General features: G+C 52.3%; 4 protein-coding genes and 2 non-coding genes across 9 annotated transcripts in view; 3 read left to right on the top strand and 3 right to left on the bottom strand.

Moving 5' to 3' along the window:
• The window catches only part of MEDAG (mesenteric estrogen dependent adipogenesis), a 12,717-nt gene extending 1,162 nt beyond the window's left edge, over window positions 1–11,555 (bottom strand). Inside the window, exons 1-4 of the mRNA XM_001510425.6 lie at window positions 10,838–11,555; window positions 5,412–5,524; window positions 1,853–1,965; window positions 554–839 (exon numbers count right to left, since the gene is read on the bottom strand). Of these exons, the coding sequence (XP_001510475.2) occupies window positions 554–839; window positions 1,853–1,965; window positions 5,412–5,524; window positions 10,838–11,091 (766 nt within the window). The 5' untranslated portion in view covers window positions 11,092–11,555. The remainder of the gene's footprint in view (window positions 1–553; window positions 840–1,852; window positions 1,966–5,411; window positions 5,525–10,837) is intronic.
• Window positions 11,556–33,903: 22,348 nt separating this feature from the next.
• LOC100079414 (arachidonate 5-lipoxygenase activating protein) lies at window positions 33,904–60,072 on the bottom strand. Of its 2 annotated transcripts, none has more exons than XM_007668498.2 (5): window positions 59,917–60,072; window positions 42,363–42,462; window positions 39,975–40,045; window positions 36,463–36,544; window positions 33,904–34,345 (listed from the first exon to the last, which is right to left on the bottom strand). In XM_007668498.2, exons 1-5 carry the CDS (start codon window positions 60,044–60,046, stop codon window positions 34,183–34,185), a joined length of 546 nt encoding a protein of 181 aa, XP_007666688.1. In that variant the 5' UTR covers window positions 60,047–60,072; the 3' UTR covers window positions 33,904–34,182. The 2 variants fall into 2 exon arrangements, with proteins under 2 accessions (XP_007666688.1, XP_001508819.1); XM_001508769.4 differs by lacking the exon at window positions 59,917–60,072 and adding an exon at window positions 49,697–49,875.
• Window positions 60,073–63,444: 3,372 nt separating this feature from the next.
• Window positions 63,445–63,518, top strand: TRNAN-GUU. The gene has a single exon. It is a non-coding gene; the product is annotated as a tRNA-Asn (tRNA).
• A 2,519-nt stretch (window positions 63,519–66,037) lies between these two features.
• On the top strand, window positions 66,038–66,110 carry TRNAV-AAC. The gene has a single exon. It is a non-coding gene; the product is annotated as a tRNA-Val (tRNA).
• A 4,162-nt stretch (window positions 66,111–70,272) lies between these two features.
• USPL1 (ubiquitin specific peptidase like 1) lies at window positions 70,273–88,110 on the bottom strand. 3 transcript variants are annotated; one of them, XM_007668496.3, is made up of 9 exons: window positions 88,079–88,110; window positions 82,583–82,749; window positions 81,953–82,078; window positions 80,710–81,367; window positions 79,555–79,668; window positions 76,928–77,057; window positions 74,529–74,654; window positions 73,115–73,275; window positions 70,273–72,498 (listed from the first exon to the last, which is right to left on the bottom strand). In XM_007668496.3, the coding sequence occupies exons 2-9, from the start codon at window positions 82,676–82,678 to the stop codon at window positions 70,601–70,603; spliced, it is 3,309 nt and encodes a 1,102-aa protein (XP_007666686.2). In that variant the 5' UTR covers window positions 82,679–82,749; window positions 88,079–88,110; the 3' UTR covers window positions 70,273–70,600. The 3 variants fall into 3 exon arrangements, with proteins under 3 accessions (XP_007666686.2, XP_016083107.2, XP_039770866.1); XM_016227621.3 differs by lacking the exon at window positions 82,583–82,749 and having other exon boundaries at window positions 88,079–88,104; XM_039914932.1 differs by lacking the exon at window positions 88,079–88,110 and having other exon boundaries at window positions 82,654–82,845.
• A 50,965-nt stretch (window positions 88,111–139,075) lies between these two features.
• Window positions 139,076–141,407, top strand: part of HMGB1 (high mobility group box 1) — a 5,484-nt gene continuing 3,152 nt past the window's right edge. Inside the window, exons 1-2 of the mRNA XM_029048403.2 lie at window positions 139,076–139,203; window positions 141,151–141,314. Coding sequence (XP_028904236.1) covers window positions 141,165–141,314 — 150 coding nt within the window. The 5' untranslated portion in view covers window positions 139,076–139,203; window positions 141,151–141,164. The remainder of the gene's footprint in view (window positions 139,204–141,150; window positions 141,315–141,407) is intronic.

Genomic DNA, 141,407 nt, shown 5'->3' with positions numbered 1-141,407 from the left:
CACACGGAGGAGCCGGGATTAGCACCCAGATCCTGTGGTTCCCAGGCACGTGCTTTATCCACTAGGCTATGCTACTTCCCGGGTTCCTACTATCACCTCAGCGCTGAGGGAGAATCTCGGATCTTGTATGATTTTACAGCCTAGTTTAATCCTTGTCAGTAGGGGAGGGGAGAATCCATCAACTGCGCCTAGCAATTCGCATTGCTACGTGATTTTTATCGCAGTGTCACTAATTCACGGAAATAGAGGTAATGCCCATGGAAATTAGAAGCAATCTGGGCACTTGCTATTCCCCGCACCAGTCCAACAATACATCTCTGAAATTTATTTATCTTAATATCTGTCTCTCCCTCTAGCCTGGAAGCTCACTGTGGGCAGGGAACAGGTCTACCAACTCTGTTATACTGTACTCTCCCAAGTGCTTAGTACAGTGCTCCGCACACAGCAGGCACTCATACCACTGATTGATTGGTGGGACAGACAGACATTAATATAAATGACAGATAAAAGATACAACAGCAGGGACACTGAGTCTCATGAGACACAAACCTACCTCTAGAGGTAACACTGAACTTCCGGTCTGAGAAACTGGTCCTCCTGTCGAGGGGCTCGCTCATCTTTTCCAGAAATAACTTGATCGTCTCCTTCTTGGCTGAACTGGTCGTAGACAAATTCAAAACTTTTCCATGCACTTCAACCGTGCTTTTGCTGAGCCCGAACCAATAGAAGAAATCAAACAGGGCATCGGATTTGAATTCGTATGCGAAGCTTAGATCTTCTCCATTAACCACTTCACTTCCCGGAGGGAAAAAACTCTTTACCACTTGCTGGAAATCAAACTTTAAGAAAAAATGAGAGAGAGAAAGCTTTCAAATACTTCGCTTCACTGACCCCTTCAGAAGGTAAGAATTTGATGTTCTGAGTTAGACAGTAAAAACAATCTATTAACCAGAAAATAGAGAATTTGCTTATCTCTACTTTTCCCCTTTTTTGCATTTAAAAAGACAATCCCTACCCAACAACGGGCTCATCTACTAATGCTACCGCACTCAATCAGTGGTATTTATTGAGCGCTTACCGTGTGCAGAGCACTGTTCTAAGTGCTTGGGAGAGTCTAATGTAACAGAGTAGGGAGACACGTTCCCTGCCCACCAGGAGCTTAGACTAGTACACGGCGCTCTCCCAAGCGTTTAGTACAGTGCTGCATACTCAGCACGTACTCAATAAATCCCAGATGGATACAGAATTGGAAAAGAAATAACCTCAGCTACACAGTTCAGGGGCAACACACCGTCAAACCAAGAGCTATAAACATGATTTTCTGGGAACGAAGGCAGGCTTGACGTAAAGTCGGTCTCCGAAAGCAATGAGCTCACAGGTGAAATTACTCTTTCGCTCTGGACTGCTGCCTTTTTATCCCATCCTTTGAATACAGCTAACTGGGATTGACAGGTGTCCACTTCTATGGCTCTCTAAAGCCTTGGCAAACGGTAGCCTCCTGTTAATTTTTTCCATTCTTCCTTGGATGTAGGGTGGAGGCAGATACTCTTACCCCGGCTTACAGACGGTAGAACTGAGGCCCAAGAGACCACGATATTCTCCCCAAACTACAAAATACAGCAAGAGCTAGGGGCTGTAACAGTATCTACTGAGTGCCCCCGGGGTGCACTGAACCGTACTAAGCGTTTGGTAGTGAGGAACACCTGCAACAGATGTGTTTTTTGCCCACAAGGAGCTTCCGGTCTTAATGGGAGAGACAGATTTGGACACCCACACCCCTTACTCTTTCCTTACAGGTTCACTTACCTCTCCTTCCCTTAGCAGCCCTGAACAGAGCCATTCCCAAACTCACCCGAAGGCTGTAGCTTTCTCCAAACACTGAGGAGATGACTTGATCCATCCCTTGTTCTATTTGTCTTCTTATCTTGGGGTGTCGGGTGTTCACAAGAAGTACATAGGTTTTTTCTGAAAATATGACGTAGTCTCACCATCAGGAGTGCCGGACACGGTCATCAGTGCCGGAGAAAAGCTAGCGTGGATTTTGGATTATGGAAGCCATTCAGCCGCTTAAGAGTTCTGATGAGTTGCAGAACTCAGGGCAAGAGTGTGTAGCTTATCATCACAGAAGACGGATTGATGATTCTGCCCCTCTCAAAAAAGGTCCCCCAAATGACCCTGGGAATGATAGATCCAGGCGTCTCACTTCTATGCCGAAAAACACTGGAAGACTGTATTAACCGATTAGGATCACTGAACACTTAGAGAAAGACAACAGTATTTCTGATAGGGGAAATTGTGTTTCATTCATTTTCCAGAGTTCTTTGAAGGGGTCAAGAACCATGTGGCGGGAGGGGGCGGGGGGGGTGTCCAATGAACAGATTGAAAAGGCCTTTGACAAGTTTCCACATCGAAGGGTTTAAAAATAAGAGCGACTGTGGGATTTTAGAAAATGTTGATGGCAGACTTTAAAAAAAAAAGGTAAATGCTAGGAAGCAAAGGGTAAGCATAAATGGCTTCTTTTCTGGTTGGAGAAGCAGAAAAATGGAAAACCCAGGAATAGAGGCTAGTTTCTGTTAACATTTTTTTTTAAATAACTGAGCTCTAGAGGAAGTGCCCAGATCTTCACTGGCAACACAGATTTCCACTACCTAGGCAACCTCTTGCCCCGAAGTAGTGCCTTGAGAGACAAGGAAGTAGAAAAGCGGGTCAAGAAGGATTATCATAGTGGTGTGACATTGAGGCAGCAAGTCTCAAACCAACCCGAAGGCCGAAAGAGGGATACTGGTGCCAGCCTTAAATGTGGTGGCGAGGTCTGAATGCCACATCCAACTCCTTGAGCCGTTCCATCAGGGTCACCACAAATGGCCCACGCGACGCGCCAAAATGCGCGTGATCCTGCCTTGACAATGGACCCCTGGAACAATGCCGATTCACCACCTCCATGGGAGCGGTAGGATGTCTAAACAACCGCCTGATCGGTGAGCTGAAATGGGGCACCTGAAAGCTCCGGGGACAGAAGAAACTTCAAGCAAAAGCAAAGCGCAGCCTTGAGCAAAGAAGGACCACGGCTGGATAAGTGTGCTATTTGTTAAGCGCTTACTCTGTGTCAAGCACTGTATCTACTCCAGATCTTAGTACAAGGTAACCAGGGCTCACAATCTAAGTAGGAGGGAGAACAGGTTTCGAATTCCCCATTCCGCAGATGAGGGAACTGAGGCACAGAGACGTTCAGTGACTTGCCTAAGGTCATCCAGCGGCCGAAATTAGAACTCAGGTCTTCCGACTCCCAGACCCGTTGCTCCTTCTGGATGTAGGGAAACCAACATGGCAGACAGAGCAGCCTGGTTTGTGGCTATCGAGAGAAAGGTGGGACTTTTTTCAAGCTGAACCTTCAAAGGGATCGTGAGATTAAGCAACATCAACTGAAACGGTACCAGATGCTACATAGAGCGAAACAAGTACGCACAACGGGGGGCAATCTTTGGGTGGGGAGGGGGTGCACAGATGTGGTCGCCAGCAGTTGTGAACCTCCAGATATTAATATACACCCCTTGCTATATTTTCTGCTACCTAGCCACTCTTCTCCCACCAAATCCTGGCTCTGATTCTTCGTCCCTTTCAAGATAATCTTGTTTTTGCCTCTCCTGCCCACGCCTGGAACTCTTCCTTCTTCCTACCGGACAGATCATAGCTCTCTTCAAAGCCCTTCTGAAATCACCTCTCCCCCTGGAGACCTTCCCTGATTCATCTCTCCACTTTTTATCTCCCTGATTTCCCGCTTCATCGCTCCGGCCCAAGTACAGAATCAGTGGATTTATTAAGTGCTCCCTGTGCACAGAACATTGAACTAAGCGCTTGGGAGAGGTCAATAAGACAGAGTCGATAGATGCGTTCCCTGCCCACAACAAGCAAACTCCCGTAGCATTTACAAATCTTTAGACCCTATTACTTCCCATCTGTGGTTTGTTTTAGTGTCTCTCCACCCTGCTAGATTCTAAAGCTCCTTGAAGGCAGGGATCGTATCTACTAATCCTATATTCTCTCCCCAGCACTGTGTACAGTGCTCTGCACACAGTAGGCTCTCAAATACTATTGCTCTTTAAGCTCAATATATGAAGGACACAAATATACATTGCTCTAAGTACTGATTCATATATTTACATATAGAGAGAGCTAGGTATACACAAAAGCACACACAAATGATGCAAATGTTACTGCCTCTGCCCACTTTGGCCTGAGATAGCCACGGGGACGTCTAAGAGAACTAATAACCCTGCCATAATGACTCTACAATGCTTTGCTTCATTTCGCCAAACTCATCAAGTGTCTGTTTTCTGTCATATTGTACTCTCCCAAGTGCTTAGAACAGTGCTTTGCTCACAGTAAGCGCTCAATAAATATGACAATCGATCATTTTATTGAGCGCTTATTGCGTCCAGAGGCCCTTCAAACGCGGCCTCCGTTCCACGCACGTCCCTGAGGCAAAGCCGAATCCCTGTGTCCCGTTCCGCAATGTTGATCCCCACTGGAGTTTTGGGTTTTGAGCTTTCCCTTCTATTAAAATTCACCTGGTCCAGTCTTTCCTCAGCACACGGCCCCCGGCAAAACGAGGATAAGGCATATCCAGCCCCGTGGGAACAAGAGTCCAAATGATCGTGGGCCCATTTCACAATCTCACCCAGCAGTGACTTCTTCCGGTCTTTACTCTCGCCCTCTCTTTATGGGCAGGGAATAGGTCCGTTTATTGTTCTGTTATACTCTCCCACACAGTGCTCTGCACACAGTATGCACTCAGTAACTACAAGTGAATGAATGACTCAATCGAGGTTGCTTAGGATTCAATCACATCGAGCGAGCGCTTATTGTGTGCAGAGCAATAAATCGTATTTATTGATCGCTTACTATGTGAGGAGCTTGGGAGAATGCAATATAACGGAGTTATATTGAATATTCATTCAATAGTATTTATTGAGCGCTTACTATGTGCAGAGCACTGTACTAAGTGCTTGGAATGGACAATAATATAACAGAGCTGGTAGGCATGTTCTCTGCCCACAGAGTCTACAGTCTAGAGGGGGAGAGAGACATTAAACACTCAATAATGTTTAGATCGTCTTCTCCTAACCCTTACCATTTGAAGGACTGTTTGGGGGAAAAAGAAAAATAGAGCTTACGTCTTGTGCCAGGCACAATTCCTGGGAGAGTCTTAGAGGAGAAAAGAGTGGAGAATTCCTCGCCTTTTGAATTTTAGCCAAATGTACTATTAATAAACACTGCCCGTCTTCCAGAAAGAGCAGCACAGCAAAGAGAATTTGAAAGCACAAATGAAAGGGAATTTCCAAGCTTCTTCAGACCAGGCGAGGATAGACAGGGGCAAGACTTGAAGAGACGTGAAGACGCACACTGCCTACCTTGACAGGAGGGCCCTGCCCCAGTCCTCACGCCGGTGAAGAACAGCATCGGACGGCTCAGGACCGTTTCCCGGTAGTCTTTATAGTCGCGGTGGCTGGTGAGTTCCACGAACCTATTTCCAGAGCAACCGGGAATGACTTCCAAGAACGCGTTTCTCCCCGAACGGATCGGTGAGTCAAAGGCAGGGAAGGGCGTGCCCGTTCAGAGCAGAGCTATCAGACCCCGGTGAGACATCACGACTCCAAAAAAATGATGAGAAAGAAGCCGCTTGACCCTCCCTCAGGGCTGAAGGGTCAGGCCCGCGGAAGGGTCACACCGTATCATTTTTCATAGTCGACTTATCGTAAGATACTGCTTTTTGCCAGTTTTTCAAACTTTTTTTTTTTTTCAAAAGCAGTCCACGTAGCTGTCAGTCAGTGATATGTACTGAACACCTACTGCATGCAGAGCCTGTACTAACCGCTTAGGACGTACAACAGAGTTAGCAGACGCAACCCCTGCCCTCAAGAAGCTTACATTCTGGGTCGGGGGGGGGGAGGAGAGACGGACGGAAAATCATTTCAGAGAAGAAGGAAAAGAGTGGAAAGATGTGAATGAGAAAGTGCTTGAATAGTAGCATACGATCTCTAAAAACAGCAGTGCCAGAGGTGACCGTGAGCACAAAATTTAGCTCGGAGTGGCCAGGGAACACTTTTATTTGCCTTACTTACGAGGGCATTTTGGACATTTGGATCTCTCAGACCATTAGGACAACCATATTCACACAGTAGCCCATCTCTCGAACCCAGCATGGCCCACGAGATACCTCAGATGCCATCCGGACCTGGGTTCTAATCCCAACTTGGCCACTTGTCTGCTGGGTGACCTTGGGCAAGTCGCTTCGTTTCCTCTGTGCCTCAGTTAGCTAACTGCAAAATGGGGATTGAGATTGGGAGCCCCACATGGGACAGGGACTGTGTCCAACCTGAGTTGCTTGTATCCGCTCCAGTGCTCAGTACAGTGTCTAGCACGTAGTAAGCGCTTAAATACCCTTATTATTATTATAACCGGCAGGTCTGCAGGGTCAGGCCACAGGAGAAGCGGCGTGGCCTAATCAACAGAGTCCAGGCCTGAGAACAAGAGGCCCGAGTTCTAGTTCCGCTCTCCCAGCGTCCTGTGTGGGCGAGTCACTTCACTTTGCCTCTACTTTCTCACCTGTAAAATAGGGATAACATACCCATTCTCCCTCCTTCTTACACTACGAGCCCCATTCAAGACAGGGACTGTATTCAAACTATCTTCTATCTATCCCAGCTCCTGGCACATGAGTAAGTGCTAGTACGAGAAGCAGAACGGCCTAGATGATACAGCGCGGGCCTAGGAATCAGAAGGACCTGGGTACCAATCCTGACTCCGCCTCTTGCCTGCTGGGCATCCTCGGGCAAGTCACTCAACTTCTCTGGGTCTCTGTGACCTCGTCTGCAAAATGGAGATTAAGACGGGAGCCCCAAGTGGGTCCCGGACTACATCCAACCTGATTAGCTTATATCTACCTCAGCGCTTAGGACAGTGCCTGGCACACGGTAAGCACTTAAACACCATGTTTAAAAAAAGCACTTATTACCATCATAATTATTAGATTTCTGCCCGCTAGAGCTCGGTCTCCCGCTCCTAAATTCTGCCGGGATGAGGCTAAACCCCCCCACCGTAATGTCCGAGACTCATTTCCTGAAGAGCTTTGAGCGAGTAACCCTGTTCCTTTTGGAAATACACAGCAGATCACGATTATAATTGCTTTTTAGCGGGGCTAGGAAATGTAAGGTCAACTCTGACACTCTGAATTTGCTCTGCTGTGGAGAGAGCCAATTAAGGGGAAGCGCCTGGATTGATGAGTGATTTAACGGTGTGAATCACATTCCTCAGCTCATTAATATGACGGCCATTATAGTACTGAAGTGCTGGCAGCAGAGTCAGATTATACAGAAGGTGACAGAGTCCCTGACTAATAAATCTCCTTCTAAAAAGCCAAAGGGAAAAAAATCATCGAGATATTAAACAAAAAAAGATATGGAGAGAAGTTGGATGGGGAAGTCTCCTGGCTTCCCAGGACCTGCTGTATACACCTTAGATTTAAAAAACAGTTTTAAAACATTGGCCTATTTTGGACTGTGATAGCGATATACGAATGAAGACGTCAGTTTCAACCAATGTCTAGCACTGTTTCCGTAATTATTTATCACCGGAGATGTAAAGCAGACACGAGGGAATAGGATGGTTCTGTTGACATCTCCCCCTCCACATTGCTCTTAAATTCCTCTAGGTTCAAACATATCTGGAACAAAACCCCAACAATTTCCTTACTGATTTTCCCATGTAAAAAACACCCCAATACTCAATCATTTTACTACATAAGGGGGCGTGGGGGGGGGGGGGAGAACCTCACATATATTAATTTGGGTGATCAGACATTTTAAAGATGGGGAAACTGAGGCAGAAATCGATTGTCGCCTGTCTTGCTTTCCTCCCTCCTTCGACGAGACGGGACTGAGAGGAAGAAGCCAGGCTTTTTGAAAGAAGCAGATGGACACAGCAGGGGCTTCATTTCATCCAACGCATTTAAGAACATCCGACAAGGTCACCTTCTTCTTGAGTGAGGAAATAAATACAGAAATAAGCAAAGTGCTTACAGGTTTGAAGGATGGGGTGGGGGGATGAGTTGGGGGAAACAATAAGGGGTATCGCACACCACCCGTAGCTCTGCAGCTTTAGGGGCCGCAAGGACTAACGGGCTTGGGGAGCGAAATCCCCCTGCTTCTTTTCTGCAAAGCCAACCTGGTCAAAGAGTCGATCTGACGCTACCCAAGCCCAAACCACCACAGGGCGAAGGGATCGGAGAGGGTGAGGCTGAAGAAGGCAGAGGTTATGAAAAAGCAGAATGACCTAGTGGGTAGAGCACGGGCCTGGGAGACGGCAAGGTCAGGGGTTCTAATCCCGGCTCTGCCACTTGTCTGTTGGGTGATCTTGGGCAAATCGCTTCACTTGTCTGGGCCTCAGTTACCGCATCTGTAAGATGGGGATTAAGGCCGGGAGGCCCATGTGGCACATAGATTGTGTCCAGTGCGATTTGCTTGTATCTATCCCAGCGTTTAGTACTGTGCCTGGAACACAGTAAGAGCCTGATACCTTTTTTTAAATTAAAAAAAGGTTTATTCTATCGGGGCTCCAGGGGTAGATAGGTTTAACAATGTAAATATCCAGCATCCCCTGGTGTCTCTGAAGGGAATGGTTCAATGGGGAGGATAAGCTTCCTCCTTTTTTTCATTTCTTATTGCTAAAGTCAACCTTCTTATTCACAGTAAAAATTGCAAGGCTATTCCCTCCATCGTTCCTCTCTTTAAGATCCCTTGCTCACACCCTTCCCCGTGCCTGGAATTCCCCCGGCAAACGGGCCAGACTTCACGCGATCAAGCGGATCCCAGCTTTCTAAGCATGGGGCTTCCCTTTTCCAGGCGATGTTGGGGGCTCCTGGGGTCCCCTGGGCATCAGCCAGCTCCGTTCCCCACCCCCAAGACCTCATCCCCCCCCCCACCGATGGTGGCGGGGGAGAAGAGGGTCCACCCCATGGAGACCCAACGCCGTTCCCTTGGGGCCGTGAGGTAACAATGACCTTAAAATGACTTTTTCTGGCTTGATTTCCAACTGCCCTAATCCCTCCTGCAGTTTTCCCCGTCTCAAACTTCCCGGTTACCCAGTTAGCTGGAAAGAGGTAGAGCCCTTGGGAGAGAATGATTTTCAGGTGGGGAGGCAGGGGAAAGGGAAGTTTTCAGCAAGCTTGCGGGAGGTGTTCAACCTCCTCTTCACTTACTGGGTGCCCAAGAAGTGCAGTACTCTGTACTGAACGCTTGGGATCGAATTAGTGGACATGATCTATGCCCTCCAGGAACGTACAATCCAGTAGGAAAGAGAGACGCTAAAGTACAAATAGAATCAGTCACCAATCTGTCCGTCTCCCCCGATCAGACCGTGCGCCCGTCAAAGGGCAGGGACTGTCTCTATCTGCTACCGGCTTGTCCATTCCAAGCGCTTAGTACAGTGCTCTGCACACGGTAAGCGCTCAATAAATACTATTGAATGAGTGAATCAATCGTATTTATCGAGCGCTCACCGTGTGCAGAGCACTGTACCACGTGCTTCGGAGAGAATACGATACAACGGAGCTGGCAGATGCTCTCCCTGCCCACAGTGAGCTTACAGTCTAAAAGGGGAGAAGGAAGAAATAGAGTATAAAGGTATGTAAGGATTCACAGCCCCTGCCTAGTATTCAAGGTGGTGCTAGATGGGAATCAGCGGTATTTACTGAGCGCCGATTAGACCGTAAGCCCGTCAGTGGGCAGGGACTGTCTCTCTCCGTTGCCGATTTGTACATTCCAAGCGCTCAGGACGGTGCCCTGCGCAAAGTAAGCGCTTAATAAATACTACCGGGTGCAGAGCACTGTAGTAAGAGCTCAGTACAGTGGAAGGTAATAAGTGAATTGGGGGAGGCCACCAGGAAGAAAAGAAGAAAGGAAAGAGACGTAGTGTTGCCTAAGTTCCCTGCTTACAGTCTAGAGGGGGTAGACGGACATTAATAGCACAATAATAATAATTTTTTTTAAATGGGTTGGGAGCTGCCATTCCCAGGGGTGCCCTAGGAGCAGAGGCATGTAGAGAAGGGTTCGAAAAATAATTAATAATTGTACTCTCCCAAGTACAGTGCTCTGCACACAGTAAGCCCTCAATAAATACGACTGAATGAATGAACTAAGGGGGTGAGCCCCACGTGGAACGTGGATCGGGTCCAACCTGATTTGCTTGTATCTCTCTCCCAGCGATTAGTACAGCGCCCGGCACACAGTAAGCGCTTCTCCCTCTCTGGACCGTGAGCTCACCGTGGGTAGGGAATACGTACGCTCCCAAGTGCTTAGTAGTGCTCTGCACACAGTAAGCGCTCAATGAATACGACTGAGTCCGGTGCCCGGCACACGGTGGGCGCTTCGTTCGCGCAACCGTACTCATCGAGCGCTTACTGCGCGCAGAGCACCGTACTGAGCGCTTCTCCCTCTCTAAACTGTGAGGTCACCGTGGGCTGAGGACGCGTCCGTCCTACCGTGCTCTCCCAAGCGCTCGATACGGCGCCCTGCGCTCAAATCAGCGAGGCTCGGTGGAAAGAGCCCGGGCTCGGGAGTCAGAGGTCGTGGGTTCCAATCCCGGCTCCGCCGCTTGTCAGCCGGGCGCCCCTGGGCGAGTCACTTGGCTTCCCCGCGCCTCAGTTACCTCATCCGTAAAAGGGACGGAGACCGGGACCACCCGATGACCTCGTCTCTCCCCCGGCGTCCGCGACAGAGGTCGGCCCACGGTGGGGGCTCAACGACGCCAACGTTCGGGGGGGCGAGGGGAGGCCACTGACCTCTTGATGTAGTTGCCGAGTCGGTAGAGCCGGCCGTCGAGGCGCACGACGCCGTGTCCGAAGACGTTGAAGCCCCCTCGGTGGGGTCCGGGCAGGTGGAGGAGGAGGGGGCCCCGCAGCCGGAAGGCCTCGGCCTGCAGGAGCAGCAGCTGGCGCAGGGGCAGCACGGCCAGCTCGCAGTCGCACGTCCACAGGCTCCGCAGCTCCCCCGACGAGATGGACGTCAGGCTCGGACGGGCCCCTTCCGCCGCCATCTCTGCCTACTGCCAGGGGAGGCCAGGCCAGGCCCGGGCAGAGCAGGGCAGGGAAGGACCGGACCGGGCAGGACAGGGTAGGACAGGGCAGGACCGGACAGGGCGGAGCAGGGCCGGACCGGGCCGGACCGGGCAGGACAGGGCAAGACTAGGCAGGGCAGGGTAGGACAGGGTGGGACCGCGCAGGGCAGGGCAAGACTGGGCAGGGCAGGGGAGAGCAGGGCCGGACCGGGCAGAGCAGGGCCGGACCGGGCAGGACCGGGCAGGACAGGGCAAGACTAGGCAGGGCAGGGTAGGACAGGGTGGGACCGCGCAGGGCAGGGCAAGACTGGGCAGGGCAGGGGAGAGCAGGGCCGGACCGGGCAGAGCAGGGCCGGACCGGGCAGGACCGGGCAGGACAGGGTAGGACAGGGCGGGACTGGGCAGGACAGGGCAAGACTAGGCAGGGCAGGGTAGGACAGGGTAGGACAGGACAGGGCAGGGCAGGGCAGAGCAGGGCCGGACCGGGCAGGGCAGGGCAAGACTAGGCAGGGCAGGGTAGGACAGGGCAGGACCGGGCAGGGCAGAGCAGGACCGGACCGGGCAGGACTGGGCAGGGCAAGGCAGGGCAGGACTGGAGCTGACCGGGCAAGGCAGAGCAGGGCGGGACCGGACCGGGCGGGAGCGGGCAGGTCAGGGCAGGATCCGAGCGGGCCGGGGCTCCTTCCCACCTCCCCGCCGACCCCGTCCGACCCCCGCGGGGCTCCGCGTCTGGCCGCCCCGAACCCCGACCACCCCCGAGGGGAGCGGCGGAGGGTCCGCTGCGCCCTTTTATCCCGTCCCCGGTCCCGCCCTTCCCGCTCTCCTCATCGCTCGGCCAGTCCATCCCATCCCATCCCGACCCATCCCGGCCCATCCCGGAGCCGGGCCAAGGCCGGGACCGGGCCCCGGCCCCCGGCCCTGATTGGTGGGGACCCCCGGCCCCCCCACCGGGGGGGGGAGGGGGGGATGGATGGCCTCGCCCCTCCTGCTCTGATTGGTGGAGGTTTCCGTCCATCGACACCGAGGCTCCTCCCCTCCCCGATCCCGCCCCCACCTCCTCCCCGAGACGGTGATGGGTGGGAATCTCCGGTTCGCACATTGCGAGCAGCGTTGCGCGGGGAGCCCTCTGCCGTGCGGGGCCGCTCTAGCCTCGCTCCCCACAGCCCGGCTTAGCGGGAAGAGCCCGGGAGGCCCGAGTCGTGGGTTCTAATCCCGCTCCGCCCACTTCGTTCCATCGTATTCGTTCATTCCATCGTATTTATTGAGCGCTCTGTGCGGAGCACCGGACCAAGCGCTTGGAATGGACACTTCGGCAACGACGGGCTCGCGGTCCAAACGGGTTGTCGGCTGTGTGACTCTGGGCGAGGCACTTCACCTCTCTGCGCCGCGGTGACCTCCTCTGTCAAGTGGGGATTCGTAATAAAGAATAAATAATAATGATGGCGCGGGTTAAGCGCTAACTCTGCGCCAAGCACTCTTCTCGGCGCTGGAGAGGATTCGAGGTGATAATAATAACGTCGGTATTTGTGAAGCGCTTACTATGTGCCGAGCACTGAGGCGCACGGTCTTCATCCCCATTTTCCAGATGAGGTAACTGAGGCCCAGAGAAGTGAAGTGACTCGCCCACGGTCACACAGCTGACAAGCGGCAGGGCCGGGATTCGAACCCGTGATCGCCGACTCCAAAGCCCGACGAGGTTGTCCCACGTGGGGCTCCCAGTCTTCATCCCCATTTGCCAGATGAGGTCACTGAGGCCCGGAGAAGTGAAGTCACTTGCCCAAAGTCACCCAGCTGACAAGCGGCAGAGGCGGGATTCGAACCCGTGACCTCTGACCCCCACCCCGGCCCACGCTCTTGCCGCCGAGCCACGCCGCTGAGACTGTGAGCCCTACGCGGGGCAACCTGATTACCTTGTAACCCCCTCCACCCAGCGCTTAGGGCTTGGCACATAATATGCGCTTAACAAATGCCATTATCGTTATTATTATTATTATTGTTGTTGTTCTCCGTGCCTCCGTTCCCTCATCTGTAAAATGGAGATTAACTGTGAGCCTCACGTGGGACGGCCTGATGACCCTGGATCTCCCCCAGCGCTTAGAACGGTGCTCTGCGCATAGTCAGCGCTTAACAGATACCAACATTATTATTCTCCCTGGTCCGGGATCGGTTCTGACCCCAGACCTCCCCCACTGGTTCGGAAAACACTACACGCACACACTCTTTTTCTCTCAAGGCAACACAAAGCGTCACGTTGTACACACATCCTCGCACACACGCTCTCTAGGCAACACACAGCAGGCCGTAGAAAAAGGACGCGTACAGACTCGGCCACCCAAAGTATCAGCCTGTAATAAAAGCGCACACAGAGAGCTGCAAAAACACACGCGGGGTAACACAAACCTACACAGCATCCACAGGGCAGGCACAAAGAGTCACGGCCAAGGGCTCACAGGGGGGCACGATTAAGTGCCTCGTTGCACGCTGAGCGCTCCCCTGGCGCGCCCTCGCTTTCTTACGGCGCAGCCTCCCCGTTCCCCGCCGATCTGTCCTCTCGACCTCCGGTCGCTGCCCGAGGGTTGCGGAGAGGGGATTGGTGCGTTAAGGCCGAGAGCAAGAAGAGTGGGTCACTCCAAAAACAATACGGAGAAGGGTGAGGGCACGGTAGGCCTAATAATAATGTTGGTATTTGTTAAGCGCTTACTAAGTGCAGAGCACCGTTCTAAGCGCTAGGGTAGACACAGGGGAAGCGGGTCGTCCCACGGGGGGCTCACGGTCTTAATCCCCGTTTTACAGATGGGGGAACTGAGGCACCGAGAAGTGACTTGCCCACAGTCACACAGCTGACAAGTGGCAGAGCCGGGATTTGAACTCATGACCACGGACTCCAAAGCCCACGCTCTTTCCACTGAACCACGCTGTTTCTCTCGTGGACAGGGCATGGGACGGGGAGTCGGGAGACCCGGGTCGCAGACCCGGCTCTGCCCCCGGCCTGCTGTTTGGGACCTTGGGCAAATCACTTAACCTCTCCGTGCCTTAGTTTCTTCGTCTGTAAAATGGAGATTAAAATACTCCTCCTCCCTCCCTCTTTCATTCATTCATTCAGTAGTATTTATCGAGCGCTTATTATGTGCGGAGCACTGTACTAAGCGCTTGGAATGGACAAATCGGTAACAGAGAGAGACGGTCCCCGCCCCTCGACGGGTTTACGGTCTAATCGGGGGAGACGGGCAAGAACAATAGCAATAAATAGAATCGAGGGGATGAGCATCTCATTAAAACAATAGCAAGTAAATAGAATCGAGGCGACGTACATCTCATTAACAAAATAAATAGGGTGATGAAGATATATACAGTCGAGCGGACGAGTACGGTGCTGAGGGGAGGGGAAGGGAGAGGGGGAGGAGCAGAGGGAAAGGGGGGGAGAAGAGGGTTCAGCTGCGGAGAGGTGAAGGGGGGGCGTAGAGGGAGCAGAGGGAAAAGGGGAGCTCAGTCTGGGAAGGCCTCTCGGAGGAGGTGAGCTTCAAGTAGGGTTTCGAAGAGGGGAAGAGAATCGGTTTGGCGGAGGTGAGGAGGGAGGGCGTTCCGGGACCGCGGGAGGACGCGGCCCGGGGGTCGACGGCGGGACGGGCGAGAACGGGGGACGGCGAGGAGGCGGGCGGCGGAGGAGCGGAGCGTGCGGGGTGGGCGGTGGAAAGAGAGAAGGGAGGAGAGGTAGGAGGGGGCCAGGTGATGGACAGTCTTGAAGCCTAGAGTGAGAAGTTTGGAATCCCTCTTGGAATGTAAGTCCATGAGGGACTGGAACTGTGTCCGATCTGATTATCCGGCCTCTGCTCCAGAGCTTGGCACCCTTAAGCACTTAATAAATGCCATCACTATCAATCGTGACTCTCCCAAGAACTTAGTACGACGTCCCGTAAGTGCTCCCTAAATGCCACCGATGGATCGATCGATTATTATGGTATCTGGGTAGATAAGCTTTGAACTTGGTCCCCCAGAGAAGCAGCGTGGCTTAGTGGAGAGAGCCCGGGCTTGGGGGTCGGAAGTCGTGGGTTCTAATCCCGGCTCCGCCACTCGTCTGCTGTGTGACCTCGGCCGAGTCATTTGACTTCTCTGGGCCTCAGTGACCTCATCTGTAAACATGGGGTTTAAAAAATGTGAGCCCCACGTGGGACAATCTGATGACCCTGTATCTACCCCAGCGCTTGGAACAGTGCTCTGCACATAGTAAGCGCTTAACAAATACCATAATTATCATCACACTGACCTCAACAATGGTGGGTGTGGGTGCGTGGGTGTGGGGGAGATGAGCTCACGGCCTGGGCCGAGGTGCTTTCTCCACCCTCCTCGGGCACGCCCTTGGCCTGCCCCTCTGGAAGCGACCACGCTCTGCACAGTGACTCCCCTGCCGCCTGCCTCGACTACGATGTGATGGCTAGCGAATGGGTGTGGCGTACACTCCCACTGGCTCCTTTGCCGCGAACCCTGATTTCCCAGCCCCGGCCTCAGCGTCAAATGTCACCTGATGGTCGGCTGCTTCGCCGGTTTGGTTCAAGCCCTCGTCAGCTCAGGCCGCGTTACCGAACAGCCCCCCCTTTGCCGGCCTGCCTGCCTCGAGCCCTTCCCAACTCCAGCCTGTCTATCCCACGTGCAGCTGCTCATAGCAGCTTATTTAAATCTTCTTTGGGACATGCGACATCTCTCCTCAAAAACCCTCCGGTGTTGACCATTTCCCGTCATATGAAGCGGAGAAACGTCTGCACCCCGTGATCTGTTTCTCCCGTTGACCCATCTGCTCTCTTCCCCTTGGTTTCGCTCCTCCCACGCTCCCCTCGCTGCCAAAAGCCGTTCGCCGGACAGAGCGGCGCACCACTAGGCCATCTGGTCTGTGTCCAGGAGGCCGGGAGGGAAGGCCCCCAAACCATCCCAGCCCTAGGGGGACCCCGGCCCGCCCTCCAACATCCCCCGGCAGAGAAGCTCCCCGGGTCGTCTCGGGAGCCAGGGTTCCATCACCCCCACAGCCAGGATCCCTCCGCCTCGATTTCCCGGCTCTGCTCCGGCCTCACCCCGGCGTTGAGAGAGAGTCTCCTGCCGAGAATGCGGGACAGGCCTCGGACGTGAGACGTCAGGACCGAGAACTGGCGTGAACGAAGCGACTGTGGAGGGAGGGGAGAGACGAGAGTGGCTGAGGCCCAGCGAACGTCTCTGACGGACTGGTCTTCCCTGAATAGCGTCGTCTGGTCAAACACGATTATTTTTCCGTCTCGGGTTCCCCGTCAAGTGCCCGGCGGGGCACTTGGACACTAAGGCGAGAGGCGCTGTAAAAATGTGAGCCGTAATCAGACATGAGAATGATCCCCAGGATGCTTCTGGCATTTGGGAATTCTGCAGGACGGGTAATAGCCATCTGCTCTTTCATTATCCACTTTTACCATTAGCATTAGCGTGTGTACATATGCACACACACACACAGATTGTGGGAGGGAGAGGGAGAAGGGGAGTTCTGGAGGAAAGGGAAGAGGGACAAAGGGAGAGAGTGGGAAAGAGAGAGGAATCCCTCTTAGATCGTGAGCCTCGTGTGGAACAGAGACCGTCTAATTTAGCAGAGTGATCGGCGTCCCACAGATACCATCGTGAATCTGGGAAATGGGATATTTTCTCTGGCAAAAGCATTAAGAGATAAATTGCATAGGCCAAATGGAAGCGTTCTGAAAAGGAAAACACCGATGAGAAAAGACATTTGGGTGGTGAAAGAAGGAGCCCAGATGATGTCTGTCCACTAGGATGAAGCAGGCTGGGAAGAAAAATGGAGACCAGAAGAACAGCCGCCACTTTGGGTCTCAGTTTCTCATCTGGGAGTGATCCCTCCCCCGGAGGCTGTGAGCCCCTTGTAAGGCAGGAATAGCGTCCGCTCTGATGGCCTTCAACGTACCTCCTTCAAGTGCTTAACGCCGTGTCTGGTGCGGATTAAGCACTAAATCGATACCGTTGTGATTATCACTATTACCCGCAGAGCTGGTTTTAGAGGTGGGCAACCACCGGGGCTGCCATTTTGAAGGATCACCGGTTCCAGGGCCTTCCCCTCCCTGGAAGAGTTGGAGGCCCTGTGAGCGGAGGCCGTGAGGGAATAACCTCTCTCCTTGGCCCCAGTGATTCAGGGTTCTTGGTGCCCCCTGTTCGGTTGGTCTCTTACGGCTCCAGAGCAGAGGAAGGGGGATACGCCTCGCCACCCCTCCCGGCTCGATCTGGGAAGGTGCGCTTTAAGGAGCAGAACTCCTCCGGTAGCAGTGTCCTCTCTTCAATATCCCTCCCCGGCCCCCAAACCCTCCCCATCGCCCGGGACTGTGAAAGGACAGCTGGCCCTGGGCCACCAAACTCCTTTCACTCGAGTCTGATATTCACGGTAAACGTCCTCGTACCCCAGGAAGGCTGTTTACTCTGGAGGGGGGCTCAGGGTCTACTCAGCCCGCACCTGATGCCAGGTGGCTCTTGCCTGGGAGTCCGATCATCCAGAATTTCAGACATAAATCAGCCATTTGGGAGTTCGCGCCAGACGCACGAAGGGCCGCAGCCCCCCCCCCCCCCCCCGGTTTGTGAGAGGATCGGTGGGGAGGCGGGAGGTGGAGCGGAGAGAAGAAACAGGGCCAGAATCGGGGCGCCGTTCAAAACGTCCCCTCGACTCCAAAGCTCCCCGTGTTTGTCCGCGGGTTCATATTAGGGTAAAGTGAGTCTCGTTCTCTCGGCCACGCCTCGTCCCGGGACGGGTGGGGGCCGACAGCGGGGCCGACGAGCACACGGAATAGCGGGCGGTGGCGTGAAAGCTTCCTGCCTTCCCAGCCCGGCGACCTGGGGCCCAGTCTCTGTCCGCCCTCCCGCCCACCCGCAAAGTGTTTGGATTGGTGAGAGGCCTACGTTCTGGCACTTTCCGCTCTCCGTCTCCTCACGCCGGTGGAATGCGGCAGGCACTACAGCAGGGCTTGGTCTTCCCAGACTCCGCTCCTGCCTGTTCCCTCGCTGAGGACCTCCGGGACGCACACCGGGAAAAACCCCAGGACCCGCACGGGGACACCGGCCGGGGCGCACACGGGGAAAGCCACCAGGTCACGGACCGGGTCACGGCTAGCCACGGCCGCGTCGCAGAGATTGCCACAGATTCTGGGAGCCAAGACGACGGGGGTGTCGACCTCAAACTCCTTTGTAAAGGGTGGGAAGGAGTCTGTCGTCCCTCACTGTAGGATCGCTTCGGGCTAAAGCAGGCTTCACATTTGGGGGCGAGGGGCACTGAGAAGTCTCGGGGCCCCGTGCCGCCCCCTCGTACCCTCAAACCTCCTCACAGGTCCAGACGGGGGCCGGACCCGCTGGAAACCGGATCATCTGGTTCACAGAGCATCAGTAACCTCGTCTCAAGCATAGATCACCTTAGGCTTCGATGTTTAGTGCTGTCCGAACATCCCCTCGGCCTCCTCCTCCATTTTGGCTCCGGAAGGAGTTCCGAATCATCATCAAAATAACCATCGGGGTATTTGTTAAGCGCCTACTACGCGCCGGGCGCTGTATTAAGCGCTGGGGCGGATACAAGCCAATCGGGTCGGACGCAGCCCCGTCCCCTGTGGGGTTCGCAGTCCGAATGCCCGTTTTCCAGATAACCGAGGCACAGAGACGGGAAGTGACTTCCCCAAGGTCACGACGGGCTCCACCCCAGGGTTTGCTACGTCTCCGTGAAAGCAGCCCTTGATCTGAGAAGAATTTATCGGCATTAAGCGCGGAGCCAAGGAAAGTCTCATTCTCCCCCCCCTCGCCACCCCCACCGGCTGCAGCCTGACATTTGCAGCCGAGATGTTTCTGGGACACGGCTCGCCGAGAGCAACCGGGAGTCGAGAAAACTCCACCCTGGGAATTCGTGGCCGGGTGTGTCGGACCCAGATGACCTCAATCTATCCTCCTTCCGGGGCATTCGCTGATGAAAGATACTGCCGGGGTGAAGAGTTTCTGGAAGAGCCCAGCAGATCTCTGCGGGGGTTCCGGTCGGTGCGGGGTGGATGGCAAGACGGGGCTCAGCGAGAACTCCTTGGTGGTCTGTGAAAACGCCAAGCCGACCCTCGGCTTCAAGAGGAAAAACAGCGCAGAGCGTCGAAAGGAAAACGCTTTGGCAGCGGAGAAGACGTTGGCTTTTTCTAGCAGGTTTCCAGCCCACGCAAATGAATCACCATGGATACTCCTGTTTGTCTCGAGACCCGCTCCCAAGATGCGCCGACGGAGCATCTGAAATGGAGTCTGTCCAGCTCAGAAAAGAACGGAGCCTGAGCCCCTTTGAAAATAAGCTTCGGACACAAGACGCACTCGATGGGACGGTGGGAACCGAACCCCTCTGAAGAGGAAATCTGTGAATAGGCGGTGTGGCCCAGTGGAAAGAGCACGAGCGTGGGAGTCAGGAGACCTGGGTTCATTCATTCATTCGTATCTATTGAGCGCTTACTGTGTGCAGAGCACTGTACTGAGTACTTTGGGTTCCAGTCCCAGCTCTGCCCCTGTCCTGCTGGGTGACCTGGGGCAAGTCCCTTAACCTCTCTGGGCCTCGGTTTCTCGTCTGCGAAAGGGGGATAAGCTGCGAACCCCACTGTGGGACAGGGTCTGTGCCAATTTAATAATTTGGTATCTGCCCCAGAGCTTATCATATAAAAAGCACTTCACAAATACCTTGATTAGTGTAAAGTGCTTAGGGCTGAGATAGATACAGGATAATTGGATCAGACGCTATCCCTGTCCACATGGGGCTCTCAAGGTTGAGAGGTAGGGAGAGGTACGGGAAGCAGCGTGGCTCAGTGGAAAGAGCCTGGGCTTCAGAGTCAGAGGTCATGGGTTCGGCTCCCGGCTCTGCCACTCGTCAGCTGTGTGACTGTGGGCGAGTCACTTCACTTCTCTGTGCCTCAGTGACCTCAGCTGTAAAATGGGGATTAACCGGGAGCCTCACGCGGGACAACCTGATGACCCCGCCTCTCCCCCAGCGCTTAGAACAGTGCTCTGCACATAGTAAGCGCTTCACAAATACCAACATTATTACTAGGGAATCTCATCCCTATTTTCCCAGTGAGGGAATTGAGGCCTAGAGAGATGAAGTGATTTCTGTCTACTGTCACCTCAGAATTTATGCAGTCGCAACCTCTTGCTGCACTTTATCGAGTTACGAATCCTACTGTGCGAATGTCCTTTCTCCTATTTTTAAACAGTCTCCCCCAGTAGACTTTCAGCTTCTTCAGGTCAGGATTCCTCTCTAGGAGCTCTGTTGTAGTCTCAGCTCACGGTGGGCAGGGAACGTGTCTGTTGATTGTTACATTGTCCTCTCCCAAGCGCTTAGTACAGGGTTCCGCACACAGTAAGCACTAAATAAATAAGATTGAATGAATGAGTAGTAGTCGCACAGAGTAGCTGCTCAAACGATACTACTAATCGAATAATCTATTTTTTTTATGGTATTTGTTAAGCACTTACCATGTGCCCATCACTATACTGAGCACTGGGGCAGATACGAGTTAATCAGTTGGACAGAGTCCGGGTCCCACATGGGGCTCACAGTCTTAATCCCCATTTTAAAGATGAGGTGACTGAGGCCCAGAGAAGTGAATTGACTGCCCCAAGGTCACACAGCAGACAAGAGGTGGAGCTGGGATTCGAACCTCGGTCCTTCTGACTCCCGGGCCCGTGCTCCGTTCAACAGGCCGTGCTGCGTTCCACTCCTCGCTGCGCTCCGAAACGTTATCAGCGAGGCCCCTCTAAGGGGGGTCCTGAGAGAGTCTGAGTGAAGGAATCCAGATCTGTGCCCGTGAGCTCTGCTTCCCGTGAGAACGGAGGGGGGTGATCAGAGGGGCCCACACTTCGGGGGAAAGGAGGGGCCGGCAAGGGCCCCCATGAAAAACTGGCACCTACGTGGACGATCGTGGCACCGGGGGAGCAGACGACGCTCATTAATGACGACTCAATCCGACAAAAATAACAATGACGCCGGTATTTACGATGGGCCACTATAAGCCAAGCAGTGGGGTAAGTACAAGATGATCAGCTCGATTCCAAAGCCTGTCCCACTACGGTCTAAGGCGGGGGAAGGCGACTGCGTGTCTTAGTCTCCTTTCACAGCTGAGGAAACCGAGGCCCAGAGGCGTTAAGTGACTGACTGGGGATTCTCAGTCCCGTGATCGCTCCACTAAGCCCACTGGCCTCCTCTTCACCATCCCCCCTCATGACTTCAACTCCATCCAAACTCCTTCCCGGCAGCCTGGCCATTCCCAACCCCATTCCTCACCCTGTCCCGAATATCCGTTGGCTTCCAACAACTCTGCCGCTCCCCGAGCTCCGGGCAGGGGCCCCCCCCCGGGCCCGGCCGAGACCACCCGCGTTTCTGCCTTTTGAATTGCTCCTTCGGTTTCGCGGCACTCGAGATAAAGGAAACCCCCAGGGAGGGAAGAAAGGGACGCGGAGGCTTTAAAGCGGTCACCAGCCGCCGTTCCCCGCTCCGGCTCCGAAGGGCCTTTCTCTTCCGTCGGCCTCGGTTGGCACGGGTTCCAGTCGGCGCCGGACCGCGTCCTTGCGGCCTCTCGGTCCCGGGGGAGGCCGTCCGCCTGCGGGAACCGGAGCAGCTGGATAGCTCTAAGTGGCCCGGCCGTCTGGCTCGCTCTGTCTGTGCCGCCCCCCCCCCTCCCCGGCCCCCCAAGACCCCGCATGAGCTCTGCTGTGGAGAAACTACAGGGGTGCGGGGAGAAGAGGATGGGATGGAGGGGAAGAGAGGGTGGGAAGGAGAGGAGAGGGCGTGAGCGGGGAGAGGAGACGGTGGAGGGTGGGAAGGGAGAGATGAGAGGACGAGGCCGGGGAGAGGACGGAAAAAGGCAGGAGAAGATGGGAGAGGGGGAGAGGAGAGGGCAGAAGTCGAGGAGAGGGCGGGAAGCAGGGGAGAGGGAAGAGGGGAGAGGGGGAGAAGCCCACTGCAGTCCATCTGAGAACTTTTCAGAAGGGGAAAATGGCCCGGAAAACAGCTTTCTTTCGGGCCCCGGTAATTTCCTCCCGCCTGTCTCCCCTTCCCACTTTGATCAGAGTCTCCCTGCCTTTGTAGGTTGTACTCCAGCCTACCTTCTTTCCACCTTTCCTCTTCTGTCACTCTTTCTAGCCGTTTCTTTTTTAAATGGTATTTGTTAAGCGCTTACTACGGGCCAAGCACTAAGCGCCGGGGTAGGTACAAAGTAATCAGGTTGGACACGGTCCTTGTCGCACGTGGGGCTCGCAGACCTAATCCCCATTTCACAGATGAGGCGACCGAGGCACAGAGACGAGAAGTCCCTTGCCCGAGGTCCCACAGCAGACAAGGGACGGAGCCAGAATCAGAACCCGGTTCCTTCTGCCTCCCAGGCCTGTGCTCTACTAGGCCACTCTGCCGAGCGTTCATCGCAAAGAAGCAGCGTGGCTCAGCGGAAAGGGCGCCGGGCTTGGGAGTCAGAGGTCATGGGTTCTAAACCCGCCACTTGTCCGGACTAAGCTCCGGGTTGATTACCTCGTACCCAACCCCGCGCTTAGTACGGAGCCTGACGCACGGTAAGCGCCTAGGACGGACCATAAAAACTATTACTATTTTTTCACTGTTATTATTAGTAGTAGTAATAGTGCCTTAGTTTCCTCATTTGTAAAATGGGTGTTAAAAATCTGTCCTCACTCCCCCTTAGACCGTGAGCTCCATGTAGGGTAGATTACCTTGCGTCTACCCCGGCGCTTAGTACGATACTTGGAGCATAAGAAGCGCTTCACGTTACGATTGGCTCACAGATACCGACCAGAAAAGGAGGTGACGGAGACGCCGACCATCAGGATGGGGGGAATCGAACCCTCCCCCCCGGGACCCTGAAGAACGCCCAGTCATGGTAGACTGAGTCACCAAAGCCCAACCTAAAAATTCCACTGACTCATCCCCTGCGGTCGTTTCTCTCTTCAAGTCTCACTTGGGGAAATGAAGTTGTTTTTCTTCCCTTCAGAGAGACGCCGCCAAGATCTATCACCTAAGGATTGTTTTCTATTACGCTCCTCATTCTTCCTTCTATTTCCTGCGTTGTCGGTTTTTGCCGTCTGTCCCTTCTCGGGACGCTGCGGGTTAGCGGACGCGTGAAGTTCAGCTGCCAGGCGGGCGACCCGCCCCCCACCTTTTTTTTACCTTGGGAAAAATGGGTCCCTCGAACTCCGTACCCCCTCTGCCCGCTTCCCCCCCGCAACGTGCCACGAGATAGCCGCGTTTCAGAGCCTCCCCTAGTTCACCGAAGCTGCGATTCAGGCCCGGATTATTATTATCGTGAATCGTATTTATTGAGCGCTTACCGTGTGCAAAGCACTGTACTAAGCGCTGAAGAAGCCAGCAATCTTCCCGACCGTGTGAAGCGTGGCCCAGTGGATAGATCACTGGCCTGGGAGTTAAGAAGGAGCTGGGTTCTGGTCCCGGCTTTGCCACGTGTCTTGTTTGGGACCTTGGGCAAGTGACTTCACTTCTCTGTGCCTCAGTTACCTCATCCATAAAACAGGGATTAATAATAAGAATAACGTTGGTATTTGTTAAGCGCTCGCTATGTGCCGAGCACTGTTCTAAGCGCTGGGGTAGACCCCGGGGGAATCAGGTTGTCCCGCGTGGGGCTCACGGTGTCGACCCCCATTTTACAGATGAGGGAACCGAAGCACCGAGAAGTTAAGTGACTCGCCCAAAGTCACACGGCTGACAAGTGGCCGAGCCGGCATTCGAACCCACGCCCTCTGACTCCAAAGCCCGGGCTCTTCCCCCTGAGCCCCGCTGCTGCTCGGCGTTAAGATTACGAGCCCCATGTGGGACGGGGACTGCGTCCAACCTGACTATCTGGTATCTACCCCAGCACTTAGAACAGTCCCTGGCGCCTAGCAGGCGCTTGACAAATACCATAAAAAAAAATCTGCATTAAAGGGCAAGGATGGAGATGGAAGTGGTCTCTTGATCGATCGTATTTAGTGAGCGCTTACTGTGTGCACAGCACTGTACTAAACCTTTGGCAGAGCACGATACACAGAGTTGGTAGACACATTCCCTGCCTATATTGCAGTGTAGCCTAGTGGATAGAGCGCAGGCCCGGGAGTCATTGCTGTACTGGACTTTCCCAAGCGCTCAGTACAGTGTTCTGCACCCAGTAAGTGCTCAGTAGATACGATCGAATGAATGAAGAAAGACCCGGGTTCCAAATCCAGCTCGGTCACTTATCCACTGTGTGATCTGGGCGAGCCGCTTAACTTCTCTGTGCCTCAGTTGCCTCATCTGTAAAGTGGGGATAAAGGCTGGGTGAGACCCTTATAATAACAGTAATAACGTTGGTGTTTGTTAAGCGCTTACTACGTGCCGAGCACCGTTCCAAGCGCTGGGGTAGACACAGGGGAATCAGGTTGTCCCACGTGGGGCTCACGGTCTTCATCCCCATTTTACAGATGAGGGAACTGAGGCACCGAGAAGTGAAGCGACTCGCCCACGGTCACACAGCTGGCAAGTGGCCGAGCCGGGATGCGAACCCACGACCTCTGACTCCAGAGCCCGGGCTCTTTCCACTGAGCCACGCTGCTTCTCTTATGGGACATGGACTGGGTCCAACCCGATTAGCTCGTATCCATCGCAGCGCTTAGCACAGTGTCTGCCACACGGTAGGCATTTAAGAAATACCACGCCAAAAAAACAAAGAAGGAGCCTGACGACGCTCAGATATCGTGAGGGGAGAGAAACGGTGACCGGGCCCGGATGACACAGGGTATGATCTCCCGGGTAAATAAAGTCATCCGACTCACCCTGGTTAACTCAGCTTTTGAGGCGTTCTGGGCGGCGCGGCCCGCCCCCGGCCTAGTTGTTTTTGCACTTTTGAGTCAGCGTTGGGCCGGGATTCTTTCCTAAGAGCGGCGGGTCCGGGGAGGAGGAGCATCCTCTGGCGGGAAAGTGACGTCCAAACCCTCGGGAGGCTGAGGTCGGTGCGGGCCGCTGCTCGTTCGCAGGGTTGATTCGGGAAAGAGGTGGGCGGGGAGCCGGCCACGGATCGGTCCGAGCCCGAGGGAGGAGAGGACGCTCGAGAGGTCACGGATCGTGACTCCGGACGCCGAGCGAGCAGCGTCTTGGAGCAGCCTGTGGCCCCGGCAACTGCTTCTCCTCCAGTTAGGGACCGATCTTGGACAGGGATGTGCCCAGGGAAGGGGGGGGGTGTTCACTTCATGCTATTTGTTAAGCACCTACAATGTGTCAAGCACTGTTCACCCACCGTGCTCCACCCCACCTCATTCTCCATCACATCCTTCCGCTCATTCATTCAGTCGTATTTATTCATTCATTCACTCAGTAGTATTTATCGAGCGCTTACTATGTGCAGAGCACCGTACTAAGCGCTTGGAACGGACAAATCGGTAACAGAGACGGTCCCTGCCCTTTGACGGGCTTACGGTCTAATCGGGGGGAGACGGACGGACGAGAACAGTGGCGATAAACGGAACGCTCACCGTGTGCCGAGGACTCTGCTGAGCGCTCGGGAGAGTACAGTTGAACAGTAAACAGACGCAAGCCCTGCCCACCGCGAGCTTACGCTCTAGAGGGGCTTGGGCAAGTCACTTCACTCGTGGGCAGGGCCCACGGTCACTTCTCTGGTTTGAGCTTGCCGAGCGCTCAGCACAGGGTGCCGTACCCAGTCGCTCCTCGATGCTACCATTATCGATCAATCAAGGGTGTTTACTGAGCACTTATTGGGTGCAGAGCACTGTACTACTAATAATGATGTAGGTATTTATTAAGCGCTCACTATGTGCCGAGCACTGTTCTAAGCGCTGGGGTGGACACAGGGCAATCAGGTTGTCCCATGTGGGGCTCACGGTCTTAATCCCCATTTTACAGATGAGGTAGCTGAGGCACCGAGAAGTTAAGCGACTCGCCCAAAGTCACACAGCCGACAAGTGGCCGAGCCGGGATTCGAACCCACGACCTCTGACTCCAAAGCCCGTGCTCTTTCCACCGAGCCACGCTGCTTCTCTGTATTAAGCTCTTGGGAGAGTACTCTACCTCTATAATAATAATAATGATAATGTCGGTATTTGTTCGGCGCTTACTACGTGCAGAGCACTGTTCTAAGCGCTGGGGTAGTTACAAGGTCAGCAGGTTGTCCCACGTGAGGCTCACAGTCTCCATCCCCATTTTGCAGATGAGGGAACTGAGGCCCAGAGAAGTGCAGTGACTTGCCCCAAGTCACACAGCCGGCAAGCGGCGGAGCAGGGATTGGAACCCATGACCTCTGACTCCTAAGCCCGTGCTCTTTCCACTGAGCCGCGCTGCTTCTCGTCTACGTACCGTCAATAATGATTACGGAACTGTTGAACACTTGGTCGGTGCCCGGCACCATTCGAGGTGCTGGGGTAGATACGAGATCATCGGGTTGGACGCGGTCCCTGTCCCCCATAAGGCTCCCAGTCTTCATCCCCATTTTCCAGATGGGGGAACCGAGGCCCAGAGAAGTAAAGTGACTTGCCCGAGGTCACCCAGCAGGCAAGTGGCAGAGCCGGGAGGAGAACCCGGGTCCTTCTGACCCCCCCGGCCTGTGCTCTGTCGACCAGGCGACGCTGCTCCTCTTACGCGTCTCTTCCGTCTCACGGCCGCCCCGTCCGCCCGGGGCTGGGGGCCGCCCCCCCCCCCCCCCCCCCCCAACATCCACAAGGCCCCGGCGAGAGCTGGATCGGGGAGGGGGATCAGGCCGCTGAAAACCCAGGATCGTGCCAGCCTTCGAGCTGAAACAGCCGGAGAAGCCCGGGACAGCGGGAGAGCCTGGCTGGGCGATTTAATTTCAATCTGTCCTTGGGATGCGCTCGGTGCTTTTATGCGAGAGGTGGGTTGCCTGGGAGATCCCGCTACCAGCCCGGACTCCGGCTGGCGAAAACGGGAGCCTCTCATAGGATGGAACGAATGGTGGAGCTGCTTCAGCCCACGAAAGGGGTCAGGGAAGGGACACCGAAGATTCGTGACCAAGAACCACACGCCAACTCAGCCTCGCGTCTTCATGTAAAAAATGAGAAACGGGAGGCGGCCTAGCCTAGGGTTCAGAATGCAGGACCGGGAGTCCGGAGACCCGGGTTAAGACCCCAGCTCGGCCACTGGCCCGTTGGATGACCTTGGACAGGTCACTTGCCGCCTCTAGGCCTCAGTTTCGCCCTCTGTAAAATGGGGAAAATAATAATAACAATGTCGGTATCTGTTAAGCGCTTACGACGTGCAGGGCACTGTTCTAAGCGCTGGGGGAGATACGGGGTCATCAGGTTGTCCCCCTTGAGGCTCACAGGTAAGCCCCCTTTTACAGATGAGGTAACCGAGGCCCAGAGAAGTGAAGCGACTCGCCCACGGTCACACGGCCGACGAGCGGCGGGGCCGGGATTCGAACCCATGACCTCCGGCTCCCAAGCCCGGGCTCCTTCCACCGAGCCACGCTTCCCTCTTAGACTGTGATCCCCACGCGTCAGATTTGACTGCATTTTCATCTACCCCCGGAGCGTAGCGCAGTGCTTGGCCCCCGGTATCTAGTGAAGTAGATATAATAATAGGGGTAGAGTACTCTCCCAAGAGCTTAATACAGTGCTCTGCACCCAATAAGTGCTCAGTAAACGGCCTTGATTGATCGATAATAGTGATAGCGTCGTCTGAGGAGCGACTGGGTACGGCCCACAGTGAAGAGTTTGAGAGGCAGCATGGTTTAGCGGCTAGAGCACGGGCCTGGGAGTCAGGAGGTCATGGGTTCGAATCCTGCCTCCGCCACACGTCCGCTCTGTGACCCGGGGCAAGTCACTTCACTTCGCTGGGCCTCAGTCACCTCATCCGTAAAATGGGGATTAAGAGCGTGAGCCCTAGGTGGGACAGGGAGACGCGGATCCTCTGTGGACGTGTCCAACCCCACGTGTCCCACGGGGGAAGCAGCGTGGCTCAGTGGAAAAGAGCCCGGGCTTCGGAGTCGGAGGTCACGGGTTCGACTCCCGGCCCTGCCACTCGTCAGCTGTGTGACTGTGGGCGAGTCGCTTCACTTCTCTGTGCCTCAGTTCCCTCATCTGTAAAATGGGGATTAACTGGGAGCCTCCCGTGGGACGACCCGATGACCCCGTATCTCCCCCAGCGCTTAGAACGGTGCTCGGCACACAGTAGGCGCTTGACAAATACCAGCATCATTATTATTATTAACCCAATTTGCTGGCATCCATCTCCGCGTTTAGTACAGGGCCCGGCACTCGGTAAGCCCTTCCCAAACCTCACTATCGTCACGAGCCTGGAGAGTTCGGGGAACCTAGCGAAACAAATCCGGTATTCCGCGGGGAGAGTCGGCCGCCCCTCCGGGACCCCTGCTTTTCTTTCGGGACTTACGTTTCGGTCGCTTTAACCGTCCGCCGGCCGCTGACCGAGGCAGAGAGAGACGAACGGTGGATAGGTGGAAACTGACACGTCAGGGCTCAGAATCTGTCACGGATCCTCCGTGCGACTCTCGCTGCTATTTTTGGCTACCGTGAGTAGTATCAGTAGGATTACTAGTATATCATCACTCTTCCAACGTCGTTTTCAGTGACGGCTTTCGGATCCGGGACCTGTTCCACCGCAAGTGACGGGTATCCGGCACAAACACTGAGTCTAATCCTATCGGCGGTCAAGTTATACTTAACAAACCCGGTGGAAGGAAAGCACCAGACCCAACGTTACTCTGACAGGTTATTCAGTCTCCCGGACCTTGTCTCTTCACGGTAACGCGCACCTAGAAAGTTCCTTTTTTTCCCTGCCAGAACCTCCCCGCGTTGCATTTGAGACAGAATAAATCTGAGTGGATTTCCGTGCCCTCGGTAAGCTAACTACGGGCACGTGTTGAGAAGCGGCTTGGCCTGGTGGCGAGGGCTGAGGCCGGGAGTCAAAGGACCTGGGTTCTAATTCCAGCTCCGCCACTCGTCTGAAGCGGGACCTTGGGCCTATCCCCAAACTTCTCCGGGCCTCAGTTTCCTCAGAGGAACTCATACCCGTCATTCCTCACGCTTAGATCGTCAACGCCAAGTCTTTTTTTCTTTTTAATGGGATCTGTTAAGCACTTACTATGTGCCAGGCACTGTGCTAAGCGCTGGGGTGGATGCAAGGTAATCAGGTTGCCCCACGTGGGGCTCACCCTCTTAATCCCCGTTTTTCAGATGAGGTGACTGAGGCCGAGGGAAGCCAAGTGATCGCCCAAAGTCACATGGCAGACAAGAGGATTAGAACCCAGGTCCTTCTGACTCCCGGGCCCCTGCTCTATAATAAAAATAATAATGCTGGTATTTATTAAGCGCTTACTGTGTGCAGCGCACTGTTCTAAGCGCTGGGGTAGAAACAGGGAAATCAGGTTGTGTCACGTGAGGCTCCCGGTTAATCCCCATTTTACAGATGAGGTAACTGAGGCCCAGAGAAGTGAAGTGACTTGCCCACGGTCACACAGCCGACAAGTGGCGGAGCCGGGATTCGAACCCACGACCTCTGACTCCCAAGCCCGGGCTCTTCCCACTGAGCCACGCTCTATCCCCTAGGTCACCCTGCTTCTCGGCGTGTGGGAATGGCACTGGGATACGGTGGGTGATATGAGTCCGTTGTTGGGTAGGGATTGTCTCCGTTGCCAAAGTGTACTTTCCAAACGCTTAGTACAGTGCTCAGCACACAGCGGGCGCTCCATAAATAAGGTTTGAGTGAATGTACCCGCATCTACCCCAGCGCTTGGCGGACAAATACCACCGTGGCTTCGCGGAAAGAGCCCCGGCTTGGGAGTCAGAGCTCGTGGGTTCTAATCCCCTTGTCTGCCGTGTGACCTCGGCCAAGTCACTTCACTTCTTCTCGGTTCCCTCATCTGAACAGTGGGACTCGAGGCCGTGAGCCCCACGTGGGACGGCCCGATGACCTCGTATCTCCCCCGGCGCTTCGAGCAGTGCTCGGCGCCTAGTAAGCGCTTGAGAAATACCATCATTATTCTTCTTAGCACCCTTCTTATTATTAATATTAGCGTTATTATGATTATTATTCCCCGCTTGAATGCCAGTAGGTGGCACTCCTGCCCGTCTCCCTGTCCGGGGCAGGTGAGCAGATTCTGGAATTGGGCGGATGAAATCCAATTTTCAACTGCAGTTTAATGAGGGGAGCTCTCGGACTGAGGGAGGGAATTTCTCCAGGCTCATCGTAGAGAGGGAGGATCCCGGATCCTTCCCACCTACGAAGCTCCCGCGTCCCATCGTCGTGACCGAGCCGCCGGTTCGATTCATTCGCTATTGTTTTAATCGTAGGTTCTTCCCCTCGACTCTATTTATTGCCATTGTTCTTGTCTGTCCGTCTCCCCCGATTAGACCGTGAGCCCGTCGAAGGGCGGGGACCGTCTCCGTTACCCATTTGTCCGTTCCAAGCGCTTAGTACAGTGCTCTGCACATAGTAAGTGCTCGACAAATACTACTGAACGAATGAATGGGACCTCTGAAGAGGATGTGACGATGAGAGGTGAGGCTGCCTGTCGATTAGACCGTAAGCCCGTCGAACGGCAGGGACTGTCTCTGTTACCGATTTGTCCATTCCAAGAGCTTAGTACAGCGCTCTGCACATAGTAAGCGCTCAATAAATACTATTGAATGACCAGCCAAAGCTCTGTAGTTGGCGCTGGGAGAGGAATAATAATAATGATGATGATGGTATTAAGCGCTTACTATGTGCAAAGCACTGTTCTAAATGCTGGGGGCGGGAGGGGGGGGCGGCTGCAGGTGACTTGGCCGAGGTCATCGAGCGGACAAGCGGCGTCCTTCCGTCTCGCGGGCCCGGTCTCCATCCACCACGCCGTGCTGTTTCTCTCGAAGGAGGAAGAGAAAACGGGTCACCCATCGTCCATCAATCAATCTTATTCACCGGCTGCCTACTGTGGGCGGACCGCTGTACTGAACACCGGGGAGAGGATGTTAGTAGAGTTAGTAGACGCGATGCCTGCCCTGGAGCAGTTTAGTTTAGTCGGGGAGACGGAAACAAAAAGAAATTACAGGTAGGAGGAGGCTACAGAATCCAAGTCAATAGGTACGTACATAGGGACGGATTGGTCAAAATACGTCCTTCCCGCTAAACTGTCAGGTCTTTTGAAGGCAGGGATCACAGCTTCTCAATCTACCGTCCTCGCCGAAGTGTTTAGTTCAGTGCTGTTACCAGCTTCCCTTTTTGTTTCCATAGATCCAGAGCTGGAGTTTGGGGAAAATAACTCCCCGTCTCTATGGATACAAAGAGGAAGCTGGTAAGAGGGGCCTGACAGTGGAAACGTTCCCTCCCCAGCTCTACCACTTGTCAGCTGTGTGACTGGGGGCGAGTCACTTCACTTCTCTGGGCCTCGGTGACCTCATCTGGAAAATGGGGATGAAGACCGGGAGCCTCACGTGGGACAACCTGATGACCCTGTATCTACCCCAGCGCTTAGGACACTGCTCTGCACGTAGTAAGCGCCTAACAAATCCCGACATTATCACGTTTTTCCCCTCTTCTCTCCGCGTGAAAACTGGTTTGCACACTCCACCCGCTCGGTCTGCGTCCCCTTCGGGGTGACCGCATCGCTGGGCTGAATCTCTGGCCAGGGAGGCCTCCCTAGCTGGTTGGAGGGTTCACGGTCTTGCCGCTAGGCTGGGTAGGTGATTGAGAAGCGGCGTGGCTTAGCTGCAAGAGCCCGGGCTTGGGAGTCAGAGGTCGTGGGTTCTAATCCCGCCACTTATCAGCTGTGCGACTCTGGGAAAGGGCACTCAGCTTCTCTGCGCCTCAGTTACCTCATCTGGAAGATGGGGATTGAGACCGTGAGCCGCACGTGGGACAACCTCCCTCCCCCTCACAATCCCCACCACCTGACCCCTGACCCGCTCCGCTTCCCAGCATCCCCTCTCCCGTTTAGCTTCTCTGTGCCTCGATTTCCTCCTCTGGAAAATGGAGAATTAAACACCTCTTCTCCCTCCTCCTCAAACTGCAAGCCCCACGTGAGGCAGCATGGCGCAGTGGACAGACCATGGGCCTGGGAGTCAAAAGGTCACGGGTTCTCATCCCGGCTCCACCACTCGTCCGCTGCGTGACCCTGGGCAATCACTTCACTTCTCTGGGCCTCGGTCACCTCATCTCTAAAACGGGGCTTGAGGCTGCGGGACAGGGACTGTGTCCGACCCAATTTGCCTGGATCCACCCCGGCGCTTCGAACAGTGCCTGGCACAGAGTAAGCGCTTAACAGATACGGTGATAATTACGTGAGGCGGGGACTGTCCGACCTGATTACCTTGCATTTACCTCAGCGCTTAGTACAGCGCTTGACACTTAGTGAGCGGTTAACAAAGACCGCAGTTATTACTAGTAACATTGGTGTGGTGCCCAGATACGTCTGACCACACTCACGGTCACACTGTCCCTTCCCAAGCGCTTAGTACAGCGTTCTGCGCACGGTAGCTGCTCAGGAAATGCAACTGACCGATCGAGGCGCTTCATTTTAGAGATCGCTGGTCCCCAAAGAAGGTCGGCCCCATCCTCGAGCTCAGCACGGCGTACCGCATCCAGAGGGGGCTCCCTAAATATCCCTATTCTAACTGGCTCCGTAAAGGTTCGTCCCTGAATTATGTGGCTCCTCCCTCTCCGTTGTGAAAAGCATTCCAAGAACGGGAAGTCACTGTCCTATAAATAGAAGAGAGAATGCGAGTCCGTCGAATGCCGAGCGTCGAACACGAGCCAACCACAGCTTGGGAAACTCAAAACACATGATCCCGTTCATCACAGAACTCCCCCAGCAACGAGCCGAGGAGGTTCTTCTGTTTCTAACTTTCGGGACGAGTCATTCCCCCACCTCCCCTGCAAATTCCTCTCCTGACGCTCACCCCGCTGCATCGGAACACCGCTCGCGGAGTTAATATCACAGCCCCAAAGTAGCTGTCGACGTAAACGGGGGACGGGGATCACCACCCGATTCTACATCGCACTGGTGGACGGTCTTTGACCCGGTGCGCAAACCTGATCGCCCGGCATCCTCGCCGTTCTTCGCTTCGGGAAGATTCTCCGTCCTCGGCCTGGGAGGAGAAGGTGGGTCGCAAGGTCAATCGGCGTTAGAAAACGGCCCGAGAAACTCACCGACGCTACTTGATGTACTCGGTTTATGGAGTTCGGAAAGTACCAAGGATATTATTACGGATTGAAGGGAAGGTATTACGGAGGGAGGGAAGGAAGGAGAGGGAGAGAAAGGGGGGGGGGGGGTGCACGTGTCCGTTTTCCAGCCACGGCTGTGGAGAGCCAGACGAGCGTCGGAAGAAAAGAGCAGGGGAGAAACTCTCTCGCGTATTAAATCCGGCCGACAGGCCATTATCGGTTGCTTAATGAAACCCGCCGCCCCCGGTTTGAGTAACGGTAACGATATTAACCTGGCGTAGACTCGGATCCGAGGGAACCGTTACGGACCCGGAGAGAGGACCCTCCCCCAGTGTGATCCAACGACCGCAACTGAGAACCAACCCCTCCAAAGAAACAAAACGCACCCGACGACGACTCTTCCGGAAGCCAGCACCGCCCCCGACACGTGTCGGTATCCAAAGGGACGCCCATTTTCCAGCCGGACTGGCTACCATCGCCTAGGGAGCCAGAGAACGTGGTTCCCGGGCGGGAGGCCTGGTCTCGTCCCCCTCGTAGGCCGAGATCATCTGGGGCTACCGGCTCTGAGTCAGCAGTCGCCCTCCTCTCACACACGCTCACGCAGACGAAACCCAACCACCGGATTAGACACGCATAACATTTTATTCAAGAATGAGCGGGAAAAACCACAGAATGAATCTGAAGAACGGGCGGGGGCTTATCGCCCCTCTCGCGGGACGGTTCCGAAAAGTAAAAATGGTTGTTCCGGGAAAAGCAAGGTCCCGTCGAGCCGCGGAGGCCAGACGGTAGTTAGACTGACAGCGATCTACAGGCTTCTCGGCCTTCTTTCCTACACGGCTGAGTTATTACGGCTTCCGGGTATTGATCGGCGAAGGACTCCGCCCCCCTCCCGGGGCCGAGGACTAAGGAATGAGAAGCAGGGGTGAGATGGTGGTGGTTACTGTTTTTATGTACATTTCAAAGTCACTTCCGAAAATGAGGATGAGGTAATAGTTGAGGATGCCAGCCAGAGACATGAGAAACAGGAACAGGATGATGCGTTTCCCAAATATGTACCCAGGAGTGCTGGAAAGAGAGAGAGAGACGGATGTTCAGCGCTAACGGGGCCCGAGGAGAACGCGCCCAAGACGTACGGATCCCCCGGGGGGTTAAAGCACAGCCTCTCCTCCTCCAGAAAGCACGATGTGGAGCACGGAAACGGCGCTTGTCCTCCTGCGAATATTACTGAGCGAATTCGCGCCTGCAAGTCACCCGGTCGAGACCGAGGGGCCTCTCTGTCCTGCAAAAACCACCCGGCTCGGTTGCCCCGGCTGGATTCGGATTTCTTAACGATAACGGCTGTGGTATCTGTTGAGGGCTGACCGTGTGCCGGGCATCGCACTGACAGATGTAGATTTGTCAGGTTGGACATAGTCCCTGTCCCCGTTTTACAAATGAGATGACTGAGGCCCAGAGAAGGGAAGCGACTTGCCCAAGGTCACACAGCGGACAAGTGACGGAGCCAGGATTAGAGCCCACGTCCTTCTGACTCCTGGGCCCACGTCCTCTCCGCTGGGTCACACTGGTTCTCCGGGCAGGGGTCGTCACCCAGCTTCCTTGCAGCTGCTGAGCAAGGCTCTGGCTTGGAGAAACCCAATCGCCTGTCACCCGGCCGCCTCTGTCAGAGAGGGCGGTCGGTCGTCGGCCTCCCGCTCCGGCCCGCCCCACGCGATGCTCTAGGCCCCCTTGGGCTCGACGGAGAATCTCGATGGGTTGTTGGGCCCCGACCCACTCTGGCCTCGATGGATGGCGGCTGGCTCATGGGAATACTACCGAGAATCCCGTCAAGGCCTACGCCCTGACCCGGGATGTGGGAAGCGGAGACAGATATCCTCATTCTTTCCCACCCCTCTCGGAGAGGCGGTGAGCTCCTCAGACTGAGCGTCCCGTCGGCCGGGCTCAGGAGGAAATGCCCGCCGGGATCCAGGACGGATCCATGGGGTTCGTTCCTACAACGCTCCCTCCTCTCCAAACTCACGCTCCCGGGCTCTTATCCGAGGTCCTCCGCTGTCTTCCCTTCTACATCACGTCGCCCGTTTCCCCTCCCTCTGTTCCTGGCAAGGCAACGTTCTCTCAGCCCCTGCTGCCATTTCCTCCTCCCGGGCACTTAACGAATACGCTACCAAAATCAAATATCCTCCAGGAGGCCCAACCTAACTAATCTCTCATCACCCCACACCCCGTCTTTCCCCAACCACTGACTGCGTCAACCTTGCCCTCGGGTCTTTGCTTACTTCCCACTTCCCGCCGCAGCTCTTAAGTACGTATCTTTAAACTCTGTTGCTTCTCCGCCCCGTAATTTACTTTAGAGTCTGTCTCCTGCTCCGAACTGTCAGCGCCTCGAAGGCAGGGATTGCGTCTGTACATTCCGTCCTACGTTCCCAAGCGCTCAGTAGGTGGCTCCGGCCGGATTAAGCGCTCGGTAGATGCCGCTGCTTGACCGGTGGCCTGAATGCGCTGAACGATCCACGCAGGCAGACAATTCCAGACGGCTGGGGCGCAGGGCAGCCGGAAGCGGGTGGATGGCCCAACCTCCACGGATCACGCCAAATTCCTAGCTTCCGCCTCCTCGCCTTCCACAGCCCTGGCCAAAGCCGCTCTCGATTTGCCCCCTTTTCCTACCCCTACACGTCTACCTACCGAGGCAAGTGGAAGCCATGTGGCCTAGAGGAGAGACCGGGAGCCTGGGCGTCAGGAGACTCGGGTTCTGACCCCGGCTCCACCACCCGCCTGCTCCGTAACCTTAGGCGAGTCGCTTCGCTTCTCTGGGCCTCAGTTTCGTCACCTGTAAAAGGGGGGGGGGGGGGCCAATATTTTTCTCCCTCCTGCTCGAGACCGGGAGCCTCCTGTGGGACAGAGACCGCATCCAACCTGATTAACTTCTATCTACCCCAGTGCTTGGGACGGCGTTTGACACATAGAAAGCGCTTAAGAAACACCATGATTGTTCTAATGATAAGGTTTGGGGTGGTCGAATGATCGTTCCCCCGAGTGATCGGAAGTGGCCTGGCTATCACTCCTAAGGCGTGTGGAACAATTACAAGGGCTCTTCCCCTTCTGCCTAGGCAACGGTGGGTAAGTCGACCCCCACCCCCCGCCCACAGTCTCCTCCCGGGGCTCTTAAACGGTGCCGAGGGGACTACCTCTGGGTCCTCTCTCCCAGGTAGCCAACGAAGTACTTTTGCCTCACAAACAAGTACATCAATCCAGCGAAGGCAGCGGGAACTGCAAGGAGAAGGAAAAACACACACGTTTCACGGGCGCCAGGGGCTCCGATCTCCTGGAAAGAATTCCGCTGAAGGAAATACCGAGGATCGCTCCCCGGGTAGCTACTGTCAACCGACAGGTAGTATTTATCGAGCACCTACTGTGGGCAGAGCGCTGACCTAAGCGCCTGGGGAATACTGCAGTGCTGGTAGACACGATCCCTGTCCTCCAGGAGCGTGCAGTCTAGCCGGGGAGACAGACGTTCAAGTAAATTAGAGAGAGGAGGAAGTGACAGAGGCTAAAGACTGGAACGTAAGTACTACTGAGGTTGTGAGTTCTTAAGTGTTCAGGTGGCACTCAGCACAGTGCCTTGTCCCCAGAGGGTGCTCAGTAAATCCTCGTTACTGCCCAGTGCTGAGAGGAAGGCCAAGCAGGAACCATGGTGGACTTCAGCGGGCCAGAAGCAAGGGAGGCAGTGTAGCCTCGTGGAAAGAGCGTGGAACTGGGAGTCAGAATAATAATAATAATGTTGGCATTTGTTAAGCGCTTACTATGTGCAGAGCACTGTTCTAAGCGCTGGGGTAGACACAGGGGAATCAGGTTGTCCCGCGTGGGGCTCACGGTCTTAATCCCCATTTTACAGATGAGGTAACTGAGGCACAGAGGAGTGAAGTGACTCGCCCACAGTCACACAGTTGACGAGTGGCAGAGCTGGGATTCGAACACATGACCTCTGACTCCAAAGCCCATGCTCTTTCCACTGAGCCACGGAGTGGGAGTCCCGTTTTTGCCACCAGCCCTCTCGGTGACCCAGGGTAAGTCACCTCCCCTCTCTGGGTTTCAGTTTCCTCATCTACAGAACGAGGATAAATGATGCGCGGTGGGCGGGGACCTGTCTTATCTCATTAGCTTCCATCTACCCCAGTGCTGAGCACACAGTAAGAGCTTAGAAACACCACACTTACGATTACCGTTTTCGGAAAGTCCTCCGAGAAATCCTGCAGTTCACCCCCCGCCGAGCCATTCCCCACGTGGGACCCGGTTCGGACCGGCTGCCGTTTTTGTCTCGCCCTCTCGGAGAGGTGCCGCGGCCAGGAGGACCCACCACCATCCCTTGCTGGAGTCTGCCGGTGCCCGGGGCTAACATCTGGGCCGTCCGGAGAAAGCCCCCGCGGGGAGGATGCAGGGGAGGGTCGCCCAATTACTGCAGCCCCCGCTGTAACCCGCAAGAGAGGCGAGAGTGGAAATTCCCTCGTCCGTGATCTCATACGGGGCCTTCTGCTGGGCGGCTGCAGGCCCTCTCCTTTTCGCAGAGAAGTAGGGAAAGAGAGTAATGACGATGACGGTATCCGTTGAGCGCTTACTACGTGCCGAGCGCTGTTCTAAGCGCCGAGGTAGGTACGAGGTGATCAGGTTGTCCCACGTGGGGCTCACGGTCTTAATCCGCGTTTTACAGACGAGGCATAGAGAAGTGGCTCGCCCAAGGTCACAGAGCAGCCAAGTGGTGGAGCCGAGATTAGAACCCACGTCCTCTGACTCCCGAGCCCGTGCTCTTCCTAATGATTAATAACTTCGGTATTGGTTAAATGCTTACTAGGTGCCAGGCACTGTACTAAACCCCGGCGTGGGTACGACAGAATTGGGTTGGGCTCAGTCCCTGACTTACATGGGGCTCATAGCTTTAATCCCTAATTTACAGAGGAGGAAACTGAGGCCCAGAGAAGGGAAGTGACTTCCCCAAGGTCACACAGCAGGGATGTGGCAGAGCTGGAATTAGAACCCGGATCCTTCTGAGTCCCAGGCCCATGTTCTGTCCACTGGGCCACACTGCTGCTTCTCTCGGAAGGCTGTTCCCCTGGGTTTATCCATCTACGCTTGGGGGGCGGGGGGTAGCCGGATCCTGATGAGCCCTGCTGAGGGGCTTCCTCGATTAGGGGCAGAGGGAAGGTAGGTGGGCCCAGAGTATTGGGTCCCAGAAACTCCAGAGAGTGCTCAGAATGGGTTCCGGGAAAACAGCACTAAAAAAACCACTCAATAAATAGAGTTCCAGGAAAACCAGCAGAGAACTGGGAGTCACAGTCTTTCTAGAGGAAAGGGCACGGGCCTGGGAGTCAGAGGACCTAGGTTCTAATCCTGGCTCTGCCTCTTTTTCTGATGTGGGACCTTGGACCAGTCACTTCACTTCTCTGGGCTTCAGTTTCCTGATCTGCAAAATGGGGATAAAGACCCTGAGCCCCACGTGAGACGGGGCCGTGTCCAACCTGATCACCTTGGATCTACCCCAGAGCTTAGAACAGCGCCTGGCACATAGTAGGCGCTTACCTACCACAGTTATTAAGTAGCAAGGTAGGTATGGACCAAGAATGAACTATTCGAATTCGTTTTCTTTAACAGCTACAGCTCTAAGTACTTAACTTTCAAGGTGTTACCTTCACCTGTTCGGCACAAAGGCAGCTTGTGCTAAGGAACTAGAGATCGGACCTTATTTATGCTCAAATGTAAAGGATTTAATGACTCCAAGTCAGTCAAAATACTTCGGATATGAGAGGGGAAGGGAGGTGCTTAAACCAGCGCCAACTGGCAGCACGAGAGCGCCTTTTTGAAGCCTTCCCTGCCCATCTCCTCCAAGAAGTCTTCCCCGCCTAAGCCCTCCTTTCTTCTTCTTCCTCTCCCCTCTGCGTCGCCCTGACTTGCTCCCTTTATATCTGTCATTTCTTAATCATATTAATATCTGCCTCCCCCTGGAGATTATAAACTCGTTGTGGGCAGGGAATGTGTCTGTTTATTGTTGTACCGTGCTCTCCCAAGCGCCTAGTACAGTGCTCGGCACACTGTAAGTGCTCAAGAAATACAACTGAATGACTGACTCAAGCCAGCCTGAGAGAGCTTAGGCGTGAAAGAGCCTTCTGTGACCAACACTTCCTGCCTCTGTAAAACCAATACCAAAAGCCCACGCTGAGCGAGAAGTTTATTAAAACCAGTAACCAATAACCGATCGGCAGGTCTCGGAAGGCAGGGATCGTGTCTACCGACTTCACTGTAGTTTCCAAGGCGTTTAGTACGGTGCCCCGCACACGGCAGGCGCTCCGTCAATACTACTGGTTGACTGACGGGAGCTAGGGAATAGACCCCGGCGGCCCCCCGAGTGACTCTGCCTTTGGAGCTCAGCCACCGCTGCTCCGAGACTCGCTTTAAACCGTCCGCGAACGGCCTCTTCCTCCCAGGCAGAGGTGGTGTTGACCGCGCGATACCACAACCTCCTTATCTCTCTTCTCTTCTGGCCCCCTCCCCTCTCCACCCTTCCTTTCCTCCTCTGTCCCTCCCACCTCTCTCTCCTGGAAAGATGACCTCTTCGGTCCTCCCCAAGCCCCCTCTCCCCACGGAAGACGGGCCTCCCCACCTCCCGCCCCTCCCCGGGGCAACGAGGGACCTCGGCCGTGTTCGGTACCTTGGCTGCACAGCAGTCCGGCGCTCCAGAGCATCACGAGGAAGGTGGGGTAGGCGTCTATGCAGTTTTGGCTAGAACGGGAGCGGAGAACGGGATCGGTCAGAGCCGGGGAGGACTAACGAGCAAGACCCAGGTGGGCCAGGAGACTTGAGGTCCCGAAAGAAGCCAGACAAGGCAATTACAAAAATCAGGTGGCGGGCAACCAAGAAGTTCAGAAAAAAGCCAAAATCACGCCCCTCCCCACTACCCCCCACCCCCCAATCGGGATCCAGGCTGCCCTAATGCTCCCTTCAATACTGCCCTGGTATACAGGGCAGGGCACTTGGGAGGTGGGAGGCCTGGGTTCATTCATTCAATCGTATTTATCGTTTGCTGTGTGCAGATCACTGTACTAAGTGCTTAGGAGAGGACAATACAATAATAGACACATTCCCCGCCCATAGCGAGCTTACAGGCTAGAGATGAGATGCTGCTGGCCTGCTGGGTGACCTTGGGCAAGTCATTTACCCTCTGTCCGGGCTTCCCTAAGCCCTCTTTCCCTTCTCTTCAACTCTCTTCTGCGTCACCCTGACTTGCTCCCTTTATTCATTCCCCCCCGCCCTGTCCCACAGCACTTATGTGCATATCTTCCCTTCCCATCCCCACAGCACTGTACTCGTCCGCTCAACTGTATATATTTTCGTTACCCTATTTATTTTGTTAATGAATTGTACATCGCCTCGATTCTATTTAGTTGCCATTGTTTTTACGAGATGTTCTTCCCCTTGACGCTGTTTAGTGCCATCGTTCTTGTCTGTCCGTCTCCCCCGATTAGACTGTAAGCCCGTCAAACGGCAGGGACTGTCTCTATCTGTTGCCGACTTGTTCATCCCAAGCGCTTAGTACAGTGCTCTGCACATAGTAAGCGCTCAATAAATACTATTGAATGAATATCTGTCATTTATTTATTTATATCATCGTCTGTCTCTCCCTCTAAACTATGAGCTCACTACGGGCAGGGAATGTGTCTGTTTATTGTTGTGTTGTACTCTCCCAAGCAATTAGTACAGTATTCTGCACCTAGTGAGCGCTCAATAAATACAATCGACTATTACGATTATTAGTCGGACATTTTCACCACTGATGGCCCGGTCCCATCAGTCAGAGCCAGGACTCGATTTCCAGATTCTAGGCTTTGTTCGCTAGACCAACAGCAGGGCCAAAAGGTCAGGAGTCAGGGGGAGAAGAAAAAGGGAAATCCAAGGCCCCACATTATGCGCAAATGATCTACTCGGTTACAAAGGTGGGCCGGGAGGGCAAGGAGGGGAGGACAGACGGAGGGAAGCGAGATGTAGGATGGCTGAAAAAGATCCGAGAAGTAAGAGCCAAGGAGACTAAGGAAGCGAACCTCTTAATTCGTCCCTCGATTACTCAGACACCTTGCTGGCTTTTGTCTTGCACATTTTAGATTTGAGAAGCCAGTGTGTGCTGGGGGTTCGGGGATGCCGGGTGGGCGGGAGGGTCTCAGTCCCGGAGGAAGGGAGGGGACAGAGGAGGGGAGCAGCTCAGGCCGGACGAGGGGAGGCCGGCTCCAAACGGACGCAGGTCGGCGCTGCCGCCGGGGAGGACTGGAGCGCATCCCCAGCCGGGGCCTTGGCCAGCTGTGCGGGAGCAGGAAAATCTGCCTCTACCAGGAAACCTTCAGTAAAATCCTGTGGGGAAGGAGGGCTTGGTTTTTGAATAACAGCCATCTGTATTTACATCCCAAACAGTACCTTTCCACTCCCGATGGGGCATTTTCAAATAGCCTTTCTGGAGGGGAGCGGTGGCTGGTGGGCAGTGGAGGAGGAAGGGAGAGGGGGAGAGAGAAAGAGACAGCCAGGCAGGGAGACAAAAAGAGAGCAAGTGGAGGGAGACAGGGAGAGAGGTGAGATAGGGAGAGAGAGTGTGAGACAGGGTAGGAAGAGACATAAAGACAAGGAGAGATAGAGCTATAGAAAGAGAGAGACAAAGAGAGAGAAAAGAAAGACACCATTCAGAATGCTCCCATTGACACCGGGTCTACCCTGCGAAGCTGGAGGGCAGGAGGGGCGGTGAACATGGGAGGGAGCAGTAGAGGCCAGTCCCTTAGGGGGTCCAAAAGGGTCCCCCCAGTAGATGTAAGCTCCTCGAAGACAGGGGGTTTGGGTCGTCCCCTCCCAAGCACACAGTACCCTACCCGGTCCTCAGTCACGACTCGGGAAATTCCATCGGCGAAGCGGCCGGCGGAGCTCCAGGGAGCTCCCGGGGGGCTCAACGGTGCCCACCCTCAGAAGACGACTCTGCCAAGCGGGGACGGCCCACCCCGCCGGGACCGTTGACCCCCTCCGGTCAACCGCCCCTCCCGTGGGGCTCGGCCTGAGCACTCACTTGGCGGTGTAGACTCGCTCGAAGGCCAGCGTCCCGGTCCTCTGGAAGCTCCGGCCGTTCTGACTCTTACTTTCATGCTCCACCTTGTGAGCGAAGAACCCTGTCAGGCAAAGGAGGGATTCAGGCTTGGTTTCTGGTCGGGGTGAGGCGGGGGAGCCGGGGAGGGGAAAAGAGCCAAACCCAGGACAAGACCACCACGCTGTCCAGGAGACGTCTCCCCTGCTCTCTCCTCCCACACGGCCGGGGGCCGCCCTCAGCCCCGAACAGAAGGATAAGCTTCCCGGCCACGGGGTCCTGGAAGGTGGAACTCTCCCATCTTTTATACGGAGACTCAATATTCTACAGATATTTTCATCAGTGGCTAACGGCACGCAAACAACCTTATTCCACACCTACGGATGTTCTGTTCTGTAGGTTCTGACCCGCTAGCCTGGGTCACCCCCTCAAAAGCCACTACGTCCCCAGCACCACCTCAGAGCCGCCAAATCCCAGAGTTCAAAGTCTGGCCCGGTACCAAACCAGACATAACTCCACTGTGCTTTCTCTGTGCCCCAAAAATCCAAACTACCCGGTTTGGGTGCCCAGAGAGAGGGAGGGACTCTCACTGGAGGTCTGTTGGCGACCTCCCCCTCCCTGAAAGCGAGGTAGAGGGATGTCAACCTTGATAGCGGGTCTGTTGGCTGGTCTTACTACCGACCACAGGGTCCTAGTCTTTATTGGGAAGGCACGGGTTGGGGGTAGAAGTGGGGGCAGGGATCTGAGTGGGGGTGGAGTCTGGGAGGGGGCAGATTTCAAAGAGCAAATGGGCTGAGAGCCGCCATCTGGGGCTTTTCCAGTCCTGACGGAGAGAGCTGGGGTGAGCAAGACTGCTGGGAGCCCACCCGGCCTCCCCGGTCACCGTGGGGACCACTGTCCCCCCACCTCTTTGGAGGCGGCCCCGATCCAGATGCCCAGGAGTGGCCCAGCTGGTAGAAAAGGCATTACAGACGCCCGGCATCCTCCAGATGGAAAGGCTGCCAAGAGGTCAACGGGCCCAGCCCCCTGCACCGAGGCGGGTGAGAGGCCTTGATCACGCCCACCTCCCAGTTCTCTGTCCTTTTTAAAAAAGTTCCGGAGTTGAAGGTGCCCCAACCTTCACCAACGGCCTGTTCCCGAATTCGCCCTTAGAGACAACAGCTTCCAAATGTCGACAGCGACTCTCTCGGGTCAGGGATGTTATCAGGTGTATTTATTTTAACATCCGTCTCCCCCAGGAAACTGTAACCGCCTCGGGGGCCTAGATCCTAACTACCGGCTCTATCGTATCACACTTTCCCATGAACCGAGTACAGGGCTCTGCCTACAGTAAGCGCTCAATAAATACCATTGACTGATACTCAATAAATACCAGTCAACCCTCCCTGGGAGCGGGTCAGGGAGCTCCTCAAAAAAGGTCCTGAAGATCCCTTCCTCCTCCAGGGCAAACTGGATACGCATTTTTGAGAACGCCCTTCGGACTGCTCCGAATCAGTGCTCTGCTAACTCAGCGCTCACTTCGGTCGATCAAGAAACAGGTCGGACACGGGGACAGGAGAGTAGGAAGCTTATCCCCATTTCACAGATGAGGAAACTGAGGATCAGAGAGGCTAAATGACTAGCTCTTAGCTCCACACTCGCTCTCTGATCATCTGGCCCCAACCCAGTTGGCTTCCGGGTCGCAGTGTGGTTTGGAAGAAGCCCGGCCTTGGGAGTCGGAGGACGTGGGTTCTGATCCCGGCTCCGCCACGGGTCTGCTTTGTGACCCTGGGCAAGTCACTTCACTTCTCTGTGCCTCAGTTCCCTCATCTGTAAAATGGGGATCAAGACCGTCCGCCCCACGTGGGACAGCCGATTACCCGTATCTACCTCAGCCCTTGGAACAGTGCTCGGCACCCAGTAAGCGCTTAACCATGACCATAATAATTATTATTATTCTGATTCGGCGGACCTCTTGCTTTTGCAAAAGGGAACTGCTTGAAACTCAGCTCACCTAGGGTGGAAGTGATTCTAGTCGGTGGAAGAAACTTCTATTTTTAGGAGCTTTCAGAAGGAAGGGTTTCAAATGCCCTCGACCAAAGGAGTGCCCGCTTCTCTCCACCGAGAGGGGCCCCAGAGGGTTTGGGACTCCAGGAAACAGAGAGAGGCCGGCCCGCCCGGTTCCACCGGGCTGGGAGGTCACGATGATCCCGAACTCCCAGTCCGCGCCACGGCGACCCGGCCCACGCCGAGAAGCCGGAGTTCACGTCTTCCTCCCTGAATCCACTCCCCCTTCGCCTCTGCCAGACGGCAGCTCTCCCCAACTTCAAAGTCCTTCTGAGATCTCAAAATTGCGACCGTGAGCCTCACGTGGGACGGTGACTCTGTCTGGAATCCATCCCGGCGCTTAGTACGGGGCCTGGCACATAATAAGCCCTTAACGAATACCACGATTATTTATTATTACTATCTTCTCCGGGAGGCTTTCTCTGAGTAATCACTCATCTCTCCACCTTGTACCCCACTCCGCTCCGACACTGCTCTATCACCTAAGCACTTAAATCCTCACAGACCTGTAGCACTTATGTCCCTACCCTAGATATCCCATTACTTAAGCACTAACTCATTCATTCAACAGTATTTAGCATTTATTGAGTGCTTACTATGTGCAGAGCACTGTACTAAGCGCTTGGAACGTACAAATCGGCAACAGACAGAGACAGTCCCTGCCCACTGACGGGCTTACAGTCTAATCGGGACTCAGCTCCCCATCCTCTTCACCTTCTCCTTCGTATCGGCAATTTATTTTAGTGTCTGTTTCCGCTGCTCAGTCGTATGTCCCTCGAGGGCGGGGAGCGTGACTGTCGATTCTGTTGCCCTCTCCCGGGCGCTCAGTACGGTGCTCTGCGCTCAGTCGGTGTTCAATAAATACTACTGATCGATTGACTGCAGGGCAGGGGCGTTTCCCTAATGGAACCACACCGGCCTCTCCACCAAATCCTTCGGGGTCCAGAATCCTGCCCCTAAAAATCCAAAACGGGCAGGAAATGACACCCGTCTACACCGTCTGCAGACACACCTGGCCGAGCTCTCTCGCACATCTCACCTCGCTCCCTTTCGGTGCTCTTTTACCGGCTGTCCGAGACCCCGCATCTCCGTCTCGCTCCGCTACGAGAAGCCGCTGTTTGAGAAAGGGCTGTGCTCTACTATCTTGCTCAACCATCACTGCTGATCTATCAATCGATCAGTGGTATTTATTGAGCGCTTACCGTGTGCAGAGCATGGAACTAAACACTCGGTTGGGGTTCAGTAGAACAGAGTTAGTAGACAAGTTCCCCGCCCACAATAACCTTACGGTTTAGAAGCGCACTTTAACCCCGAAATGTGGTTGGGCTGGGGCTGAGTTTACTAACTCTGGTGCACTCTCCCAAGCACTCGGAACAGTGCTCTGCACATGGTGAACGCTGAGGAAACACAATCGACAGATCGCCGGCGTAGATTCTGGCAGGAATGCCGTCCCTTTGCTGTGTCTTGGAGGCCGGCAACGTCGTCACTGAATTTTGTTCGCCTGGAAAAACAGTCGTCCCTGGTAGGTATGGATGGCTGGAATGCTTCCTGCCAGGAGGACGCTGGGAAAGTTAGAGGAATGAGAACGCAGATGGAAGCCCCTTCTGTTGGACTCTCCCAGGCGCTCAGTACGGGGCTCTTGCACGCAGTAGGTACTCGGCAAATAGCCGCTGATAGAATGACCCCCTCTGGGGAGGGGTGAGGTGGTCTGCGGTCCCGATCTCGCTCACCCGTGCCTCTCTGGAGTAGACATCACGATCTACTTTCTTTAAAAATCCTGAATATATTCCCAGGTGCCAAGCAGAGCCTCCTTAAAAGTCCTCCAGACCACCTGACCTCTTTCCTCTCTCCACCTGGAAGCGAGGCCTCTGAATAATAATAATAATGATAATAAATATTTGTTAAGCACTTACTGTGTGTGCTAAGCATTAGATGAAGCTCTGGGGTAGATAAGAGATCATCAGGTCGGACACAGTCCCTGTCCCACATGGGGCACAGAGAAGCATAGAAGGCGGGCCCGGGTTCTAATCCCGGCTCGGCCTCTTGTCTGCTGTGTGACCTTGGGGAAGTCACTTCCCTCTCCACGCCTCGGTTACATTACCCGTAAAATGAGGATTAAGACCGTGAGCCCCTATGGGATACAGATTGTGTCCAACCTGTATCTACCCCAGCGTTTAGTGCAGTGCCTGGCACATAGTGAGCGCTTAATAAATGCTATCATCATCGCTATTTTTAAAGTGGGGCTCACAGTCTGAGCAGAAGTGAGAACATATATAGAATCCCTAGATGAGGAGTGCGAGGCATAGAGAAGATAAGGGATTTGCCCACGGTTACACAGCGGGCAAATAACAGAGTCAGGATTAGAACCCAGGGCCTCTGACTCCCGGGTCCGGGCACTTTCAATTAGGCCACTCTGCTTCGTCTCTTTACCAGCTCCCTTTCCTCGATGAGTTTAATAAGTCACTCTCTCTGGGGTTGTTTTCCATACCCATCACAAAGGCGGTGAGCAACTTTTTCAGGATAAACTTGCTGCTTGTTGCAACTTCATCTCTGTGGCTATTTATACCTCTTCCTCTGGTAAACCTCAGAGGAAACCCGGCTTCGCTGGAGGTTGGAGGTGGGATCTTCCCTTCGTGGACCTCTTTATTTCAGGCCCAGTCTGCCCTCCAGGCCTCAGTTTTTCCGCTTCTGCAGCCGCCGGGTTGCTGCAGTTTCCAGAACGCACGCTGCCCGGGGAAACTCTTTGAGGTGGACGGGGAAGTCGAGGCAGGCCGGCCCGGCTCAACCTCCCGGACTCTGCTTCTGCCTCCGAGGGAGGAGGCCAGGCCCGCGGGTGGGCGGAGAACGGGCCAGGAGGGAGGGTGACGCACCCGGTCACTTCCATCGGGAGAGGAGGAGGAGGAGAAGGGGGGAACAGGTGGCCCGGATCACGAGGCCAAATGCAAAATTGGGGAAATGGATATGGAAAGGGAGCACGGCTCTTTTGCATTTGATCTCTGGGTGGGGCAGAGCGCTGGGCTGATACAGAGGGGTCCTTCAGCAGGGGCCGGAGGACTCTGGCCTGATGCCTGACGGATTCATCTCTGGGAAAGGAAGAGAAACAGGCCTTCTGGGCTCAGCCCGCTAGGCGTGGAGATGGCCACCGTCCAATAATGGGCGTTTGGCTCACGGCTCCGTCAGAGTCCGCCGGGCGCTAGCTCTGCCTCCCTCTCAAGGCTCGGGATTGACCAGCCCGGCGAGCCAGAGGGTTCGTGGGTGCGGTTGGCAGCCCCGCTTAGTGTGGGGGAGAAGGAGGCCAGGGTCCATAAAACCAGCCGTCAGGTGGGACACCCTTGTCATCACACACGCTCCACTGTCATCCATCCATCCATCCATCCATCCATCCATCCATCCATCCATCCATCCATCCATCCATCCATCCATCCATCCAATCGTATTTATTGAGCGCTTACTGTGTGCAGAGCACTCGGGAGAGTACAATATAACAATAAACAGACGCATTCCCTGCCCACGGAGAGCTTCGCAGCGTAAGCTGATTGGGTTACGCAGCTGCCATTTTGCGTAAGTCTGCCCAACCTAGAGCGCTTCTTTGAGTATCCCTGACCCCTCGCCTTGTTCCCCTCCCCACGGCGGAGCGAGGCTGGTGTGGACGATAAATAGGAGGAGTGAGGCCCCAATGGAAAGACCACAAGCCCGGCAATCAGAAGACTTGGGTCCTAAACCCAGCTCTGCCAGTTGCTTGCTGAATGACCCTGGGCAAGTCACGTCACTTCTCTGTGCCTCACTTCTCTAGTTTTCCCTTCTATAGAACGTGAGCCCCATGCAGGACGGGGACCGTGTCCACCCTTATTAACTCGTATCAACCCCAGTGTTTAGAACAGCGTTTGACACATAGTAAGGGCTTAAAATTATCTAAAAAAAAAAATACTAGAGCATCCAGTGAACGTTCAGCGCTGTGTTTGTCCCAGGGAGGCACAAGCCATCTGAAAACCAGGTCATCGCCGAGGTAGAGAACTGGCCAAATGGCCAGTCCAGCAGGGGACTCAGTAAGTACGTGACTACCTCTTTTTTTATGGTATTTGTTAAGCACTTACTAAGTGCCAAGTACTTTGCTAAGCACCGGGGCGCAGACCAGCTGATCGGATCGGACACAGTCCGCGTCCCACACGGGACTCCCAGCATTAAATCTCCATTTTAAAGACAAGATAACTGAGGCTCAGAGAGGTGAAGCGACTTGCCCAAGGTCACCCAGCAGACCAGGAAGCCAGGTCCTTCCGACTCCCGGCCCCGGCTCTATCCACTAGGCCACGCTGCTTCTCACAGGGATAGCCAGACGCGCCCCAGCGGAAAGGTCCCAACGCCGCTGCTGCTGTTTGCTCTAACCTGCCCGCCCCTGCCCGGGATCTGCAGGGCTGCAAGCGTGCAGAAAGGACAGAGCTGTCCTCTCCCCCTAACCTCCCGCCCCGACTTCCTGGAGGATTCCTACGCTATTTGTTAAGCACTTACTATGTGCCAGGCACAGTTCTAAGCGCTGGGTAGATACGAAGTAATCAGGTTGGACGCAGTCCACGTTCCGCATGGGGCTCACACTCTTTATCCCCATTTTACAGATGAGGGAACTGAGGCACAGAGAAGCGAAGGCCAAGGCCACAAAGGAGGGTACTGTGAAACTGCCGCTCATCCAGCCCCCCCCGGACAGCCCCCGCGCCCGGCTCCCACGACCAGCCCCGGCCCCCGGTCCCCCCCAGCTACTCAGCCCCATGACCGGCCCCCCAAGACGCGCCCCCACAACCAGCCCCCTTGCCCAACCCCGACTACTGTGGAAAGCAAAGGGAAAGGGACATTAGGGTGGAGAGGAACAAGCAGTTCTAGAGAAATTGTGAAACAGGCATGAATGTATACCCAGCACACGTACACACACACTCACCTGACACACACATATACAAAAACCCAACATACACGAAAAACCACGCAGACCGCCAACCCAACACATACCCACATACACACAGGCGATGCAACGTTCCCCCTCAATCCACCACCCAAATATGCGTTCCCAAACCGACCCCCACCCACCACGCGTACGCTCCAGAGCCCACACAAACACACACTCTCCAGCCCCCAACCACCCCCGGCCCGACACACGCACACACCTAGCTGAGCCTCCTGAGAGTTCAAATCCCCTCCCGCCTCCGACTCCCAGTTTAAAAAGAGAAATCCGGATCCCTGTCGGAAATCCCGCTGGGATCCCGGCGGGGAGAGCCTTCTCCCCTTACCGTTCTGGAGGGCGCTGATGAGGGTCACTATGGCCAAGAGCACAAAGTTTCCCACCGTGTCTTGGTCCATACCAGCAGCAGCGGAGAGAGCAGTGGCAGGAGGCTGGCCAGAGAGGAATGAGCCAACTCTTTACCTCCCCAGCCCTGCAGCGCGGAAGAGAGGAAGTGATGATCGCCTTTTATCTTGCCATCGCCGAGCATTTCTCTCTCGGTGGCTACCCTTCGGGGTTTCCCCGTGGCGCCCCCGGCTGCTCCTGCTCCCCGGCCCCCGAGGGAAAGCGCTGAAGACAACCCGGACCCCCCTCCTTCCTGGCTTTTGGAGGCAGGGGAAGAACGCCCCTTCCCAGCCCGCAAAATAAGATTCGGGATTAGAGTCTTCCCCACTGTCTGCCCGCTGTAGACACCGCCCAACGGGGGTCCCTGTGGAATGCTAATCCTAGCCAAGGGTAGAAGGGCAAGAAGCAGTGTGGCCTAATGGATGAAGCACGGGTCTGGGAGTCGGAAGACCTGGGTTTCTATCCCTGGCTCCGTCTCTTGTCTGCTGTTTGACCTGTGGTAAGTCGCTTTACTTCTCTGTGCCTCAGTTACCTCAATCGCAAAGTGGGGATTAAGGCCGGGAGCCCCAGGTGGGACATGGACTCCGTCCTACCTGATTACCTTGTATTTATCCCAGCGCTCTGAACAGTGCCTGGCACAGAGTAAAGCGCTTAATACCGGAAAAAAGGGGGATTTGGCTACATTCTAGAGCATCTTTAGTCTGGCGATCCACCAGCCGCACTCGGGGGGAACTAGTCTCTGGGCAGCCCCTACCTCCTGCAGGAAATTGCACCCAGAGGGAGAATGAGAGATAGGTTGGGGGAAGAAGGAGGGGGTGTCAACTGCTGCAGAAAGGATTTCGATCAGCGAGCAGGAAAATGACCAGACGGACCCAGGGGGCCACTGGCTCCAGGGAGGAATCTCCTCCCCGGCCAGGGGGGACTTTCATAGGAGGATTCATAAAGAGGGGAGACAGAGAAAGTCCAGGCTTGGAGGAGGAAGCTGGGCCCTTACAACCGCCTCGTTCTAGGTTCCATATTGGGAAGGAGAGTGTCTACATTGGAATGATTTCTTGGCATAGGGAAGGAAATTCCCTTGGGAACGTCCCTCACTGTGAGATGCGGTGATCTTTACCCGGATAGCTGATGTTTAGATCTTGGAGGAGGCGAAAGGGAGTCAAGACCTCTAGTCCTCCCAGCATGATGGGTCTGGGGTTTGATTTCCCCCCTTCAACTATAAGCCCCTATAAGTGTGGGCTTACAAGTACAACGATAAGTGTGGTTTGAACACCCACCCATCAGGAGCAAGCCCTGTACCTGGAGCACACAGAAAAAGCCGAAAAAGTATAAGTCGAGCCCCTGCCCTCGAGAAGCTAAGATATCACGCAGCAAATGGGGAAACTGCGGCCCAGCGTGGCCAAAGATCGACCCCAGATTTCTCAGTTTGTGTTGTCGGTCACCAGGACGGAGAGAGCCCAAAGGCACTTTTCCAATTGTCCAAGGGACCTTCCGGCCACGGCCCGAGAGAGAGTCGGGTCAGTTGACCCTCCCCTTCTTCCAAACCTTTTTGCAACTTCCTTCAGTACAGTAAAGAAGCGGTGAATGGCATGAGCCAGGCTAATAGTAGTCTTAACAAAAATATAGAAATTTGGATTGCTAAGTGTCAGGCACGGTGGTATCTTCAACCCAGCTCCCCGCTAACGCACTCATTTCCTTTGAATTCACGGTTCCCGGAACGGAATTTTCCCACGACGGGAGGCTCTTCCAAAACGCAGCCCCCGAGTTACCACAGAGGCGGTTGTAGCAGGTGAAGACAGCCGAGGATGGGTTGGGGCTAAACCCTGCTTAGAAAATATTCCGTTTTCAGGAAGGTCAAGCGGCCCAACCTCGGCGGACGGGGGCTGGGGAGGAGTTTGGTCCGGCAAATCGGGCCACGCTAGCGACAGGGGACGGTCAGGAGAGAGTCCTCTGGTCTTTGGTGGCGAGGCCAAGGGACCACAGACCGAGCCATAGAGGCCACCGGGCCCGGGAGTCACGGGACCATTCATTCGGTCAATCGTATTCATTGAGCCTTAGGTGCAGAGCACTGAACTAACGGCTTGGGAGAGTACAATAGTCGGTTTGTTCATAAGGGCCCTAGGAGGTCGCGGTTATAGCCTGGACTAGCCACGCCACACGTGCGTGCCCTCAGAGATCATGCTTACAGTCTAGGCTAACCCTGTCATATTCCGCCACTTGCTTGCTGTGGGACCTTAGGCATGACATTTAACATCTCTGGGCCTCAGTTTCCTGAGGTATAAAACAGACTCAGACGGCGAGAGACTGTGGAGACAGGGACCGTGTCTGAACTGATTATCCCGGACCTACCTCAGGACTCAGCACCGTGCTTGACCCGTAGTAAGCTTTTAGCAAATACGATCATCATTCTTAACTGAGAAAAACGTCCTGAGTTCGGGGTGGGAGGGAGGGTCCCCCAGGAGGCTCCCCACTCCAGGCCACGGTCCTTAGTTACAAAAGCCTCTGGGATAACCCGAATCTGCCATCTGTCAGTCAGGACTACTGGTGAAACTAAACTGTGGCTACAGGGTGAGAAGACAGAGATGGTGAGATAGAGAACGAAGAGAGAGGACAGAGTTTATTTTATGGTATCTGTTAAGCGCTTACTATGTGTCGAGCACTTTTAATAATAATAATAATAATAATGTTGGTATTTGTTAAGCGCTTACTATGTGCCGAGCACTGTTCTAAGCGCTGGGGTAGACATAGGGGAATCAGGTTGTCCCACGTGGGGCTCACAGTCTTAATCCCCATTTTACAGATGAGGGAACTGAGGCACCGAGAAGTTAAGTGACTTGCCCAAAGTCACACAGCTGGGAAGTGGCAGAGCCGAGGTTCGAACCCATGACCTCTGACTCCAAAGCCCGTGCTCTTTCCAGTGAGACACGCTGCTTCTCGAGTGAGCCACGCTACTTTTCTAAGTGCCGGGGTGGACACCAGTCTAACGGGTCAGACACAGTCCCTGTCCTACCTGGGGCTCACAGCCTAGGTAGGAGGGAGTAGGATTTAACCCCCACTTTCCAGATGAGGTAACTGAGGTAACCGTTACGTGACGCTGGGCAAGACACTTCACCTCTCCGGGCCTGGGCGTCCTCATCCATAAAATGTGGATTCGATCCCCGCTCGCCCCCCCCCCCCCTTAGACCGTGAGCCTCACGTGGGTGGGAGACTGGATCTGATCGGATGACCCCACGGTGTTCAGCAATGGGGCTCAACCAAAAGTTTAACCGAACTCATCCTCTGTATAGTTATTCAGAGACGCCAATACCCGGACGGTTCTTGGGCGGGGAGAGCATTCCGCACCATCGTCACCACCAACCCGCTCCACCGAGGGACCAGATTTGAGGAAGAAGTAAAGGACAAAATGAGATCTGCCCTCCATCTTCGGCATCACCTCGACATCTCCTCCCCCATTTCCTTCCCGCGCTCATCCCTTCCGGCCCATTTTTGGCAATCTCCTGTGTCTCCGCGGTTCCCCCTTTTTATCACCACTTTCTTCTCAACTTTCTTCTTCCCTTTTTCCATTTTCCCCACTTCCTTTTCACAATCAATGCCTCTCGAGCTCTCTTCCTCCGGCCTCCCCCGCCTCCCCCCCGCCCTCCCTCCCCATCTCCGTGGCTTTGGCTCTCAAGGCGACAGCCGGGGGAGGGTGGCGGGTCGGGGGGGGGGGCGGGCGGTGACAGCTCGGGGCTCTGAGGGCCGATTCCGACGCGTCTCTCACTTCCCCTTGGCGGCTGCAGCAACAGTCACGCAGGCACCGACAGGAAGCGGAGCTTTCCAAATTGTCTGTTCAGCAATGACAACGGAAAGGGGATGAGTTTTCAGGGCTCCACGGTCCCGGCGCCGGGCGGAAGGTGCCATTAACCCCGGGCTGACCGGCCGCCCGAGGGACAGCCCCGTCGCGGGATACGGTGAGAACGTCGTCCCGGCCCACACAGCGATGATGCCCCTTACGGTTTTCAGAATCCAAGGCTGGCACGTTGCTCCTCGGCCCAGGAGGAAGCAGCGTGGCCTAGTGGATAGAGGCACCGGTCTGGAGTTAGAAGGATCTGAGTTCTAATCTTGGCTCTGCCATTTGTCTGCTGTGGCAAGTCACTTCACTTGGCCTCAGTTCCCTTATCTGTAAAATGGGGATTAAGGCAGTGAACCTCATAGGAGACAGGAACTGTGTCCAACCTCATTACCTGGTATCCACCCCAGTGCTTAGTACAGTGCTTGTACTAAGTAAAAACTCAACAAATAGCATCATTATCATTATTAAGCCACACCAAATTAGCTGTTCTCTTTAAGGACAGAGGGAACAGTTTTGTTTTTCATGGCATTTGTGGACCATGAAGGGGTCTCCCAGGTGTGGGATTCAGTTCCCGCTCGGCCCCGTCCTACTGTGTGCCCCTGAACGAGTCACTTGACCCCTCTGGGCCTCAGTGTCCTTATCTGTAAAATGAGGATAAGATACCTGCTGTCCCTAATTCCCAGGAACGTTGGGAGGATAAAATGAGACCCTTAATTTGAAAATACTTCGGAAAAATCAAAGTGTTCAGCAGATACAGGGGATTATAATTACTACATGCTGACGGTGAGGGAAGTGACAGGGTGCCAAAGCAGTTGTTATCATAATAATAATAATGATAATAATGCTTGTATTTAAGTGTTTCTTGTTCTGAGCTCTGGGGTAGGTACAAGATAATCAAGTCGGGCACGATCCCTATCCCACACAGTACCCAGAGTGGAGGCAGGAAAGTCTCGTTTTACAGATGAGGCACAGAGAAGTAAAGTGGCTCAATCAAGGTCACACCGCAGGTGAGTGGCGGGCCCGGAATTAGAACCCAGGTTCTCTGACTCCCAGGCCTGTGCTCTTTCCACTTGGCCATGCTTCCTCTCACCAAGGTCATGGGTTCTAAAACGCTGTTCAATCCTTCTCCTCATAGTGATTTTCCTCTCTCTCGCTCCCTGACAGGCTGCGAAGAACTCTACTATCTGCGTGAGACATCAGATCCCTAGGGTAGATCTGCTCAACACAAAAGCCACCAGCGACGGTGTCTCGGTGGACACAAGGCATCGTTGCCAGCCCTTCCGTTAGACCGAAGGCAGGCGCCGGACCTGGCCACTTTGGGGAACTCAGTCAGTCAGTGGATCGTATTTACTGAGCACTTACTGCCTGCAGAGCACTGTACTGAGCGTTTGGGAGAGGTCAATAGAACAGACACATTCCCTGCCCACAGCGAGCTAAGAGTTTATAGGGGGGAGGCAGACTTTAATATAAATTACACCCAGGATGTCTCCGGTCGAGAAACTCTGGTTGGTTCTTTAGGCAGAAAATCTGGGTCCTTATCCTAGCTGCTTCACTCCAACACGGCAGGGAGGTGAGGGTTGGATTTGGAGCAGGTGGTGTTGGGGAAGTGGGGGGTCCTTTATGTTGACTTTTTTTTTTAATGGTACTTGTTAAGCGTCTACTACGCGCCGCAACCGTTCTGAAGCACGGGGGTAGATTACAGGTTAAGCGGGCTGGACGTATCACGGTCTTCATCTCCATTTTACAGATGAGGTAACTGAGGTGCGGAGAAGTGACTCGCCCGAGGTCATACAAGTGGCGGAGCTGGGATTAGAATCCAGCGTCTACTGAGAAGCAGACGACCTGCAGCGGGCTCTCCTCAAAAGAGGAAGCCACGTCTTTGCGGCCCAGGGCCCTCTCTTCGTAGCAGGCTCGATAAAGGCAGCTGACCGCTCGGCTGGCAGGAATCCCGAGGGTCTGGGTGCGGCCGGCCCGCCCGGGTCCTGGGTGGGAGTCCTGCCAACTGAGGAAGGGGGCAGAGAAGGGGGGCCTGCATTTCCTAAATTCAAAGCCCACCCACAGCCGGCGTTCCCCAAGGCGCCGATCACCACTCCGACATCTGCCTCTCGCTTTCCTCGGCAGCTACGGTTTTGCGATTGGGTTAGAAAAAGAGAAGAGAGTTGAACCCCTGCCCGGCTGGAAGGGGGAGTGTCGTAAGAAAGTTTTGGCCAACGGGAGATCGTCTGCAGGGGCTCCCCACGCCCCACAGTCGCCGAAAGGCTTTAGGGATCTGGAAATCGCTGGAGTCTAAGCGTGGCCTGTTCCAAGGCTAGCGCAGGGGAAGGCTGGAAGGAGGTGAGCAGGACCCTGAGGGATTGTCTGGCTTCTCCCCCAGAAGTTTGGGCATCTGTGCCCGTACTGTGCCCTCCCCGCTGGCGAGCTCGCGTTTCCGTTGCTCGGGTGTGACCGGGGCTTGTGCGATCAAGAAGATAAAAGTGGAGAGAGAGAGACACAGAGAGAGCCCCGCAACTGCAGCTTGGCTGTCGCCCTGCTCAGAGACACCGTGGTCATGTCCGAGCACAATAATAATAATAATAATAACGATAACTAGTAAGCGTAGTGCCGGGCATCTGGGAGGCCCCCAGAATAGGGCTCCGCACCCGGCGGGCACCCAGCGCAGTGCTCCTATCTACACCCTCTTCATGAAAAGGGCAGCTCGGTCTAGTAAAAGAGCCCGGGCCTGGGAGTCCGAGAACCTGGGTTCGAATCCCAGCTTGGCTCCTGGTCGTGTGACCTTGGGCGGGTCACTTAACTTCTCCGGGACTCAGTTTCCTCATCTGTATAAGGGGGGGGGGGGTGTTAAAAAATACCCGTTCTCTCTCCCCCCCTCAGATTGTGAGCCCCTTATTTGCACATAGTAAGCGCTTAACAAATACCACAATTTATTTATGTTCCCTCGGCCCGGTGTGAAAAATGAGAGTGTGCCGAGGTGGTCCGAGAAAGGAATATTTAACCGAGTGGGAGAGTTATTCCCCATCCCCCATTAGAGAGGGTAGGGGACGTGTCTGTTGTGGGCAGGGAATGGGTCTTTTTGTTGTCATATCGTATTCTCCCAAGCACTTAACACAGTGCTCTGCTCACTGTAAGCACTCACTAAATCTGATTTATATTGTATTATTTATATAATAATAATGATAATGTTGGTATTTGTTAAGCGCTTACTATGTGCAGAGCACTGTTCTAAGCCCTGGGGTAGATACAGGGTGATCAGGTTGTCTCACAGGAGGCTCACAGTCTTAATCTCCATTTTATAGATGAGGTAACTGAGGTACAGAGAAGTGACATGCCCACAGTCACACAGCTGACAGGTGGCAGAGCCGGATTTCGAACCCATGACCTCTGACTCCCAAGCCCGAGCTCTTTCCACTGAGCCACACTGCTTCCCCAGAGAAGGTAAGTGACTCGCCCAAAGTCACATAGATGACAGGTGGTGGGGGCGGCATTGGAACCCATGACCTCCCAAGCTTTGGCTCTTTCCACTGAGCCACGCTGGTGGATCTAAATCTGCTGTTTGATCCTCACCCAGGAACATAGTGGCATAAATGCATTTTTCTGCAGGCCCCACTCCCACGCAAGATGAATAATAATAATAATGTTGGTATTTGTTAAGCGCTTACTGCGTGCAGAGAGAGCACTGTTCTAAGCGCTGGGGTATGAGGGGAATGAGGTTGTCCCACGTGAGGCTCACAGTCTTCATCCCCATTTTACAGATGAGGGAACTGAGGCACAGAGAAGTGACTTGCCCACGGTCACAATTAGCACGTAGATCATGAACAACAGACGACGCTGGGCTCCAGCTGCTCTGATTTTTCTGTCTGCCTCGCCCATTATCATTATTATTCGCGACAGTAATAGTGCTTTCTGTGTGCAGAACACTGTCCTAAGCGCTGGCAGAGAATATACCCCTAGGATTATTCATTCACTCAGTCAGTCGTATTCACCGAGCCCTTAGTGTGTGCAGAAGCACTTGGGAGAGTCACTACAACGAGAAAGGGACACGTTCCATGGTCTGTGTCCCTCGGGGGGGGACTCACAATTTCATAACGTAAGAGAAGGGATTTGAAGACAGACATCGAGAGTGATGAAACATTAAAAAAACAACACAGATAACCACAATAGGCTCACAGTGTTCAAGCTTCCTGTGGGCAGGGAAGGCGTTATGTCTCTGCGTTCTATTTATAATAATAATGTTGGTATTTGTTAAGCGCTTACTAATAATAATAATGATGTTGGTATTGGTTAAGCGCTTACTACTAAGAATAAGAATAATGTTGGTATTGGTTAAGCGCTTACTCTGTGCAGAGCACTGTTCTAAGCGCTGGGGGAGATACAGGGTCATCAGGTCGTCCCACGTGAGGCTCCCGGTCTTAATCCCCATTTTACAGATGAGGGAACTGAGGCCCAGAGAAGTGAAGTGACTTGCCCACAGTCCCACAGCTGAGAAGGGGCAGAGCCGGGATTTGAACCCATGACCGCTGACTCCCAAGTCCGGGCTGTTTCCACTGAGCCACGCTGCTTCTTTATGGCCCAGTGTATCGCCATTCATTCATTCATTCAATAGTCATTCAATAGTATTTATTGAACGCTTACTATGTGCAGAGCACTGTGCTAAGCGCTTGGAATGGACAAATCGGTAACAGATGAGACAGTCCCTGCCCTCTGACGGGCTTACGGTCTAATCGGGGGAGACGGACAGACCAGAACAATGGCAATAAAAAGAATCAAGGGGATGAACATCTCATTAAAACAATACCAAATAAACGGAATCAAGAATAATCAGAATCAAGAATAAATAGAATCAAGGGGATGAACATCTCATTAAAACAATAGCAAATACATAGAATCAAGAATAAACAGAATCAAGAATAAATAGAATCAAGGGGATGAACATCTCATTAAAACAATAGCAAATAAATAGAATCAAGAATAAATAGAATCAAGGGGATGAACATCTCATTAAAACAATAGCAAATTGAGAAGCAGCATGGCTCAGTGGAAAGAGTGTGGGCTTTGGAGTCAGAGGTCATGGGTTTGAATCCTGGCTCGGCCACTTGTCAGCTGTGTGACTTTGGGCAAGTCACTTAACTTCTCGGTGCCTCACTTACCTCTTCTGTCAAATGGGGATGAAGACTGTGAGCCCCACGTGGGACCAGCTGATTCCCCTGTGTCTACCCCAGCGCTTAGAACAGTGCTCGGCACATAGTAAGCGCTTAACAAATACCAACATTATTATTATTATAGCAAATAAATAGAATCAAGAATAAATAGAATTAAGGGGATGAACATCTCATTAAAACAACAGCAAATAAATAGAATCAAGAATAAATAGAATCAAGGGGATGAACATCTCATTAAAACATTAGCAAATAAATAGAATCAAGAATAAATAGAATCAAGAACAAATAGAATCAAGGGGATGAACATCTCATTAAAACATTAGCAAATAAACAGAATCAAGAATAAATAGAATCAAGGGGATGAACATCTCATTAAAACATTAGCAAATAAATAGAATCAAGAATAAATAGAATCAAGAATAAATAGAATCAAGGGGATGAACATCTCATTAAAACAACACCAAATAAATAGAATCAAGAATAAATAGAATCAAGGGGATGAACATCTCATTAAAACATTAGCAAGTAAATAGAATCAAGAATAAATAGAATCAAGAATAAATAGAATCAAGGGGATGAACATCTCACTAAAACATTAGCAAATAAATAGAATCAAGAATAAATAGAATCAAGGGGACGAACATCTCATTAAAACAATAGCAAATAAATAGAATCAAGAATAAATAGAATCAAGGGGATGAACATCTCATTAAAACATTAGCAAATAAATAGAATCAAGAATAAATAGAATCAAGGGGACGAACATCTCATTAAAACATTAGCAAATAATAAATAGAATCAAGAATAAATAGAATCAAGAATAAATAGAATCAAGGGGATGAACATCTCACTAAAACATTAGCAAATAAATAGAATCAAGAATAAATAGAATCAAGAATAAATAGAATCAAGGGGACGAACATCTCATTAAAACATTAGCAAATAATAAATAGAATCAAGAATAAATAGAATCAAGAATAAATAGAATCAAGGGGACGAACATCTCATTAAAACATTAGCAAATAAATCGAATCAAGAATAAATCGAATCAAGAATAAATAGACTCAAGACTCAATAAATAGAATCAAATAAATAGAACCATCCCGAATGGGGGGGTTCAAAAAATATTACTAGAAATGATCCCACTGATGTGAAGGCTGTGGCGGTGGGCCCACCTACCTCTCTCCTTGGTGTGGATGCTCCGAGTGGATTTTCCTCCCCCGCTCCCCACAGCGCTTAGCACAGTGCTTGGCAAGCACGGGCGCCGCAAACCCGGGAAGGGTTCAGTGAGGCTTAGTGGACAGAGCATAGCCCTGGGAGGCAGAAGGACCTGGGTTCTAATCCCTCCTCCGCCACACATCTGTTTAGTGACCTTGGCAAGTCACTTCGCTTGGCTCGGTGGCAAGAGCCTGGGCTTAGGAGTCAGGGGTCGTGGGTTCTAATCCCCCCTCCACCACTTGTCAGCTGTGTGACTGTGGGCGAGTCGCTTCACTTCTCTGGGCCTCACTTACCTCATCTGTAAAATGGGGATGAACTGTGAGCCTCACGTGGGACAACCCGATGACCCTGGATCTACCCAGTGCTTAGAACAGTGCTCTGCACATAGTAAGCGCTTAACAAATACCCACATTATGTGGGACCACCTGATTCCCTTGTGTCTACCCCGGCGCTTAGAACAGTGCCCTGCACATAGTAAGCGCTTAACAAATACCAACCTTATCATGTGGGACCACCTGATTCCCTTGTGTCTACCCCGGCGCTTAGAACAGTGCCCTGCACATAGTAAGCGCTTAACAAATACCAACCTTATCATGTGGGACAACCTGATTCCCTTGTGTCTACCCCGGCGCTTAGAACAGTGCCCTGCACATAGTAAGCGCTTAACAAATACCCACATTATGTGGGACCACCTGATTCCCTTGTGTCTACCCCGGCGCTTAGAACAGTGCCCTGCACATAGTAAGCGCTTAACAAATACCAACCTTATCATGTGGGACCACCTGATTCCCTTGTGTCTACCCCGGCGCTTAGAACAGTGCCCTGCACATAGTAAGCGCTTAACAAATACCAACCTTATCATGTGGGACAACCTGATTCCCTTGTGTCTACCCCGGCGCTTAGAACAGTGCTCTGCACATAGTAAGCGCTTAACAAATACCAACCTTATCATGTGGGACAACCTGATTCCCTTGTGTCTACCCCGGCGCTTAGAACAGTGCCCTGCACATAGTAAGCGCTTAACAAATACCAGTGGAAAGAGCCCGGGCTTTGGAGTCAGAGGTCATGGGTTCGAATCCCAACTCTGCCCCTTGTCAGCTGTGTGACTGTGGGTAAGTCGCTTCACTTCTCTGGGCCTCACTTACCTCATCTGTAAAATGGGGATGAAGACTGTGAGCCCCACGTGGGACAACCCGATGACCCTGGATCTACCCAGTGCTTAGAACAGTACTCTGCACATAGTAAGCTCTTAACAAATACCCACATTATGTGGGACAACCTGATTCCCTTGTGTCTACCCCGGCGCTTAGAACAGTGCTCTGCACATAGTTAGCGCTTAATAAATACCCACATTATCATGTGGGACCACCTGATTCCCTTGTGTCTACCCCGGCGCTTAGAACAGTGCCCTGCACATAGTAAGCGCTTAACAAATACCAACCTTATCATGTGGGACAACCTGATTCCCTTGTGTCTACCCCGGCGCTTAGAACAGTGCCCTGCACATAGTAAGCGCTTAACAAATACCCACATTATGTGGGACCACCTGATTCCCTTGTGTCTACCCCGGCGCTTAGAACAGTGCCCTGCACATAGTAAGCGCTTAACAAATACCAACCTTATCATGTGGGACAACCTGATTCCCTTGTGTCTACCCCGGCGCTTAGAACAGTGCCCTGCACATAGTAAGCGCTTAACAAATACCAGTGGAAAGAGCCCGGGCTTTGGAGTCAGAGGTCATGGGTTCGAATCCCAACTCTGCCCCTTGTCAGCTGTGTGACTGTGGGTAAGTCGCTTCACTTCTCTGGGCCTCACTTACCTCATCTGTAAAATGGGGATGAAGACTGTGAGCCCCACGTGGGACAACCCGATGACCCTGGATCTACCCAGTGCTTAGAACAGTACTCTGCACATAGTAAGCTCTTAACAAATACCCACATTATGTGGGACAACCTGATTCCCTTGTGTCTACCCCGGCGCTTAGAACAGTGCTCTGCACATAGTTAGCGCTTAATAAATACCCACATTATCATGTGGGACCACCTGATTCCCTTGTGTCTACCCCGGCGCTTAGAACAGTGCTCTGCACATAGTAAGCGCTTAAAAAATACCCACATTATCATGTGGGACAACCTGATTCCCTTGTGTCTACCCCGGCGCTTAGAACAGTGCTCTGCACATAGTAAGCGCTTAATAAATACCCACATTATCATGTGGGACAACCTGATTCCCTTGTGTCTACCCCGGCGCTTAGAACAGTGCTCTGCACATAGTAAGCGCTTAAAAAATACCCACATTATCATGTAGGACAACCTGATTCCCTTGTGTCTACCCCGGCGCTTAGAACAGTGCCCTGCACATAGTAAGCACGTAACAAATTCCCACATTATCATGTGGGACCACCTGATTCCCTTGTGTCTACCCCGGCGCTTAGAACAGTGCTCTGCACATAATAAGCGCTTAATAAATACCAACATTATTATTATAGAGCCTGTTCCTTTTCTATGTTAAAATAATCTACACAAGCTACAATGGCAGGAAAGTCCCTCCTGGCCCTGACTGGTTCTGGCCCTGGCTCTGGTCAAGGCCCTAGTTACCCAAAGGCCTCTGGGGGAGCCATCTTTCCCCTCCTGCCATTCGACCCCCCTCCTCGGGCTTTGAGCTGGGGAGGGGCGAGGAGATGATTTGGGGGCCGGGGGTGGGGAGATGTCGTGGGGAGCCCCCACCCCAGATGCTGGCAATGGCGGGGGAGGAGGAGGGGAAGGGGCCCTGGCCAGGCGGGGGCCATGAGGCGACGGGCGCTGAGGGAGATGAGGGCGGGAAACAGGCAGGGGGGCCTCGCGCGCGTGCGCAGCCGAGCTCCCTGAGGCCGGGCGCGCGCCCCGCCGCGCGGCACCCGGCGCTCCCCGCGGCGAGGAGCCCGGGCGCATGCGCAGCCGCGCTCGCTGAGGGCGGGAAACGGGGACGGTGCGGGGGGGGGGAAGGAGGCGCGCGCTGTGCATCCAAGGGGCGCGCGCGCCACGGCGCTCCCCGCGGCGAGGAGCCCGGGCGCATGCGCAGCCGCGCTCGCTGAGGGCGGGAAACGGGGGGAGGGGGAGGCGCGCGCTGTGCATCCAAGGGGGGGCGCGCGCCCCGCCGCGCGGCACCTGGCGGAGCCGGGCGCGCGCGCCCTCCCCCCCCCGGCGCTCCCCGCGGCGAGGAGCCCGGGCGCATGCGCAGCCGCGCTCGCGGAGGGCGGGAAAGAGGGACGGGGGCGCGCGCGGGCTGTCCATCAAAGGGGCGGGGCGCGCGCCCAGCGGCCTGCCATGGCGGGGGCGGCCGCGGAGGGCCGGGCCTAACTATGGAGGGGCGGTGTGCTGAGGGCGGGATGACGTGCCGAGCAGGGCCGGCCCTTGGCCCTTTTCTCGGCCCCTTCCTTTTTCTTCTCCTCCTCCTCCTGGCCGCGCCCACCAGACCTGTGAGCGTGGCTCGGAAGGCGCTAGCAGGCGGGTCTCTGTGGCGCAATCGGTTAGCGCGTTCGGCTGTTAACCGAAAGGTTGGTGGTTCGAGCCCACCCAGGGACGGGGCCGGAGACTTTTTCCTCTTCCATTGGCTCCCACACCCACACCTTTCGCAAGATCTCCTAAAGGGATATCTGCCTGCTCCCTTTTGGGGGTCCCACCTTTGGGAAAACCTCCGAAAGGAAATCTGCCTGCTCCCTTTTCGGGTCCCACCTTTGGGAAAACCTCCTAAAGGGAATCTTCTTCCTCACTTTTGGGGTCCCACGTTTGGGGAAACCTCCTAAAAGGATTCTTTCTCCTCTCTTTTGGGGTCCCCCGTTTCAGAAAACCTCCTAAAAGGAATCTGACCTGCTTTCTTTTGGGGTCCCACGTTTGGAAGTCTCCTAAAGGGAATCTTCCTGCTCTCTTTTGGGGTCCCACATTTGGAAAAATCTCCTAAAGGGAATCTGCCTCCTCTCTTTTGGGGGTCTCACGTTTGGGAAAACCTCCTGAAAGGACTCTTTCTCCTCTCTTTTGGGGTCCACGTTTGGGAAAACCTCCTAAAGGGAATCTTTCTCCTCTCTTTTAGGTCCCACGTTTCAGAAAAGCTCCTAAAAGGAATCTCCCTGATCTCTTTTGGAGTCCCATGTTTGGGAAAACCTCCTAAAGGAAATCTTCCTGCTCTCTTTGGGGTCTCACATTTCGGATAACCTCCTAAAGGGAATCTTTCTGCTCTCTTTTGGGGTCCCACGTTTGGGGAAACCTCCTAAAGGGAATCTTCCTCCTCTCTTTTGGGGTCCCACGTTTGGGAAAACCTCCTAAAAGGAATCTTTCTGATCTCTTTTGGGGTCCCACGTTTGGGGAAACCTCCTAAAGGGAATCTTCCTGCTCTCTTTTGGGGTCTCACATTTCGGATAACCTCCTAAAGGGAATCTTCCTGATCTCTTTTGGGGTCCCACGTTTCAGAAAACCTCCTAAAGGGAATCTTCCTGATCTCTTTTGGGGTCCCACGTTTCAGAAAACCTCCTAAAGGGAATCTTGCTCCTCTCTTTCGGGGTCCCACGTTTGGGAAAACCTCCTAAAGGGAATCTTCCTGCTCCCTTTTGGGGTCCCCGGAGTGTCCTCGTGTGTCTAAGCTCCAAACCCATGTGGGCAGGGATTGTCTCCCTTTATTGCTAGGTTATACTTTCCAAGCGCTTAGTACCGTGCTCTGTGCCCTGTGAGCGCCCAGTAAGTACGACTGAAAGAATGAATGGATGAGTTGTAAGGAAATTAGCCATCTCCCTATCCTACAAAGTCCTAACCTCCAAAATGCCAGAGACTTGAACCCATGGCTGCAAGAATGCCAAAGTTAATTTTTTTAAGGCAGTATTTAAGCTTAATCAATCAGTCGTATTTATTGAGCGCTTACAGTGTGCAGAGCACTGTACTAAACGAATGGGAGAGTACAGTAAAACACAGCTGGTGGACAGGTTCCCTGCACATAATAATAACAATAATAATGGCATTTGTTAAGCGCTTACTATGTGCCAAGTCTAGCGGGGGAAACAGACATTAATATAATTAAATCAATTACGGTTATGTCCATAAGTGTTGTACGTAAAGGCGTAATAATTGTGGCATTTAGGCGCTCACTATAAGCCAGGTACTGTACTAAGCGCTGGGGTGGATATAAACAATTTCCGGTGTGGGCAGGGATTGTTTCTCTTTACTGCTGAATTGTACTTTCCAAGCGCTTAGTACAGTGCTCTGCACACAGTAAGCGCTCAACAAATACGAATGAATGAATGACACAGTCCCTGCCCCCACATGGGGCTCACAGTCTCCATCCCCATTTTCCAGATGAGGTGACTGAGGCCCAGAGAATGAAGTGCCTTGTCCTTAGGCTACACCGTGTGCCAAACCCTGTTCTAAGGGCTGGGATGCCTCCAATTTAATCAGGTGGGACCTTTCCCACATAATAATCATAATAATGATAATAATGTTGGTATTTGTTAAGCGCTTACTATGTGCCGAGCACTGTTCTAAGCGCTGGGGTAGACACAGGGGACTCAAGTTGTCCCACGTGGGGCTCACAGTCTTCATTCCCATTTTACAGATGAGGTCACTGAGGCACCGAGAAGTCAAGCGACTTGCCCAAAGTCACACAGCTGACAAGTGGCCGGGCATGGGGATCCCAGTCTGAGTAGGAAATCAGCCTGGGTTAGACGCGCCAAAGAGGGTAAATTAATTTGAAAACAGCGTGGAAACTCCTCGCTGGAAAGAGCCTGGCCTGGAGGTCGTGGGTTCTAATCCCACTCTGCCACAAGCTGGGTGACTTTGGGCAAGTCACAACTTCTCTGGGCCTCAGGGAAGTGAAATGTGGATTCAGGCTGTGAGCCCCACAACCTGCCTACCTTATAATAACAATAATAATAATAATAAATAAACTTGTACCTCCCCCAGTAGTTAGAACAGTGCCTGCCACGTACTAAGCGCTTAACAAACACCATCATCATCATTATTGAAAAGACTCCCCCGGGATGGTCCTTTTCTCCCTCCAGCAAGAACCGTGGTCGCATCAAGTACAAAAGGAGCTGGAAGGAGCGGCTTCGTGCGGCGGGGTTTCCGTAGTGTAGTGGTTATCACATTCGCCTAACACGCGAAAGGTCCTCGGTTCGAAACCGGGCGGAAACAAGCGTCTTCGTTTTCTCTCGACTTGAAATCATCCCTACACCTCCGGCCTCCCTTATCTGCCGGAATTCGCAAGGAGGAAGCGGTTTTTATGCTGTAAAAATTACGGTAGCGGCCCCCTCCCTTTCTGGCTTCCAGAAAGTCACACGTTTATTACCGCCTCCTGATTTATTAATCAGAAACCAATGCAGAATGGGAAGCTTTCTCCATCTGGGAATCCAAGATTCCGTTTTTTACCGTTTTTTTCTGGGGTGAATCCCTTTATGCCCCTCTTCCCCAGGGGAGTGTGAACTCTTTTCGGCTCTGTCGTTTATTTTTAGTGTCCACTCCCCCCTCCCTAGACTGGAAGGTCCTCGAGGGGTAAGGACTGCGTATAAAACCTCCTACTTAATAATTATGGTATTTGTTAAACGCTTACTAGGTGCACAGCACTGTTCTAAGCGCTGGGGTAGATACAGGGTAATCAGATTGTCCCACGTGGGCCTTAATCCCCATTTTTACAGATGAGGTAACAGAGAAGTTGTGACTTACCAAAATCAGCAGACAAGTGGTGAAGTCGGGATTAGAACCCAGGACATCCGACTCCCAAGCCGGTCCCTCTTTCCACCGAGCCACGGCTTTGTTTCGTCGTCTGTCTCCCCCTTTTAGACTGTGAGCCCGTTGCTGGGTAGGGATTGTTTCCATCTGGTGCCGAATTGTACTTTCCAAACGCTTAGAACAGTGCTCCGCACACTGTAAACGCTCAATAAATACGACTGATTGAATGAACGAGCCTCTACTGTACACCCCCAATCGGTGCTCGGCCCAGATAACCGCTCAATTGATACTATTGATTGATTGATGTCTTTTGGATCCGTTGTAGTAGTAAGACGTTTTATAAGCCATGGTTTTATTCTGTTGACTGTCTCCCCCTTCTAGAGTGTGAGCCCGTTATTGGGTAGGGATTGTCTCTATCTGGTGCCGAATTGTACTTTCCAAGCGCTTAGTACAGTGCTGTGCACACAGTAAGCGCTCAATAAATACAATCGAATGCATAGCAGTGGTAATAGCATTTATTGTCAGCTGTGTGACTTTAGTCATTTAACTTCTCTGTGCCTCAGTTACCACATCTGTAAAATGAGGATTAAGACTGTGGAGCCCCATGTGGGCCAACCTGATCACCTTGTATCCTCTCCAGCGCTTAGAACAGTGCTTTGCACATAGTAAGCGCTTACCAAATGCCTTCATTTTGATTTTACTGTCGACCTAAGTGCTGGGTACAGTGCTCTGCACATAGTAAGTGCTCAATAAATGAGAAGCAGCGTGGCTCAGTGGCAAGAGCACGGGCTTTGGAGTCAGGGCTCATGAGTTCGAATCCCAGCTCTGCCACTTGTCGGCTGTGTGACTGTGGGCGAGTCACTTCAATTCTCTGCGCCTCAGTTCCCTCATCTGTCAAATGGGGATTAAGACTGTGAGCCCCACGTGGGACAACCTGATTCCCCTATGTCTACCCCAACGCTTAGAACAGTGCTCGGCACATAGTAAGCGCTTAACAAATACCAACATTATTATTATTATTAATAAATACTGTTGAATGAATACTGTGGGGCATAAGGCAACACTGTGGGCAAAGCACTCTACTAAGCGCTGGGGAAAAGAAACTACAAGGGTAAGAATTAGACATGGCCCCTGCCCCGCACGGCGGGCTCTGGATTTACTAGGGTGGGGGGCGTTGATCACAGAGACAGTAATGATGAAAAAACATAAAAACCAGAGAAGCGGTGCGGCCTAGTAGGTAGAGCCTGGGCCTGGCAGTCAGAAGGACCTGGGTTCTAATCCCAGCCCTGCCACTTGTCTGCTGTGTGACCCTGAGCGAGTCACTTCACTTCTCTGTGCCTCGGTTACCTCATCTGTAAAATAATAATAGTATTTGTTAAGCGCTTACTATGTGCCAAGCACTGTTCTAAGCACTGGGGTGGACACAAGGTGATCAGGTTGTCCTGCGGGAGGCAATAATAATAATGATGACGGTATTTAAGCGCTCAGTATGGGCGAGACACAAGGTGATCAGGTTGTCCTGCGGGAGGCAATAATAATAATAATGACGACGGTATTTAAGCGCTTACTATGGGCCAAGCACTGGGGTAGGCACAAGGTGATCAGGTTGTCCTGCGGGAGGCAATAATAATAATAATGATGATGATGGTATTTAAGCGCTCAATATGGGCGAGACACAAGGTGAGCAGGTTGTCCTGCGGGAGGCAATAATAATAATAATGACGACGGTATTTAAGCGCTTACTATGGGCCAAGCACTGGGGTAGGCACAAGGTGATCAGGTTGTCCTGCGGGAGGCAATAATAATAATGACGATGATGGTATTTAAGCGCTTACTATGTGCCAGGCACCGTTCTAAGCGCTGGGCGAGATGCAAGGCAATTGAGTTGGTCCCACTTGGGGTTCACAGTCTTCATCCCCATTTTAAAGATGAGGAAACTGAGGCACAGAAAAGTCAAGTGAGCTGCCCAAGGTCCCAGAGCAGACAAGGAACGGCGCTGGGATTAGCGGCCAGGTCCTCTGACTCCCAGGCCCGTGTGCGCTTTCCACTAGGCCGCAGCGCTCCTCCACACCCAGAGCTTCTGGATGGTCAAGGAGGCGCCACGCTGCTGCCGCCGGTGCGGGGCAGGTGCGAGGGAAGCCCGGGGCATGCGTTGCTGCTTAGGTCTCTTCCTGCACCTGCATCGCACGCAGAGGTGCTCAATAAATACCACGACTACTCCTGCTATCATCAAGTACTTTGTCTCAGAGACGGGCCCTGGGGACGCTTGTTTAGGGAGACTGGATAAAGTGACCCGCTGTCCTGATCGACAGCAATGGGGAAATGGTTGGCTGAGACGGGAAGGGGGGAAATGAATAATAATAATGATGACGGTATTTGTGAAGCTCTTATGTGCCAAGCTCTGTTCTAAGCGCTGGGGGGATACAAGGTGATCAGGTTGTCCCACGTGGGGCTCCCGGTCTTCATCCCCATTTTACAGATGAGGTCACTGAGGCCCGGAGAAGTGAAGTGACTTGCCCAAAGTCACCCAGCTGACAAGTGGCGAAGCCGGGATTAGAACCCACCACCTCTCCCAAGCCCGTGCGCTTTCCAGTGAGCCCCGCTGCTTCTCTAGAAAGAGAGGGGAGGTTACAGGCCCAGCTCCAGCCTAGATACACCCCCTTTGCCCTTCCCACCCCCCCCCCAACCAACCCCTTCTCTTCCTCTCCCCCTTCCCACCATATCCGTCTCTCCTCTGATTTCTCTGCTCCCTCACTGTGGGCAGGGAAAGCGTCTGCTATCTCCGTTGAATCCTACTCTCCCAAGAGCTCAGTGCACCTAGTTGGCGCTCAATAAATGCCACCGATTCCTGCCCTTATCAGCTCCTCCCCCTGAGCTCCACCAAACCCCGTCTCCTTTCCCTCCCCAGCCTTAGCCGCCCGGTACTCCCACTCCCGGCTTCCCCCGTGATCCCTTCCCGACGGCGTCCCGATGGCCTTCCCCTCGGAGGGAAGGGGGAGCGGGGAGAGCGGAAGCCGCAGAGGGAGAGCAGGGAAGCGAAGCTGCCTCCGCTCCCGCCGGCACTGACTGGAGGCTGTGCCTCTCACCGGCCCCTTTGGGACCTTCGCCGGGCACTCCGGCCTGCCTTTCAAGCCCGCTTCCCTCTTTTCATCCCCGCCTCTTCTCCCTCCGGTCACCCCTACTGCTCTAGGTGTGCCAGTCCTGGAATTTACCTGAGAGACCCCTAGATGTGTGGTATTGAGCACTTGGGAGGTACAAAATAATAATAATAATAATAATGTTGGTATTTGTTAAGCACTTACTTTGTGTGGAGCACTGTTCTAAGCGCTGGGGTAGATAGAGGGTCATCAGGTTGCTCCACATGAGGCTCACAGTCTTCATCCCCATTTTCCAGATGAGGGAACTGAGGCCCCGGAGACGTCAAGTGACTCGCCCACAGTCACACAGCTGACAAGTGGCAGAGCCGGGATTCAAACCCATGACCTCTGACGGTCTTTCCACTGAGCCACGCAAACGACACATTCCCTGCCCTCGGGGGGGCTTAAATTCTAAACATGGGAGACATATGACAATATCTAGAGAGGCAAGAAAATAAACACCCGACTCTTAGGAAAACATCACAGTGAGCCGACGTTTCCCTTTTTTAATAGAAAGCCCCTTTCTCTTGCTATTTCACAACCTGGACCCGCACAGGATCGTACTCTCCCAAGTGCTCAGTGCAGTGCTCCGCACGCGGGAATCGCTCGACGGATACGGCTGAACGAATGACTTGAGTTTGGCTCCTTAGACCAGTTCTTCCCCCGGTTTCAGCGCAACCCCCTCGGACCACAGAGATTACGTGAACTAGAGCTTCACGCTCGCCGTCGTCCGGCGTGAGAGAAACTATATTAAAAAAAATATAATTTAATAGCGCACGGTCGGAAAGCGAAAACGCCAACGCGACAGGAGGGAATCGTTCAACAGTTTTCAAAGAGATAGTCGTCGAAGTGGGGTAAGTCTTCCGGGTCGCTCGCTAGGGAATTTAACGTCGACGTGGTAAAAAAATCTTCGAGGATATCGGCTTTGAAGGGGCTGTCCGGGTTCACCGTCCTCCCACGATAACCGCTGGCTGGCGAGCCCGCGTGAACGCCCGGTTGGCTTCCCTTCACGGGACTGTAGTAGCTGTGGTCCCCGCTCGGATCCGGGGTGTCCCGGGCCCCGGCCTGGTCGGCGGGCAACGGTGCGGGGGTCCGTCTGCCCCCCATCTCCAAATACCCGCAGTCGCCCTCGCCGGCTCTCGGGGGCTCCGGGAAGGCGGCGGTCGTTGGGGCGGGAGACAGCAGCCGGGCGAGGAATTCTTCGTGCTCGAGGCCGCCGGCCGGAGAGGGGTCGGAAGCCACGGGGCGGCGGTCGGCTACGTTGATCTGGAGCTGCAGTTCTTCTAACAGGTCTTGGAGCGATTCGCCGCCCCCCTCCCGGGGGCCCGGCTGGGGCGGGGGGCCGGGCGTCTCGCCCGGGGGCTTCCCGCCTGTCTGCTGAGCCTCCGCCAACCGATCCAGCGAGGCCAGTCGGTCCTTCTTCGCCTTCAGTTTCTTGAGCAGCTTCAGGCGGAGCTTGTGCGTCTTGTTCTCGGCGGGGTCTCTGAGGGCCCCCGGGGAGGGCTGACGGGCGTTTCCGTTGTAGCCGGGTTTAGGGGGAGTCCCGCCGGCGACGGGCTGAAGGTCTCTTCCGGCCGGCGGATCGTCACGGCCCGTGGGCGGAGGAGCCGAGGTGACGCGGGAGAGGGGATCGACCCCGGGCGGCGGGTGGCCTGCCGACGGGGGGGTTTTCTTGACCGTCTCTGGGGGATCGCGCCTTACGCCTCTGGCGATAAAGCCACCGAAATTACTCGCCCCTTTAACTGGAAGGTGTAAGTCCGTCACCTTCTGCAAAGAGTTCTTCCTGCCGCTTCTCTCCTTGGGCCGGGCCGAGGCACAAGAAGGCATGAAAGAAGGCGTCCGGGTGAGCATGCTTTTGACCCAACTTCCGACGAACGCTTTCTTCTGCTCCTTGAGGGGCTGGGACTGCGTGGGGCTGCTGGGGGGCTTCAAGGCCGGGGCCCGGGAACCCGCCGTGAGGTCGATTCTCTTCTTGGAGAGGGACTCCCTCGGCGCGGTCCTGGGTCCGGCGGGGGCCGGGACGACTCCCGCGTCCCGCCCCGGGCCGGCCGGGGGGGACGCGGACCGGGTCTCCCCGGCCTCCGGAGCCGGGATTTGTGCCGGCGGAGGGCTGAGCGAGAGGACGTCGCCATCGGGAGGGGCGGCGCCTGGGGGGTTGAATTGCCCCGGCGACGGGCATGCAACAGCCACCCGAGGCGGCGTGCAGACGCCCAGAGGTGGGTTTGCGTCCGTGAGTGCTCCCGGGTGGGTAGGTGGGGGCGAACTGGCTCCTGGGCCCCGGGAGATCCCGGCGGGGCCACCGGAATCGCCGGCCGACGGATTGCCTTCCGAATCCACTTGGATCTCGACGAGGTTCAGAGTTATGACGTCGGTGTCCGCCAAACCCTCCAGGCCGGACAGCCAATCGTTCTCCGGCTCCCGGGCCGCGCCCTGGGGGCTGCCGGCCGGAGGTCCGGGGGCGTCCGCGCTGGGAAGGAGAGGCGGGGCCCCGGCTGCCGCCGAGTCGCTCTCCCGGCCCGAGGCCGAGTCGCCGCGACTCTCCGCACCGGCATTCCCGGCTGAGGCCCCTCCGGGGGCCGGCGGGACAGGGGGTGGATCCGCCGCACGGTGGGCTCTACTTTCCCAGATGACGATGTGCGCCTCGGAGGCGGGAACGCCGAACCTGAGGTGCCGTTCGCAATACGGGCCATTTAAGTCGTCGCACTCGAGCCAAGTTCCTAGAAAGTGAGGCGGACGGTCAGACCCTCTAAGCCATCCCGGCCTCGCCCACCCTCCCGTCCTCCCCGTCGGCCTGAAGGCTGTGGCTCGCGGGTCCACCCTTCGGAAGCCGCCACCCCAGACCCCCGTCGCCCCAGCTGGATCCCGGTAGGGAGAGCTCTTCCTCCGAGGGCCTGGTCATCTCGGGGTGCGGGGGTGAGGTTCCCCGGCAGGCACGACTAACCAACGAGGCTCGTCGACTCCCGAGCCATCTCTTTCCCGGCGGAATGCCCGCATGCGACTCTTTGCGAGTTGCCTTTTCCTGGGGTGTGGAGCGTTCTTGAACTTTTTCAGTTAAAAAGTAATGGGACTGAAGACACGAGGGAACCCCGGTTAGAATTTCCCAACACAGAAACCACCTAGCCGGTTGCTCACGGGGGAAAAACAAAAAACAATTTAAATCTTGGGAACGCGTCTGCCAATTCTACTGTACTGTACTCTTCCAAACACTTAATACAGCGCTCTGCACATAGTAAGTGCTCCGTAAATGCCACCGATTGACCGATCTAGCTTTGCCGGAGAGCCTAAGTTGCCCAGATCCATCCGAACGGGATGCAAACGCGCGGGACTCCTCACCGTCGGAATTGGAGGTCCACGTTACGAAATGCTTTTTGAACACTTGGTACTGAATTACGCAGGTTATTTGGTAGAAAGAGCCTTCAAATTGAAACGAGTAGAGCTGCAGGTCGCTGGAGGGCAAGCCTTCTACAAAGTGCAGCATGAACACTGAGGAGACCCTGGTGAAGAACAGAAAGGGGAAGAGAGACAAGTAACACCAGATGTCTTGTTCCCCTAAAGATATTCTGAAGCTATAACGAGCCATACACACACACACACACACACTGCATTTTCAAGCCTGATTGCTAGCACACTGGATCGCTAATTTTTTTTCCTTTTTGAGACATTCCAGATGTGTTTCTTAATTAGAAACAAGAGAACTTTTTCCTAGGAAAAGAATATCCTACTCGCTAATCCCCCTCCGAAGAGCATCACCGGCGGTTAAGAGCAAGCATGCAGCCAGGGTTTCCCATGGTTCATTAAGCAAAAATTGCTTTGCAAAATACATCACTGCTTTGGCTCCCAAAGAGCTCTCCAGAACTAGGACGCCTAATATATCAGAAGGCAGATCCGTATTTTAAAGAGCCCTCCCTAGGATTAAATCCCCCAAATTAATTAATTTTTAAAATTGTATTCATGTATTACCCCTGTAAATGTATACCGTGCAAATAAAAGTGGTATGTGTTAAGTGCTCACTCTCCTCCAAGCCCTGGGGTGGATACAATGCAGTCAGATAAGACACAGTCCCTGTCCCACATGGGCTTAGAGTAGAACTAACCAACTCCAAACGTACACCAGATTTAAGAAAAAAAAGATACACGCTGGGCATTTATGCTAATTTGGCAAACATCAGGCAATAAACAAACTTTAAGAGAAAATGGGAATCACTGGTATTTTTTTTAAAAAACTCCCTTTAAGAAGGCGGCCTCTGGAGAGACGGTAATCAGGCCTGACAGTTCTGGCTAAGAGAAGTGACTGAGGGCCAGGCCCGCATTTTCAATTTCAGGAATATACAATGCAGTTCACTCCTCTGGCATCAAACTCAGATGACCAAACTGATATTTTAAGCTTCGCCCGCCAAGACTTAAAGTGAGGTGGCCTGCCCCGTCCGCATTTCGGTCAGATATCCCCTCTGCCAGTTGGTAAAACGCTTTCAAAACACAAGGCGCGATGCTCACGTAAACCCCGGACCTTCACAATGTTTAACGGTTCAAAATAATCACCTATTTACTGAAAATTACTCCTAATTACACCTCTGGCTGGAGAGCAATCAAGTCCTCAATTATATAACCCCCGTAAAGTGACAACCGCTGAATTCTCACGCAAAGAAGCTAAGCGTGCCATTTTAATTCTGCACCTTTCCGAGTATTTAAATCCCTGTTCGTTTTACATTTCAAAAAAAAAAAAAAGATCTCAAGGGATGTAAACGTACTCTTCCAACACCATTTTTCTTCTTTGAGATTTATCCTGGCAGCGATTACACGGCCCGATGTGGACGGCGTTAAGTGGGTGCCATTCGGGAATGACATTTGTAAAGGTGGCTAGGCTCTTCACACACCTGGATGAAACACAGACAAAAAGAAGACAAGTACTTTCCTAACCCAGATCTGACTTGGCACGTAAACCATCACTGCTCTTTATTCAAATAATAACAATAATAATAATGGTATTTATTAGCCACTTACTAGGCATCAAGCACTGTTCTAAGCACCGGGGTAGATAAAAGCTAGTCAGGCTGGAGCCGGTCCCTGTCCCACCTGGGGGCTGAGTTTTAATCCCCGTTTTCCAAATTAGACTCCCCCGATTAGACTGTAAGCCCATCAATGGGCAGGGATTGTCTCTATCTGTTGCCGAACTGTACGTTCCAAGCGCTTAGTACAGTGCTCTGCACATAGTAAGCGCTCAATAAATACTATTGAATGAATGAATTTTCCAGATGAGGTAACAGGCCCAGAGCTGTGAAGTGACTTGCTCAAGGCCACACAGCGGACAAGTGGCGGAGCAGGGATCAGAACCCAGGTCCTTCTGACTCCCGGGCCCAGGCGCTAACCACTAGGCGAAGCTGCTTCTCTAATGTGAAACATTCAAATGTGTCACCTAGAGACCCTCCACGCTGAGCCAAGCCGAATCAACGTACATCTGAGGGCCGAGAGGCCTCGTTATCGGATTAAGTGCCCGGGGTTGGCCGCGGGCCCTTCGATGGGCTCGAGGGGTTGGAAAGCGCTCCCGCTAAGGAAGGGACGGACCCAGGCCCGGGCTCCACATTTCTGAAGTCAAATGGGTAGAAAAATCACCAAGTGCTCCAAGCTACGACTCCTTCCCGTCTGCCATTCCCCCCTCGGGGATTTACACGGAAAAGATTTTTCCAATGCTCCCACAAAGGCTGCTCTGCCTCAGTTTCTTCGGGAGACCCAGACCTAGTGGAAAGAGGTCGGGCTTGGACGTCAGAGCACCTGGGTTCTAATCCCGGCTCTGGGAACTGTCTACTGTGTTACCTTGGGCAAGGCATTTAACGTCTCTAAAATGGGAATTAAATCTGTGTCCTCTTTCTCAGACTGAGACCCCTATGTGTCTGATCTGACTGACCTGTATCTATCCCATAGTTTAGAAAGCGCCTGGCACATAGTAAGCACTTAATGAGCACCAAAATTAAATTGATATGAGCCAGAAGGTACATTGCTGCATTATTTTTGCCTTTCCCCCGTTTATGTTATTTTGGAGGAGGAAAAAAAAAGCTCTTGAAAAGCAATCATGCCTTCTCCCCATGAAAGTCCGTGGGCTTTATTACTCACAATTATTAATAAATATTCGGACCCTACATGCTAAGTGCCTGACATTAAAAACAGCCCTCAAGGGAGATTCCATTTTAAAAGAGAGTTGACAAAAATGTATATGGAGGAAGGGTCGATCTGTTAAATGCCAAAGGGGAGAAATGTATTTAAGGTTTAACTCTCCTCCCTCCAGTTTTCATCCTGAAAAATGTAGCGGGGATGGAAAAAAAACAAAAACAGAGAGAGGAAACTAATTGGGGACTAAAACTATTCCCACTGGAGAAAGCAGCGACGCAAAACAAGGCTCAGTTTTGGTTTCTGTTATGGGCGGGGAATGTGCCTGCTAATTCCGTTGGATTGTACTCTCCCGAGGACGAAGTACAGTGCTCCGCACATAGTAAGCGCTCAATAAATACCACTGACTGACTGGTGCCTAGAAATGCTTTGTAGATTTCTGCATCTCCATACATTTTTCCCAAATCAATACGAGGCAACCAAGATGCCTAAACAGATCTGCTGGAAGCTCCTCACAAACCTGCCAATACTCCTTCATTCAGTCGTATTTCTCCAGCGTTTACTGTGTGCCGAGCACTGTACTGAGCACTTGGGAAAGTACTACACGACAATACACAGACTCAGTCCCTACCCACAATGAGCTTACAGTTTGGAAACCAGTCTGGAGCTGCTTCCTGACTACCCTCACTCATGGAAAGGGCAGCGGGGCCTAGTGGAAAGAGCCCGGGCCGGGAATCAAGGGACCTGGGTTCTGATCCCAGCTAATCCCAGTGAGATGGTCCAAACCAAGTGTCAGCACTGTCAATTTCTTGGGTCTTTTCCACTCATCAGAGCTCGGTCTTAAAAGGGCAAATGGGCGGCAGCGTCAAGGCTGAGGTTTTGAGAACTCACTGGATGGCTCCAACCCGTAGAGCGGGCTCCGGGAGGGAAGCCGGAGCTCAGTGACGTATGTGGGCCGGGAGATGTTTTTCAGATGGCTTGCAGAACCATGATATTTCTGTGAGGCCGTCTGAATACACTGAAGGGGGAACAAAAAAAGTCTGACCTCTGCTGGTATTTGTTCCCGCACTGCAAACAGTCAAAGTTCCAAGAAAATGATGACAGAAATAGCTTTTCAATAAGAGGCTCCATCTTTAAGATCCAAGGAAACGCAAACACCGGACTTTCCATCTTACCTTCAAAGACAGAAAAATAAACACGGTCACCGCAAAATTTCCCAAAAAGCTACTGCAAGATCCAAATGCATACGTGGAGACACACGATATACAGGAATTACATTATAAAATTTCCACTCTCTTCAAATTGGATTGGGATTTATATTCTTTGAGGATTCATTAATGAGGCAGGGTAGCTCTACCTGTTACTGAGATACAATACCACTTTCAAAGCTTACCTCTCTAAATAACCAAAGATAAATGCCCAAATATTCAGTCTCTCCAATTCCACGAGAAACAGCACCGAAAATGCACGTTTGACGACAAAAGTTTGGAGTTACGCCTATAACCCACTCTAAATATTATTACAATGAAAATGCCTTGCATTTTTTTGCAGTGCTTTTCTCAGGTTACAGATTTTACAACCCTCAATGCAGAGGAGCCTGCTAGAAATCACGTATTCATTTGCCTCTCAAAAACGTCGTAGTAAAGCAAAACCAGCCCCGCTGATGCTACCGAATGTTCCGAGAAACAGGTAGGTAAGCACAATTCACTGAGATTTAGCAGCAAAAGTGTGGCTTCAGGGATTGAGACCACGCTTCTTCCATTTCTTAAAGCCTTTTGGCATACGGATCGGGAACGTTTCTCTCTCTAAAAGTGGCACTCCAAGCACAAAACAGATGGTGTGTGGACACCCCCCCAGACCCTGAGCTCCTCGTGGGCAGGGAACACGTCTACCAACTCGGCTGTACCGTACTCTCCCAAGCGATCAGTAGAATGCTCTGTACACAGTAAGTGCTCAGTGAATACCACTGATTGACTGATTCCTCAGCACACCATTAGAGAAGCAGCGAGCCCTAGGGGGTTGAGCACGGGCCCGGGAGTCAGAAGACCTGGGTTCTAGTCTCAGCTCTGCCACTTGTCTGCTGGGTGACCCTGGGCAAGTCATTTCACTTCTCTGGGCCTCAGATCCCTCAACTGAACAATGGGGATTAAGACTGTGAGCCCTATGTGGGACAGGGTCCGTGTCCACCTCGATTATCTTCTATCTACCCCAGTGCCTGAAACAACAGTGCCTGGCACAAAGTAAGCTCTTAACAAATACCATCATTATTATAACTATTAAAAACAGACCGCCCATCACCGACTCTTCTTTTTTCATAAAGCTGAGTCGACGCAGACCTGAGGGCCGAGAGGCCTCGTTATCGGATTAAGAGCCCAGGGTTGGCCGCACGCCTATCATTGGGCTCGAGAGGCTGGAAATTGCTCCCGCTAAGGAAGGGACGGACCCAGGCCCGGGCTCAACATTTCTGAAGTCAAATGGGTAGAAAAATCACCAAGTGCTCCAAGCTAGGACTCTTTCCCTTATGCCACTCCTCCCTCGGGGACTTACATGGAAAAGGTTTTTCCAACGCTCCCACTAAGGCCGGTGATGCCTCAGTTTCTTCTGGAGACCCAGAGTTCAGATAAAGCAGCTGAGGCTGCTGGTAAAGCATTGCCGAGGGTTCAAAGGGTTGGGGAGAAGCCTCCTCCCTTTCCTGGGGATTCTTGATTTAATGTGGCAAATGTGATTTTTTCGGTTTGTTTTGGGGATTTTTTTTAAATGCTATTTGTTAAGCACTTACTATGTGCCAGGCACTGTTCTAAGCACTGGGATAGATACAAAGCCATCAGGTCGGAGACAGTCCGTGGCCCACTTGGGGTTCACCGTCTGAACCCCCATTTTACAGATGAGGTAACTGAGGCACAGAGAAGTGAAGTGTCTTGTCCCAGGCCACCCAGCAGACAAGTGGAGGTGCCGGGACTGGAACCCAAGTCCTTCTGACTTCCCAGGCCCGTGCTCTACTCACTCGGCCACGCTGCTTCCCTGCTCATAGGCAAGGAGATGGGAAATGCCAGAGGAAAAGGAGGAAAAGGCACAAGGTGGAAAACGCTAGGAAAAGGCTCCATTCCGGGTACTCTAGGTGAGCAAGAGCAGGGATAATGCAGACCCCAGTTGCCCCACCCCGCTCCTGAATATTAGGGGGAGAGGGGCTGACCCAACAAGTCTTTGCCCCTTGTTTCCAGAAGGAAACACCCCCTGACCACAGAGGTGCTGCTCTTAAGGAAAGCTTGTGAAGCAAAAAATGGGGATGACACACAGAGAAAAAAAAAGAAACACAAATCAAAAGGAAAATTAAAAACTCTTGGACAGTACACCCAGAAAAGGAAAAAAGAACTTGAAATCAAAGGGAAGGGGGGAAAATAACTCAACAAAAGAGCCATGGGGGAGGGGGGGAATGATTAAAGGAGAAGAAACTAGAGAGGGGAAGACCAAGGATGAAACAGAGTCTGAAAGTCAGCAAGGGGCAACAGGAACAACTGATTAAAAAGAAGCATCAGAAAGAGCTCAACTCAGACCAGGGGGGCTAACGTGAAGCCTCTACCAACAATGTTGAGTTAAACACTCCTACGGAACCCCTTTCCTGAGCTGGAACGTGAAAAGAAACACTAAATACCTTCATTCCGTATTCCTTACCCAACTGACACCCAAGGTGGGGTTGAAGACGAGCGAAAATGTTCTTTCTGACTTCATCCAGGTGAACCTCTGCCTTTGAAAGAAGATCTGAAGACATGTTTGGCAAACCTGCGTCTGCGGATGAAATGAAAGCAGACCCACTGGATTAGGAACCTTAACTAACATTTCCAGGTTACATCGGTTACAGAAGACACCCACAGTTAATGCTGGTCCGGATCGATACATCTGCAGCAACATCCCAAAAGCCGCAAGAATAGTCAATGTGGGATGGTAATCGTAAATCATATTCATTCTCTCTCTCTCCCCCGCTCCTTTCCATCCCTCCCTTCCCACCCTGCTCTTTCTTCCACCACGGCTCAAGCCCTAGGCCAGAAAACAGAGCACGGACTGCGTAGCGTGGCCTGGGTAACCAGTACGATGCCTTATGTCCTCCCGCTGAAAAGACACTTGGCATTACGGTGGTCCAACCAATCTGAACAATTACCGTGTGCAGAGCACTGTCCTCAGAGCTGAGGAGAGAACAACAGATTCAGGTTATTCAGAGGCGTGTTCTTGGGAGTAAAGCCCCCGAGAAGCACGTGGAGATGAGAGGGGAGTGGGAACTTCCTCACTGGTTGAACTCTAGACCTATTTAACTTCAAGACTTGTTGTGGACATCTCCGCCGGAGAGGGAAGCTTACCACGTACAGGGAGACGAACTCTAAAACAATTTCCAGAAGGGAGGAATAAAGGAAAGTGGATACGTAGTTAGTGAATGTTATAGTATCAAAGCACTTTGGACGGTTGGGAGCACACAAGTGTTTAGGTGGTGTAGGAGGCCGAGGTAGTAACTGGGGAGAGGAAAAATTGGAATGGCCTCCTGGAGATGGGATTTCAGAAGAGGTGTGAAGATGGAGAGAACTGTGGTCAGGCAGCTCGGAAGGGATGGGGGGGTTTCGGCAGGAGGGAGGGTGAGCGCGAGAGTTTGGTAGCAGGAGAGATGATCACTCTCCTCACCTTCAAAGCCTTATCCAAGGCCCATCTCCTCCAAGAGACCTTCCCTGACTAAGCCCTCATTTTCTCTTCTCCCACTCCCTTCTGTGCTCCACTGGGCCCGGGCTGCTGAAAGGAAGCCACAACCTCCCGACCGCCTGGAAAAATCGGGAAGCTACCCACCTTCCGGCCCAGTCCACTGGCAGGCGGACGCGAGCGCGTTCGCTTGACCGTACCGTGCGAACAGCTCCTGGAACACTGGGCTCTGCTCCGGGCCCTGTCCCGTCACTGCATCTCTGACCTTCTCCAAATGCACCAGCGCCGACAGGATGCAGTCTAGCCAACAGAGAGCGAATACGTTCTTCCACTGAAGGCACGGGGGCTCTGCGGACGTCGGGCTTTTGTTCGGCCGTGGTAGCTCCAGTTGGGTTGACGATGCTTCTGCTTTCGGAGGGAGTGCGGTGGGTGATCCGGCTGTCGCGAGGGAAGGTCCTGGAGGTGACCGCATGGCCCGATTGGCTTCTTCGGCTCCGCGTGGTCCCGGGGACTCGGCCGGGCTAACTGGGCTTCCCTGGTTCTTCGGCGGGAGGATGGGGACGCAGGGGGGAGTCGTACACGGACGGTAACCATTGTGATTCGGCGGCGGATGGCTGTCCGACGTCTGGTCTCCGCCGATCGAGGGGTGGCTCTTGGCCTTTTTGGAAGGGGGTTCAATGGATGGAATTAGAAGGCAGGTTTCCGAGAGCTTCCTTTTTGACTGGTTGGTTTGAGACTGGAGGCTTCCCAGGTCCGAGGAAATCAGAATCTTATTTAATGGTTTATAGCCTAAAGGATAGATGCACTGATGGGGGGGGGAGGGGGAAATAAGAGGGGGAGGAAGGGTAAAAAAATAAAATAAATATAGCAAAATAGTATTTCTACACCCAGAGTGCAACCCAGTATTGTTCCAGTAACAATATAGTCAAGTTACATATTATTAACACAGCACAGTATAAGATTATGCCATTATCTCAATTTGCTAATTTGCAAAATAGAGTGAACTACTTCACTGAGTACTTAACTGAATAATATTCTCAAAACTATTTCATAGTTAAAAAAGCATTATTATGTGGAGGAACAACCTAATCCAGTTTAACTTGCACTTCTCTTAAGAGGGTCCATATAAAAGCAGTGGTTCTTAATTAAACAATTTAGAAAAGTGACGCCAGGTCTCGTTGAAAGCTAGTAACAAAAATAACTGGTGCTTACTTTTGTGCCGAGCCCTGTATTAAGCCCTGGGGCAGACACAAGTAGTTCAGATATAATTTCTGTCCCTCATGAGGGTCACAGTCCACGCAGGACGGAGAACGTATGAGGAAACTGAGGCACAGAGAAGTTAAGCCAAGAGATCATTAAAAGACTCCAGAACTAAACAGGTGATCGTTACCTGGGGATTTTCACACAAAACGATAGATTCTTGAAAATTAATCTGATATGTTCTTAAGGTTTTTAGCTGCCCCTTCTCTTTGCAGGCTGGGCAACACTCTGATATAATTTTAGCTGAATCATAAGCCTAAAAACAAGACAGAAAATCAGGTAAAACAGATGCATTCTTCCATTACATTTGCACAGAAAAATGTTATGTGGAAACGCCACGAAAATGATTCAAGTTTGCACACTAGAAATTATTCTGACAAAAAAGTCAATTGTAAACAAGTCGCCAGTCCCAGTAAGAATCAGTTTATAAACAACGCCGCTTTAAAAAGGACATTGTACTGAGATGGCTTTTCTTTCATTTGCAGAGAAAAAAGTGATCTCGATTGTCAGAAAAGTCACGCCCAAGGCTTTTTTAAATGAGGCACGATCTGAGAGGATGGATCATCCACTTCAAACATAATGCAAACGGGAAGACTCGGAGAGGCAAACTTATCAGAACAATCTTTCGCCAATGCCATAAGATTTCCGTGGAAGGTACAATTTTACAGAGTCATCTGGTACGATTAAAATCAAGTTTCTCTCACAAAAACAGCGGGAAAAAAAAACACTTTGCACACAGGAGGAAAACAAGTTCACTGACTTTTCCCAAAGACCCCACCACGTGGAGGGCAGATTTCCCTATCCCAGTCCCTTGTCCAATCACTGGCAAACCATTTCCAGTCTTCGGGGAATCCATCTCGCCACGCCATTGGCTAACTTTTACGTCACTTGAAACATGTCAAGTCACTAAGGGGTTTTCACTGAACCCTGCAAAAGAAAAGTCAACAAGCGGTTAATTTTCGTTACCCTATTTATTTTGTTAATGAATTGTACATCGCCTTGATTCTATTTAGTTGCCATTGTTTTTACGAGACGTTCTTCCCCTTGACGCTGTTTATTGCCATTGTTCTTGTCTGTCCGTCTCCCCGGATTAGACTGTAAACGCGTCAAACGGCAGGGACTGTCTCTATCTGTTGCCGACTTGTTCATCCCAAGCGCTTAGTACAGTGCTCTGCACATAGTAAGCGCTCAATAAATACTATTGAATGAATGAATGAAATCCGAAGCCCGTTTCACTTCAGTTGAATAAAACTCTTGATCGTTCAGTAAGCATAGGATCAAATCGGGGTCGTCTTCTGGGCAAAGAGAGCTCTACGCATTCCCGATCGAAGGTTAACAACCGTCGGTAGAACCGTCCCGAGAGGTTGGCGGTGATCTGGGATAGAATAACGGGATATTTCCAACAGCCAGGCAAGGCCGGGAGGATGCTAAACCTCCGACGGGCCTTGTCAAGTCCCTCCCCTTCAATGAATGAAGGGCAGGTGGGGACGAGCGTGGGAACAAGGTGCTCAACCACACCTGCAGAAGGAGCCCTGGAAAATGTACCGAAAGACTCCGGCAACTGCCCGGTGGCCGGGACCGGCCCGGGGAGAGGGACGAGCTGGACCGAGACAGACTTTCGGCGGTTTCGGGCCCTCGGCAAAAACACACCCTGCTGCAAAAACCAATCCACTGTAGGTCCTGCTGCCACTAAAAGACATCTGCTCCCCTAGCTGGAGCCTCGCTCAAGGCCCGTGATATTTAAGCAGTGACCTCTAGACTGTAAACTCGTTATGGGAAGGGAACGTGTCTGCTAATTCTCTTGGTCTGTACTCTCCCGAGTGCTTCGTGTGGGGCTCTGCACTCGGTAAGTGCTCACTACCATTGACTGATTGATTGACACTCCCCTCACACCCCCCCCCCCGAGGAACAGGGACTACATCTTTCTGTCCAGCGCCTAGACCAGTGTTTTGCACAACGTAAGAGCTTAAAAAATACCACCACAACTATACTATTACACGGTGCCATCAGAGAACAGCTGTGTAATCAATGCTCGCACCGAATGGCCAGAAACGGGGTGCTGTATTTCTGTGGGCACAACAGTGACCAAGAGATGGTTTCTCCAACTCACACCACACATGAACACACGGGCACAGTGTGGCTTACTGGAAAGGGAATGGGCTTGGGAGTCAGAGGTCATGGGTTCTAATCCCGACTCTGCCACTTGTCAGCTGTGTGACTTTGGGCAGGTCACTTCACTTCTCTGCGCCTCAGCGACCTCATCTGTAAAATGGGGACGAAGACTGGGAGCCCCACGCGGGACAACCTGATTACCTTGTATCTACCCCAGTGCTTAGAACAGTGCTTGGCACATAGTAAGCACTTAACAAATACCAAAATTATTATTATTATGTCCTCTGACCACAAAGAGGAGCTGGGTGGGTCAGGGAGACCCACCCTGCCTTCCCCTTTTCATCACTTAATAGGATGATTATTGGAGTTACGAACAGGGAAAATGCTCAGGGAGTCTGCACCATTTGTAATGCTGTGTGACCTTGGGCCGGTCGTGTCATTTCTCTGTGCCTCAGTTACCTCCTCTATAAAATGGGGATTAAGACTGTGAGCCCCATGTGGGACAGGGACTGTGTCCAATCAATACGACTGATTGAATTTTACATAAGCTCCTGGTGAGCCGGGATCGTGTCTCCTAACGATACCGTGCTTTCCCGAGTGTTTAGTTCAGTGCTCTGCACACTGTAAGAGCTTAATAAATACAACTGGGTTTTTGTAAGCTCTCTGCGGGTAGGGAATGTGTCTACCAACTCTGTCTCTGTCATATTCTCCTCTCCCTAGCATGTAGAGCAGTGCTCTGCACGCTCTACGCCCTCAATACAAGTAAACGTCCACAAACTCCTGTGAGCCGGGATTGAGCCCACCAACTATTGATACTAATGGCATTTGTTAAGCGCTTACTGTGTGCCAGGCACTAAGCAGTGGGGTGGACAGAAGCAAATCAGGATGGGCACAGTCCCTGCCCCAGGTGGGGCTCCCAGTCCCAATCCCCCTTTTACAGAGGAGGTAACTGAGGCCCAGAGAATTAAAATAACTTGCCCAAGGTGTCCCAGCGGGCAAGTGGCTGAGCGGGATGCTATGACCCTCTCTCAGGCCCGGGTTCTACCACTACGCCGCTTCCTCTTCTTCCACGCTGCACATTATTGTGACCTCTGGCCCGTCAGCTCACTGTGGAGAGAAATCTATATCGTAGTCAGTCACTCAGTTGTATTTCCTGAGCTCTTACTGTGTGCACAGCAGTATACTAAGAGCTTGGGAGCGTTCAGTAGAACAACAGACACGTTCCCCGCCCCCGACGGGCTTAGAGTCTAGAATAATAATGTTGGTATTTGTTAAGCGCTTACTATGGGCAGAGCACTGTTCTAAGCGCTGGGGTAGACACGGGAATCAGGTTGTCCCACGTGGGGCTCACAGTCTTCATCCCAATTTTACAGATGAGGTAACTGAGGCCCAGAGACGTTAAGTGACTTGCCCACGGTCACACAGCTGACAAGTGGCAGAGCTGGGATTCAAACTCATGACCTCTGACTCCAAAGCCCATGCTCTTTCCACTGAAAACCGTACTCTCCCAGGAGCTCAGGTTGCAGCACAGTCTAGTGAGAAGCAGCATGGCCCAGTGGATAGAGCACGGGCCCGGGAGTCGGAAGGACCTGGGTTCTAGTCCCAGCTCCGCCACTAGTCTGCTGGGTGACCTTGGGCAAGTTACCTCATCTGTAAAACGGGGATTAACTATGAGCCTCAGGTGGGACAACCTGACGACCCTGTCTCTCCCCCAGCGCTTAGAACAGTGCTCGGCACATAGTAAGCGCTTAACAAATGCCAACATTATTATTATTATTCTCTGGGCCTCATCTGTAAACTCGGCACACGGTCAGCGCTTAATAATTACAACTGAGTGACTGCGAGCCCCACGTGGGGCAGGGACCGGGTCCAACCCGATTACCTTATATCTACCCCAGCGCTTAGCACAGTGTCTGGCACATCATCATTACCAAGTACCATCGAGTCGCTTCGGATCGACAGCGACTCTACGGATATATTTTCTCCAGGCCGTCCCGCCTTCTGCCGTGATCCGCGACCCAACGGTTCTTCCGTTACCGTCGTTCTGGTCTCTATCCACCTTTCCCCTGGACTCTTCCTAGCGCCAGCGCCTTCTCCAGAGAACTGGTCCTCCTGATGATGGGTTCTAATTCCTGGCACACAGTAGGTGCTTAACAAGTATCATAAAGAAGCGCTTAGTACAGTGCTCTGCAGAGTAAGCGCTCGATAAATCCCACTGACAACCCAGTACGTACTTCACAGATACAGATGACAGTGGCCTCCAGCCCAAGTCCCACCCCCGGCCGGGAACACCCTCCCTCCTCAAATCCGCCGAACGGTCACTCTTCCCCCCCTTCAAAGCCCTACTGAAGGGGAGCCTCCTCCTCCGAGAGGCCTTCCCGCTTAGACTCTGAGCCCGTCATTGGGCAGGGATCGTCTCCGTTGCCGAACTGTCCAGTCCAGGCGCTTAGTACAGTGCTCTGCACATAGTAAGCGCTCAATAAATACAATTGAATGAATTAGCCCCCTTTTCCTCAGCTCCCCCTCCCGCATCACCTCGACCCGCACCCTTTGTTCTTTCCCAACCCACGGCACTTACGTATATACCTATAATTCTATTTATTTATATTAATGCCCGTTTATTCGTTTTGACGTCTGTCTCCCACGCTTAAGACTGTAAGCCCGTTGTGGGCAGGGCTTGCCTCTCTTTTTTGCTGTACTGTACTATCCAAGCACTTAGCATAGTGCTCTGCACAGGGTAAGCGCTCAATAGATATGACAATGAACAAATGAACCTTTCTAATGGTTCTTCCATTATCGTTATGGTCTCTATCCATCTAGCTGCTGGACCTTGCACTCAGGAGGCACTCGATAAATCCCCCCAACCGCCTGAAATCTGAATTTCTGCTTCCGAATTTCTGAATTCGCTGCTTCAGACATCAATTCAAACAGACTGAACCAACTTATTGAACAGGCGCTTAATAAATACCACCGATGATGGTGACCGCCAGCAAAATGGATGCAAACTGAGCGCCCCCCCCCCCCCCATCCCCATCGTGGGTTCTAATTCCGCCTCCGCCACTCATCAGCTGTGTGACCTCGGGCCAGTCATTCAACTTCTCTGGGCCTCAGTGACCTCATCTGTAAAATGGGGCTGGAGACTGTGAGCCCTGTGTGGGACAACCTCATTACCTTGCACCTCCCCCAGTGCTCAGCACAGTGCTTGGCACCTAGTAAGCGCTTAACAAATACCATCTTTATTATTGGTAGTATTATCCCAACCCCGGGAGAAGCAGCGTGGCTCAATGGAAAGAGCCCGGGCTTGGGTGTCCGAGGTCATGGGTTCGAATCCCGGCTCTGCCGCTTGTCAGCTGGGTGACTGTGGGCGAGTCACTTCACTTCTCTGGGCCTCAGTTCCCTCCTCTGTAAAACGGGGATTAACTGTGACCCTCACGTGGGACAACTTGCTCACCTTGTATCCCTCCCAGCAGTTAGAACAGTGCTCTGCACATAGTAAGTGCTTAAATATCAACATTATTATTATTCTCTGGGCCTCAGTTCCCTCATCTGTAAAATGGGGATGAAGACTGGGAGCCTCACGTGGGACAACCTGATCACCTTGTATCTCCCTCAGCGCTTAGAACAGTGCTCTGCACATAGTCAGCGCTTAACCAATACCAACATTATCATTATTATTCTCTGGGCCTCAGTTCCCTCATCTGTCAAATGGGGATTCACTGTGAGCCTCACGTGGGACAAGCTGATGACCCTGTCTCTCCCCCAGCGCTTAGAACAGTGCTCTGCACATAGTCAGCGCTTAACAAATACCAACATTATTAACACCCGCCTGGCGGGGGGGGGGGGGGGGGGGGAATCCAGGGGCACGTGACCACCCACCCCCCTCAGGGGCCAGAGCCACGTGACCCCTCCCCCCCGGGACCAGAGCCACGTGACCGCCTCCTCAGGGGCCAGAGCCACGTGATCCCTCCCCCCAGGGGCCAGAGCCACGTGACCCCTCCCCCCCCAGGGACCAGAGCCACGTGACCGCCCCCCCAACTCCCGCTCCCCGCCCCCCCCTCCCCGCCGCCCCCCGCCGCGGCCCAGACTCTGGTTTCTCTTCAGCGTTGGCCTCTCCGCGACCACCCGCTCCCCCGCCCCGCGTCACCTGCGTCCGGCGCGGCCCCGGCCTCCGGCCCCTCGGCGCCGCTGCCTCCTCCGCCCCCCCGTCCCCCGGGCCCCGCCGCCCTCGAGGCGCCCACTTCCGGACGCGTCACCGACAAACGGGTCCCCGCAGGCGCGGGGAGGGGGGGGCGGGGGGAGGCCTTTCGCGGGAGCACTTCCGGTCCCGCGCACGTGGCGCGCGCCCCTGCGGCCCCGCCCCAGGCCTTCATTCATTCATTCGCTCCCTCTTTATTCATCCGTTCACTCACTCTTCATTCATCCATTCGCTCACTCTTCATTCATCCGTTCACTCACTCTTCATTCATCCATTCGCTCACTCTTTATTCATCCATTCGCTCACTCTTCATTCATCCATTCGCTCACTCTTCATTCATCCATTCGCTCACTCTTTATTCATCCATTCACTCACTCTTCATTCATCCATTCGCTCACTCTTTATTCATCCATTCGCTCACTCTTTATTCATCCATTCGCTCACTCTTTATTCATCCATTCGCTCACTCTTCATTCATCCATTCACTCACTCTTTATTCATCCATTCGCTCACTCTTTATTCATCCATTCGCTCACTCTTCATTCATCCATTCACTCACTCTTCATTCATCCATTCACTCACTCTTCATTCATCCATTCACTCACTCTTTATTCATCCATTCGCTCACTCTTTATTCATTCATTCGCTCACTCTTTATTCATCCATTCGCTCACTCTTTATTCATCCATTCGCTCACTCTTCATTCATGCATTCGCTCACTCTTCATTCATCCATTCCCTCACTCTTCATTCATCCATTCCCTCACTCTTTATTCATCCATTCGCTCACTCTTCATTCATCCATTCACTCACTCTTCATCCATTCACTCACTCTTCATTCATCCATTCAGCAGCCCTCTAATTGACCTTTGACCCTCCCAAATGGCCTCAACTGTAAAATCAGAGTCATTTATTCATTCAGTCACTCGATAGTATTTATTGAGTGCTGACTAATCATAATGTTGGTATTTCTTAATAATAATGTTGGTATTTGTTAAGCGCTGACTATGTGCAGAGCACTGTTCTAAGCGCTGGGGAGATCCAGGGTCATCAGGTTGTCCCACGGGAGGCTCACAGTTAATCCCCGTTTTACAGATGAGGGAACTGAGGCCCAGAGAAGTGAAGTGACTTGCTCAAGGTCACACAGCAGACCAGTGGTGGAGCCGGGATTAGAACCCATGACCTCTGACTCCCAGATACAGGGTCATCAGGTTGTCCCACGTGAGGCTCACAGTCTGAATCCCCATTTGACAGATGAGGTCACTGAGGCCCAGAGAAGTGAAGTGACTTGCCCACAGTCACACAGCTGACAAGGGGCAGAGCCGGGATTCGAACCCATGACCTCTGACTCCCCAGCCCGGGCTCTTTCCACTGAGCCACGCTGCTTCAGACATCGATATAAGGCGACGCAGAAGGGAGCAGGAGATGAGGGAAAGTGGAGCTCACTCAGGGAAGACCTCTTGGAGGAGACGGGCGTTCAATAAAGCTATGAAGAGGGAGAGAATCATTGGCAGACTTGAGGAGGGAGGACAGGTATATCAATTATTATTATTATTAGAAAGGTATTATTCCCTTCTAGTGAGTGAGCTCATCGTGGGCAGGGAATAATAGTAATAATAATAATGATCGTATTTGTTGAGCGCTTAGTAAGTGCCGGGTACCGTACTAAGCGCTAGGGTGGATACAAATAAATCAGGTTGGACAGAGTCCCTGTCCCATGTGGGGCTCACGTTCTTAATCCCCATTTTACAGATGAGGTGACTGGGCCATAGAGAAGTGAAGTGACTTGCCCAAGGTCACACAGCAGACAAGTGGCAGACACAGAGCAGACACAGAGAAGCAGCGTGGCTCAGTGGAAAGAGCCCGGGCTTGGGAGTCAGAGGTCATGAGTTCGAATTCCGCCTCTGCCACTTGTCAGCTGTGAGACTGTGGGCAAGTCACTTCACTACTCTGTGCCTCAGTTCCCTCATCTGTCAAATGGGGATTAACCGTGAGCCTCACGGGGGACGACCTGATGACCCTATATCTCCCGCAGCGCTTAGAACAGTGCTCTGCACATAGTAAGCGCTTAACAAATACCAACATTATTTTTAAGGGGCAGAACTGGGATTAGAACCCATGACCTTCTGACGCCCATCCTCCACCCCCGCGGTCGAGAGGGTTTCTCATTCCTCCTGCCGACGCTTTGTAGCAAGTGGAAGGAAGCCCTCGTTTGTGCAAGCGCTTAGTACAGCGCTTTGCACACAATACGATTGAATGAAATCCGATCGAATGAATGCAGAGAAATAGATTGTTTGGACCTGGGGTTCCTGGCTGGAGTAGCTGTTTCTGATCCCACAACGCAGAAGGTTTCTTTTTCCATTTTTTTCTTTTTTATGGTGTTCGCTGAACGCTTACTATGTGCCAGACACCGTACTAAGTGCTGGAGTAGATACAAGATAGCCCGATTGGACACAGTCCCTGTCCCCCCTAAGGCTCACAGACTTCTTCTCTGTCTTACAGATGAGGAAACTGAGGCGTAGAGAAGATAAGCGACTTCCCTAAAGTCACACCGCAGTGAGATTAATAATAATAATAATAATGTTGGTATTTGTTAAGCGCTTACTATGTGCAGAGCACTGTTCTAAGCGCTGGGGTAGATACAGAGTTATCAGGTTGTCCCACCTGAGGCTCACAGTTAATCCCCATTTTACAGATGAGGTAACTGAGGCACAGAGAAGTGAAGGGACTCGCCCACAGTCACACAGCTGACAATAATAATAATGTTGGTATTTGTTAAGCGCTTACTATGTGCAGAGCACTGTTCTAAGCGCTGGGGTAAACACAGGGGAATCAGGTTGTCCCACGTGGGGCTCACAGTCTTAATCCCCATTTTACAGATAAGGGAACTGAGGCCCAGAGAAGTGAAGCGACTTGCCCACAGTCACACAGCTGACAAGTGACAGAGCTGGGATTCGAACTCATGAGCCCTGACTCCAAAGCCCGTGCTCTTTCCACTGCGCCACGCTGCTTCTCACGCTGTTAAGCTGACAAGTGGCAGAGCCGGGAGTCGAACTCATGACCTCTGACTCCGAAGCCCAGGCTCTTCGGAGTCAGGTCCCTCTGACTCCCGGAACTCAGGTCCTCTGACTCCCAGCCCGTGATCTTTCCACAAGGCCACACAGCTACCAGTGGACAGCGCTTCTGTGGAAACAAGTTTGGTATTTCTTGCCATTTCCTCCCAGACCACTAGTAACCTCTCTGACTGACATTTTGACTATCCTAAGTGGTCTGAACTCTAAGATCGGAGGGATGGAATCACTTAAGGGGGGGGTCAATCCACAGCAGCATTGATTTTTATTAGAAGAAACCTCCCTTTGAACTCCTAAGGTTGCCCAGTGCTATTTAAAAACAGAGGTTTTCTGTTTTGGGTGTCGGTCTGGGACTTTTTAAGAAAATCGAGAATTCCCAGTAATGCGAGTAAACAAGAAATCAGAGTAAAAGTTGCATTTGGCCTTTTTATTTTGGGGGCGTGGGGAGCCACCTCCATTACTTCCCCAACAGATCGATTGGGTTCTTATTACTGTTACCGGTAATGATACCTAAATCAATTAACTAACAATATTTCTGGTATGAATGAGAGGAAATATCCAGCCTATGAGCACTTAGAGATTTGAATAATGGCGGTATTTGTTAAGCGCTCACTATGTGCAGAGCTCTCTTCTAAGCGCTGGGGGAGATACAGGGTCATCAGGTTGTCGCACGTGAGGCTCACAGTCTTCATCCCCATTTGACAGATGAGGGAGCTGAGGCCCAGAGAAGTGAAGTGACTCGCCCCCAGTCACACGGCCGACAAGTGGCAGAGCCGGGATTTGAACCCACGACCTCCGACTTCCAAGCCCAGGCTCTTTCCACTGAGCCACGCGTGTATTCAAGGCGGTGACTTCCGAAATACCCCCAGAAGAGAAGCTACATTCAGTTCTCCTTACCTTGACGGCTAATATCTCCACCTCTAGATTGTTCCTCCTAATTAGTTATCACTGGGTGGTCATTTCTGAACAAAGGGAAGAGCTAGGTCAATATTCTAGCTAGCGGGCATTTTTGGCTCAGTAATGCTAGAGCTTTGCGCTACAACTGATTTTTATAAATGGCCACACGAGAGTTTCGAGGGATGACAGAAATGAGCTTCCCCCTCTCCGCCGTCTTCCTCCCCCTTGCCCTGTCGTCCGCATAGTATACTTAGATTATATAGACGGATCCACCGAATTTAGCCACGGTGTGGGAGCAAGAGCACGGCATTGTTTGAGGTGATGCCCCAAGGGAGGGTTCATTCATTCATTCAATAGTATTTATTGAGCGCTTACTATGTGCAGAGCACTGTACTAAGCGCTTGGAATGGACGAATCGCTAACAGATAGAGGGTGATAAGGTAACACTTGTGGGTGACCCCGTGATTCAGCCACTGCAGGACTGCCCTGAACATCTCAACACAGTTAACGGGCCCGGGACGGGAAGGACCAAAGTAGGACAGAAGAGACGTTCTGGAGAACGAAACGGAAATGGGCGTTTATTTTCAAAGGGCCTAGGCAGAAAAGGTAAGAATTAGGAAACATGAGGAGGTTAAGAGACGGGGAGCCCGTTATTGGGCAGGGATTGTCTCTATCTGTTGCCAAATTGTACATTCCAAGTGCTTAGTACAGTGCTCTGCACATAGTAAGCGCTCAGTAAATACTACTGAATGAATGAATAAAGAGAACCCGGCAATGGAAGGAGAGGGGAGGAGAAATCCTCCGTTCAAAAATGGAAAGTTCTTTTCTGCAGGGTTCTCAAATATTAACTGTTCTCAACAAAAAGTTAACCGAGAGATTCCCTTCTCATGCAATCCAACGGGTCATTCCCACATTCCCGAGGAGCCACAGATCAATCAGGCGATCGATCGTATTTACTGAGCATTTTAAGGAAGGATTTGTTTTTAAAACTCCTCTGCCCGGTCCAACGACCCCTTCTGCACTTAAGCGCTCAAACCACCGCCCTAGAACTTGGGTTCATAGAGGCTGACATTTTCTACTATTTAAGCACTCATTTGTCCGTATATTAATCTTTCCAGTCTCTTTCTCTTCCTATCTCTAAGTCATTTCGGGGCTAGCTCCTCAGGTTGTGAGCTCCTTCAGGGCAGGGATCGGGACTTCTGTCCTCTTCAAACAGCTCTCTGCTCGTAGTAGGCGCTCAGTAAATACTACGAGCGTATTAACTGATTGCACCGGCTTGAAGACACAGCGTGCCGCCTGACCTCTACCGTCAGCTTCCCAGACAACTGGAGAGTAAGCGATCCAATTCCTGTACAATTCCCGGGATACGCTTAATGCTACTAGGGTATGCTTTTAGGAAACGTGTTTTGTTTGGTTTCTACATTATTTGTTAAGCGCTTCCTGGGTGTCAAGCGCTGTTCTAGGCGCTGGGATAGATACTGTTGGTATTTATTAAGCGCTTACTATGTGCAGAGCACTGTTCTAAGTGCTAGGGTAATAATAATAATGTTGGTATTTGTTAAGCGCTTACTATGTGCCGAGCACTGTTCTAAGCGCTGGGGTAGACATAGGGGAATCAGGTTGTCCCACGTGGGGCTCACAGTCTTAATCCCCATTTTACAGATGAGGGAACTGAGGCCCAGAGAAGTGAAGTGACTCGCCCACAGTCCCACAGCCGACAAGTGGCAGAGCTGGGATTCGAACTCATGAGCCCTGACTCCAAAGCCCGTGCTCTTTCCACTGAGCCACGCTGCTTCTCTAAGCAGCTACAAATCGATCAGGCCGGACACAGTCCCGGTCCCACGTGGGGCGCATAGTCTAAGTAGGAGGGAGAACAGAAATTCAGTCCCTATTTTATAGTTGAGGCACAGAGAAGCGAAGCGCCTCGGCCCAGATCACACAGCGGGCAAGCGGTGGAGACGGGATTAGGACCCAAGCCCTGTGACTTCCAGGCCTGTGCTTTTTCCGTTAGGCCACGCTGCTTCTGTTGGCAGCGGCGTTGAGAAGCAGCGTGGCCTAGTGGAAAGAGCCCGGGCTTGGGAGTCAGAAGGTGTGGGTTCTAATCCTGCCTCGGACACTTGTCAGGTGTGTGACTTTGGGCAAGTCCCTTCGCTTCTCTGTGCCTCAGTTACCTAACCTGTAAAATGGGGATGAAGGCTGTGAGCCCCACGTGGGACAACCTAATTACCTTGTATCTACCCCAGCGCTTAGAACATTGCTTGGCACATAGTAAGCGCTTAACAAACCCTCTTCTTAACCCCCCCTTTCCCTCTGCTCCTCCCCCCTCCCATCCCATCCCCTCAGCACCGTACTCGTCCGCTCAACTGTATATATCTTCATTACCCTATTTATTTTGTTAATGAGATGTACATCACCTTGATTCTATTTATTTGCTATTGTTTTAATGAGATGTTCTTCCCTTTGATTCTGTTTATTGCCATTGTTCTTATCTTTCTGTCTCCCCCGATTAGACTGAAAGCCCGTCAAAGGGCAGGGACCGTCTCTATCTGTTACCGATTTGTACATTCCAAGCGCTTAGTACAGTGCTCTGCACATAGTAAGCACTCAATAAATACTATTGAATGAATGAATGAATGAACAAATGCCATCGTTATTTTTATATATTTTACAATTCAAAAAGTGGTAAGAGCCCCCGCTTTTCTTTCTAAGATTCCTCAGCAAAAAAAAATAAATAAATTCTGAGCTTCCACACGACTTTTCCATAAGGTCCCTTCTTTCTTCTGCATTCTCTTGTCATGGTGAAAGAGCTAATCTGGTTGAAATTCATTTGGAATTCAGAGCAAAGCACGAATTTAACTAACTGTCCTATAAAGAAAACTGAGAGGGATAAATGTTTTCATATGGGCTGCGAGAACTCGGGATATAAAGAAGTTTTGAATAACCGAGGGCGAAAATGATTGTGGAACAAAGGACGGTGGCGATTTGCGGTCCCATCTGAGGGAGCCGTGAGGGAACTAACTGTTCTCTTGACGGGATTTGACAAATGAAGATTGGGTGATCGGAGCCCCGACTCTCCCTAATACAATCTACATATGCCAGGCATCGAAGTATTTTCAATATATTCCAGAAGAGACCATCATGAGAGTTCCAATGAATGGAGAGAGTGAATAATAATGGGCAGGGAATGTCTCTGCTTATAATAATGTTGGTATTTGTTAAGCGCTTACTATGTGCAGAGCACTGTTCTAAGCGCTGGGGCAGATACAGGGTCATCAGGTTGTCCCACATGAGGCTCACAGTCTTCATCCCCATTTTACAGATGAGGGAGCTGAGGCATAGAGAATAATAATAATAATAATGTTGGTATTTGTTAAAGCGCTTACTATGTGCCGAGCACTGTTCTAAGCGCTGGGGTAGACACAGGGGAATCGGGTTATCCCACGTGGGGCTCACAGTCTTAATCCCCATTTTACAGATGAGGTAACTGAGGCACCGAGAAGTTAAGTGACTTGCCCAAAGTCACACAGCTGACAAGTGGCAGAGCTGGGGTTCGAACCCATGACCTCTAATTCCAATGCCCGCGCTCTTTCCAGTGAGCCACGCTGCTTCTCAGCCACGCTGCTTCTAAAGTAAAGTGACTTGCCCACGGTCACACCGCTGACAGGTGGCAGGGCCGGGATTCGAACCCATGACCTCTGGCTCCCAAGCCCGTGCTCTTTCCACTGAGCTACGCTGCTTATGTCTCTTGAATTGTACAAGTGCTTAGGACAGTGCTTCCACAGAGTGAGCGTTCAATAAATGCCATTGATTGATAATAATTTCAGTGATAATTCTAGGATTTATTAAACACCTCCTTCCTAAACCCTGAGTTAGAGGCCACATAATCAGATTGGGAGGTAGCTTGGTGTAGCGGATAGAACATGGGCCTGGAAGCCAGAGGACGTGAGAAGCAGCGTGCCTTAGTGGAAAGAGCACGGGGTTGGGAGTCAGAGGTCGTGGGTTCTAATCCCGGCTCCGCCGCTTGTCAGCTGTGTGACTTTGGGCAAGTCACTTGGCTTCTCTGTGCCTCAGTTACCTCATCTGTAAAATGGGGATTGAGACCGTGAGCCCCACGTGGGACAAACCGCTTACCTTATATCTACCCCAGAGCTTAGAACAGTGCTTGGCACATAGTAAGCGCTTAACAAATACCATTATTATTATTATTCTACTCCCGGCTCTCCCACTTGCCTGCTGCGTGAATTTGGGCAGGCCGCTTTACTTCTTTAGGCCTCAGTTTCCTCCTCTAAAATGGAGATTCTGTACCTGTTTTCTGTCCTATTTAGACTGTGAGCCCCTTGTGGGACAGGGACTGCGTCTGACCTGATTATCTTGCATCATCTACCCCAGCGCTTAAAAACAGTTTCTGAGGCATAAGTGCGTAGCAAGTATCATTAAAAAAAACAGACACAGTCCCTGTCCTACACGGAGCTCGCTTTCTCAATACGTAGGGAGAGTAGATATATCTGATCCTCATTTTACAGTCAAAGAAGTGCGAACCTGAAATAATATCAGAAATGCAAGATTATTTTGGCACATTTTCTATGAAGCTGGCGACTCCCTAAAACCTGTCTTGTTGGTTTATGTTTTTTTCTGGGTAATGGTACTTGTGCTACTTCTTAAGCGCTTACTCTGTGCCAAGCACTTCCTAAACGCTGGAGTCGATAACGAGATAATCAGGTCGGACATATTCCCTGCCCCACATGGGGCTCACAGTCCTAAAGGGACAGAGAACTGAAGTGACACGTCCAAAGTCACACAGCAAATAAGTGGAGGAGCTCCATGGGTTCGAATCCCGGCTCTGCCACTTGGCAGCTGTGTGACTGGGGGCAAGACACTTCACTTCTCTGGGCCTCAGTTCCCTCATCTGTAAAATGGGGATTAACTGTGAGCCTCACGTGGGACAACCTGATTATCCTGTATCTCCCCCAGCGCTTAGAACAGTGCTCTGCACATGGTAAGCGCTTAACAAATACCAACATTATTATTATTATTACTCCCAGCCCTGTACTTTTTCCACTAGGTGACGCTGCTTCTGAATCTGTGATGGTAGTATTTACTGAACGCTTCCCCCTCCTATTGATAAATGATTAGAAGTCTGTCTCCCCTGTTAGATTGGACGCTCCTGATGGGCAGAGATGGTGTTTTCTAACTCCACTGGGGCTTCTACAGCTCACCAAGTGACCACAGCTCATGTAATCATCAGGCTACATCACTAAAACACGCAGAAACAAAATCTACAGAAGGTCCATTTACTAGCACTCGGTACCCGCATAAAGGGGCACTTCTTTATTTTGCTTCTTTCTTATACAAGGGAACGATATAAAAGTTAGTTTCACAGAGACTAACTGTGAATGGGAAAACTGTGCAAGCTTAATTAGGATTGGTAACGAGGATGAGCCTTTTTTCAGGGTATATGTTAAGCGCTTATTATGGGCCAGTCACTGTACTAAGTACCGGGGGAGATACAAGCTAAGGAGGGCGGACACAGTCCGTGTCCTACATGGGGCTCACGGTCTTAATTCCTATTTCGCAGAGGAGGTAACTGAAGGACAGAGAAGCCAAGTGACTTGCCCAAGGTCACACAGCAGGCACGTGGCAGAGCTGGGATTAGAACCCAGGTCCTTCTGACTCCCATGCTCTATCCACGAGGCCACGCTCTTTCTCCTCCAATGCAGGGCTACGATCAATAGAAAATTTCATCGGACGTTGTAACAAGACAGTAAACTCACTGTGGGCAGGGAATGTGTCTGTTATACTCTCATATTGCACTCCCCCAAGCGCTTACTACAGCGCACTGGACACGGTAAGCGCTCAATAAATACGATCGATTGTTAAAAACATTTTCCAATCTGTTCCATTTCAAATGCCAGGTGCTGTTAATTGATACTGTGACAAACGGTATCTGTAATTCATTCCTTATTTTCCTTCAGCAAAAACTTTTGTTTTGAAAAAATGAAAAATAATACCAAACACCATGTGCATGGCTATAAAACTGGCCAAAATCTTAATTTGCCAATTTTACATCTCGCAGCCTGTGTTCATTTCAAATATGAGCCTCGTCATACACTGAATGTATCTTAATGTCAGAGGGCGGTAAAAAGACGGTGACCACTTTTCATAATAATAATGGTATTTGTTAGGCACTTACTTTGTGCCAAGCACCGTTCTAAGCGCTGGGGTAGATACAAGGTCATCAGGTTGTCCCGTGTGGGGCTCACGGTCTTCATCCCCATTTTACAGATGAGATCACTGAGGCAAAGAGAAGTGAAGTGACTTGCCCAAGGTCAAACAGCTGACAAGTGGCGAAGCCGGAATTAGAACCCATGACCTCTGACTTCCAATCCCGGGTTATTTCCACTAAGCCACGCTGCTTCTATTTTTCATATTACAAGAACAAACAAAAATCCACACAAGCTTTTAATTTAACAAAAAATTAGCTCCTATTCATCAACTGGTTACCGAAGACCAAAACAACTTTCCTCATATAGATTAAGGCAGTAACCCCGATTCCATTTCACTTAAAATATGACGTCAGTTTGGATGCCACTTTATACTTATCAGACACATCTTGTTTTTACTTCCAGTTACTTCTGCATTTGCCTGCATTTCACCAATGGTATCTCTTAAGCATCTACTGATCAGCTGTACTAAGAAATAGTAGGAGTAGAAAGTGTTAGCATGTATCGAGAGCCCATTGGGTGCAAGGCGCTGGACTAAACACTTGGAAAAGCGCGACGGGAGCACGAGATGCGTTCCCTGCCCACAAGGAGTTTCCACTCTGAAGCAGTCAATCAAGCGATGGTATTTATTGAGCGCTTGCTATCTACAGAGCACTGTATTAAGCGCTTGGGAGGTTGCAATACAACCGAGTTAGCCCGTTTGCGGGCTCCTCTTCTGCCTCCCTCCCCCAAACTGTGGAGGTCCCTCAAGTTCTACACCCGCTCCCTTGGAGAACTCGTTGGCTCCCAAGGCTTTCGACTACCGCCTCTAATAATAATGATAATGTTGGTATTTGTTAAGCGCTTACTACGTGCAGAGCACTGTTCTAAGCGCAGGGGTAGATACAGGGGAATGAGGTTGTCCCACGTGAGGCTCACAGTCTTCATCTCCCTTTTACAGGTGAGGGAACTGAGGCCCAGAGAAGTGAAGTGACTTGCCCACAGTCACACATCTGACAAGGGGCAGAGTCGGGATTTGAACCCGGGCTCATTCCACTGAGCCACGCCTCTATGCAGGTGATTCCCAAATCTGCATCTCCAGCCCTGCTCTCTCCCCCTCTCTGCAGTCTCTCGTTTTCTTCGGCCTTCAAGGGGTCTCTACTTGGAGGTCCGGCTGTCACCTCAAACTTAACACGTCCCAGACAGAGCTCCTCATCTTCCCATCCGAACCCTGTCCCGTCCTCCCTGTGATTTTCCCATCACCGTGGGCAGCACCGCCATCCTTCCTGTCTCACGGGTCCGAGGCCTTGGTGTTATCCTTGATTCCCGCCTCTCATTCAACCCCGTAAAATGAGGATCAGTACCGTGAGCTCGTCTCTCCCCCAGCGCTCAGTACGGTGTCTGGCACTTAGTAAGCGCTTAACAGAAATGATGAAAAAATGACCCTGCCGACTGGATTGGGGGATGCCATTTATATGGGCCAGCCCACCCGAAAGTCCAACCCACAGTGCATCCGGAGGAAGGTAGATTTAATTTCTTGCTGGGCTGATACTTGGTCCACCTTTTTCATGGGCTTGGGATGAATGCAGCTGGGAATCGAGCTCAAAAAACCAAGGGGGAACCCCACGCCTCCCCGCTTCACCCCTGTGGACTAGGTACCTCTGAGTTGGGGACGATGGGCACGTAGAAAATGGGAATGTATAGCAAAACAATGAGGACAAATGTTAAAACTCCACCATCAAAAGGGAACAAACTTAAAATAAATAGCTGAAACAGTACTTGGAGCGGGAAGTCTTCAGGCCCCTTTCAGTTTTGGGATTTCGATCAATACAGAAGCAGCAGCGTGGGCTGGGGGAAAGAGTCCTGGGTGTCGGAGTCCCAGCTCTGCCATTTAGTTGATGTGTGACCTTGGGCGAGTCACTTAACTTCTTGGAGCCTCAGTTCCCTCATCTGTAAAATGGGAATTCAAAACCAGTTCTCCCTCCTACTAAGACTGTGAGCTCCCTGTGGGTCCCGATTATCTCGCATCTACTCTGGTGCTCAGCACGTAATAAGTGCTGTAAGAAATACCACGAATATCATTAGAGGCATTCTCTTCCCGTGGGCTCTTTCATTTCAATACAGCCTGTACAGACGTGAAGGTACTCCAGTCTTAAAAAAAAAAAGAGAAGTCCAAAATGTCAAGTGAGTAGTCACTTCAAAAAGATTTTATAAATACTGTCAGACAAATCCTAAATTTTACTTCCTGCCCACAAGCACAGCTGGTTTCAAGCTTAGGAGAACCCCCCAAACCCTCCTTTATGGAGACGATATAGTTCATCTCCCTGCACTGTATTTTTAAATAAACAGTTTTACACGGAGCAAGTAGGGAAACAGTGGTTTTAACAAAACGGGGAAGTTGTACTTCTTAATGTCTCGTTCACAAAATTTGGTCTAGCGAGGTTTTGAGCAGTGGACTGTCCCAGGTGAGAATAGTAATTTTCATTTTTGAAGGGGGACTGCTGCAGTTGGAATCTTTTCTAAGAACCCATTCACAAAAATAAACGCCGGATATGTACGTGAGTGCTGTGGGGCAGAGGAAGGGGTGAATAAAGGGAGCGGGTGCAAGGCGAGCCAGAAGGGAGTGGGAGGAGAGGAAATGAGGACTTAATCAAGGAAGGCCTCTTGGAGGAGATGTGTCTTCAACAAGGCTTGGAAGGTGGGGTGAGTTGGATATGAATATGAGTCTGTTGGATATGAAAAGGAAGAACGTCCCAGGCCAGAGGCAGGACGTGGGAAGGAGGTCGCTGGCAAGATAAACTAACCAAAGGACAACGGCGCAGAAAATTAGGGGTAAGGCTGAAACCTTGTAATAAAGATACCCTCTTAACCCCAACTTTGCACATTTAGAAGCATCTGAGATTTTTTTACTGCTCCATTTTAGTAAGATTTTACGATCTTATTTTAGGATGTGAGGCAAATTTGGGCCTCTCCATCCAACTAAGACTACTTAGCCTGTTAGCTCCAGGTGGGACAGGGACTGTGTCCGGCCTCACTGATTTCTATCTATCCCAGTGCGTAGAACAGGGCTTGACACAGTCAGCCCTTAACAGATACCATAAAAAAGTTCATTAATAACTTGGACGAGTTGGTGGTGGAGCAGATATTAATACCAAGAAGTTCAAGTTCGGGTTGATTATTCTGGGGAGAAAGAACGAAGTGCACAAATGCAAGGTGAGATAGGGCCGGCTTTGTATTGAGCAGAAATAGAGGTGGGCAGACAGTAACTGCTGAAAACTTCCATATGTTCGCCATTTTCGAGTACATATTCAGTGCCCGTGGGATGCAGAGCACCGTGATGGCAGTTATTCATGGACCTTTCAAAAGCTTTTGATACCAGAGCAAACCTGAACTCAGGCAATCGTTAAGCGAGTTTTAGGCTATCGTAAATTCTCTAGGTTCTGAAGTGGCAGGACTGGTGGTGTCAGAGTTGATATTGTCTCTCCTCATCAATATTGTAGCACTCGGCGGAAGAGGGTACAGCTGCATAATGGTTCAGTGTTTTATTTTATAAAGCTATCCACTTTTTTGGGGTTTCCTTCTTCTTTTATGGTATTTGTTAAGCGCTTCTTATGTGTCAAACCCTGTTCTAAGCGCTGGGGTAGATGCAAGTTAATTAGGTCGGACATTGGCCCTGTCCGACATGGGGCTCACGGTCTAAGTACGGAGGAGAACGGGTACTGAATCCTCACTTTACAGTTGAGGAAGCTGAGGCCCAGAGAAATGAAGTGACTTGCCCAAACAAGCGATTGGCAGAGCCGGAATTAGAACCCAGGTCCTCCGACTCCCAGGTCTGTGCTCCTTCCACTGGGTTAAGAGAAGCAGCATGGCCTAGTTGGATAGAAAAAGGCAAAATGTTTCTGGGGACGCTGACAGATGATCGAGTTAATTAATTAATTAGTGAACGAACGCCATTAACGTGACATCGAGTTCCAAACCGCCATTGAAAACTTCAGAGTGATTGTCCGTGTTCGAATCATTTCTTTACATGGCATTCTTGGAGAGTCCACCTCTCGTCTCCCCCCAGGATCAATATATTCTAAAGCCACATTGTTTTATTCAGGAAAGCAGAGTTTTGCTTTGTTTTTAATGGCATTTGTTAAGCGCTTACTGTGCGCCAGGAACTGCATTAAGTACTGGGGAAGATCCAAGCTTATCAGGTTGGACACAGCCATGTTCCATATGGGGCTCACAGTCTTAATCCCCATTTTGCAGATGAAGTAACTGAGGCACACAGAAGTGAACCGATCTGTCACACAGCAGGCAAGTGGCAAATCCAGGACTAGAACCCAAGTCCTGCGATCCAGGCCTGTGCTCTATCCACTAGGCCACGCTGCTTGGTTGAACTGCTGTGAGGTAGTTGGAGGCCCAGATTCTAGTTCTGGCTCCCTCATTTGCCTGTTGTGTGACTTTGGGCGAGTTCCTTAACTTTTTTGGGCCGCAGTTTCCTTTATCTGTAAAATGGGAATGAAAAAACTCCCAAAAGACACCCCTTCTCCCTCCCTCTTCGAATGTGAGCCCTGGCTGGGGCAGTGATTATGTCCAATTTGTTTACTGTGTATCTACAATACGTAAGGTATTTATTGAGCGCTCCCCCCGTGCAGAGCACAATACAACAGAGTTGGCCGACACGTTCCCTGCCTGCGAGTTTACAGTCTAAAGCAGCTCGAGAAGCAGTTTGGCTTAGTGGGAGTCAGAAGACGTGGGTTCTAATCCCAGCTCCGCCACTTATCTGCCGTTTGACCCTGGGCAAGGCACTTAACTTCTCTGTGCCTCAGTTACCTCATCTCTGAAATGGGGATGAAGACTGTGAGCCCCACGAGGGGCAACCTGAGTAGCTCGTATCTACCCCAGCGCTTAGGACGGTGCTTGGCACCTAGTAAGTGCTAGATAAATACCATAATTATTATTATTATAATTATTTAAGGGGGTCTGCATACAGTCTGAGTACAGTGCTTGGGACCTAGTAAATACGCGTTAAATTATTATTACAGATTATCACTAATAATTTATTATATTTATTGAATGATAATAATGGTGGTATTTGTTAAGCACTTACTATGTGCAAAGCACTGTTCTAAGCGCTGGGGTAGATACAAGGTGATCAGGTTGTCCCACGTGAGGCTCACAGTTTTAATCCCCATTTGACAGATGAGGTAACTGAGGCACAGAGAAGTGAAGTGACTTGCCCAAAGGCACACAGCTGGCAAGCGGCGGTGCCGGGATTCGAACCCACGACCGCCGACTCCCAAGCCCGGGCTCTTTCCACTGAGCCACGCTGCTTTCCTACCGTATGCAGAGTACTCTACTGACCACAGTAGAATTAAGAGGCACGAACCCTGTTCTCAAGGAAATTACAGTCTCGACCATCTTGGCTCCACCCCAGCGCCTAACCCATATCCCTGCGATTTCGATGAAGAGACAATTTAGGATTCCTCCAAAATGTGTGAACCTCCACACAGGGGGGTCCGCCCAGCTGGGCGAGGATTCCTCGGATGAAGCCACACGGTCGTCTTTCTGGGCAGACTGGAGAAACCCAGTGAGGAGATCTCGAAGCCAAGTCTAGCGGAGGTCGACTCTGCCCGGCGCATCAATCCGTGATACTTATTGAGCGCTAACTATGTGCTTACTATAAACACTTGGGAGAGCAGAATATAGCAGAACGGGCAGCTGCCCACAATAAGCTTAGGGTCTAGAGGGGGACTTTTGTTATATTGTACTCAATAAGTTTGATTGGTCGAATGATTGATGGTCAAGAGAAATACTTTTTCCCCCTCCTACTTAGATTGTGAGCCCCCATGTGGGCCAGGGGACTGCAGCCGACCCGATCGTCCTGTACCTGTCCCAACCCTTGCTACAGTGCTTAAATAATAATGATTATGGCATTCGTTAAGCGCTTACTATGTGCCAAGCACCGTTCTAAGCACTGGGGTAGATACAAGGTAATCGGGCTGTCCCACGTGGGGCCCACGGTCTCAATCCCCATTTTACAGATGGAGTAACAGAGGCACCGAGAAGTGACTGGCCCAAGGTCACACGGCAGACAGGTGGCAGAGTCGGGATTGGAACCCACGTCCCCTGACTCTCCAGCCCCTAGGCCACGCCGCTCCGTGACTGCTAAGCCCAAAGTTAAATGCAATTTACCTTGATCCAGCGGGCAGGGTTGAAATCTAGAATAGACTTGGGAAATCCGAATGTGGTTGGCAAGGTAACAAGGAAGAAAACAGACGGGACTGTTACTGTAAAAGAAAATGGGATGTATTTAAAGCGTCAGGGCCCGCTGACATGCAACCTAAGGCACTTAGGAAATTGGCAGTTGACTTTGGAGACTAGCCGGGATTTTTTGATCACCCTTGGAGACAGAAGGAGTCCTTGAGGATGGGAGAAGGGCAGATATTTTACCCATCGTTTTAAAGCAAAAAAAAAAAATAACAAATTACAGACCGCTCAGCTTAACACCAATGTTTGCAAAGATGTTAGGAGAGATCAGCCCACGGCAAACGCACAGGGACATTCTCTGGCCTGGCGGAAAGAGCGAAGGTCAGAGAGTCATTAATTAATAAAGGGAACGAGGAGGCAGGGTGGCCTTGTGGAAAGAACACAGGCCAGGGAGTCAGAAGACTTGGGTTCTAATTCTGGCTGGGCCATTTGCCTGCTGGGTGACTTTGGGCGAGTCGCTTAACTTCTCTGGGCCTCAGTTCCCTCATCTGTAAAATGGGGATGAAGACTGAGCGCCCCCACATGGGACAACCTAATTCCCTTGTATCTGCCCCAGCGCTTAGAACAGTGCTTGGCACATAGTAAGTGCTTAACAAATACCAACATTATTATCATTATTATTATTATTAATAACTTCTCTGGCCCTCAGTTTCTTAGTCTAAAATTTTGCTCTCCTTCCCTCTTAGACTTTGTGCCCTGTGTGGACAGGGACCGTGACCAATTTGATGATGTGTATCTACCCCAGCACTTAGCACAGAGCTCGATACATAGTAAACATTTAATAAATACCTGCATCGTTATCAAGTCATGAAGAGTATTTACTGAACTCACTGTGGGCAGGGAATCCACGCCTTAGTGGAAAGAGCATGGGCTTGGGAGTCAGAGGTCGTGGGTTCTAATCCAGGCTCCGCCATTTGGCAGCTGGGTGACTTTGGGCAAGTCACTTCACTTCTCTGGGCCTCAGTTGCCTCATCTGTAAAATGGGGATTAAGACCGTGAGCGCCACTTGGGACAATCTGATTACCTTGCAGTGCTTATAATAGTGCTTGGCACATAGTAAGCGCTTAAGAAATACCATCATTATTATTATTACTCTCCCAAGTGTTTAGAATGGTGTTCTGCACAAGGTAAACATCAATAAATACAATTGATGGATTGATTGATTGGTAGAGTAAATTACAGATAGGAGGAGGTGTAGAGTACCTTAAGATGTATATAAGAGGTACGCGTGGTTGTGTGTACGCAAGTGGCTAGGGCTGACCAATAATAATAATAATGTTGGTATTTGTTAAGCGCTTACTTTGTGCCGAGCACTGTTCTAAGCGCTGGGGTAGTCGCAGGGGAATCAGGTTGTCCCACGTGGGGCTCACAGTCTTAATCCCCATTTTACAGATGAGGGAACTGAGGCACAGAGAAGTCAAGTGACTCGCCCACAGTCACACGGCTGACAAGTGGCAGAGCCGGCAGTCGAACTCATGACCTCTGACTCCGAAGCCCAGGCTCTTTCCACTGAGCCACGCTGCTTCCCCTAGTGTGACTACACTCTGCACCCTGCCCACAGAGACACTTAATAGACGCTGATAATGACGATGAGTTCGAGAAATACATTCACTAGAGTCAGTAGTCTAGGGAGGCAGCGTGGCCTAATGGCTAGAGCACAGGGCTGGGAGTCAGAAGGACCTGGGTTCTAATCCCGGCTCCGCCACTTGTTTCGCTTCTCTGCCTCCATGACCTCATCTGTAAAATGGGGGTTAAGACTGTGGGCCCCATGTGGGACGTGGACCGTGTCCAACCTCCTTAGCTTGTATCTAAGCCACTGTTCTTGTCTGTCCGTCTCCCCCGATCAGACCGTAAGCCCGTCAAGGGGCAGGGACCGTCTCTATCTGTTACTGATTTGTATGTTCCAAGCGCTTAGTACATAGTAAGCGCTCAATAAATACTATTGAATGAATGAACGAATCTACCCCGGTGCTAAAACAGTACCTGGCCTAGAGTAAGCGCTTAACAAATACCACAGGAAAAAATCTTGACTTCAACTCCGCCGTTCACTTATTTTGAATCTAGAATTGCCGGTAAGCAAACCCAAATGAGACCCAAATGAATTTAGCTCGGGGCTGAGCTATTTCGCCTTCAACAGTTCTCTGAATCACAGCCACTTCTGCAAGCAGGAGGAAGGCTAGATAAAACCGACCGCCGTTTCCTCAAAAAGCGATGGAATACCAAGAGAGACGGAGGAGCCTCACTTCTCCCCCGGCTCATTCGCTCTAGACTCTGAGCCCGTTCTGGAGCAGGGATTGTCTCTATTTATTCCCGAATCGTATCTTCCAAGCGCTCAGTACAGTGCTCTGCACACGGTAAGCGCTCAGTAATTACGATCGAATGAATGAATGGGTGTGTTTCCTTGTTTGGAGTAGGGGAAGAGTTAAAGCGAGAAATTTACCTCTATATCTTCGAACAGTGCTTAGAACAGTGTTATACACATAGTAAATGCTTAACAAATACCATCTGAAAAACAAAAACAGAAAACTTCCAAATGGTTTAAGATAAGCACGAGGGGTGGAAGTTGAGCCCCGGCTTTCTTATTACTTACAACTACGGCTTATTACCTCCATTACTCGGGTTCCAATCTCGGGTCCATCACTTGTCTGCCGTGGGATCTTGGACAAGTCACTTGACTTCTCTGTGACTCAGTTCCCTCATCTGTAAAATGGGGATTAAGACCGCGAGCCCCAGGTGGAACATGGACTGTGTCCAACCTGATCAGCTTGTATCTAGCCCAGCGTTTAGTAGAGTGCCTGCTACATAGTAAGCACTTAACAAATACCATTAAAAAAAAAAGAATAAGGTCACTTGCCCTCTTGGCTGCAGAAGGGCCAGCGGGCACTTATCTTTTTTTTTCTTTTTTCTTTTTACAGGATTTGTTAAACACTTAGGGCCAAGCACTGTACGAAGGGCTGGGGTGAATACGAGTTAATTAGGCCAAGCACAGGCCTGTCCCACATGCCAAGCAGCCGGTATTGTATCCCCATTTGCAACTGAGGAAACTATGGCACAGAGAAGTTAAGCCTCTTGCCCAAGATCACACAGCAGGCAAGTGGCGGAGCTGAGATTAGAACCCGGGTCCTCTGGCTCCCACTAGGCCACGTTGCTTCTTGAAAGATCCTTTCTGGGGCTTTCTGTTGGAATATGACAGAAAGAGGTCCAAAAGAGGCGACGGAGCGTAAAACCTCCAGGTTTGAAACGCACAGACTTCCCCACTTTCTACATGCCAAGCCCCGTGCTGAATGCCGGGGTTGGCAAAAGATCGTCTGATCCGACACCGTTCCTGTCCCACAGCAAAGGGGAGAGAGAACGGACACTTAATCCCCATTATACAGATGAGGAAACCAAGGCATAGAGAAGTTGGGTGATTTGTCCAAGCCTATACAGCAAACAAGTGGCCAAGCCAGGATGAGAAAGCAGACATCCTGACTCCCAGGCCTGTGCTCTTCCCTTTAGTCCATGCTGATTCTCACTTCCCCCTTATGATGCTAGAAAATTCAGGGATAGAAGGGCTGGTTGAGAAATTGAAAAGACTCCCTTCACGTTAATCCGTCCAATGCGGGGACAGGGAAAATCGGAATTCTTTCAGGCGCTTCCGGTTGTCTTGAAAGGGAGTCAGGGCCGGCTTTCAGTGGATAATTCCTCCGGGCGAACGCTATTAACGTCATTTTGCAACACCGCAGCAGGTGGAAGTCCGAGGTGGTTGTGGGGAGGATGCGGTAAATACTTTCGCGGTTCATTAGTTTGTAGACATTTCTCTTATTCTCCCACATAATGATAATAACTGGGGTATTTGCTAAGCACTTACTATGTGCCAAGCACTGTTCTAAACCCAGGTAGATAAAAGATAATCAGGTCCCACGTGGGGCTCACAGTCTAAGTAGAAGGGAGAAGAGGGACTGAATCCCTGTTTTGAAGATGAGGGACCTGACTTTGGGGAACTGGAATGATTTGGATGTTCAATTTTATTTTTTTCAAATAGTACTCGTTGAGTGTTTACTATGTGCCAGGCACTGTACCAAGCACCGGAATAGATACAAGATAAGCAGATTGGACAGAGTCTGTGTCCCGCGGGGGGCTCACGGTCTTATTCCCCATTTTATAGATGAGGTAACTGAGGCACAGAGAAGTCGAGTGATCTGCGTAAGGTCACACAGCAAACAAGTGGCGAAGCCGGGATTAGAAAGCAGATATCCTGACTCTCCAGCCTGTGGTCTTTCCACTAGGCCATGCTGCTTCTCAGTGACTTAGGGCTCAATGACTTTGTCTGCCTAAAACTGTTTTCTGGCGATTTCAGAATGGAAGACACTGAATCCACCTGGTCAAAAATTTAAAGATAGAACGTCTGCCAAAGAGAACTGAAGCCACAACTGGAACAGGCATTTGAAAATGTTATCATCCATCACTTGACAGATTCAGATCCCCCTTTTTCCACCCAAGTTTCTGTTATGAATTTGGGTGATGCTGTTTATTCAGATTTATTCTGGGGTCCTATTGAGAGTTGGCTTTTTTTTTTTGATGCTTCACTCACAAGCCTTAAAAAAGCCTCAAAACGCAGCTCAATCCAGTTCAAAAAATTCCGAAATCCAGTTCAATCTTGAGCCTAAAGTGATTCTTCTGTATCAATGTCTTTTGGGAAAATTACTTACACTTTAGTGAATCTGGCAAGTACCCACCAGGGGTGTGTAAAGAATTAGAACAAATAGCCCAGGTGAGGGAAGAATTGGATAGCTCACAAAACACCTATCGCTGTTATGCCAAGATTATTAAATAATATGAAATTTATTAAGAGCATATTATATGCTAAGGTTTGGAGGAGAGACAAAATAATCAAATCAATCACAGTCTTTCTTAAGCACTTACTATGTTACAAGCCACGTACTAAACGCGGGGGTAGACAGAAGATAATCAGGTCCCACATGGGGCTCACAGTCTAAGTAGGAGGGAGAACTGGTAGTGAATCTCCATTTAGGAGATGAGGAAATTGAGACCCAGAGAGGTTAAGTGGTTTGCCCTAGGTCACAGAGCAGGCCGCTAGCAGACCTGGGGTTAGAACCCAAGTCTCCTGACCACCTAGTTTTTCATTCATTATAATAATAATGATAATAATGTGGTATTTTCCAAGTGCTAACTAAGTGCCGGGCACACTCGGATACAAGCACATCAGGTTGGGCCCAGTCCCTGTCCCAGGTGGGGCTCACATTCTTAATCCCCATTTTGCAGATTAGAGAACTGAGGCCTAGAGAAGTGAAGTGATTTGCCCAAGGCCACACAGCAGACACGTGGCGGAGCTGGGATTAGAACCCAGGTCCTTCTGGCCCCCCAAGGCCTGTGCCCTATCCACTAGACCCGTTTCCCCTCTATACCTTCTGTTTCTATCCTTCGTTTTCGAAAACGACGCTACCGAAGGTGAGAACCTACCTGTGAGTGAGGCTGCCCTCTAGACTGTAAGCTCCTGTGGGCGGGGAACGTGCCCGACTATTGTATTGTACTCTCCCAGGTGCTTAGTACAGCGCTTGGTACACTGAAGCAGCGTGCCCTCACGTAGAGAAGCAGTGTGGCTCAGTGGAAAAAGCACGGGCTTGGAAGTCAGGGGTCATGGGTTCGAATCCCAGCTCCGCCACTTGTCAGCTGTGTGACCGTGGGCAAGCCACTTCACTTCTCTGTGCCTCAGTGACCTCCTCTGTAAAATGGGGATTAAGACCGTGAGCCTCACGAGGGACAACCTGATGACCCTGTATCTCCCCCAGCGCTTAGAACAGTGCTCGGCACATAGTAAGCGCTTAACGAGTACCAACGTTATTATCATTACACAGTAGGCGCTCAGTAAATTCGAATGAATGGGACCGGATCTAGATTTTGCCAGCGCTCTGTCGGTGAAGCGCTTCGTGCGGTGTTCTGCGCATAGTAAGCGCTCAATAAATCCCATCGAATGCTGGAGTGCGAGGCAAGGAGCGGTTTGAATCTTTGTGCTTCTGCCCACGTTCAGCAGGGGGCAGAGATGCCCATTCTAAACTAGTAACTGGTTCACGTAACCATCCTTTCCTTAGCTTCCTTCCACCCTGCCAACCCGACCTCCCCTCCTCCTCCTGCCCCCTTCCTTTCCCCCCCGGCCAGACCTCCGAGATCTCGACCGAGCGCAATGCAGGAGGAGCAGCGGGGCCTGGTCGGGCAGCCAGTCGGATTTACCGAGCGCCTTCTGCGCGCCGAGCACCGTACTGAGGCGCTTGGGAGAGTATAGGCGGACGCGTTCCCTGCCCACAACGAGTTTGCGGTCCAGAGGGATGAGGTTAAGGTCTAGCGGAAAGAACGCGGGCCTGGAAATCGGAGGGATTCGGCTGCTACTCCCGCTCGGCCGCTCACCGGCCGTGCGCGACCTTGGGGAAGTCACTTCGTTTTTCTGTGCCTCGGTTCCCTCATCTGCAGAATGGGGTTTCAGTATCTGTTCTCCCTCCTGCTTAGGCTGGAGCCCCATGTGGGCCCTGATTACCTACCCCGGAACTCAAGACAATCGATCAGTGGTATTTATTGAGTGCTTACTATGTGCCGAGCACTATGCTATACTCTCCCACTATATTGGGAGAGTCCAGTACAACAGAATTAGCCAACATGTTCCCTGCCCATAATGAGCTTACAGCCTAGAGGGGACAGACACTAACATGAATAAATACAGAAGCTATAATCTATAGTTTAAAGATATATACACAGTACAATGCTCGACACAGAGTAAGGGCTTAACAAATACTAAGTGTTATTAGGATTATTATTGTTATCGTCATTATTATTCCCTTGGGAAAGGCCTACAGAAGGAAGAGACGTGTTCTCCTGCCCACTAAGAGCTTAGCCTTTAATGGGGAGGGCAGACAGGAAAATATTGACAAATAGGGTGATCAGAGGAAATAGCTGAATGCATCATCCAATAACCACATCTACACAGATGCCGTAATTGGGTGTGAACCGGTACGTGCTGGAGAAGGCTGGTGATAAATGAGCTTGAGTGCAGAGCTACCCTGCCCTCCGTGGCGGGTGGGACCCTGAAAGCAGCTTATGGCGGACAGGGTTTTGTGGATCTCCAATCTTTCTCCTTCTCCTCTTCCCCCGGGATCTTTTGGAGCTGAGATGCCTCTCGCCTCCAGCTGTGTTTGGGGGGACGCCCCCGCCACCCCCCTTCAGGCTTACTGCGGGCTCGACGAAGCGGAAAGAGCACGGGCCTGGGAGTCAGAGGATGTGGGTTCTAATCCCGGCTGGGCCAGATGTCTGCTATGTGACCGTGGGCAAGTCACTTCGCTTCTCTAGCCCTCGGTTCCCTCTCTGCAAAATGGGGATTCAGTACCGGTGCTTCCTCCTGCTTAGAACACGAACCCCTTGTGGGAGCCGATTATCTTGTCTCTGCCCCGGCTCTTAGTACAGTGTTTGGCACATAGTAAGCGCTCAGTAAATACTACCGAAGGAATGAATGAGTGAATATCCCGCCAACACTTCGAACTCAACACGTCCAAAACAAAACTCCTCATCTTGCCACCCAAACCCTGATCTCCCCCGTCTTTCCCAACCCTGTAGACGGTACCATCACCTCCCCGTTTCACAAGCCCATAACTTGGGCATTATCCTCGGCTCATCTCTCTCATTCAACCCACGTATTCCGTCTGTCACCAAATCCTGTCGGCTCTACCTTCATACCATCGCTAAAATCTACCCTTGCCTCTCCATCCAAACTGTCACTACACCGACCGATCCGAGGACTTATCATACCGCTCCCTTACTACTTCGGCCTCTTTGCTGACCTCCCCGCCTCCAGTCTCTCCCCTCCCCAGTCCAGAATTTGCTCCGCTGCCCGGATGATTTTTTCTAAAAAAAAAAAAACGCTCAGTTCACGTCCCCCACGCCTCAAGAACCTCCAGTGGTTACCCATCCACCGCCACGTGAAACAGAAACTCTTACCGTCGGCTTTAAAGATATCGACTCGTCCCCTCCTACTTCACCTCGCTGATTTCCTTCGTACAACCCACTCCACACTCTTTGCTCTTCTAACACCAATGTATTCCTCCATCTCGCCTATCTCGCCGCCGACCCCTCGCCGTCCCTCCGGCATGGAATAACCTCCCCTTTCATATACAATAGACCACCACTCTCCCCACCTGTAAAGCCCTCCTAAAATCACATTCTCCTTTAAGCACTTGATACTCACCCCTCCCTCAGGCCCACAGCTCTTATGGACATATCCATAATCTCTTTTAATGTCCATCTCCCCCTCCCCCTCCCTTCTGGGCAGAGAAAGTATTTACCAACTCTGTTGTATTATACCCTCCCAAGTGTTTAGTACAGAGCTCCTCAATACATAGGCGTCTCCACAGTTTCCCTCAGGGAAAGTTTTTTTGGTCGTTTGTTTTGTTTTTTAACGCTATCCGTTAAGCGCTTACTAAGTGCCAGTCACTCTAGAGACAAACTAATCAGGTTGGACACAGTCCCTGTCCCACATGGGGCTCACAGTCTTAATCCCCATTTTACAGATGAGACCCCCGAGGCGCAGAGAAGTGAATTGCCCGAGGTCCCCCACGGATAAGTGGCGGAGTCGGCATTAGAACCCAGGTCCTTCTGACTCCCAGGCCCGTGTTGTGTCCATTAGGCCACTAATAGGTGGCTATTTGTTGGGTCCCCTAAAGGAAATGCACTCAAGAAACCGATCCTAGAAATTGGGTCCCACTGCTCCAACATGAAAGGGTTTATGTATCTAATTCCAAGATCCCATTTTCAAGATCCATTTCTCGTAGCATTGGAAATAACTAAAGGGAAAAGCTTATTTGTCTGAAAATGGTTCTGAGACTACTATGAATCAGCGCTAGCTACGAATGTTCACACCGAAGGAACCCGAGAAGCTGCGTGGCCTAGTGGGTTGAGCACAGGCCCGGGAGTCGGAAGGACGTGGGTTCTAATCCCGGCTCTGCCACTCGTCCGCTTTGGGAGCTTGGGCAAGTCACTTCACTTCTCTGTGCCCTCAGTTACCTTATCTGTAAAAGGGGGATTAAGACTGTGAGCCCCACGTGGGACTAGGACCGTGTCCAACCTGATAAGCTTCTATCTACCCCGGAGCTTAGTAAAATACCTGGCACGAAGTGCTTTGACAAACACCATTTTAAAAAATGGTATCTTCGTTGACACGCACTGTATTTATTTGGTTGATAAAGATTCTGCACTAAACTAATGATGGAATTTATTAAGCACTTGGGGCGTACTAAAGCACCGTGCTAAGCGCTGGGATAGCACGATACAGGCAGATCGGACCCAGACCCTGTCCCACCTGGGACTCTCGGTCTAAGAGACAGAGGGAAGGCAGGTCTTTTATCCCATCCCCAGCTTACAGACGTGGAAAGTGACAACTGGTATTTGTTAAGCGCTTAGTACGTGCCAGGCACTGTACTAAACGGTGGGGTGGAACCAAGCAAATAGGGTTGGACACAGTTCCTGTCCCGCATGGGGCTCCCCATTTTACAGATGAGGTAACTGAGGCCCAGAGAAGTGAAGTGGCTTGCCCAAGGTCACAGAGCAGAAAGATGAAGTGACTTGCCCAGAGGCCAGCGTCAGAGCTGGGCCTAGAACCGACCACGTCTCTAGACTCCCCAATTAATAAAAATAGTGGTATTTTTTTAAGCGCTCACTATGTGCCAGGCGCTGTACTAAACTCTGGGGTGGATACGAGTAATTCGGGTTGGATACAGTCCCTGTCCCACATGGGGTTCACAGTCTTAATCTCCATTTTACAGATGGGGGAACTGAGGCTCAGAGATGTGAAGCCACTTGCCCAAGGCCACCCAGCGGGCAAGGTAAGACGATTAAGACAGTTAAGAGTTCCCTCAATATCAGGCCAAAGATTCCCCTCTTTGAGAGAGCACAAGCAGCCTGTCCTTGTTACTCAGACTGGGGCAATATTCATTTTATTATTTCATTAATTAAATTAATTTAATTTTATTAGTAATTCGTTAATAATAGACGATGATCTGTTTATTGATATTATAATGTGGAAGCCAGACCCTTAGCAACCCAGGCCATCAACATTTGATGTCATGGAATGGCACAAACTTTTAGGAAATGCTTTTAGGACCGTCTCCTTTATTAGAATATAATCAATCGATCGATAGTATTAACTGAGCACTTCTTGTGTGGTGAGCACTTTACTAAGTGCTCCTCTTGAAAAAATATTTGTTAAGCGCTTATTCCGCGCCGGGCAGTGTACTAAGCGCCGGGGTGGATACAAGCGGATCGGATTGGACACAGTCCCTGTCCCACGACGGGCTCGGGCTCTTAATCCCCATTTTGCAGCTGAGATAAGAGACACGGAGAGCGGAGTGACTTCCTCAAGGTCACACTACAGACAAGTGGAGGAGCCGAGATTAGAACCCGGCTCCTTCTGAACCCGGCTCTGCTCCTCGTGGACAGGGAAGGGGTCATTTAATAATAATAACAATAATGTTGGTATTGGTTAAGCTCTTACTACGTGCCAAGCACTGTTCTCCGTAATGTCCTTTCCCAAGCACTTATCACACTTGAATTTGCACCCTTTATTCACCCCTCCCTCAGCCCCACAGCACTTGTATCCCGAGCCGTCATTTATTTATTCATATGCGTGTCTGTCTCCCGCTCCAGATCGTAAACTCATCGTGAGCGGCTCCGTACTCTCCCCAGCGCTCCACACAGGGTTCTGCACACAGTGAGTACTCAGTCAAGCCGACCGATGGATTGACTGACGGTCGGTGGGCGCTCAGTCGACGCTCTTACGACTCTTACTATTTTACTAAATGCCGGGACTGATGGACGGTCTGCTTTCCCCTCCTCCATTTGAACATTACATTTGCTCTGCCCGCTTTCGGGACAACAGGCGGTATTCAGTCCTTCCTGCTTCTAATCAGTTGCCACATGTTGCCCCGTGAACTGTTTCAGGCATAAAGACGAGGTGGAGGAGGGGGAGGCAGCTTGCAGACTTGGCCTGGGGCCTGGCTCCCAGAGAGACAAGTTGCTTGGGAAGCTGAGGGCTGCAATTTGGTACAGAGCAGATATGGGGGTCGGACTGCAGGGGTGAGAGGGCCTGATAAGTGCCGGGAGAGAGCGGGCAACTGAAGAAGAAGAAGAAGAAGAAGAAGAAGAAGAAGAAGAAGAATGGCGAGCTCTCTGTGGGCAGGGAATGTTGTACTGTAAAAATGATGGTATTTGTTAAGTGCCGGGCAACTGAATAATAATAATAATAATGGCGAGCTCGTTGTGGGCAGGGAATGTTGTACTGTAAAAATGATGGTATTTGTGAAGTGCTTCCTATCTGCCGAGCACTGCTCTAAGAGCTGAGCGCTGTTCTCAGCGCTGTAATAATGCTGGTATTTGTTAAGCGCTTACTGTGTGCAGAGCACTGTTCTAAGCGCTGGGGGAGATACAGGGGAATCAGATGAGGCTCACGGTCTTAATTCCCATTTTACAGATGAGGTCACTGAGGCACAGAGAAGTGAAGTGACTTGCCCCCAGTCACACAGCTGACAAGGGGCAGAGCCGGGATTCGAACCCATGCCCTCTGACTCCCGAGCCCGGGCTCTTTCCACTAAGGCACGCTGCTGTACTGGCCCAAGCACTTAGTATAGTGTTTTGAAAACAGTAAGCGCGTGATAGATGCAGTTGAATGAACGAATGAATGAAGTGTTGGGTAAGTGCTGACTATGTGCCAGGTACTCTTATAATAGCAGTAATAAGTGTGACATTTAAGCGCTCACTATGGGCCAGGCACTGTGCTAAGCGCTGGGGTGGCTACAAGCGAATCGGACACAATCCCTGTCCCACGTGGGGCTCACGGTCTTAATCCCCATTTGACAGAAGGGGTAACTGAGAAGTGAAGTGACTTGTCCAAGGTCACACAGCAGAAAACTGGTGGAGCCGGGTTTAGAACTCAAGTCCTTCTGACTCCCAGGCCCGGGTTCTAGCCACTAGGCCAGGCTGCTTCTCCAGTCCAATGCACAGAAGAGCTGAGCATAATCAATCGGTCAATCAGCGGAATTTATTGTAACTCGAGACTGTAAGCTTGGTGTGGGCAGGGAATGTGCCTCCCAGTTCGGTTCTATTTTTATATTATACTCTCCCGAGGGCTTAGTACAGTGTTCTGCACACAGTAAATGCTCAATAAATACGACTGACTCCCAAACCAGTGCTCTATCCGTAAGCAGCCCGGCCTAGTGGATAGCGCGCGGGCCTGAGAATCAGAAAGTCATAGGCTCTGATCCCGGCCCCGCTGTTTGTCTGCTGTGTGACCTTGGGCAAGTCACTTCACTTCTCCGTGTCTCACTTCCCTCATCTGTAAAATGGGGATTAAGACCGTGAGCCCCACGCGGGACAGGGACCTCGTCCAACACGATCATCTTGTATCTACCCCAGGGCCGAGAACAGTGCCTGGCGCGGAGGAAGCGCTTAAGAAATATCATCATAATTATTAGGCAATACTGTTTCTCTATTAGACTTTCCTTTCCGGGCATGGAGCAAACACCCGCTACTTCCCAGAGCTACAAACGGTAGTGAGGTGAGAGTTGTAACCCGTAGCTGCCTGGCAGCTGAGCCGATCCTTACTGTCATACTGAGCTACTGTCATATTGTAAAATCCCCATTTTACATACTGTCACACTAGACCGTGGCTCTGCTTAGACTATCGTATGACATATTCGTTAGAAATATTAGGACGACAACGGGAACTTAGCTGCTTCCTACTGGAGACCACTGATTTAGCTACTTCCGTTGTACCGCACTCTCCCAAGCGCTTAGTACAGTGTTCTGCACATAGTGAGTGCTCAGGAAATACTCTTGGTTGGCTAATAAGCGAGCGTCTGTGTCTTTGCGTCTCTGACTTGGGTTACTCACTGCTTTCTGATGGGCTACACCGGATTCTCCGCCCGCAAATCAGAAAATCGGGAGTGCTGATAAGAGGTGATTTTCCTTCGATCCGCGATCTCCGGTTTAGCTGTCTATTCTATTAATAGCAAGTTACCACTTGAAGCCGGGCTTGTCCCCGCGAAATAATTAACGACAAGACATCTAAGGCTTGGATCGGGTCCTAGCAGATCCGTTAAGGTCCGAAGAGCCCAGCGATATTTTGGGCTCCGCAAAACCTCTTTAACTTTGAGTTTGGCGAAATGTCTTCTTTCCCTTCGTTTGAGCCATTGTTTTGCAAGGGAAATTTAATTTAAAAAGCATGGGGGCTTTTTCTGACTAAATGGCAGCCTGGGCTACGTCTCCAATAAAGACCTCTGTTTGAATGCTATTCTTTCCCATCTTCGCGAACCCCCAGGGGAATAAAATAATAATAAAAAAATTAGCAGCTTCGAATCTGTTCTGCCCTAGCCAAATGGAATGTGGGGCTCCAGTGTTTTAGTTGAGTGCTAAACATAGAACCGGTGATTTTTCTAGTGGGTTCTGAATTTGGTCAGAATGGGTTTTCCCACCCTGATTAGCGGATGTGTTTCTATTTCTGTGAGTGTTGTGTCCAGCCTGGCCCAGCCTGCGGTGGGTCCAGTGGAAAGAGCCCGGTTCCGGGATCCCGGAGACCTGGGTTCGAGTCTCAGCTCTGCCTAGAACCGACTAATACTGGAGAAGCAGCGTGGCCTGGGGGATAGAGCGTGGGTCTGGGAGTCAGAAGGACCTGGGTTCTAATCCCCGCTCGTCTACTTGACTGCTGTGGGACCTTGGGAAAGTCACTTCACTTTTCTGGGCCTCGGTTGCCTCATTTGCTAAATGGGGATTAAGACTGTGAAGCTCCATGGGGGACAGGGAAAGTGTCCAACCCCATAGGCTGGTATTGATCCCAGCACTTTGCACAGTGTTTTGATCCCAGTACTTAGTACACTGCCTGGCACATAGCATGAGCTTAATAAATACCACCGTTTACCTTTTTTTAAAAAACCTTACAGGACTCCCTACATGTTATTTTTTTAAAATCATTTTCTTTGTCCATTTCTCCTTTCTGGGCAGAGTTTGCGGCTGTCAGTTGTTTGAATGGTAAAGAACCAAATGGGTAGGGAGGTCCTTGGGGAGAAGAGGGGAAAATGGTTGGGGTGGGGGGAAAAAAAGTCCCCAAATTTAATTACTTTTCTTTTTGCAATAAGAAGATAAATATTTTTTTCCCATCAGAAGTCAAATACAGAGGTGGGTTGAATCTTTGCATAACTTCCACGCGTCCCTTCGTGGGAATTATTGAAGATAAGTCATCATCGCCTCAGAAATTTTATTACCTTTTCCTCAGACCTCTGCACAAACACGAACAGATCTCGCCTGCCACACAGGGAGCAGACACCGGCTGGCTCGAGAGGAAGCTGAATGAATTCCTCCTTCATTCGGTTTCTCCGCTCTAATATTTATTAGATCTATTATTGATCATGTTTTTTCACACAAGCGAAGAATCTGAGAAAGCCAGCCCACAGGGTATTGGTGATGGAGTGACAAGCTTAGGCAAGTTGCAAAGAGGCACGTCTCCTCCGAGAGGCCTTCCCTGACTAAGCCCTCCTATCCCATCCTCTTCTCCTTCTCCCTTCTGTGTCACCCTGACTTTTTCCCTTTATTCATCCTAGCCCCACTTGCAATAATAATAATAATGATGGTATTCGTTAAGCGTTATGCGCCCGCCACTGCACTAAGCGCCGGGGAGGATACAAGCCAATTGAGTTGGACGCAATCCCTGGCCCATGTGGAGCTCACACAGCTCAATCCCCATGTTCCAGATGCCTGGAGAAGTGAAATGACTTGCCCGAGGTCACACAGCACACAAGAGGTGGAGCCAGGATTAGAACCCATGGCCTTCTGACTCGCAGGCCGTGCTCTATCCGCTACGCCACGCTTTTTCTTTTACGTACATATCTGTAATTTGTTCATTTCCAGTAATGGCCCTCTTCCCCCTCGACTGTAAGCTCACCGCGGGTAGGGGATGTGTCCGTTATATTGAAATAACAGGAATGACAACGGTGGTACTTGTCCAGTGCTTACTATGCGCCGAACACTGTACTAAGCGCCGGGGTGGATACGAACAAATCGGCTTGTACTTTCCCAAGCCCTTAGTGCAGGGCTCTGCACACAGTAAGGGCTCCATAAATACAACCGGCTGACAAAAGAGGAAGTTCTTTCCTCTTCGGAAGGAAGGAAAACGTTACCGACGATGATGATGATTAACCAATCGTTAACGTGTACCGAGCTCCTCCTGTGTGCAGAGCACCGTCCTTGAGACAGTACAGTTGAAATGTTCCGCCCCTAAGAAGCAGCGTGACCTAGTGAAAAGAGCACGGGCCCGGGAACCCGAGGAGCTGGGTTCCAATCCCAGCTCTGCCACTGGGCTGCTGCACGACCTCGGGCAAGTCACTTGGCCCCTCTCTGCCTCGGTTACCTCATCTGTAAAATGCAGATTAAGACCGTGAGCCCCGTGTGGGACGCGGACTGTGTCCAACCCGATCAGCTCGTATCTACCCCCGGCTTAGCGCAGTCCCCGGAGCATAGTGAGGACTTCAAAGACGCCATCAAAAGAGTTGCAAACTGAGGACTTCAGAGCCCTGCCTCTGCCCTGTGACTACGGTCTCTTCCTTTTCCCTCCTGGCCTCCTCCCTCCTATTTAGAGGGGGGGAAGTAGGAGTTGGGAAGAAGGCTCACACTGATGCCCCGTGAAACTTCACTGACTTCAAAGGGCTGGGACTGTTTGGAACCAGATGAGTATCGTGCAAAGGAAATGGATCGTGCACCTCAGGAAGTGGATCATGGGTGTCAGGAAATGTGTTGTGTGTGTGTCAGGAAATGGGGCTTCTGTTCTTTGGCCGTTTGGTGGTAGGGCACACCGCCTCAATCAGTCGATTAATCAATAGGATTCAGTGAGCGTCTACTGTGTGTATGCCTTTGAGGGAGTAAAACGGGTAAAACACACAATCCCTGCCCCTGAAGAGCCCCTGTGTCTAGTAGGGGAGATGGACAGAACATTCTTGGCAGAGAGGAAGAGCGAGAGAACGGGCAGGTGGTGGATGAGTAGAGGGCATTAAAAATCGGCTCAAAAGTTCCTCCGGAGGCTAGGGCCGCATAAAGGCTGAGGTAGCAGGTGGGAGACTTGAGACCCGGGGAGTGGGGTGGTTTTTTTTACGGTATTTGTTAAGCGTCGACTATGTGTCCGACACCGTTCTAAGGGCTGGGGTAGACAAAAGTGAATTAGGTTGGACAAAGTCCCCGTCCCGCTTGGGGCTCACCGTCTAAGTAGGAGGGAGTACAGGACAACCGAGGCACAGAGGAGTCAAGCGACTTGCCCGAGGTGACCCGGCGAGCAAGCGGCAGAGCCGGGATTAGAACCCAGGCCCTCGGACTCCCAGGCCCGCGCTCTTTCCGCTGGGCCTCGTTGCTTCCCGGATCCGGGAAGGCCTCCTGGAGGAGGCTCCAGGGGTGGGACAAAGCCCGTTCCGGGTGTCTCTCTCGGCAGGCACGCGTGCTCTGGCACCTCTGCGTTCTCCTTTCGTCTTTCTCTCCCCCCGCCACGGGGAAGGGAGGAATTGAGCAAGTACGTTCCAGGAGAAGGAGGTCACGAGCGGCGCGCTCTGACTTCCAGTCTTGTTCAACAGGTTCCCCTGCTTCGCTTCTCCCGCTCCCTCTGAGCCAAGAGGAGAGGGACACAATACTTAAGATACTTCCTCCTCCCACAGTCCTCTTGGGTGTCATTTCCCAGCACGTTCGGGGCCAGGCTCTTTTTCACGAGAAGTATGGGGGTTTTTTTTTTGATAGTATCTACGTGCTGACTATGTGCTAAGCACGAGGATAGATACAAGTTTCTCAGGTTGTCCCCCCGTGGCTGTCCCACGTTGTCCACATGGGACTCACAGTCTAAGTAGGAGGGAAGATGGGAAGTAATAATAATAATAATGTTGGTATTTGTTAAGCGCTTACTATGTGCAGAGCACTGTTCTAAGCGCTGGGGTAAACACAGGGGAATCGGGTTGTCCCACGTGGGGTTCACAGTCTTAATCCCCATTTTACAGTTGAGGGAACTGAGGCACAGAGAAGTTAAGTGACTTGCCCACAGTCACACAGCTGACAAGGGGCAGAGCTGGGATTTGAACTCATGAGCCCTGACTCCAAAGCCCGTGCTCTTTCCACTGTGCCACGAGTGAATCCCTATTTTACAGCTGAGAAAACCGAGGCACAGAGGAGTGAAGTGACTGGCCCGAGGTCACGTGTCAAGCGACTGGCAGAGCCAGGATTAGAACCTAAGCTTCCTGATTCCCAGTCTCGCTCCCTTTCCTTCAAACCACACCGTTTCTTGGACGTTATTATTGTCGATAGCCTCCCTCTCCCCTCTTTATTTTTAGGGTATGATTCTCTGGGGTCTAGGGACCCGATCTTATTCTCACCTTGCTATTTTTCCCAGTGCTTAGAGTATAGGAGGTGCTTAATAAATACCATTCCTCCTTCTCCTCCTCGTCCTATTACTACTTCCCACCACCTTGCAGTCCTAGAAATTCTCTACTCGCGGCCTTCTTTTCGACATTTGCGGTTCTGGTCGTTCCCCTCCTAATATCTTCTGGATGGTTTCTTCCAACAAAAGTTCCCTTTATAAGAGGACATTCGGACTCCTATTTAGCTACTAACGACCGTGTAGCTCCCGGGCCGTCCGAACGTTTCGCTTGCGGGTTTGCGAATGATTATTTTATTATTCTTCAGCACTTCGTGGAATTCTGGAAACACTACCCAGCTCTCTCGGGGGAGGAGATGTGGTCACGCCGAACCCCGGGTTAAGGATAACCTGTGCCGTCATCCCTTTGCTGGTCTGCACTGCGCGTGTAATAATTATAATAGGGATATTTGTTAAGCACTTATAAATGCAAAGCACTGCGGGAGATAAAATACCTTCCCTGTCCTACCCAGGGCTCAAAGTGTAAGGGGAAGAGAGAACAGATCCTGAATATCCATTTTACAGATGAAGAAACTGAGGCCCAGAGGAGTTAAGTGACTTGCCCAAGGTCACACAACAATTAATCACATTGAGTGAACACTGCGTGCCAAGCTTGGGATAGTACGATAGAACACCGTTGGTTTTTTGATGGTATTTGTGAAGTGTTTACTATGTGCCAGGCAGCGTAATAAGCGCCGAACGGCGTAAGTAGACAAATTCCCTGCCCACGAGGAAGTTTCGGGGCTGGGATTCGAACTCGGGTCTTCTGACTCCCAGGGCCGTGCTCCTTCCCCTGGGCCACAGTGCTTCTCACGCCTCCATGCTCTTCTTCTTCTGACACCACGCCAAGCCGTAGCCACGCTTCCACTACAACTCCGACGATTCCTTTTACTACGAAAAGACGGTTAGCTAAGACTGGGTCTAGGGAAGTGGGAGGAGAAGGGGGGTGATGGAGTGGGAGGAGCCACGATGCTGAATAACAAGAGGAGACAGAAAGGATTAGTCTCAAATATAAAAGGGAAGTAGGGAGAGCAGTGGGAGGAGGGAAGGCCGGTGCTGATGTAGTTTCGGGAGGTGCTCGTCAGCCTTAAAGCCGCCCCCTATTCCTTGGTCGATCAATGAATCAACAGCTTTTATCGAGTACCTTCTTTCGAGTGAGAAGCCGAGTGGCCCGGCGGATAGAGCCCAGGCCTGGGAGTCAGAAGGATCCGGGTTCTAATTCCCGCTCCGCCGTTTGTCTGCTGGGTGACCGTGGGCAGTTGGCTTCCCTCGTCCGGAAAAGGGGGATGAAGACCGTGAGCCCCGTGTGGGACGTGGACTGTGTCCGACCTGACTGCTTGTGTCTGCCCCAGCGCTTAGTACAGTGCCTGGCACACAGGAAGCGATTAACAAATACCATTCTTTTAAAAAAAAGAGTGCCTAGGGAGTACAGAGCACTGAACTGAACACTTAGAGTACGCCAGAAGCTGCTTTCGGGGACCTTAAGATCGATTGGTCCTGAGAGGAGGTTTTTCAGTCGGGGAGGCAAGTTCCGCGAGGGACACTAGGCAGGAAGCAGCCCTGGCTACCTCCCCACGGCTCTGGACTCCTTAATGATAATAATGATGATGATGGCGTCTGCTAAGCGCTTACTACGTGCGAGGCACCGTTCTAAGCGCCGGGAAGGAGGTGGACGTGGGGGAGAAAACGCAGTCAGCCTCCTACCGTTCGGTCCCACGCCCGGAGCGCAGCCAGAAGGGGCAAGAGGAACGAACCAAGCAAGCGGATCAGTTTCTCTTCTCAACCAGTCCAGCCGCTCTCTCCAGTGAGAATCTGTGGGTGGGCACGTGTGCGCGAGAGAAAGACTGGGCCGGACTGAGACAGAGACAAAGAGAGAGACAGAGAGACGGAGAGAAGTGGCAGAGGGGGAGAGGGGGAGGGAAGTGCCAGGAGAGGCTGGGTTGGGCAGAGCTGAATGTGCCAGGAGAGGGGTCCTTCCTTCAGGGGAAACTCGAGGCCTCAGGGGACGTTCCTGAGAAAGATCAGGACCCCATCCCCTCTTCGGGTCATCCACCCCGACCCCTTTTAAGACCGCCGGCCCCCGGGACCGGCGCCGATTTCTCGGTGGGTCAGCACGCCTCGTCGGCCACCAGCCGGCACGCATCGTCTCCGCTGAGTTTCCGGTGGCCTCCTCTGCTAGCTGACCATTTCTTCCAGAGGGAAGGCGCGGGGGACCGGAAGTCGGGGCTTAGAACAGCGCTTGGCACAGAGTAAGCGCTTAACAAATACCGACATCATCATCAGGGGAATCTGGATTCTGACCCCGCTCTGTCCACTGGCCCGCTGGGTGACCTCGGACTAGTCACTCCGTCTCTTCGGGCCTCAGTTTCCTGAGCTCTAAAATGGGGGTGAGATACCTGATCTCTCTCTAGCAGGAGGAGGAGGAATAATGCCATGCCAAGCGCTTATTACGGTGGTCTGCGAACAGTAAGCGCTCAACGGATTCCATCAGAGACCTTCCCCGACGAGGCCCTTATTTTTCTTCTCCCACTCCCTTCTGCGTCACCCTCGCGGTTGGGTTTGCACTCTTCATTCCCCCCTCCCTCGGTCCCACGGCACTTGTGTACCTGTCCATAATTTATTTCCATAAATGCCCGTCTCCCCCTCTGGACCGTAAGCACGCTGTGGGCCGGGAACCTGTCTACCAACGCTGTTATACTCTGTTCTCCCAAGCCCTCAGTAGAGTGCTCTGCACGTGGTAAGCTTTCATTAAAAACAGTCGATCGAGTGACTGAGCAATAATCGTATTTATTTAGCGTTTTCTTCGGGCCGAATGCCGGGCAAGAGTACACAGGTGGGACTCTCCAGGGATTCACGATCTAAGTATTCGAAGAGGCAGAACGGATTGGACGTAAGGAAAGGTGAAACGGCAGACTCACCGAAACAGCATTCGTTCGTATTTAGGAGACACTTACTGTGCGCAGAGCGCTGTATCAAGCGCTTGCAAAGTGCCAGGCACTATACTAGGATGGATGGAGCCGGGATCGGAACCCAGGTCTTGCTGACTCCCAGGCCCAGGCTCCGTCCACTATCCCACACTGCTTCTCGGGCTGCGTCTGCTCTATCTCGTTCTCTCGCCACAGCGTGTAGCGCAGTCCTTGGACCAAAGCGGCGTGGCCCGGCGGCAAGAGGCCCAGGCTTGGGAGTCGGAGGACGTGGGTTCTAATCCCGGCTCAGTCATTTCACTTCTCTGTGCCTCAGTGACCTCATCTGTCAAATGGGGATTGAGACTGTGAGCCCCAGGCGGGACAACCTAATTACCTTGTATCTACCCCAGGACTTAGAGCAGTGCTCGGCACATAGTAAGAGCTTGATAAATGCCATTAGAATAATTATTATAGCAGGGGTGTGATGAATACCGTAGTTAATTAACCCTCTATGTCACCTATCCTTCCTTCCTAACCACCCCTCCCTCACTTCCATGCCCACTCCCTGCCCAGACACTCACACACACGTTCTCTCTCACTCTCCTGCGCGTTCTCTCTCTCTCTCACTTTAAGTGCATGTGACCTTCAGTGTGAATGACCTCCTCAGGCTCTCCGGTTTACCATTACCCCTCTCCAGAAGCTGACTCTTTTCGCTCAAGAGTCAACAATGCAACTCACACGGGGAGATTCGTTGTATCGAAGGGGATATCGCTCTCCTTCAACCAAGGAAAGTCTTAAAGCCCCCGTGTGGGATTGTCGGGGGTTTATTTTTTGCACATTAGCGTTGAATTTCAAAAGCCCGTCGGAAGCAACCTTCCGCAGGCATTCTCGCAATTTTCGGTGATGAATCCTCCCTCAGCTCTCTACTGTTCCCTGTGTCTACAAAGGAATTTACTGTAGGATGGGGGAAGAGGAGCTGTATACAATGAAGGCAAATTACCAGTAATTTTGTTTGGCTGTTAGTCTTCCTCTTAGGCTTTCTGCTTCTCCACCTTCCTGGAGGGTTTGTCTGTTAGTTGGTAAATGCCGTCACAACATATGTTATTTATCTACAATTATGAACCGTTTCCCCTTGCTTTGAAAGTTTCCGGAGGGAGGTGTAAATGGGTGGGCATATACTTTTAGCTGCGCTGTCTCTGTTGATTCTATTCCCTTGCCCCCCGACGGGGCGGGTGGGGCGGTACGAAGAGAAGGGAGAGGACGGGGTCCCGGGACGCTTCGTTCCCCATTGCACGGATCTTGTTCACGTCCCCCTCTCCCTCTGCCCTTAACTGCCCACCGCTCAATTTAGAAGCAGCGTGGCCCGGTGGATAGAGCCCGGGCCTGGGAGTCAGAGTTGCAAAATCCCGGCTCTGCCGCCTGTCTGCTGCGTGACCCTCGACAAGACACTTTGCTTCTCTGGGCCTCAGTTACCACAGCTGTGAAATGGGGATGAAGACTGTCAGCCTCATGTGGGACAGGGACCGAGTCCAACCCGATTTGCTTGGATCCGCCCCAGCGCGTAGCGCGGTGTCTAGCACACAGTAAGCGCTTAACGAACGGCACAATTATTATTATGAGAATGGGAACGTTTCGGCTTCGTGCCCGCTAACGACGCTACTTTTATTAAGTGCTCACTGGAAAGAGCCCGGGCTTGAGAGCCAGAGGTCATGGTTCTGATCCCGGCTCCGCCACTTGTCAGCTGTGTGACTTGGGGCAAGTCACTTCACTTCTCTAGGCCTCAGTGACTTCATCTGGAAAATGGGGATTAAAACTGGGAGCCCCACATAGGACAACCTCATTACCTTGTATCTACCCCAGCGCTTAGAACAGTGCTTGGCACATAGTCAGCGCTTAACAAATACCATCATTTTTATTATTATTATTACTGTGACCTAGAGTAGATCCAGGATAATCAGATTGGACTCAAACCCCCTTCCACCAGGTGCTTCCAGTCTAAGAAGGAGGACGAAAGGATCTCTTAACCCCATTTTATGGATGAGAAAACCAGAGAAGTTAAGTGACTTGTCCAAGATCCCGAGCGGGCAAAGGAGGGATTAGAACTCACGCCTTCTGACTCCAAGTCCCATGCTCTTTCCTCTAAGCCGTGCTATTATTCTCTCTTTCACCTTGATTCCCCTATTTTCCCCCTCTTTCTAGCAGCAGAGTTAGGCTCTATGAACTGGAGAGAGGACCGACTAGCTAAAAACCACACTGTCTAGACTGTGAGCTCGTTGGGGGTAGGGAATGTGGGTTTTTTTGTTGTATTGTACTCTCCCAAGCGCTTAGTACAGTGCTCTGCACAGTAAGCGCTCAATAAATACATGCGAATGAACGAATGAATAGTATAAAATCAGATGAATGGCTCCCCATTTCTTTAATAATGTTGGTATTTGTTAAGCGCTTACTATGTGCGGAGCACTGTTCTAAGCGCTGGGGTAGACACAAGGGAATCAGGTTGTCCCACGTGGGGCTCACAGAGGTAACTGAGGCACAGAGAAGTGAAGTGACTCGCCCACAGTCAGACAGCTGACAAGTGGCAGAGCTGGGATTCGAACCCATGACCGCTGACTCCAAAGCCCGGGCTCTTTCCACTGAGCCACGCTGCTTCTCTAAATGTTGGTATTTGTTAAGCGCTTACTATATGCAGAGCACCGTTCTAAGCGCTGGGGTAGACACAGGGGAATCAGGTTGTCCCACGTGGGACTCACAGTCTTCATCACCATTCTTTCCACGTCAAACGGAAATTCCTGATCACTGTATCTGCCCCAGCGTTTAGTACAGTGCCCGGCACGTAGTAAGCACCTAACAAATATGATAAAATTGTTATTTTAAATCACTGTATTCAGGGTTTTCCTCCAGCTGTCCGCTTCCCACCTAGCCACTCCCTTCTCTTGCCATACTCCAGCTCGCACTCTTCGCTTCTCCCAAATTCATCTGAACCCCGTTTTTAACTCTCCCAGCTCCAACCTCTGGCTCCCAGCCTTCCCCCGGGCCCCTCCCCTGGCCCCACATCCTTCACGCTTCATCCTTCAAAGCCCTCCTAGAAACCCACCTCCTCCCAGGAGACCTCCCCACGACTATTTCCCAACCACCACCCTTTAGCTCTCATGAGCATTTTGGTTTATTTACCGATTCACTGTTTACTTTGGACTCTCAGTTGTACTCCTGTTTTCCTTCATCTCGTGCTACGTAGGTTACCGATGTCTGCCCGTCTTCCCCCCTTAGATTAGAACCCCCTAAAGGGCAAGACGGCGTCTTCCTCTTTTACCGTACCGTTGCTCTGAATACGGCAGATGCTCGACAAACACCAATCACTCGTATTTATTGAGCGCAAACTGTGTGCGCGGGGCGCCGTACCGAGCGCTCGGGAGAGGACAGACGACAATATCGCCGTCACGTTCCCCGTCCACAAGGAGCTTACGGTCTAGAGGGGGGGGGTTTGCTTACCGATTTACATCATCCCCGCTGATGATGACGGTGAGCCCCATGTGGGACGGGGCTTGTGTCCACCCGAGTGCTTAGTACAGTGCCTGGCACATAGTCAGCGCTCAACAAATACCATAATCGCCATCATTATGAACGGTGACGATGAAGCGGAGCCTCACGGCAGGCGGACGGTGAGAGAGAAGAGAGAGGGTTACTACCGGGGTGGCTTCAGAAGGTAAGGGAGAGGCAAATGCCTCGAGGTAGGCCACGGGGGAGAGGAGGGCAGGGTAAAGCTCCGGCAGCGGTGGTTAAAACTTGAAAGCACCCATCTGTTTGAAGTGGCGTGTGTGGGGTCAGTGGAAATGAGGACGGTATTTATCGAGGGCCCCTAGGGTGCAGGGAACCGTATTAAACCCTTGACCAGAGTCTCCTGCCAAGGAAAACGCAGCGGCTCTTGAGCAAGGGCTCGGTGTCAGATTGGCTCTCTCTGATTTTTTTTTTTTTTTGGTGGCATTTGTTAAGCGCTCGCTACGCGCCAGGCACCGTACCCAGCACTGCGGTAGACACACGCTAATCAGGTTGGACACAGTCCCCGTCCTACTCGGGGCTCACAGTCTTAACCCCCATTTTAGAGATGAGGTGATGGAGGCCCAGAGAAGCGAAGCGCCTTGCCCAAAGCGACACAGCAGACGAGTGGCGGAGGCAGGATTGGAACCTGGGTCCTTCTGACAAGCGCTTAGCACGGTAAGGGCTGAATAAATACGACCGACAGACCGACCGACTCCCAGGTCTGTGTCCTATCGGCTAGGCCACGCTGCTTCTCAGGTCGAGGAGACTGAATGGACGCCCGTGTGACATCTGGCTGCAATTTGGCAGGGTGACATCACAGGGGATATCGCAGCGGCAAGCAGCACGGTACGGTGACATCACACCCAACGCGGTAGGTTCTTGCAGCGTGGCGCCATACCAACCCCTGTAGACTGTAAGCTCCTTGTGGGCAGGGACTGTACTTACCAACTCTATTATACTGTACTTTTCCCAAGTGCTTTGGCAAGGGTTCTGCCCAGCGTAAGGCGCGCAATCAATGCCCCTGACTGATCGGTCGATCGATTCATCACGTGGACCACTGAAGGCACAGCGGTGAGCCCCGCGTGGGCCAGGGCCTGCGTCCAACCCGATGTGTTTGTATCCACTGGAGCGTAGCGGATAGAGCGTGGGCCTGGGAGTCAGAAGGTCACGGGTTCTAATCCCTGCTCTGCCATTTGCCTTCACTTCTCTGTGCCTCCCTTCCCTCATCTGTAAAATGGGGATTAAGACCGAAAGCCCTGTGGGAGACAGGGACTGTGTCTAATCTGATTATCAGTAAGCACTTAACAGTTACCACAAGTATTATTATTATTATTACCGGGCAGCTGAGACTCACCTTGGTGGTTCCAGGTGACTTTCAGGTGCCGCGCTCACCTCCCCACCAGGTCACCCGGTGGTCAGGTCCTTGACCGTAGTCGCGGCCGAGTTTCTGAGGCCGACCCGGGGAGGCCGGAGCCGTGCCGGTCAGCTGGCCGTCCCAAACCGTGGTCAGCCCCGCGTTGGGGGGGGTACCGGGGCGCTTTCTTGCTCTGTGAGAGCCCACGGCCGGGCATCAGGAGCTCCGGGGGCCGGCACTGGCCCGCTGTGTGACTGCGGGCGAGTCACTTAACCGTAGCTTCCGCATCTGTAAAATCGGGATAAAATAGACCGTGAGCCCGTGTGGGGCAGGGATCGCGTCCCAGCTCGTCACCTTATAGTTGCCCCTGTGCAAGTATAGTTCGTTGTGGGCAGGGAATGGATCTGTTATATGGTACTCTCCCCAGTGCTTAGTACAGTAAGAACTCTTTGCACACAGTAAGAACTCAGTGAGAAGCACATTCATTCATTCATTCAATAGTATTTATTGAGCGCTTACTATGTGCAGAGCACTGTACTAAGCGCTTGGGATGGACAAGTCGGCAACAGATAGAGACAGTCCCTGCCGTTTGACGGGCTTACAGTCTAATCGGGGGAGACGGACAGACGAGAACAATGGCACTAAACAGCGTCGAGGGGAAGAACATCTCGTAAAAACCGATGGCAAATAAATAGAATCAAGGCGATGTACAATTCATTAACAAAATAAATAGGGTAACGAAAATATATAGAGTCGAGCGGACGAGTACGGTGCTGTGGGGATGGGAAGGGAGAGGTGGAGGAGCAGAGGGAAAAGGGGAAAATGAGGCTTTAGCTGCGGAGAGGTAAAGGGGGGATGGCAGAGGGAGTAGAGGGGGAAGAGGAGCTCAGTCTGGGAACGCCTCTTGGAGGAGGTGAGTTTTAAGTAGGGTTTTGAAGAGGGGAAGAGAATCAGTTTGGCGGAGGTGAGGAGGGAGGGCGTTCCAGGACCGCGGGAGGACGTGACCCGGGGGTCGACGGCGGGATAGGCGAGACCGAGGGACGGCGAGGAGGTGGGCGGCGGAGGAGCGGAGCATGCGGGGTGGGCGGTAGAAAGAGAGAAGGGAGGAGAGGTAGGAAGGGGCAAGGTGATGGAGAGCCTCGAAGCCTAGAGTGAGGAGTTTTTGTTTGGAGCGGAGGTCGATAGGCAACCACTGGAGTGGTTTAAGAAGGGGAGTGACATGTCCAGATCGTTTCTGCGGGAAGATGAGCCGGGCAGCGGAGTGAAGAATAGACCGGAGCGGGGCGAGAGAGGAGGAAGGGAGGTCAGAGAGAAGGCCGACACAGTAGTCTAGCCGGGATATGACGAGAGCCCATAATAGTAAGGTAGCCGTTTGGGTGGAGAGGAAAGGGCGGATCTTGGCGATACCGTAGAGGTGAAACCGGCAGGTCTCGGTAACGGATAGGATGTGTGGGGTGAACGAGAGGGACGAGTCAAGGATGACACCGAGATTGCGGGCCTGCGGGACGGGAAGGATGGTCGTGCCATCCACGGTGACGGAGAAGTCTGGGAGCGGACCGGGCTTGGGAGGGAAGATGAGGAGCTCAGTCTCGCTCATGTTGAGTTTTAGGTGGCGGGCCGACATCCAGGCGGAGACGTCCCGGAGGCGGGAGGAGATGCGAGCCTGAAGGGAGGGGGAGAGGACAGGGGCGGAGATGTAGATCTGCGTGTCATCTGCGTAGAGATGGTAGTCAAGGCCGTGAGAGCGGATGAGTTTACCGAGGGGGTGAGTGTAAATGGAGAACAGAAGAGGGCCAAGAACTGACCCTTGAGGAACTCCAACAGTTAAAGGATGGGAGGGGGAGGAGGCTCCAGCGTAGGAGACCGAGAATGATCGGCCAGAGAGGTGAGAGGAGAACCGGGAGAGGACAGAGTCCGTGAAGCCAAGGTGAGATAAGGTATGGAGGAGGAGGGGATGGTCGACAGTGTCAAAGGCAGCAGAGAGGTCAAGGAGGATCAAGCACATAGCAAGCCCTTTATTATAATTATTACTCGAATGCTTAATACGGCGCACTGCTCCCCATGGGTACTCAATAAATCACCGCTACTAAGATTACCAATCTCTCCCTGGGCCGTTTTGCTGCCTCGGCGCCGATTAGTTCGGAGCGGAGGATGTTGGGAAGAGGGGTACGCACTGCTGGCGGAACCCTAATCCGGTGGTCTGCACACACTAAGCGCTCAATAAATACGATCGAATGAATAAACCTCTGCCTTAGTCCTCATCCAGATGCCACCCAAGAGCTGTTTCCAAGTCAGAGTGCGAGACACTGAAGCCTGGTCCCCTTCGACGGTCGTTAACTGTGAAATCACGTTCCCACGTTCAGGACGCGTGCACAGGTGGGACAAAGAGTCAGTCAACCGTATTTATTGAGTGCTTACTTTGTGCAGAGCACTGTACTAAGCACTTGGGAGAGTACAACAGAACAATAAACTGACACATTCCCTGCCCACATCAAGCTTACAGTTTAGAGGGGGAGATAGACATTCGAAGAAATAAATTAGAGATACGTACATACGTGCTGGAGGTCCGGGAGGGAGGAATGAATAAAGGGAGCAGGTCAGGGTGACGCAGAAGGGAGTGGGAGAAGAGGAAAAGAGGACGTAGTCAGAGAAGGCCTCTTGGAGGAAGGCTTTGAAGAGGCGAGAGTAATCGTCTGTCGGATATGAGGAGGGAGGTGTTCCGGGCCAGAGGCAGGACATGGGCGAGAGGTCGGCGGCCAGATAGGCGAGATCGAGGTACAGTGAGGTGGTTGGCATTAGAGGAGCAAAGTGTGCGGGCTGGATTGTTGTAGGAGAGGAGCTAGGTGAACTAAGAGGGGGCAAGGGGAGTGAGTACTTTAAAGCCAGCGGTGAGGAGTCCCTGTTGGATGCGGCGGTGGATTGACTCGATCGTATTTATTGAGCACTTCACTGCGTGCAGAGCACTGTATTAAGTGCTTAGGAGAGTGCAACGGAACAATAAACGGACACATTCCCCCCCCCCTCCCCCCAACGAGCTTCCAGTCTAGAGGACGAGTTAACGGTCTCCGGACAGCCACCGGAGGCCCTTGAGGAGCGGGGAGACGTGGCCCGAACGTTTCTGTGGAAAAGTGATCCGGGCCGCAGAGTGAAGGACGGACTGGGGTGGGGAGAGACAGGAGGCGGAGAGGACAGCGAGGAGTCTCATACGGTCATCGGGGAAAAAGTGGAACAGCAGGTGAGAGAGTCTAGGCAGTAGAGGAGGGGAGAGAAAGCCAGAGGGACTGGGCAGGGTGGGAGTGAGATGGGAGTGGGCCACGGGTAAGGCACGAGTGGCCACCGCCTGATGGCTTGATTGATTAATTCATTGATGAGGCTGATCACTGAGGAGAGAGAAGGATGGATGAGGCAGAGAAAGGAGGGTGGGGGGGAGAAAGAAGCTGGGGGTCTAAAGGGCGGGTGGCGGAGACGGGGTGGGGAGGTTGGAGCCCACCCGAACAGGCCAGAGACCCGAGGGGAGCCAGGGAGAATCCATCAATCGATCGTATTTCTTGAGTGCTTACTGCGTGCGGGGCACTGTACTAAGCGACCGGGAGAGTACCACAGGATATAACAGACGCGTTCCCTGCCCACCACGAGCTCAGACGGGGGAGAAAAAAAGTAGAGTGTCTGTACACGATAAGCGCTCAATAAATACCATTGATTGATGGAAAAAAGAGGGACTGAGGGTGCTAGTGGAAAGAAAGTCGGGGCAAAAAGGGGTGCACGACAACCTAACCCGGGCCCCAGTCAGCACTGGGGCAATAAGGGAGCAGGGAACGGGCAAAGTCACCTGAAAGAGAAAACCGCTCAGCCTAGCGCAGGAGGGCAAGGATGCCGTCTTCTAGACTGTGAGCCCGCGGTCGGGTAGGGATCGTCTCTATCTGTTCCCGAATTGTACTTTCCAAGCGCTTAGGACAGTGCTCTGCACACAGGAAGCGCTCAATAAATGCGACTGAATGAATAAACGAACGCACCGAGCAGGGGTCGGAGTTGATTGGAATTCACATCCCGTGCCACACACTGACACGGCTTTGAGCATCGTGGTCCCCGCTGTAAAGAACCGGCAGGAATAACGGGAGCCGTTGACGGAATCGATCAATCCGTGGTATCTATTGGGCGCTTACTAGGCGCAGAGCACTGCACTAAGCGCTCGGGAGAGAACGCAACCGCAAGCAGAGGATCCAGCCCTTTTTTCTCTTCAAAACCTGATTCTCCGCACCTGCCTTCGAACGGGCCTCGGACAAGTCGACCGATCCACGTCGCCACGTGAACTACAGAAAATATTGCTTTGGGTTTTCCGCGTTCCCGGCTTCCGTTCCTCGACCGGTCCTTCGAACCCCGAAACCGGGACCGTCTCAGTGATGGAGTGACCGCCATATCTCCGGAGGGCGTATCTCAAAAGCGGGGAACGGCGGCTACCTTTCCTTTGTGGGAAGAACTACTGGCGACGTTCGACCCCGCTTCGGAGGTGATCGAATCATCAGGCCGGCAGTGACTCTGAGAAGCCGCTTAATCCGCTCCCCCCGTACAGGGCCAGCACATCTCTTCTACTACTGTACCGCAGAGTACAGTTTCTGTTGGTGGTTGATTTTGAAAGTGATTGGAGAACAATCAGCAGCAACTTACTACAGAACCAGCCCATGGAACAATGAGATGCAACCCGGCTCCTCGCCCGTTTGTTTATGCAATTAATACTCTGGAGGCAAAGGCAGGGACATTTTAAAGGACGGTACATGTATATAAATACATCACTAAGAGAGGGAAAAAAAAATGAGGAAGTCCGTTTTAACCGAAGAGGGGTGTGGTCTGGCCAGGGGAAGAGAGAAAGAGAGGGAGAGAGAGCAGATAAAATGTGAGTTTCAGAAAGGCCTGATAATATAGAGTGCATTTTTAAAGATCTGGCCTAGGTGAGTATCAGAAAGGCCTGATAATAGAGTGCGTCTTTAAAGATCTGGCCTAGGTGAGTAGCAGAAAAGCCTGATAGTACGGAGTGCATTTTTAAAGATCTGGCCTAGGTGAGTAGCAGAAAAGCCTGATAATATAGAGTGCACTTTTAAAGATCTGGCCTAGGTGAGTATCAGAAAGGCCTGATTATATAGCGCGTTTTTAAAGATCCGGCCTAGGTGAGTAGCAGAAAGGCCTGATTATATAGCGCGTTTTCAAAGATCCGGCCTAGGTGAGTAGCAGAAAGGCTTGATAATATAGCGCATTTTTAAAGATCTGGCCCAAGTATCAGAAAGGCCTGATTATATAGTGCATCTTTAAAGATCCGGCCTAGGTGAGTATGAGAAAGGCCTGATAATATAGCGCATTTTTAAAGATCTGGCCCAAGTATCAGAAAGGCCTGATTATATAGTGCATCTTTAAAGATCCGGCCTAGGTGAGTATGAGAAAGGCCTGATAATAAAGCCCATTTTTAAAGATCTGGCCTAAGTATCAGAAAGGCCTGACTATATAGTGCATCTTTAAAGATCCGTCCTAGGTGAGTATGAGAAAGGCCTGATAATATAAGCGCATTTTTAAAGATCTGGCCTAAGTATCAGAAAGGCCCGATTATATAGCGCGTTTTTAAAGATCTGGCCTTTCTGGCTTTCACCTACTTCGGCCTGACATTCTGTATCCAGACGAAAGTTAAGAGTGCCACCGAGAGCCCTGCCTGGCTTCGTGTGATAGAAGGAGGATTGCATTCTGTAGATTTGGGCATATATTCTCTCGACGTCCATCTAATCCTCCGGGTAACGCTATCCCCACAACTACTGTAATCTTAGAGCCGTTACATGGATGGACTAAGTGGTGTGATGGGAGGGGACGATAGCATCACAAGGATTCGTTTGATTATACCAGTAATCCACACCAAACCCAGAAAAATAGCCAAACGGTTTACAAAAAAAAAGAAAAGGGTGGGCCTTAATGAGTTGGTTAATTCTAGCGGACCCTCATAAATATTTCCGACCAGAGTACGCCTTATCGAAACTAAGAGGCCGTGCTTTAATTACGTGGAATAATTATTTGATTTCCTGGAAGTTAAGACACCGCTTTGCATTTAAATTAAAAAAAAAAAAAGAAGGTCCAGACCCTGTGAGAAACAGGAGCAAACCGAGGAGACCGGGTGAAACCTGAACGGCCTCCCGGAGACTGAGGAGAAATCCGGATTCCAGCCTCTCGGCGGGCCCGGGAACGGGGCACATTTCTCCCGGAGAAAGGGCTTTTAAACCCAGGCCTGCTGGCTCGCGCCCCTTGTCCGCGGAATAATAATAAGAATGATAATAATGATGGTATTTGTTAAGCACTTACTATGTGCCAAGCACTGTTCTAGAAGCTGAGGGAGATATAGGGTAAGCAGGCTGTCCCACGTGGGGCTCACCGTCTCCATCCCCGTTTTCCAGATGAGGTCACCGAGGCCCAGAGGAGTGAAGTGACTTGCCCAAAGTCACACAGCTGCTAAGTGGCGGGGCCGGGATTAGAACCCACGACCTCCGTCTCCCCGGCCGGGGCTCTTGCCCCCATTCATTCATTCATTCATATTTATTAATAATAACAATGATAATAATGTTGATATTTGTTAAGCGCTTACTATGTACCAAGCACCGATCTAAGCACTGGGGGGGCTACAAGGTGATCGGGTTGTCCCACGTGGGGCTCCCAGTCTTCATCCCCATGTTACAGATGAGGTCACTGAGGCCCAGAGAAGTGAAGTGACTTGCCCAAGGTCACCCAGCAGACAAGCGGCAGTTCCAGGATTAGAACCCACGACCTCTGACTCCCATGCCCGTGTGCTTTCCGTCGAGCCACAGTGCGGATGCAGAGACAACCCCGGTTTTCCACACTGTGAGAAGCAGCATGGCTCAGTGGCAAGAGCCAGGGCCTGGGAGTCAGAAGTCATGGGTTCTAATCCCGCCTCCGCCGCTTGTCAGCTGTGTGACTTTGGGCGAGTCACTCAACCTCTCTGGGCCTCAGTGACCTCATCTGGAATATGGGGACGAAGCCAGTGAGCCCCGCATGGGACAACCTGATGAGCTTGTACCTCCCCAGCGCTTAGAACAGTGCTCGGCACATAGTAAGCGCTTAACAGATTCCAACATCATGATGATGATGGGGGACAACCTCATGACCCTGAATCTCCCCCGCGCTTAGAACAGTGCTCGGCACATAGTAAGCGCTTAACCCATTCCAACATCATTCATTCATTCCTTCAATAGTATTTAGTGAGCGCTTACTATGGGCAGAGCACTGTACTAAGCGCTTGGAATGGACAAATCGGCAACATCATGATGATGATGGGGGACAACCTGATGACCCTGCATCTCCCCCAGCGCTTAGAACAGCGCTCGGCACATAGGAAGCGTTTAGATTCCAACATCATGAAGGTGACGCGGGACCACCTCAATACCTTGTATCTCCCTCAGCGCTTAGAACAGTGCTCGGCACACAGTAAGCGCTTAACACATTCCAGCATCATTAAAGTGATGGGGGACCACCTCAATACCTTGTATCTCCCCAGCGCTTAGAACGGCGCTCGGCACATAGTGAGCGTTTAGATTCCAACATCATTAAGGCGACGGGGGACCACCTCAATACCTTGCATCTCCCCAGCGCTTAGAACAGCGCTCGGCACATAGTGAGCGTTTGGATTCCAGCATCATTAAAGCGACGGGGGACCACCTCAATACCTTGCATCTCCCTCAGCGCTTAGAACAGCGCTCGGCACATAGTGAGCATTTAGATTCCAACATCATAACGATGACGGGGGACCACCTCAACCCCTTGCATCTCCTCAGCGCTTAGAACGGCGCTCGGCCCATAGTGAGCATTTCGATTCCAGCATCACGAAGGTGACGGGGGACCACCTCAACCCCCGGCATCTCCCCGGCGCTTAGACCGGCGCTCTGCCCATAGTGAGCATTTAGATTCCAACACCATGATGATGATGAGAGACCACCTCTATACCTTGCATCTCCCCAGCGCTTAGAACGGCGCTCTGCCCATAGTGAGCCTTTAGATTCCAACATTACGAAGGTGACGGGGGAACCACCTCAATACCTTGCATCTCCCCGGCGCTTAGACCAGTGCTCTGCACATAGTGAGCCTTTAGATTCCAACACCATGATGATGATGGGAGACCACCTCAACACCTTGCATCTCCCCGGCGCTTAGACCAGCGCTCTGCCCATAGTGAGCCTTTAGATTCCAACACCATGATGATGATGGGAGACCACCTCAATACCTTGCATCTCCCCGGCGCTTAGACCGGCGCTCTGCCCATAGGGAGCCTTTCGATTCCAACATCATAACGATGACGGGGGACCACCTCAACCCCTGGCATCTCCCCAGTGCTTAGAACGGCGCTCGGCCCATAGTGAGCGTTTAGATTCCAACATCACGAAGGCGACGGGGGACCACCTCAACCCCTGGCATCTCTCCGGCGCTTAGACCGGCACTCTGCCCATAGTGAGCCTTTAGATTCCAACACCATGATGATGATGGGAGACCACCTCAACACCTTGCATCTCCCCGGCGCTTAGACCGGCGCTCTGCCCATAGGGAGCCTTTCGATTCCAACATCATAACGATGACGGGGGACCACCTCAACCCCTTGCATCTCCCCAGTGCTTAGACCAGCGCTCTGCACATAGTGAGCATTTAGATTCCAACACCATGATGATGATGAGAGACCACCTCTATACCTTGCATCTCCCCAGCGCTTAGAACGGCGCTCTGCCCATAGTGAGCCTTTCGATTCCAACACCATGATGATGATGAGAGACCACCTCTATACCTTGCATCTCCCCGGCGCTTAGACCAGCGCTCTGCCCATAGTGAGCCTTTCGATTCCAACAGCATAACGATGACGAGGGACCACCTCAACCCCCGGCATCTCCCCGGCGCTTAGCCCAGTGCCGGGCCCCCAGGAGGCGCTTAAGCGACAGCCCCCGCGGGTGGGGGCTCCCGCCCATTTTGCAGATGGGGCCCCGGAGGCGCGGGGCGGGGCGGGGCCGGGGCCGGCGCTTCGGGCGCGGGGTTTGGCTCCCCGGGGCGGCGGGCGCGCGGCCCCGTTCGGATTTGCGCGCTGTTTGTGGGGCCGATGACGTCTCCGGCGCGCCGGCCAATGGGGAGCGGGCCCCGGTCAGGACAATGGGAGGGCGCCGGCCAATGGGCGCGCGCGGTGGGGCGGCGGCGGCCAATGGGAGCGGCGCTGGCCGGAGACTAATGTTACAGAGCGGAGAGAGCGAGGAGGCTGCGTCGGGCTCCCGCTCTCCCAGCCATTGCAGCGCCTTCGGCTCCCGAGACGCAGCGCCGGCCGACGGGCAGCCGCACGGCCACCGGGCGACGCGGGCCAGCGCGGCCGGTGAGTGCGGGGCCTCCCGGGCCCCCGCAGAGACGGAGGGAGGGACGGAGGGGACGGGCGGAGGGCGGGGGCCCGGGAGCGCCGCGCTTCGCCGGGCCCCGCGGACCTCCCCTTCCCTGTCGACCGAAGGACGGGTTTTGTGCAAAAACGCCTTTATTGGAGGGCGCGGGGGGGGGGGGGGCGAAGCCGCGCGCGGCGGGGCGGGGGGGGGGATCCCCCTTTCCGCGGGGAAGGCGCCGCCGCGCTCGCCGGAACATGGCTGACTCCCGCTCGGCGGGGCTGGAGGGAAAACGAGGCGGGAGCGGGGGGAGCGCGGGGCACCGGCTCCCGGGCAACTTTTCTCTTCTCCCCCCCCCCCGCCCGGTCCTGCGCGCGCGCGCGGGCACGCGCACCTTCCCTCGCCCTCGCGCGCGCGCCCCGGCGCGGGGGGGGGGGGGGGGCCCTGTAATGGCTGCGCCCCACCGCGCAGGCGCCGCCGCGGGGCCCCGGAATGGCCGAGCCCGCGCCCCACCGCGCAGGCGCCGTCCCCTCCCCCCCGGCGGGGGCCGAGCCCGCGCCCCACCGCGCAGGCGCCGTCCGTCGCGGGGGAGGGGGGGGGCGCGAGCGGCCCACGGCGCACGCGCGTCGGCGGCCCCCCCCCCCCCCCCCGGCGGGGCCGAGGCCGCGCCCCACAGCGCACGCGCCGGCGCCCCCAGAGGGAGTCGCGCACTCACACACACACACACACACAAAGGGAAGGAGCCATATTCTCCCTCGCCTCGTCGACGACGAGGAGCCGCGGCCATTGCGCGCGCGGCCGCCCGGGCCCCCCCCTCCCCCTCCTTCCACCCCCTGACCCCGCGTCCGGGGCCTCACCCCCCCTTTCACGAGGAGATCTTTTTATTTTATCCCCAGCCCCCCCCCCACCCCGTTCCCGGTGGGAGCGTCGAAAAAAAAGGGGGGGGGTCTCGTGCACTTCCGGTCGGGGGGGGGGGGGAGGGGCGGGTGTTCTCCTCAGCCGCGCGCCCTGAGGTGGCCGAAGTGGCGGGAAAAAGGTGCGGGCGCCAAACCCCGCCCTCGCTTCCCTCCCCGTTTTTATTTTAATTAAAAAATAAATAAAAAACACTCCCCCCCCCCCCCCCCCCCCCCCGTGGGGGGAACCCCTTCGCACACCCAAGCTTGTTTCCTCAGCCCTCAGGACCTGCGGGGCAGCCGTGCTAAGGGAGGAGCCGCGGCGCTGCCCTCCGAAGCCTCGAGCTTGCGCCCGTCGCGGGGAAACCGAGGCCCGCCAGAGAAGCGGCCTCAGCCTGGGAACCCGCCGCCTCCCCGAGACGGGTCGCGGGAGGGGGGCGGTCCGATTAAGACGTCCCCCCCCCCCCCCCCCGGGGGGGTCCGACACAAGCATCCGGTGGAGATCGCGGCCTAGGGGGTCGCCCCGAAAGACGGGGTGTCCGCCGCGCGGCCGACCGCCTGGGAGCCTCCGAGGCCTTCGATCTCCTCCCCCTCTTGGGAACCCGTGGCCACTACTTACAGTCTCTCTCGCCCCGGCGGCCTCGATCGATTTCCCCATCCGGATTGATGATCGATAGTCAAGCCGACAGGCTGCCCCGGAGACCGATTCGGTCGTCGGTAGATACTACCGCGGCGGTTCTCCAGAGCGACGAGTGGCAGACGCCCTGACGCCTCCACCCTGCCGGGCATCCCCCGGGGTTTTTAAAAACGGATCCCCGATTCTCCAGTCACGCCGGCCCCCTGTCGGGTTTCCTCTCCCGCGGGCGACACGGTGGTGGAAAATTGAGAAGAAAACAGTTAAAAGTGGCTCCCCCACCCCCGGCTCGGGCTCCGTATTGGGCGACGCGGCCCGTACGACCGGTAACGCTTTAGTTCCCCGGCCCGTTCGGCGTGTTGGTTTTCTTTTTTTTAGAAAAAAAGAGATCACTCTAAGCGTGCGCCCTTTGTGTCCTCTAGGAAAATAATCGAAAATGGGGAAAGGTGATCCTAAGAAGCCAAGAGGGAAAATGTCTTCGTATGCCTTCTTTGTGCAAACCTGCCGAGAGGAGCACAAGAAGAAACATCCAGATGCTGCAGTGAACTTCTCAGAGTTCTCAAAAAAGTGTTCAGAACGGTGGAAGGTAAGGGGCTCTGGTCGGACCGGCAGAGTGTAGCCCGGGAAGACCATGATAAGTCCATTCGGTGATGAGGATGAGAATATCACGTGGGCCGGA

Source organism: Ornithorhynchus anatinus, chromosome 20 (genome assembly GCF_004115215.2).
Source record: "Ornithorhynchus anatinus isolate Pmale09 chromosome 20, mOrnAna1.pri.v4, whole genome shotgun sequence".
Lineage (NCBI taxonomy): Eukaryota > Metazoa > Chordata > Mammalia > Monotremata > Ornithorhynchidae > Ornithorhynchus > Ornithorhynchus anatinus.
Note: the sequence above shows the minus strand (reverse complement) of the source record. Positions and strands in the feature narration are given on the sequence as shown.

Coding starts and splice junctions, on each gene's coding strand:
- USPL1 (XM_007668496.3), bottom strand. CDS start 82,678: ATGGATTCCCCGAAGACTGGAAATGGTTTGCCAGTGATTGGACAAGGG. Junction 82,079..82,582: donor TGGTGGGGTCTTTGGGAAAA/GTCAGTGAACTT, acceptor TCTTGTTTTTAG/GCTTATGATTCAGCTAAAAT. Junction 79,669..80,709: donor CCAGTGGACTGGGCCGGAAG/GTGGGTAGCTTC, acceptor TTTCATCCGCAG/ACGCAGGTTTGCCAAACATG.
- LOC100079414 (XM_007668498.2), bottom strand. CDS start 60,046: ATGCTCTGTCCACTAAGCCTCACTGAACCCTTCCCGGGTTTGCGGCGC. Junction 42,463..59,916: donor CATCCACACCAAGGAGAGAG/GTAGGTGGGCCC, acceptor TTTGCCTGACAG/GGTTCTTCGCTCACAAGGTG. Junction 40,046..42,362: donor GAGCGAGTCTACACCGCCAA/GTGAGTGCTCAG, acceptor CTCCCGTTCTAG/CCAAAACTGCATAGACGCCT.